The sequence below is a fragment of the Megalops cyprinoides genome, chromosome 12 (genome assembly GCF_013368585.1).
Source record: "Megalops cyprinoides isolate fMegCyp1 chromosome 12, fMegCyp1.pri, whole genome shotgun sequence".
In the NCBI taxonomy this organism is placed as follows: domain Eukaryota; kingdom Metazoa; phylum Chordata; class Actinopteri; order Elopiformes; family Megalopidae; genus Megalops; species Megalops cyprinoides.
The window spans coordinates 22,089,218-22,233,396 of record NC_050594.1 but is presented as its reverse complement, the minus strand read 5'-3'; the positions used below and the strand labels follow the sequence as shown (position 1 = coordinate 22,233,396).

At 41.5% G+C, this 144,179-nt stretch overlaps 1 protein-coding gene across 2 annotated transcripts; it reads left to right on the top strand.

Annotated features, from left to right (window-relative positions):
• Nucleotides 1–81,117: 81,117 nt before the first annotated feature.
• dph6 (diphthamine biosynthesis 6) lies at nt 81,118–142,279 on the top strand. Of its 2 annotated transcripts, XM_036543017.1 has the most exons (15): nt 81,118–81,271; nt 82,027–82,121; nt 82,355–82,539; nt 100,197–100,270; nt 101,182–101,300; nt 109,366–109,427; nt 109,810–109,904; nt 110,145–110,238; nt 113,677–113,827; nt 114,343–114,468; nt 115,544–115,673; nt 115,968–116,142; nt 130,651–130,896; nt 135,790–136,180; nt 141,685–142,279. In XM_036543017.1, exons 1-15 carry the CDS (start codon nt 81,249–81,251, stop codon nt 141,801–141,803), a joined length of 2,085 nt encoding a protein of 694 aa, XP_036398910.1. In that variant the 5' UTR covers nt 81,118–81,248; the 3' UTR covers nt 141,804–142,279. The 2 variants fall into 2 exon arrangements, with proteins under 2 accessions (XP_036398910.1, XP_036398909.1); XM_036543016.1 differs by lacking the exon at nt 141,685–142,279 and having other exon boundaries at nt 135,790–136,972.
• The last annotated feature ends 1,900 nt before the right edge of the window (nt 142,280–144,179 follow it).

Genomic DNA, 144,179 nt, shown 5'->3' with positions numbered 1-144,179 from the left:
TTAAAAGAAGTGTGCACTCAGGGCTTGATGTAACCTCAGCATTAACCCAAACATTAATCCCAGTTTTCTCAATATCTGTGCGAACGGCGAGGTATTCAGAGGGCAGGATTTACAGCCAGGTTAGTTTTAGCCAAGTAAATTGTGACTATTTTGGGAGTCTGTATGCCCTTCTCATCCAGTTTGCAATGTTGGAATTTTTCAAAGCACTGCAGCCAGTACGACCATACTTTTCATAGGTAAAGAGTTACAGGTACAAAGTGATCATTAGAGAAGGCCCCAGGTGAATGTTTCTCATTTTTCTCATATATATATATATATATATATATATATATATATAATATTGCATGCTACGTAGTCCAGAAGAGAAAATGTAGTAGTAGTCCCCCTTGAACTAATCTTGAAGCTCAGAGCATTCCCTTTCAAAACCAGATGGCTCTTTAAAAGATAGCAAGTGTCTGCAGATGTGTTTACGCAGTAGGCCAATGACACCCATGTTTATTAACCAAGTGACAATCTTACAAACATAAGCGAACATTCATATACCTGATTGCAACATATCTGACCAAAAACTCATCTGTCTATACAAGCATTTCTCTCTTTCTCTCTCTCTCTCTCTCTCTCCCTCCCTCTCTCTCTCTCTCTCTCTATATATATATATATATATATATATATATATATATATATATATATATATATATATATATATATGTATCCACTCTAATGTTATCTTCACCTTCACTTAATTTAATTGGAGAATAGTATATCCTCCTTGCTGTTCCCATAATTATCTGTCAAATCCTGAATGAGATGACTGACACCTTGTTTGGAATGTTGCATGAAATTATTTCACACTTCAGAGCCAAGGATATGGTACCTTATATTAGCTAGTCCTGGCTAATCGTCACTTCATGTCAACTGTGGCAGAAAGACAGCAATACCTGAATGAATGCATTGTTCACATATTTCTCCATACCTGTATGTTTAGCATATTTATTTTCATTAGAAATCTATTCAACGAGCACACGGTGCTGACAGGACAGGGACTTTCTGTGAAAGTATTTAATGCTGTGCAAATATTTATGATACTGTTCACAGAGTGGAAATAATACATACGTTTGTGAGCATTCTCAGCTAATCAAACAGAACAAAACAAACCAGATCAGGAAAAAAAATCCGGGCTCTCCTGGCAGGAAGATGACATTATTTTGGAAAGATGCCTCTTGTTCCACATTACTAATTGAATATGCTGAGACATGATAGAAAAATCTCTGTTATTATTTATTTTAATTATTGTAGTGCCTGTTCACCCAGGCATAACTATAGGAAAGCTGTAACAATTGGATCACTAGCTTATTCTTTTGTTCTACTTTTTGATGTGGTTACTGGAAAAATACAATATCATTGTCAGCACCTAAGGTCTATATAATTCAGCCTCAGGATATCCCTTTCCTGAGAGGAAATATTGCTCCTTATTTAAGTTTTTTTTTATCTCCTTCTCTTTATTACAGTAACACTCCCTAATACAATTTCACAGTTAAGTTTGCTTTAGTTTAATTATTAAGTTGAGAAAAGTGAAGTATTGTTTTTACTTCTGAAACAGTAGCTTGACATTTTTTCTCATTTGGAGAGAATTATAGGGTTGCCACCACTGGAACCCAACAACCAAATAATTCCCAGTACTTTGGGATTGTTACATGCAATGGATTTTCTGCAAGCACACAGACATATGTGCTGTGCAATATTACACTTTGTATAATGTACAACTTACAAAATATGATAGGGAATATTATATAAGCACATGATAGCACATCCTAGATTTACGTTCAGCACTGCAAAACCCTTCAGCAACCTATATTAAATACTACACTGTACTATATGGGACTTTATGTTTCAAACGCTGAGGTCAACAACTGAGAACTTGGCTGACCAAGTAGCAAAACTTGACCTTTTTCATTGTCAAACCTTGATGTGGTTATTGCAGTTCTCATAGTGCTGTAATTGAAGTAGCTAATATTTTCAACTTTCAGATCTGAATACAGCTGCAAAAATCCCCGGCACAAAATATGATTCCAAGATCAGTACAGTGAGTGTTGGGGAATGTTTCAACACACCAGGAGAGTAACTGGTTTGCTATTATTACTGTAGACTTCATTTCCTCCAAGCATCTCATTTTAACCCCTGTAAACAACCTCTAAATGTCATTTGCACTGCAGCCTCCCTGTGCGTGGTCGATGGTGCCAGAGAGTAATTACAGTATCCGTGGAACCTGGCAGACATCAGAGCCATAGTGAGCAGCGGAGGTGAGACGAATGAGCGCAGACCAGCTTCCATCAGGATGAAGCAGCAGGTGGTCAGCCATTTGTACGCCTCCACTCTCAGGCCACAATGGCATGAAGGCTCAGTGTGTGCATGCAGGACTGTTCTGTAGGCGGGGCTGATGGAAAGTCACCAGGTTGCAGTCATACTTGAGGTCTGGGTATGAAATGCTCAGCCATTGCTGTAATGAAGTGTTTTTGTTCCCCTTGCAATAATACGAGTGCTATCTTATGGAACACAACAACTGTACATGACAGTCAGCTATTGGAAGGAACAGGGGCAGAGTGGTGGTTAAGTCTCTGGACTTCTGACTACAGGATTCAGGGTTCCAATCACAGGTGAGAAGCACCTGCATTGTGCTGTACCTACATTGATTCAGTAAACACTCCCCTCTTTGCATGAGTTATGCTGATGCACTTTGCATATGTTGTAAGTGTGGCAAGCAAAAAGCACTGCAGGTTATTTGGATTTTCTCAGCATAAGGTGACACTGCTGGGGTGTGATAGGGGACTGAATCTGCGCCCTTTGCTACCATGCTGTGATTGTAACAAGAGACATGATTAGCTCACAACAAAAAAAAAAACAACTGAAGCCCCTCACACAGAGATCCAATCAAACTGTTTTCCAATGACTGATGTCACCAATTGAAGCAGATTCACATATGCATGTACCTTTCACACCTCACACTCACATTATCCAAAGCGACTCCTCAAGATGTTCCTAAAAAGGCTTGTTTGTATTAAAACAGTCTTTTCATGCCTTACCTAGGAGCAATGTTTGAAATGGGCTAAAATTATCTAAAATATAAATGTTTAGATTAGGGCATCTCCTATAAAGGTTTGCTTTCCATGTGTTATTATACAATTATGGCTGACTTTGAAAGAAGATGAAGAAAATATTGCAGAACATAGACAGTTATAGTATTAATTATTGTTGGTCTAAACAAGTGAATTGGATTTTCTATAGCAATAAATTATTTGCATTTTAAGCAGCTACGAACAATATGTTATGGCTGTAAAGTTTGCATTGCATTTGATCATATGATGTTTGTTCACATGCGGTACCCTCTTCAAAGAAAAAAGCTGATTATTTAATGGAGAGCACAGAGTCTGTTTCGGTGGATCATTTATGATCTGTGACTTGAAATCAGATGTACTGTAGGTAAATCAGATTGCCTGGGCAGGCTTCATGTGCTGCCTGGGCCAGTCACCTGAATCACATCTGTACTACTATTATTGGTAAGACTGTATGAACATAAATTCACTTTTTACACTGAAATCCAGTTTAAATCCCTCTGTAAACCACATAAGGCAGCTTTTATACCATGCATATATAGACAGACTTACTCCGCTGAGATGGAAAGTATTCATGTTTGATATAACACGGTATTCACCATGAAGAGATGATGAGCGCAGCACACATGAAAGAGCTCAACATTTCCGCCTTTTAGGGGGGATTTCCTATCGTTGATATTAAACCTGATGAGAGTGATCTCGTATTCTGAACGCCGTGTCCCGAGGACAGATTTCCTGTATCATCTAACATTAGACGTGCATCATGTGCTCCGCACTCCTCTCCTTCCCTCTGATGATTCTTCTCCTTCATGCTCTTCCATCTGCCACTCGCTCTGTGCAAAATCAATACCAGATCCATTTTCTGTATCACAGCCATATCCCAAACCCAGAATGGTAATGATGGTATGATAAGCCCGGGTAAATTATGCAGAGGAGATTTTGGACTGATCAATAGAACTGGTGCATGTTTTTTTTTTTTTTTCAATTCCCACAGTAGTCACCAAGTTTGTGTGTGACATGGTTTTGGGTTTCAAAATGATTAAGGACTGTGATGATATATTTTCTGTGATGTCATCTCACAGCCATAGGATGAGCTGTTGTGCTTCACTCCATGGACAAGTAGTTACGTTTGGTAGTACAGTCATCATAAACCGAGAGATACTCTATCGCTTGTAACAGGCATAAAGTCATAGCATAATTCAATTTTTGGTTACTCGTGTTAAAAAGAAACCATTGTAAAATGGTCTCTGACATTGGAGGCAGCAGGTTATATTCATTCTCTGTAACTAAGGTGAACAGAGGAATGCTCTATATGAATGAATCAATGAATCAATATTCACAATGCAGTCAATTTTCAGTACAGCTGTCATCATTTTAGATCATGTTACATCACTTTTGTTAAAATAGTTCAGTCATATCACAAGCTACACTGAAATGCTCAAGCAGAAAATGAGTTTTAGAAGTTTCATGAATTTTGAGAGAAAATTTGTAAAAATAATGTATAATGCCGTGGGAGAAATGCACACTTTCCCCATTCACTTTCATAGTGGTATTTGATGTCTGTGCACCCTAATACTTATAATGCCTCAGGTCTAAGATCAATGTTGTTTTCAACGGCCACAATAGGAAGATTTCTCTCAGTCTGTGATCCTGTGTGTGTGTCTGTAATCAGTGATGGTAGTGCATAATAACTATGAGACATTGCCATAATCAAAATGGGGAAATGCAATTAATTGTGTTAAAAAAAGATTGCATTATTGCATTCTTACTTAATCACACGAGTTATCACATTAGCGCTGACAGGCTACCTATGCCACATTAAACTTCTGGTGTCAGTTTTGGTTTATCGCCCATTGCATGGGTTTTCTGGGCGAAATGCTGGTAGTCCCACAGCACAAAGCTATAACCTGGGATGGAGGCTGGAGGACCTGAACCGCCATGACATCACTCCACTAATGGCCCGCAAACAGAAGCCCAAATTACTGGCATCGCCTTGGGGAGATTTTAGAGGGGTCTTCAGTGTTATGAGCTGTACTGGCAAACACCACTTAAGCCCAGCCTTGTGCTTCCTAAACAAGTATTTAATCCGCTCATTAAAGATATATGAAACTGGAAATCAATGAGGGCTCTGGGTTAGAGCCTCACCCTCCTTATGGAAGCTCTAATGGCTACATGCTGTTGAACATTACAGAGTCCACTCTGCTTGTGTATCCGTTACACTTATGACCCGAGAAGTATTTTGTAAAGCGGGCTGGTGGGTGTTACAGTAGCTACGTTGTAGAGGTACGCATAACTGAGTGGCAAATTACAAAGGTGCCCAGTGAGTGTTTAAAGGCAATATAAATTTGATAAAACATTAAACGTTAAATTTCATTGTCTGTTTGATTCACAGTTGCCCTACTTGGGAAAGGTGTATAGTTCTTTCTATACTATATCCACCATGATTTCACTGAAACCTCACCATTCGTACTGAACCTTCACTTTTCTCCAATTGTTGCCATTTGAGGCTTCTTTCACTTCTGCAAGGGTCAGGTGGATGGTCCAAAAGTCTGTATCTTGAGTCTCTCTGCCTTTTTCTTTGGAGCATGGCAATCTTTCCTGGTTCCAACACAAGCTATGTACAGTGCATACCCATGGTCTTTGATGATGCTGGTAATTACTGATTATTTTGCGGATGCTGACTGAACCGCAGATGCTCACAGTGTGACACAGGCAGGTGCTAATAGTTAATATTACTTAAGATGGGGTGGACATCTGTAAAAGTATGTGGCACTTTTGGCAGTCTTGTCCTGATGTCTGTATCCATTTCAGCTGTTTTGTTCTCTCTGTGGCCACAGTAGGAATATCTTCCATTGATTTATCTTCCAGGCTGATGTGACCGACCTTGTTAGTTGGGACTCTCATCATATTTGTCTCTTCATTGTCCAAAGGCCCCTTTTTTTTCCTGGCTACCGCATGGAGATTCTCCATCTTTTCCTTCTTGTGTAGTAGGATGTGAAACAGGAGTGTAAGTGAAACTCTACACCTTGCATAGTCATTACCATTTACACAGATGTATTTTCATGGGGAATGCCTGGCTTAAGGATAGCAACAGGGATCTATACCCCTGCTCCTCAGGTCCTGAGTCCAGCTCTCCGTTCTGAGTTAGTGCTAAAGTTTTAAGTCGAAGTTTTGATTCCCCTCCCAGGCAATTTGTTGTGCGAAGGAGACTGGGGTAACAATGATTTTTTTTCAATGACTCTACCAGAATTCCATTTTTATTCCTCAAGATCTAGCTAGTGAATCACGATTAAAGAGGCCATCAAGCTGTCAGAGAATGTGGGCTTGAGGTGCCACATGGATCTGTTTCACTGTAAACAAGCGGAGGAACCTCCTAAATAATGGAGGCCATCTTTTTTATGCGGTTCAAGGAGACTTAAAGAGATTCATCCCCCGCTGCTCTCGCTAGATTTGATTTTTAACTCCAGGCTGAGCCACTGAACATTACAGGCTCCTCTTAAGGGGTTCTAAAATGAAAATGGAAAGCTTTCCGCCGTTCCCGGGCAATCATTACCTTGGAAGATGGAAGGCAGGCCCTGTTTCCATAGCATTGTCTGAATGGCGCATTTTATGCTCGGCTGAGCAGCGTGACTCTACAGAGCACAGACATCTTGTGGTGCGTTCGGTTTGAATTTTTTTTTTTCCTTTTGTTGAGAGGAGTTACACTGATTTTTGGGGTCCTTAAATACATAACAACCGCAGATATCAAAGATGCCCATAGACTCTCCCTCAAGGTCACAGAGAAACGAGACAAGCCTAGAAAAAAAAAACAAACATAGGCGGTTGCGCACTTGTCACAGACTCCAATGGCCTTTTAAGGGAAGCTTCTGGAGCAGATTTGAAGCTGCACGCTTCTTTTTGCAGTGAAATAAATTGCTTTAAAGAATGATGCTGATAAAAATGCGGCCCAGAGAAACCTGAGTGAGAGGACCATTTTTCATGATTTAGCAAAAGGGCTCTGTAGTTTACATTCCTTTAATGATATTGAATTTGACTGACGCCCACATAATAAATGATCACAGGTTTACACTAAAAAATAAACAATTTCACTGCTGGTGTTGTTATTATAAAAGTGTTTAGGCACCCAAGGGACGAAAAAAAAAAACACAGAACTAAGTCAAATGAAGCCTATCTTCCTCCGCGCATAGCATATGGCAGTGCCTTTTTGAAATCCCATATTTTTGTGCTTTGTGTCTATTTTTCTTATAAATTGAATTAATGCGATACACTGAAAACAATGTTAAAGAACATAAATTATGATGGAATTCAAAAATCGCATCTGTGCTGTTGTAATAAAGAGTAGTCGTGTGATTATATTTGCCTTTTTTCAGGTTACATGAAGGCTTGCTTACTTGCTGTTTATAATGACTATGTCTGCCAGTGTCTTCATGTGACACACACTGTAGATGATGGGAGAGTAGTGACTGACATTTCAGGTTGTTTTATTTTAATATGTTGCTGTACATCATTTACATTTTCACAGTTAGCATAATCAGGGTATTATATAAAAATATGCTTAAACTGCACAGATCTGTAATTAGAAAATGGGTACATATGTAATAAGAAATAATGTAATAAAAAGACACGGAAGACACAGAAAATCAAATCAACAATAACCAATGATCCTACATTGACTGACTGAGAAAAATGAGCTCCCTTAGCCGGCCCAGTCCTTCTGGTGCTTACGGTACGTTGCAAAATCACAGTGCTCCTGTTGGAGTATCTGTTAGTGATTAGGTGCAAGTGGAGGAAGAGAGGAGGCAGGTGGTGTTTTGGGCTGTAGGTCTGCTGACAGTTTGCAAAACTGTAAAAGATATTATCTGGGGAGAATGAAAACACCACTCAGCAGGTCTGTCAGGGAAAGATGGACAAGTTAAAACAGATGATGCAAGCTAGGGCCACTGCCCGAGCGCTTCCCCGTCGCTCCGGCATTCCGAGTTGCGTGCAGCTGCAGAGATCCCCGGGCTCCCACATCTGGCCGTTCTCACCTGGAGCCCGACGGCAAGGGCAGGAAGGGGACTGTGGACAAAGAGGTTTTTTTTTAAAAAAAGACATACCTGTCAGTTAAGACCAAACAAAGGTCACATTCACTGGGTGTTTAAAAATACTTGCGGTTTAAACATGGCACAAAAAAAGCTTTGAGAGACATGTACCAAATCGCTGCAGAAATCGTGCTGTAACTCAGCTGCCTTTTACTGGTAACTTAAATAGTGAATGGAGTCAGATGCATTGTTTCCAGCAAAGGAGAACGGCTGGCCCATCGAGTGGGTTATGCGGATAGGCAGCCGTCAGTGGCGGAAGCATGGGGAGCAGGGCTGTGTTAAAGTGAGAGAGCCCGGGTCAAAGGTCACGCTCGGCTCTTCCTGCTCCATTGTGGCTGCCCGGCGCTCTAGAGACTCGGCTGATTGCTGTGCTGGGACAGAACCCACAGAACTTTTTCATTAGGGGGAGAGGTCCGAGATCATTCAGGAAGGTTCCGGACCATTAATACATTTGAAACGGCAAATGAAAGGGGCCTTGCGCAGGGACCCACAGGTTATTTTGAAAGGGGAGAATCCCCCGGAATAGTCATGAGAGCCTCCGCGAATAAATCCTCCAGGATCCTCGTGACCCAAAAATCTTCCTAAGAACTGTGGCCAATTTTCCTGCAATTTACTGTAAATTGTTTGTGAAATCCTCGTCGATCCTACCACTGGGAATCCTTTCAGAAAACTGAGGGGTGGGGGGGGGGGGGGGGGTGGCAGGTCTCTACTTTGTTTCAGGGGCATTTGGTTCTGTGCAGAGGGCGAATTGATTATTGAGACTTTTCTTTTCCATAGTTTGTGTGGCCCTTTTTATTTTCATACTTGATTGTGGCTTAAAATGATTACAGTGAGTGTATCCATACCATAGGAAATACAGCAAGATGATTGTGCGGGACAGTGATTCATTGGCAATGTTTAGAGGACTTAATGATGCCGATCAATCTCATTGTTATTTTAGGCACGTTTCACCCGCTGTAATATTGCTGTTGCTCTGGAGGTATGCGTTTCCAACCAAGCCTGGGATTGTATGCCACTTAATATGGCAAGAAGAAAAAAAAAACAAAACATTCAGGTCAGTTTTTAAAGTTGTTAATATTTCATCTTGCATAGTCATATAATGAACAGTATTGATTTCTCATTTTTTATTAATGTGCTTTGGGGGCCAAAGCAAAATGTTGAAGCACTCCGCTAATCATGAATTACAACACAGCACATTTTTCAGAAGAATTCAGAAATAAATAAACAAAAAAGCTGCCTCCACTGGAAGCAGATTACTCAATTTTCAACTCTGCAATGCAATGTCATGCAGTTGTTTTCTTCCGAGTGTATTCCACTGCCAAGCCAGCCTTTCTGGTTGAATCTGTTACAGCGTTGCTTGTTTAATTAAGTGTGACAGATTTTTTTTTTCCCATATAGCCACTTCTGCAGGGCAAATATATAGTTTTTGACATGACAAAATCCAAAGTTTGTTTTTCTTCAGCCATATCACTTGTTGTATGATGTCACACTGTATGTCACCTAACAGAAGAGTGAACTTCATGTTGCAACCAGGGCCCATCGTAGATCTCACTTCTATTTTGCTGTTATTGACGCTGTGTAAAGTCGCACTTTATACAGGGTGCCGGCAATTCGGTCCCTCACAGTATAGTACATGATGCAATCAGAATGCAAAGCGTTATTCATTCACAAACTACTCAAAAAATTTGAAAGGCACCATCACCTTAATAACTCCTGAATCACAATATCATCATAATACGTGGATATCCCTTTTAACCTCAGCAAGTTTTCTTGCTGTGTTTGACCTTAAAAATTCTATTGTTCATTTATTATGACAGAGAATGTCTTACGCATACTCTCACTTACTGTGCAATGTATCCCACAATTCTCCTTGGTGAAGAGGCGTAGTGGACCTGTGAACAGTGTGAAAACATGCTCTACTCTCACTAAGTGCACCCTGGCTTGACAGTCAGTCCTGAAATATAGGTCTGCTTTTTTATCTTTCCTTTGTTGTTGTTGTTGTGATTCATGCAATATTAACACTATGTACAGTTTTAGCTTACAAAGCACGCTCTGAAACCCATCACTCTAATCTCTAACTCCTACACCTACCTTCTTCCCCACCCCTCCATCATCCATACCTGCAGTAATATCAAAGGTCTTTTCCACACCATTCATAAAACACAAGCCTCAGACTCCCACTGAAAGCCATTTCTCTCTGTCCAGCTCACCACACTATTCATCTCCAGTCTTTACTTTTCCCTAGAAATATTCAAAGTGTTTGATTCCCTATAACCTGGTAAATTCTCCTGAACTAAGAGCTTCATACTGTCCGAGTACAATGATTAATTGTGACTGCCATGTAATTACAAAATGTGCTTTCAGTGTGAGTAGCAAAAATAACTCTCTGGTGGTCATATGCATCAAGGCATTCACCTCATGTGGGTGTAAGGTTACATACGTTTCTCAGTGTACAACTTCATTTGAAATTACTCGCCTCTTGTGTGTTTGAATACATGTAATGTTAATCAAACAGTTTCAGCTCCTGCTTGAAAAAAATAAACCAGAAACTGAAAACAGATGAAAATCTTTATGTATTGTTAATGCATCATCTTCCCTTGTGTTTTTATAGAATAATGCACTAATAAGTGTACAAAATGACTGGGATTATGTTCAGCATCTAAGGTTAGGCAGCCTTATTGCAGCAAAGTAATTAATCAGACTAGATCTGTGGATTACAGAACAGTGTGAATAGCAACAATACCATGAGTGTACCTCTTTGTGATCTCAGTTGCACTGATGTTTAGCACAAATACAGTTACTTGTGGGTACCAGTGATCGGTACTGTATATTACTTTTGTGTGTGAATGAATGACAATGTTCTGTTTTCGGACCGTATGTATATGAAAACTCAGTGTTGCAACACAGCGTTGTGTAGTCTGCTTGATGAGTTAAAGTTTTATTTCAGATTTCAAAGATGCCAGCCCTAATCTGTTCAAAATGTGGGACTGTGCGGCTCTTGCTTGTTAAATCTGTTACACATTAATTCTAAATCAGCTTCGCTTCATGTATGTTTCAGCACACAAAATATGCTATTTGACTGTCACGTCTTGCACTGTGAACAACAGTATAGGATATAAAACTGTAAAGGAGGATTCTCAAAAGACCTTGATTGGTCAGCATCAGTGGAGCCGCCATGTTGCCATGAGTAGTTATGGTGATGGTTAATGAGGAGGACGTATGACGCCAAACTAGTCGGCTGAATTCCTGCCTGTACGATCAAGTGGCTGGGCCTCTCAAACACACACACACACACACACACACACACAGTGAAAGGGAGGCGTGTTAAAATGGATCGCAAAACCAATACAAGGTGGTGCTGCTTTTGACCACAAAGTGTTTGCCGCTGTGCTGTTGCGGAGGTGCCCATTGTTAGTGGCATTCAGAGAAGAGCAAAGTGTCCTGCGCTTTTGGCAGAGAGGGATGGCCAATCATGCCAACACAGCTGTCTGGCTGGGAAGCCCCTCAGCGACACGCCTCCATTGGAGCCACTGCCTATCTATCACCATGTCATCCAGCACATCGGGATGCCAAGGTGTAAATTAAGCCCGAAATAAGCGCTCAGTGGTCGACCAACACCATAAGAATTTCCGCAGATCAGCCAACGTGGTCTATACTAAAAAACGTGTGAAATCATTCTCTGTTTTTATTGGCTGGCGGGTCATAATTTGACCTTGTGTGAATGTGAATCTGAATGTGAGAGGATCTTTGAGAATATTGCCTTTGACTTTACGGTTTGCGTCCCTCTTCCTTATTATTGAATAAAGTTCTGCTCCAAGGAAGTGGTACATGGAACAAAACACATTTTGTCAATTACAAATAATTTTCCAACCGATCTTGTGTGATGAAGTAAGGTGTTCACAAGAATGAAATCACTCAATTATCTATTCTTAACGCCGCCGCAAAGTCTTAGGGTTTACCCCAGTGTAACGGACAAGGGGAAAAAAAGAACAAATCAAATAGCCCTCAAGTTTTTTTTTGAACGGCGTAATTCGGTCTGCTGTTAATAATTCCGGGGGCACCCGCCTGCAAAATCTCTTTTGAAAAAGACAGTGGCGGGGATTTTTATGAGAGGCCGTTTCTCTCGCAGCCAGCTTTTGTTTACACTTTCATTATATCTCAACTACATTATCTGATGCCTCCATCCAGTTTTCAATCTCGCCCGCGCCGCTTTAATCTCGCGGCGCGCTCAGTCCCTCGCTCCGCCACGCCAGGACTCTGAGAGAGGTTATATTACTGCACATGAATCAACGCAAAATGAAATGCACTCCGAGACGCGTTCAGATGGTTTTAATTTATGGCGGAGGGTTACGGATACAAAAATGCATTTAAGGTAATCTGATCACTTGATTCGATGCCGAATTTATGAGCGATCCGGCACAGGGCTGAAAGTTTTAATAATAGGGCAAGAAACCCAATCCTACATAAATTTGTAAGACTTGCATAGTAATAATAATAATAATAATAATAATAATAAAAATATGAAAAAAAAACTTTATTATTATATGTTCTTATAATAATAGTTACTGTCCAAATCCAGAAACTGGAAACATGCAAGTGTAACAGTCTTTAGCTGTCTTAAACATGCAAGCACATTTCCGTATGACATCATTATAAGACAAACTCCAAGCCATCTCAGAGTTCAAAGCTGGGGAAATATTTCCTGTGGGTGTATGTTAATGGGGATTACATTGGATGCAATCACTTTCAAAGACCAGCGATACGATTATTGAGATTCCTTAAGCTGCCAATTTGCTATTGTTTCATGGGAATTTGATTTCTTCACTGTCTGTGGTCCGTGTTCCATTGATGACTCAATAGTAAATATTATCTGTCTTTGCTTCTCTTCAGAGATGAAATCAATTTACAAGAGGCAGATATCGGTCGTTTGGCCTTATCCATTATCATCCGGGCAGCTGGTTAACACATTAAGAAATCCGCAGGCATTTAGAGCGGAAATGGAAGAAAGCATTGTGTTCTAACGGTTGTAGCCACAGAAACCAAAGCAAGGCTATTCCGAGCCATTACGCTATCTATCTAGGGCGTTTGGGGATTTGAGCAAAAATCTCAGCAAATAACAAATTGGCACAACAAAACCTAAAGAAAAGGCTTTGACCTTTATGCTTTTAGAGTTTGTTATTGTCCGTCAATGATTGTTTGCCTTCAGCGAGGACATACATGCCACAGCATATATGAACACACTGCCTGAAACCAAACAAATATGAAGCAGACACAGTCTCTTCTCCGGTGATTGGTAGCATAACGTTTGATCCATCCTTCTCATTAAGATGTTGGCGTGTCCTTCCCGGGCATCTGCGATGAGGCGCTTCGAGTCCGGAAGATGTTCCAGCTTCTGAGCGCTTTTCTCTTCCTTGCGGCACTTCCTCAGAGGTCACTTGTCACTGCCTGCTGCCCATGGATGTGCAGGTGCCACAGTGCCGTACCTCCAAGCTGCTGTTTGCCAACGGATTAGGTTGCTAACCTTTAGGCCTCCATGTATACAACGATATTGCTTTTCAGTTGTCAGAATGTAAAACTTGCCTGTGCGCAATCCGTGCTGTGCAGGGACCGAGAGCAGTGCGCATTGCTTCAGTGTTCTGATTGGAGGGGAGGCGAGAATCTCCCACATGCACTTGAGAACACGAGGACCAGCCCATCATCATCATTACTGTCTACGGTGTTGTCATTACCCTGGGAATCCATGGAAACCGCCGCTATTCACTGACTGGATTTGTTTATTTCCTCGCATGGCATTACTGTTGAAGAGTTCACAGCAGAGATTTCTATTTGTTTTTCTGTTGCTTCTATTTCATTATGTTCGGATGGCATTTAATCAGTTTTTGACACATTTCTTTGGCAGTGCCAGCTCACCTCCTTCCTCCGATTGAACACGGAGGCCTTGATGCTGACAATGACAAGTCATTTATGCTGATCTATATGGAAGAAAAATGTTGTTTGGGGAAAACTAATATTACCTCCTGAAGTTTAGGTTATAAATCTATTTTATGCCCCAATACATCCATGAAAGTGCCTAACTTTACAAGTAAATTTGTTTCCGGAAACTGAGCAGCACGGAGGCACACGAGTAAATCACGCTCCAAAAATGTACTCGCCAAGGGCCTAGTAACAGCACACATCCACACTGCGCGGATACAAAGAGGCATTATGGAGTGAAGGAAAGCACTATCTGTGTGACCTGGTGAGACACTTGAGTCAATATTCCTTGGATCATGTAACAGGGATCCCTTGATCCCTGTGAATAGCTGTACCTCAGCTCTCTCTGTCTCTCTCTCTCTTTCTTTCTCTATGTCTCTCTTGCTCTCTCTGTCTCTCTCTTTCTCTTCTTTCTCTCTCTCTTTCTGTCTGTCTCTGTCTGTCTCTCTCTCTCTCTCTCTATCTGTCCTTCTTTCTCTATCTCTCTCTCTCTGTCTCTTGCTGGCCTCTCCAGAGATAGGTCTGGATGCTCTGGAAACCCAGAGAAACCCTAGACCCCACTGCAGATGAGAAGACCCAGCAGCTTGTGACCAGCTGTACGGGGCGCAGCTCTGGGTCCCATCCGAAAAAAAAACGAGTGCAACATGAGCCCTGTGCCGCCGCTCGCCCCCATCTGCCTCCGATCCCACTTATCTCTGCGGCCGCGCTCTTCCTTTTTGATGCGGAGGCGCGCGGAGCACCATGACGGAGGAGAAGGAGAGGCCCAGGACACGCCACAATAAATCCCCCCTTTTGTTGTCATTCCAGCGGCATCTGTAAGCAATTGTCACAATTACCATTCTGAACTGGGATTGCCTTCCCAGCATCCCGGGTCCTGAAAAAAAAAACAACCGTAAACACGACCTTCGGCACGTTTCTTTCGCCAAATCAGTAGTGACCGGTTGGAATATTACGTAATGCGATGCTGGAGTGCGTGCACTGTAAACACTCATATGTTGTTTTCCCTCGACCACGTAAGAGTCCCTTTATCCAGAGTGCAATGCTCCTTTTGTATTTACTGTTAAGCATTTGTACAGCTGGGTTATAAGCTAAGCACCAGGCTCTGTGCTTAAACAGTTGTTGATCCCTCACTGGAGATATTCAGGCACAAAGCTGACACTCAAGAGGGTCATTTTTGATACTTCTTTTAGTTTTCTTGCTATTTGTTTCTGGCGCAGCAGAAAAGTAAACCGCACAAGAGTAAACTTTTGGATCTTGAGAAATTACACACAGCTCTAACACACAGAAAAGCTCCTGCAATGCCTGTTGTTTGCAGTGACACAATGTGTTTGTACAATGTATCTGTATCTCAGCAAGTTAATGCCAGCCTTGGCACGTAGCAGAGCCATCAATGAAACACCACTTAGAGTTCAAACTGTGAAAGATTGCACATGGCACTGGAAAAAAAAAAAACGCTTGCAACATCTGAGATTTCGTAAAGTGAAGCATGCTTGAAGGTTCACAGAGCAGAGCAGATGCTCTGAAATCTGAGGCTTTGATTGTATCACGTCAAAAGCCGGTCTCTGAGCATCCTTCAAAATGGAGGGCATAAACAGAACTTTGATATATTTTCTGGAGCTTCCATCAGCTAGCCCCGATCCTGGATTTTTGATTGGCTACTAATTCTAATAGGAGTGGCTGCCAACTCATAACACAGGAGCCAAATTAATTTCAATTAACATCCGAGGGGGACAAACAGGAATGCCTTTAAACTTTACAATCATGAGGAAGGTTACGTGAGAATATGCACTGAAAATATGACGTGGCTGGTATTTATTTAGCCACGAATCAACTTAACCTGCCACTGCTTTCATCAGAATAATTGAACCTTGGTCATAAAGACATTCTTTGAGTATTAGGCAATACTTAATCAGGCAATGGAAAAAAAAAAGAAAAGATAAAAATTTAGAATTTTGCAGATACAGTAAAGTACGTCGGCGCAATTCTTTTTGGCCATAGTGGTCTGAAGTATTTCACCATAATTATTCAGCTCTTTGCTGCGCTGTAAAATATGCTTTTGTTTTCATGTTCAGAGAGGTTTGAAGTTTACACTGAGGTGCCCTTTGAGGTGTTAAAGGCTGGGACACAGCGCTGCGACCCCTGTTTAGAGCTACATCAGAGGAGCGGGCGGCTGGCTTCCTGGAGCTGCCCCTAACGACCCTGCTGCGTTCCTCCCTCTGCATGTATTGAGATGCGCCGGGGCTAATAATGAGCCTTTGTACCTTTTTCATTATTTATCTCTGTCGAGGCCTTCGAGCTATTCTTTAAGCCCGCCGCCGCAGCCGAGTGAGCCCCCAACTCGCCCACTCCGGCGGAGAGAGATAGTTCAAACGAAAAACGCAGGCCCCGTGAATTATTGAGGGAAAACTGCTGGGAGCACTCTGTAAATTACCTCAGTTACATATGCACACGCTTCCCTCGCACAGAGGAGGATCCATGCCAGCGCCAGGACAATGATGGTATCAATCACGGGGCTCTAAAATCAGTCTGTCAGTAATAACTACTGTATACGTCTGGGCGGGAGACTGATGGGGCTGCCGCGCTTAACCAAGCACTAATCAACGGCACTTCCCATCAGCGGGCTGATCCGGGGCAGAGATGCACTTCCTATTTCTGAAATTGTGGTCGCGGAATACGTATGCGGGCAATTACATTTTTATTTATGTTCTTTTGATTTAGAAACTGCCTGAAACTGCGGGCGACTTCTCTTCCTTCTCATTTCTGCGGTCTACATTAGAGGGGGACTGATTCTGATAACCCTCCGCTTGACTTCAACCAGCTTTGGATCATTTTTCGGACCTTTCACCCATGCCTTGAAAATACTGTTGAGTCAGGCTTCCGTACCGAACGGCATTCTTTTCCGCTCGCATTTTTAATTTTATTAAACAACTGAATCCAGGGGTCACTTTCTGAATCCAGAGGTCAGATCATCTTTGGCGTGGCATTGCCATTTGTTCTATCTGTGCATTCTCAGTAATCTTGCTAAGCGCAGTGCGCTCTCACAGAATGAAAGAGTTGAAGGCAGCATCACGCTCTCTGCCATTTCCCAGTGTGCTCGGCCCGCACTTCCCCTTTCTTTTGTTCATCCTTCACCTGAGCGGAGAGCAGTTCGCGTCTCACCTCTGCACCGCAAGAACGTGAGGCTCGGTATCCCAGGCCAGTGGATTATTGATCTGTTTATTGTGCCTTGGCCTTGTTCACACAGTGCTGTTAGATTCTACCCTGCAGCAGTCTGAGAGGCCTCTGTCTTCCTTTCCCCGGTCCTGGGTAAGCTAATGACTGACCACTCGCGCAGTTTTGGTGTAACAGGCAGTTCATCCTCAGCGAGGGACAGCATCTGAAGGAAGGGAAGGTCAAGGTCAATGGCAGCTTGGGCTTTTCAGCTCTGGTACTGCTGTGAAGGAGGGGGGTGAAGCAGGCCCGGGCCTGAGTCTGAGCGGGGGAGCTAAGCAAATCTGCTGGAGACTTTTGTGTGTTTCTGTGTGCTTTTCCATGCACTTCACTGTGTGGCAGTCAAACAGATTGATGTCTCACCAATTTTATGTGTTACTCCTTGTTTTAGACCTTTGACATCCTACAGTAAAGTTGAAGAAGTCCTTAAAACAATTTGAAGTATTTTTTATATATTTAAAACTGAAATCTAGACTGCTTTATTTTAGTTATTTCTGTGTTTTATACTTTAAGCAACATGTTTTGCCATCCATAAAAACTGTAGCCATGCAAGGAGTGACATGGTTGACTTGATGAAAATCCAGAGTTTGTGAAGGAAGATGCATTCCACAGGATGGGATAAAGAAGTGTAGACAAGGTAAAAGCAGAATGAGTCTCTTATGCAGAAATCTAGAAACCACATTCATGCCTGCAACTGTTTGGCTCATCGTATCTACTTAGCACTGATGTTTTAGCCATTGCTCTGATGCTGACTGCATATTGTGGGCATTGATGCAATGTTGTTACAGGATGTATCCTGTGTTGATAGCTGAACATACATGTGCAACTTCTGTGTGTCTGACAAAATCACAGGCCTAACACAGGCTGTGTGTGTGTGTGTGTGTGTGTGTGTGTGTGAATATCTCCACTTCTTGTATGGTTTATATCCTGTGTGCGAAACCACACCAAAAATTCAGACCAAAAATAGACACCGGTAATGGAGAGGGCTATTTTTCAAAGCGTAAAGAAAAAAAATCCAGTTCAACTGTAAGGCTGAGTGGGATGTAAAAGGAATAGGTCTCATGATATTAGATCACTTAATAAATGCAGAGGACCTATTGGCCTGCAGCTTCTCCTCATTGCTCTCTGTCCTCTTTGTGAATAAAGACGACGCTTGCAAGTGTGCCTCAGACACCCTCCTGCACTTCAGCTGGGAGGAGAAAGAACCAATGAAAGGAAATTATTACATGCCACAGACAAAAAAAGAGGCATACCATCAACTGACCCCCCCCCCCCCCCCCCCAGCAGTCGTAGATATTAAAAAGTTCTATGCACACTGTCTTGTTACAGTCCAGGTATGTGAGTGGTAATTATCCAGGCAGGCAGACAGCGGCTGTGTGTGCTACTGATGATATGGCTGTGTGTTCTGCATGTCCCTGTTACAGCAGGAGTGTTACAGCTTGAGTGTGTGTGTGTATAATCATGCCGATAAGGCTGGTGACAGAGAAATGCCCATCAACTCCGCTGGGGATCAAAGAAGAGGTTGTGATAAAAGATGCACCCCCCTCCCCTTGTTTTTGTTCAAACTCTCATCACATCAGACAGCCCAGAGAAGTTCCTCTGTTCTCCCAATTTTACACACATCACCCCCCCACCCCACCTCAGCCCCTCCCCACCCAAGCTCCAACAAGGAGGATCATCAAAGATTAGTAGACATGGGCAGATTTTTTTCTTACATATAGAATCCTGTTGTTAGCATTCTGTGGGAAGCATGACAAAATTCCATTTCTCTGAATATCTGTAAGGTCAAGGACCATTAACATAATTTATCTCTTTTTATTCTACTACTGTGATGAAATAATTTTATTTATTTTTATTTTGAAGGGGAGCAGGGGTGTGCAAATAATTGGCTTCTGCTTCCTGACTTCTGAAAAACATGCCATCTCTCATAATCTGTTTCTGATTCTAACTCTGAAATTTTGCTTTAAAATGATCAGTCTTCAGAATGAATACAAAAAACACAAGGCCATCATTAAGCATTTCAACACCCCTCGTTCCTAATTTACTACAGGGAAATGGGACCTCATTTAACTTGGTGGTATTGTAAGTATCATAACAAGGGAATTCAAATGATACAGAATGTTTTACAAAAATGATTGGATATAAGCGTGAATGTCATGTTATATTGTTGTCATTTTAAAGTTTTCAGAGACCCGCTGACAATCAGCACATATTCCTATTCCACGTGTTTGTGAAATCACATTGAAGCTATGAATAAATCGTAAAGCATGTTGTCCTCAGCAAAAAGTCTGTGCTGTTGTCTGTGCCATAAAGACAAGATACAGTTTCTAATATTATGTCATATGACTGTGTTCATATATGAAAAGGACCGGTGTATGCCCACAGTAAATACATAAGCATGAATTGTAATAACTCATAAGAAAACAAGATCAACAATAAAACAACAACAACAATAATAATAATGATAATAATAATAATAATAATAATGGTTCCTGTGTTCATTACAGAGGCCTCCCACTGTCTCCCATGGACAGGATAATCAAAGGTAGGGCTCTCAACCCCTGGCTGGCTCACGGGGCTGAACTTGGCGAACTTGCAGACCTTGAAATGCAGATCCGAAGGGTTGTGTGGAGTGATGACAGCTGTCATACCGGCACCGTAAACCGTGAAAGAACAAGGAAAAAAAAAAAGAAACTCTAACACTTTAGTGCTGAAGACACCGGGATTCAGCGGGCAGGAAAACGTCCTGCTCAGCAGAATGAAAGGAGATGAAGGAATAAATAGGACTTGTGTGAGTGACCCCTTGGAAGATGATGATGTGCTGGAGGGGAAGGGCCTCCTTTGTTTAGATGCTAATATGATGCTGTGATAGCGGGTCTGCTAGCTTTGATTCACATTATGCCTATATCGGTTCACTTTTGAGGCTGCGATGAAGCGCTATAGCTTTTGAGGTACCCTTGTGTCGGACAGTGACCTTGAGGCACTCCACCCAACATGCGCAGGTACACAAGTGAAATGCGCAGCTGATGATTTGCATAGCACAGCAGGGACTGATGCTGATGAACCAGCTATTACTGCATGGTCAGTGCAGAATGCTCTTCTTTTTTACTGGTGTGTAGATTCCCTGACAGCCCATTTTTGAGGGGGGTGGGGGTGAGGGCGTTGGGCGTTCCTATATAATACACATGGTACAACTGGCATTGCTCTCTCCCAGACAATGAGCCGCCTAAAGGTATCAGCAGTACAGAAGAACATCATTGGCACTCTCCACTTCTTCCTTGCCAATGTTATTCCCATTTGAAAAGATTGTTTAAAACATTTAAGCAGTACTTTGGTAGCTACTAATGATGTCATCAAAAAGATCCCTAAGGAATTATCAAGCACAGCTTTATGGTGTACACATTGTCTCTTTTCACCCGGCCATTCTCCAAGATCCAGAGGTACAGATACGATGAAAATGAAAGTTTAAATGCTGAGGTGGCTGTGTCCTTTTGTAATTGTATTCATTGAGTGAAGGAATTCATTTTCTTGCCACAATATGTTTTTGTGAAAACAGGATACAGAAACAAAAGGAAAATGGATGCATGAAGGAGACAGAGGCTGAGCAAATGGCCCTTCGGAGCTGGTCCTGACTCACTGTAGTGTTGTGTTACCTAAGGCCCTGGGTTGCAACTCCAGGTGGTTAGAGAGCACTGTTGAGTCCTGCCCGGTCTCCCTGGCTCTCCTCTAATGAATGTGGTAGAAAGTGAGGGACTCCGGCTGGGCAAGGCCAGGGATCAGAGGCTGGGGGACCCCTGACTCACCCATGCGACCGAAACACGATCCTCTTCTTTCCCCCCTTGCTCCTTCCCTCCGACTTCAATGGGGACCGGGGCTGCCCCTGAGGCCGAGGGAGAGCCCAGTCGGCCTAATTGCTGGGCGTCTCCCAGCCGGCCCCGTCTGTGCTCCATGGGGTCAGGGTAAAGGCCCGCTTTGTGAGTAAGGGGGGGCTTGGGGGTGCAGGAAGTGGACTGGAGGGGACCAGAACAAGGGGGGGGAAAAAAGGGAGAAATCTCCTCTTGAAAACACAAAACCGAGAGCGAGGGCCGTTCTTGGGTTTCATTTTAATAGCGCAGTCAGATTTTTCCCCCTCGTGCTAACCGTGCTCCCGGCCATTAAGGCCCTCTTGTAGAATGTGTAAACCCCCGCTATTAAAACCACTATTTGCACTGTCAGCTCCTATGAGTGAAATCTACTGCAGCTCCCCGACCCCGCTCCTGCCTTTTCCTTAGGAGCAACTTTCAGGCCACAATAACCATCATCAGTTAAGGGAGGCAGATCCATTACACTTCCTCTGTTCCTGCAGCCCTGCATTAAGCTAATATTATCTATTCCCAGAGTGCAGCAGCCCTTACAGACCCCATCAATTATTAAAGGCTTGCTCACAGCTAATGTTTTGTTTGAATTATTTAAATGTATCTTCATTTATCAATAAACATAAATGTTAAACAAAGCATACTGATGAAGGGCATAAATTATACTGTAAAATTTTATGAGATTATTTAGGATGCATGCTTTGATTTATGGATATAATACATTCTTGCAGCCTTTAAGACAAGAGGGAAAAGGCAATGCTTCTTTTATTTATCACGGTGAGGAAAAGATGGTTATCATCCTGATGTGAGGTCACTCTCTTGCATACATGCATGTTTGTGTTTGTTGGTACCTACCCTTAACTTTTACAACATAATAACCAGAAGATATCATCTCCTATCGAGGAGAAAAGATTTTTCTATTGAAAAAAATTGATCATTTCTGCTGGTCACATATAGCTAGCAGATTTGTGTCTCTTTTTCTCTTAAATTGCCTTGAGTTAAATAAATATATGTGAAACTGTTATGGCAAATAATTAGAATGAAAATATTCCCAAAGCTGCTAACACTGGCCAATGTATCCTTAGCGAGAGCTAAACCCGCATCGTGGAGATGTCCGAATTGTTGAGAGGCGTGATAAACAGAACCAACGCGAGTCCTGCGCTGAAAGACCGGTGTATCCCAGCAGACCCATGACAAATGGGTAAAAACATTCAAATGTCAGTCCCTCCCAATGCAAACACACGCTGGACATGAATGATTTACGGCAATAAAAACAGCAGAAGTCCTGCAGGTCCTAATAAAAGTCAGTCCCGTGTGCTCCGCTCGTGCTGCTCCCGGTCCATTTCACCCGCGGATTCCTGTCACCTCCGCAAAAGGAACGCCAGGAATTTTCCCCGTCCGCAGAGCAGCGAGAGCCACCTGAAAGATGAGAGGAAGTATCAGCGGTGTGTCGGCAACCGGTCTGAAGGGCTCCCCCCCCCCCAGCCACCTGCTATGTTGCAATGTTATGCTGTGTTGTATCTGATGCGAGAGAGAGATGGGCCTTATTCATACTGGTAACTGAGACACTTCCCACTTGAAGCTGTCAGAGCTGGCAGGCCCTGATCACACAGTGCTCCAAAGTCCCAGTCTGAGCTTTCAAGGAGCATACCGTGCCTTCATTCTTCTTTTTTCACTTGATAGGATTGTGCCAGTTCTGCCTATTGTCTAGTTACTATTTCCTATTGTCTGCTTATTGCCTTAAAGTCTTGCTCACAGCTAATTTTGTTTGAATTATTTAAATGTATCTTCTTTTATCGATAAACATTTCACATTTATGTATATATACAGTAAGAATGCATCAGTAATACGGTTTCCATCTGGAATTCATTTATGCCACACATTCATACCAGGTGCTGGTGAAGGCACCCTCAATTGGCATGTGATCAGAGCCAGTCTCTCAGGGCACAGCTGGACGGGATTCTCTGTCTGATTGTCACAACAGCAGTGTGCGTGCACACGTCTGTTTGGGGTAGGTGTGTGTAACGTGATACGGGACAGTATGTGCCCGGAGTGGGGGGCTCTGAGAACTCCCTGTCTCCGCGGCGCTGTTTGGTAAACAAGGCGGAACCCCTGTCAGCCCCGTCTCCGCTCGGCGGCGTGACAGTGTGCTGACTGAATGATTTCTGGTTTCAAGTGTGCAGCTTTCACAGTTAATTAACCCGCTGATGGGCGTGCGTGTGAGGAAGGGAAGGTGTCTGCCAGGCAGATGCAGAGCCAGACACCTTTTACCAACGCCAGCAAGTCAAAACACCCGAGGAGTTTGGGGGACGCAATACAGAGGCGCTGCTTCCCGTCCCTGTCTGAGCTGGTAGAGTCACGCAGCCCAGACAGAGCAAGCTCTCCCTCTCCCCTCATTTCAAAGAGAAAGAGGCAGAGGTAAAAAAGCATGGCCTTTTCGCCAGAACTGTGAACCCAAACCTGTTAGCAATAGAGATTAGGTTAGAAAAAAATAAGGGTATGTTAGGGAAAGGGGGAAGATTCACAGGCCAGCTCCACAACATTACTCTTTTGGAAATCTTAGGAATGCTATGTGGGGCATAGGCCAGTCAATGCAGCATACCATTTTTGTTTGCATATGCAATGTGGGCTTGATTTGAGTTGCTTTATCTGTTGAGCTTTGCTGCTCATTTTTCTTTCTCCCATTCATCTTCAATTACCCAGAAACAAATCACCTTGTTAAAACAATAATTATTGAACACCGTCAGTTGTGGGGCCCAGGTTACCGTTAGTTGCCATGGGAGATACATTTCTTATCAAATGACTAAATGTCATTGGCTGCATTAGTGGTAGAAATCCCAGGAAGTTGTTAAGCAGCATTTAAATATGAGCTGATTATTACGCTGTAAATTTCCCTGACATCGCGCGCTCCTGCTGGGAGCTCGGGGACTATGGGGATTGATGCGGCTGTTTGGCAATATACCAAACCAGGAGGATCAGCACATGCTTACAAAAAGCGCCATTAAAAGTCATCAATGGTGCTGAGGCTCCTCGGCCTTCGAAATTCAATCTCTGTCGCTCTGAAAGCTATAATTTTGCCTGTTGTTAAAACACCAGCGAGCCTTGTGTCAGTTTTGGTTTGCCACCCAAGCAGGCATTTGCATTGTTCCTGGTGTGGTAAGGCCTATGCAATTCTTGTTTATCTTTTTAATATATCAGATTTTTTTTTTTCAGATATCCAGATATTGGTTTTCTACGTTAGTTCTGTTTTGTGATTTTGAATGAAGAATGTACATTGTCAGCAGTAGCAAACCCAAAAATATAAAAAAAAGGATAATAATTTTGAATGCTTTTATAAGTCCTCTCAGGATATATGGAATAAAAAACACACTCAAGCCCTGAAAAAAAAATAAATCCATATATGGAAAATACATTTTTGATTTGAGCATAGCTGTTCTCCATGTTCTGCCATTCCAGAATTGTCATGCAGCATGTCGCAACATAGAATATTTGCTATATTTTTACAGGAAGAAATGTAGTGTTGAGAAATGTTCCAAACCAATGCTCAGGACCATAACCCCCACAGCATTGCATCTATGGGAAAATAGGTAAAAGCAGTGATAGCCCGTGTACTATTTAAACTAGCTAGCAACCAAAATGGTCAACATCAAGCAGCCGAACATCTGTGTCCAATGTGTAGTTGCTTAAGTACTTAATATATTTTTTCTTAAGGGGGGGTCCCCCTCTTATATGACTTCTTTTTATATTGTGTATATAAATAGGACTGATTAATTGACCACATGTCTGTTGTGGTGCACATGTTCTCAATGTCTGGCCACCCAGAGCATTTGGATCAATGGCCAGTATGGACTATGCGTGGAGACTTTGCTTTACATGCTACCTGTGCAGCTCCCAATGCCATTTCTACATGGTTCATGGGATGATGTCAGTAAGTGGTACATTCACACACACCCATACAACATAGGCTATATTAAGCTTTAGCATAACTGCACTCCATAAATTTGCCTCCTCATACACACCTTCTGGGGATTCTGGAAACGTATTTTAATGCGGTCTCTATGAATCAAAATGCGGCAAAAAATCAAAAGCATTACAAGTTTTTCTTTTGTTAAAAAGTCATATATCTTTAACTAGTGACAATCCACTGGGGAGGCTTTTTGCACCTGCAAGCACACACATTTCTTCATTGGGATTTTTAAAAATGGTCTATAAACTAATAACACAAAAGACCTGGAAAAACATGCTGGTCCATATATGGTTTAGTAAATGCATTTATCCTTGAGACACAGAATTTGCTGTGTCTGTTCCTTTGATAGCGAAACTCCAATGTTGCTTTATGCAGTCATGGGGCATCAGCTGAATATGTTTTGTCATATCCACTTCAAATTTCTGTAATTACATATTGAGCTACATCTATGTAGATGTATTTAGCTCAATATGTAGTTACAAACATGTGGGTGGTTTTATCAGTGTAGCTTAATGACTAATTAGTTCATTTGTACCTGTATATTTGTTGGTGTCATAACTGCCATTGCATCGATATATAATATATAATAAACCAGAGATGCATGAATTGAAGATTATTAATAAATTCTAAAATAAAGAATGAAATCGACCGCTGGTGTTCCCTAAACGTTGTTTGTTTTCATTATGCTTTAATTATCTAACCCATGGAAGCAAAGCCCATTAGAAGATTACCATTTACTTCATTGAACTTCATTGTTTACAGTCCATGGAAGCATACATCTACACTAATTTATGTTCTTCAGCAAGTCATGACATCTGCATGATTATTTTTTATAATATTTGGGATGGCAATGTGTACTCTTCCTAAATGAAAAAATACTTTGTCTTCTCTGTTGTTGCTGTCTTTTCCTTTTTCCATTTAATTTATTTCATTTTATCTTAGATTTTCACACATATGCAATGTCTGACACTTGAATGAAATAACAATAAACAATATGTACGACTGGATAGGTTGTATAGAGAAATGAGCAGCAAGGCTCCCAAGAATGCAATAAACACATACATGGAAAAACAATGACTGGTGTAATATAACAAAAGATAAATATATCTCATTAAGTCTTTCTGCTCTGAAGCTAGGAAGTGCATCTAAGGAAATACACTGCACTGTAGTACACTAGAATATTTATCCATGTACATCTCGAGACAATGCGGGAACTACAAAAAGAAGAGAGGGATTATGGAAATAACACTTCACTACATAGTGATCAATGGTCAGTTTGTCCTTTTAATAAAACATATTTTCTATTTTCTTTTTTCAAGGCATGTACATGTTTCCATTTAGATAAATGAAAAATGTTTAGAAGTCAACAATCCATTTGCAGAATTTTTGACATAAGGCTTTTGTACTCTGTAGATGTATACATCATAATGGTACACTGTATGAAGCATGACGTGGAAATGAAGTAAGGCATTTCTTTTTGTGACTAGGTGAGAGTTAATAGTCAACTCACTCAACATATATTCTAATCGATTTTCTTCTTCTAAGTGGAAAGCTATCATGGACATGTGTATATTTTTCCGAGCTTTAATGCTGAAATGTCTCCTCATCCCTTTGTGTCCAAACAATGGCAGTTAGAATATTGTGCTCTGCTTCTGGAACGGGCACTTTCAATGTGCCACCATGATAATGGATGTGATGGTCTTTCAGTTAGTCTGCCTGGAAGAAACCATAAGCCATTGGAGTTACCAATCAAATGGGTAAAACTGTTAATAACTGTTTATAAACGGCCACAGTATGAGCAGGGTCATGAATGGAAACCTCTAGCCTAAGATGGTAGATCTTAAAACAGATCTCCTCAGGTTTGGGAGCTGTGTCTGACTCTCTGGGCTTAGCAGTAAAAGCCGAGTATTTATGGAGGGCCGTTACCGTGATTCCGACGGTTCATATCTCGACCAGTCTCTGAGACTGAGAAAGCTTTACTCACAGGCAGGTGGGTAGGGCAGCAGGATGTGTAACACTTACCGAACTGGACTGTGAGGTCACGGGTTCATTTCCCTTGTGGGACTCTGTTCTTGTACCCTTGAGAAGGTTTCTTAACCTTGGCTTCTCTAATAAAAAATACTGCTGTGTAAATGGGTCATGGAATGTGCGAGATGTAAAGCTATAGTGTCTTAACTATAGGATTTGAATCTACAGTGCCCCAGCAGTAGTGTTTACATTCACCATTACTGCCACCGCAGCTCATTTAGTGGAAACAAAGTGCCGGAAGAGATGTGGCAAAATGTGTTTGTTGTGTTTTAATTGACCATTGTGTCAATGTGTATTAATTGACCATTAATGGTGTATTAATGAATGTCACTGAGCAAAAACAAAACTGGTTTAGTTACATTTGTGCTTTTATCATGTGAGCAATTTGAAAGGGCACATATAGTGGCATGAGGGTTTACATTATAATATAATATCATGCCATTATATTTTCATATTCCAATGCCATTTAAAGCAGACATTGTTTTATATTACTTTTTGTAGCCTCAGTCTTTTAGTTTAGGTTAAAGCCAAAAAAATTATGAAATAAAATGAACAGGATAGGACTGTGAAATCCCACTTGATTACAAATTCAATTACTTTAGTCTTTAATTCATTTGAAAGCTAAGGCAAAATCTGATAGGCTTGCACTGAACAGTTTTTCCTTTTGTTAAAGACACTAAGTTAAAAGGCCTTACTTTGAATTGTGACAGGAAAGATGAATCACTTAAACACTTGTAAAGCAGCAATATATGAGAATTACTAACGTCTTGAAAAATATGTTTATCGTTGAAGATTTAAGTACAGTATTTAAAAGATAAACGGGGACATCTGAGAAAATACAGCACAGTCTGAAAAGCCTGGCCCACACAAAAGAAAGCTGAATGTCAGTTAAACTCACTGTCTGAGTTTATGCACAGCCAAAACCAGCTCTAGTGGATACTGCTTTAATATATTGTTTCATAATCAGTTACACGAGAAAGCACACTGCTCCAGACCAACAGCATCTATGTCTTTCTTTAACGTGTACAGGCCAGGATTAGGGGCTCTTTTCTTTTTTATATTTGCATGATCTCAATTGAGGCGGTGTGAGAGAGGGAAATCTTATTTTCCGTGGAGTTATTGTTTTGCTTTCTTCTGCAGACATGCCAGGCTGACCTTAAGCAGGGGTGGGATTGAAGAGGAAGTGGGGGGGGGGGGGGGGGGGGGGCACCGTCCGACAGTGCACAAAGACAACCAGGAGTGCTGCTGTTGACAGGTAAAGCGCTATTACTAATTTATTTCTCTCCTTTTAGTCTTCGCTAAGAGGGAGAGAGCTGTGTCTCTGAGACGATCGCGGATGTCAGCCCTGTCAACCTTTCATTTCACCTGTCAGCGCAGTGACTGATGTACAAGCACTTGTTTGCCCTTCCTGTGGTCTTCACCAGTGCCGTGTGACAGGCTGCTGGGAAGGGCGGCCCAGCCCTCGTCTCTGGCCCACTCTAGGTCTTCATTTAATACTGGCGCATTCGGGATCCACCGCCCTCCTGAGACTTCATTTATTCTATAGCGCTTATAAAATAAATATAGCAGAAAGAGCGAACCTTGGACTGAGTGTTCTCCACCAAATAACTAGCCTTCATATATCACACCCAATGACCCCCAGAAGTAAAAACAAAGTTATTCCGCATTTTTCAGTGCCTGCAGTTTCCTACAAAGAGTCTTTTTTTAGTTTCTTTGAGGAAAAGTTAGGGTGTATGTAATTTTATTACACTGTTTTCATGTTGTTGGACATTTGTGCATATTTGGGTGGTATTTAACCAAATCTCTTTAAAGGTGATGAAGAATTAACCTCTGATTGCTACAGTATGTGGCCACTTTGCTTTGATGTGTAAAACATGGGGCATTGTATTTCAGATAGGTGACTTGAAGTTTGGTGTTTGAACTGGATTTTGTTTAATACTATTAACACAGGGACCCACAGTGCATATGAAAAAGTTTCTGTTTCACTGTACATGGCTTTGCCCACAGCCCCACCCAATGGAACAAATGCTGTACATACAAATTTCCTCACATACACATACACATGCACACACAAACACGCACACACATACACACACACAAGTTTGAATGTTTAACTACGCATATAGTGTATGTGCACACACAAACACATATGCATATGCACAAATACATATATTCATATATTTTCTAATATTATTTCCATATAAACATACACTTACATATATAGTAAGTTATTATTATACTGCACTATTTTCTATGATCGTTTTGAAGTGGATGTCCTGTTTTCATAAATTGTAAGCATGCCTGAGAACAGGATTCTTCTTACAAATCGTCATTGAAAAAATCTGTTATGGTTTCTCTTTTGACATGCTTGCTTGTACATTGTATTTCTGTTATTAAAAGGACCACTTATACCTCCTAATGCCTTGTGCCAGATGGAAACAACTCATTGTAATGACATTTCCTGAGATTTTTGATTTTGTAGTGAGTTAAAAAGCATCGTTAAGGGACTGGTGCTTTCTCTGATGTATGTATGTGATTCAAAGCTGTTTTGAAATGCATTAGTATTTTAACTCGAATATAAAAACAAGCCTAGCCAGCCAAAAGAGCTGCATTATATTGCGCAAACCAAGAAAATAAATATATCTTTCCCCAGCTACAGCTCTGAGGTTTGTGTAGTTGAATAGCACTGGCACATTGGATATGGTTGAAAAGAAATCATACACATATATATTTTTTAAATATCATTCATCAAAGCCACCAACCATTTAGTGATGATTATCAGAACATAAATTTAACACCACATATTTTCAAAATAGTTTCAAAAGACTTTCAAAAGAGTTCCTTAGAGGTTTAACCTGAAATTGATGTTGAGGGTCCAATATGAGGCACTGTTGAGTTACTTAAGGGGTACATGGAAATGCCTGACAGATTACAATTAAAAATATATATCTATTTTACATAGCTTGCTTATCTTCTTAGAGGCACTCTACTAGAAAAATTCTATTGTGAGAACTGTGGTATCTTCATTTATCAGTTATTTCTTATGGTCAAAAAGATGTCAAAAAACTTCAAATGTAACTTTCCCCAACTTCAATCTACACAACGGAGTTTCACACTCGTGGAATAAAGCCCACTCTCTTCTGTCTGCATGTCTTTCCTCCCTACAATTTCAGTAAAGTAGGCCATTCATGTGTCTCATACTGGAGTGAGCAGGGATTTCCTGACCCGACCGCAACCATTATGGAATTTAGTGATCTAACCGACAGGACTTTCTTTTCTTTCTAAGCATATTCGGCACAAACGGTTCTTTCTCTTCAGAAGACTCTGATACCCTTCCCACTGTGGAAAACGCAAATCTGAACCTTTGGCGGCAGGATGCATGAATAGATTAATAAAATCAGTTGCAGCGCTAATTTGCAATTTCTGATCAATGGGTCTGAGGCCTAGGAACAGGATGAGGGGTGGACCTGACGGCTCTCTCTGTCAGCCTCCATTGCCTGCGCTGTGCAGCGGCTCTGCAAAGGTGCTTTTCTTTGGCTTTGTTTCTTTTTCCCTCCTCTTGCTTTCCTGTCATCCTTTGATCACCGCGTGCCTCTGCACTCTCCTTTTCGTGGGGGTGGTGAAGCAGGTTCGGCAGACGGCGACGCCTCACCTACCCGCGAGGGGTATTCTGCTCAGAGTCCCAGGTGACAGCAGGTGTGAAAACTCCCTCCCTTAGACGGGCCGCTGGTGAGGCCCAGCGCAAAACACCCCGATTTCCAGCATCGTGGGTCAGCGATGCCCAGCTGATAACTAGAACAGGGGTCAGCTCCGACCATGACAAAAAACATCAAAATGTGCCAATACCTTTCAGCCCTCAGACCACTGGAATTCACACTGCACCTCTGTTGGGTGCGAGAGCACCATGAAAGGGCTCACCTAAGGCAAAGGGGTAATTGCTGTAGTGCACTTCAGAACCTGTCACGGGCTCCTTGCTTATTATAAAGCACAACTGAATACATACTAGACTTTTATTCATAGTCCCTGAAAGCGTGGTACATATTGTTATGAAAGGAAGTGACATGCTTTTAGTCCATTGAGAGCGTTTCAGACACCTGTGATGTGTTCTCAATGGTGGTCCTGGAGAAGTGGAAGTCATTGTGTTCTTCTCCTCCCCCTGTGCTCCACACAGCCTTCTCTGGGCAGTAATTGGATTTGGGCACCTCCATAATTATGTTTGAAAACCTGTGTTTTTCCAAGTTGTCTTGCTCCTCCTTATCAAAGCAAGCACAACGGCTTCCATTATACCTCCCCCTCTTCTTTCTTACCTTCTTTGTCTTGTTCTTCGTACCTTATATTGATTTCTGTCCTCATGGTATGGCTTGGCCCCCACCCTACCCCACCCCTCCCCCCTCCAAACAACTTCTACTGTGCTGTCCTTTCCCCTCTCGGCCAGCAGAAGTGTCGTCCTTTTGACTGGTACCACTGCCCAACCTTAAACGCCCCCAAACTCCTTTGTCGATAATATTGATGTAATCCACAGGCATTTTTGAGCGATCCCACTGTCAGTGGGGCTAATGACAGCGAGGCCGAGGGTGATTGCATCGGCCCGACGCTGGGCGGGCGGCAACCAGCCAATGCAAGAGTCATTGATAAAGTGTCAGAGACTTCAACGCTTTGATTAGCCCTCCGACTAATGCCATGCTAAGCAGAAACATTACTCTGCCTCGGCAGGCAGGGAGGGAAAAAAATATATTCTACAGGGAAATTAACCAATGCGGATGAAATGGTGTACCAAGGAAATTCTTGGATAAATTAACAACGCAATTACATTACATGACACGCCGCAAGATGGATGAGGAAAACTTGGCCGGTATTATGTTCTGTTTTCCAAATTGCAATTTATTTGAGGGCTTTAATGGATGCCGTATTAAAACATCTCGGCCCCGGTCAGGTTTCATTGTGTGTCACCGAGCCATGATTGATGACCCCCTCTTCCTACCACCCCGTCGCCCCCCTCCCCCTCTCCCCCTCTCCTTTGCATTCTCTGCAGATTTGCAGGGAATTTTAAACATTAGCTACATTTATATGGATGCAGTGGTAAGCAATTGATTTTCTTATCGCTTAATTTCCCTGCTTAGTCCTGCAGCGTGCCGATAAATTTAGTGCCACTTGGTCCAGAGGCCTTTTTTTCCCCCTCTGTGTATTTCTGTCCATAATGGCTTTTGTCTCAAAACAGGGCCTCCCTTCTCTGGTCAGCAGGGTCTTTTTGTGTGCTTTTGTTCCAGTTTACGATGATTATAAACAAAAATATAACAGAAAGTTGGGGGGTTTTTTTTGTGCAACAAATGCATTAGTGAGCAAGACCATCTGGAAGTCATCTCCACCCAGCCTGCACAAGTTATGACAATATCATAGAATCTTTATTTTATTATTTGCAATTATTTACAGGACATTGAAAAACACTTTGAACCAGGAAAGGAAATGTGAAATACTAAGACCATGTGAAGGAAAAGAAGCAGAGTTACCAAGCATCTTTATTTCTGTTTGATACTTTTCAGGAGTAATGTTTACTGTGTCGAGCCTTTCCAAGGAAAAGGTTAATAACATTCAGAATAAATTAACTTTACACAGATCTACAGAATTACATCAGCTCTCCAACCCATAGGCCATAAACAGCTTTGTTGTTCATGTTTGTTTCAGATGTGTGCAAATGGATAAATAATAAATGAGCCCTCTCTGACAGTACACATATTTCACAGAGCCGTAATGGCATTAATGCGGCTGTTGTAGATTACTCTGTGAATAACAGAGCCTTAAGAATGAAAGAGAAGATATTCAGACAAGATGCAAAAGGGCTCCCTGAATTCAGGTGTTGTCTATGTGTATGACCTAGTTTCAATCGGGAAACCTGTTTTTATTTTCTTTACAGTCCTTGGTTTGATCCACAGCAAATTCAAAGTGGGGTAGCAAAGAAATGAAAAAAATCACCTAATTTCTTCATTGATTCTTGTCCACACCAATGAGAGTTTTATGGATTTGCTAAACATTTCCCTTCAAGACAATTTTGTTTGCGTTAATGGAGAAGAATTCAGTTGAATGCAAAATAAACAATTTTAAAAGGAATAAATGACCGTAATTATGACATTGATGGAATTCCAATGAAAATTTTCAGTCTGTTGTTTATGTATAGGAGTATGATTCTGTAATATTAAGGAACATCCAGAGATTCCAGACTGTAACAGTATAACATGCACAGGCCACAAATTCCACTGCATTTAAATGTATTTTTTTCTCTCTTTTGAAGGGAAAAAGGGAAAACCCTCTATACATGAACACTGGAAATTCTAGAACACGATCTTTGACTTTTAACAAACTGTAATGCACGTGCACAATGTAATTTTATATCTATTTACATACTTTCCACCAAAAGTGGGGTGTTCTCAGAGTTGCATTGCAAAGGTTTCGGCAAGCCTTGTTCGTTTCCCAGATCTTGACGATTATGAAAATGAAATTGCAGTTTTTTTTGGCAAGTGAACGGCTTTTCGAGAGTTTGTCTAAACAAGGCCGGGTTTGCAAATAGCAAAGGTTATCTCTACATCGAAACCTCCAGATGCTTGTTGAGGCAGACCACCTGCTATGGGCATGCCTTTGCTGTGAACAGGGTGGAAAGCCATTTGCTCTGGTGCTTTCTTGTAACATCTCCATGTTTAGCTTTAGCTCCTCTAACGTTCACATCAATGACTGGGGTGTGTTTTTTTCCAAGGGGGGGGGGGGGGTCTTGTCTGCTCATCCTGATCTGTAATGGAAATATGCCCATTGGAAGCAAGCAACGCATCTCAGCGCACCAGGCAGAAACCACTGGCTGCAATTGGTTTAGCTGCAGGTCCGGATTACTCCAGAAAATGACAAATCTTTTGAAGAATGAGGGGAAAAAAAACAAACAAAAGTATTTTAGATACCGGTCGCCAGTGGCAGACAGAACTTGGGGGTTCCAGCAAAAAGAAAGTGCTTACAATACAAACCTCCTGAAACAGCCCGCAGTGCTGAGCATGAAACGTAACCCGGCTTTTTTAAGTTTGAACTCCATGGAGCGTTTTTTCCACATCTCTTCAGTGAGATCAGGGAGCCAATGTACAGAATGCACAATAGTCCAGAGGTAGGGAGAAGAACTGCAAGTTTCAGGGGCTGGTTAATGTTTTATTTATCTTGCTTTGTTCTTTTAGTGGGTATAAGGGTTTTTTTTTAATAAATGCAAACACATGTTTAGATCTTTTTTTAAAATTTTCATCATTCACTGTTCTAAATCTGGAATAGTAGCAGGCGTGGAAATGCTTTTCACACATGAGGGGGAAATATGTTCTGACCCCTTTGTGTCTGGAGTACTCCCCTGATTGTTTAAATGAAGACATGGTGATTCTGCATCACCCAATAGGCTGTTTTGACAGAAGCTTTGATCAATAGAGCCTCCGTTTTGTGGTTGAGCAGACACCCGTTCCCAGAACCATTAAAAAGGTCACCGGGAGACTCTAAATGTGTCCGATCGCTTAATGCTCCTCGCCACATTATCTTACGTGATGCATGTGAGACAACGCTGACCACAAGAATCGGCGCGCTCCTTTGATGAGAGAGCCCCGTCGTGTTTGTTTACATCATACAGATCCTCTGCCTGCCTGTCATTTGTGGTCCAGCGTTCCCTTTGAGGTGGTGGGAAGCAGCAGTGATGTACTATCCGTGGCATTTTCTGAGAACCTGCATGAGTCATAACGTAGGCCTCGAGTTTGGCCCAGAACACATTCATAAACAGACTTGGAGGTCACTGCGGCGGTCTGCATTTTGCCACCTAGAGTAGAAAACGGGGCACTACCGCTAAGCGGAGTGTTTACAGCTCGGAACTTGTGTCCTGAGGGTCAGGCTTTCTATCCTTTGAATTCGTCACGAAGAAACAGAACTGTTACGAGCTGGATAAACAGGACCAATTCATAACGAAACTAAACACACGAGTCTCCCTAAGTGAGGCTGTCTGCGAAGCAAGAGAATAAATAAATGAAAGGGCAAAAAACAATAACGTCTGCTCACGTGAGCCGGCCCACTCTCATCGACAGGCTCCTCGCCGATTTCTGCACGACCGCGGAAAACAGACACCGGGCCCCTCTGCCTGCAGCGTTAATTAAATGTGAAAGGGTACAAAAGGTAAAACCAAATAACAAGGCCACATATTAAATTTAAGTTGCCTCTTCCCCTTACACCCGCTTAATAATTCATGCTATCAGAAAGTCTACAAGGAAGTGGGACTCGTTGTCGGCCACAGGCCGGATCGTCTGTCCCCCGTATTCAATTTAACTAAGGAAGTGTGTGCGGCAATACATTCCACTGGAGCCTTATAAATAAATATGATGATTGTTAATGGGGTTTAAGATTACGTTTTCTCCACTCTCCGGCCTCCTGCTTGCACGACCATCTTGTCATGTAAGCGCATAAACGCACAATGCCCCTGAGCACCAAAAAAAAATCTGACACCGCTAGTCCTGAACAGAGACAATACTTTTTAATGTGTAGTCTGTTACAAGTTGTGTACCTTATGGCCTTTTCTCAGAGTTGTCTTCTATGTTATGAAGGCTATGCATTTTCACAGATTTGCCAGGATATGTTTGAAAATACATACTCTGTTTGCATGTAATTTGACATGAAGCAGTGCAGGTCCTCTGTTTGGTGATGTGTATCTTGTGTTCACGGCCAGAGTGATTTTTAGTTAGATTCTGTTTCAGCACTGGTCCCACATGTTCGTACCTCTCCCAAAAATACTATCCAGACCTCGGCACGAGAGTGATCTCATTGAGAAGCCAACAGATCTCTATCAACTCTGGCAAAGCGAATGTTTTCAATGGCTTATTTTCTATTGCTATTTCCTATTAAAATTAGTTCCTATAATAAGATTAACTGTATTATAACAAAACTACCATGATGAACACAGAAAGGAAGCCAGACTCACCCTAATTGGCTGCACAAATATAAACTGTTCATAGTTTTAGTCAAATGGAGTTTATTAAACAGTGTGCAGTAAATTCCGTGAGCATTGATTCTGGGTATTCGTCTGTTTATGTCCCCAATTACCAGGAAGGTGGAATCTCTTTAACAAATCTTTTCTGTCAAGTCAAAACTGCAAATTCAATTTATTATTGTAGACTGCACAATCACACGTTAAGTTTCTAAATGACTTATGACTAAACCATTTCTTGTAGAAAATATAGCTATGCATTGCAGAATGTTACCAGCAAACAACATAAATAAAAGGCAGTATACATCTTGTATGTGGGTTCCTGCAGAAGAAAAAACACTACTTCATTGATTGTGTGTTTGTGTGTTTGTATTTCTGTGTGATGGTGTGCAGGTGCAGGTGTATGGAGGCAATTTTGTATGTTTGTTTGTGGTGTGTTTCTTTATGCTTGTTCATATTTGCGTGTGTGTGTGTGTGTGTGTGTGTATGCTGTGTGTGTGTGCAAATACACATGTGGACATATGTACACGCTTGCCTGTGTATGTGCATGTAAGTGTGTGTGCGCTTGTGTGTAAAAGTGTGTGTGTGTGTGCATGTGCCTGTGTATGTGTCTGTGGTGTATTTTAAGCAAGCCTGTTTGATTGCATGCCTGTATCTCCCCCTCCAGGACAACTTGCATATGGTTCCTCAGCTGTGGAGAAAAGAGGTGTTTGCGTGAGCAGCCATTACGCAGTCTGGGCTGATAACAGCGGGCGGGCTCTGAGGTGATGGATGGGACTTCTCCGTTGACTTGTCAGGAGAGGGTGGTGGGCCATATGGAACTGGCATATGGACCTCGCGTATATGATTCTGTGAATGTAGGGGTGTGACAGAATATACATTAAAGACACACTCTTAAAATAGAAGGTTCATTGCTTTATTGCGGAGCATCGCTCAACGATTAGCTTCAATGAGGTGGCAGGCAAAAACGGGCAGATACGAGCAGATGCATTTTCAACTGCTGTTGTAACATTGGCAAGTTTTTTGCATTTGATACACCACTTTGTTTGTGTAGATTTGTTCCTCTGCACAAGAAAATGTCCTAACGGATAGGTTAAGTGCTGTAAGTTCCTATTATAAACTGATCAAATCCACAGCAAATCGGTCACTCCTGTGAGACATTCTCATTATGCCAGGTTTCCTACACAGAACAGTGTTTTACTTGAAATGTGAAGTAGAGCTTTTACCTGCAGTATCTGGTTGTGAATGAGATTGCACAATAGATTCCAAAATAAAATCAAGCATTGTCATTTGAAGAGTATTAAAAGAAATCAAAAATTATTGTTTAATGAGATCATTTTAAAAACAGACTGGTTTCATATTGAGACATGGGAAGCATGCCACCATTTCCAAAATACTCTTCAAACTGACTGTGACCATTCTTTCTTCATATGTTGTAAACACACTGCGATTATTTTAACTTTATTTTGCATTAACCATTGGCACTGTGTGGGATATGTTAAAAAATAATAATAGAGCACACAGGGGTTTTTAATAAGAAACAATTTATTTCATTGCGACCTATACCGTCACCTGAATTTGGATTACGTATAGAACAGTGCTGACTGTAGATTAATAATTTATAGCTAATACTCAGGACACAGACCCGATCTATCTGCTATTTCCACTTGTAATTTAGTGACAGAATATTTCCCTGTGTTCTGTTTTCCTCCCTGTATACGATCTGATGGTCCCAAGGAACTCTCTTTGATTGTTTTAAAGCCCCCTCTTAATTGGCGCTTTGTCTGTGGGTTCCTAAATGAGCCGGGACACCCACAGAGGGGTCCCGCGGAGACCGGGTACGACTGACAGGCTCCGTTGAGGGCCTGTCCCAGAAACCTCAAACTGCGTGCCGCGTGACAGCAGCCCGCTTTCCCTGCAATCTGCCCAATTAAAACCCAACTGTCAGTAAGTGAGATTAAATGCACACCGTACTGGCGTGCTTGGGCACAGTTCGTTTATGCATGCTTCCTTGTGTGGTGTGTGTGTGTGTGTGTGTGTGTGTGTGCGTGTGTGTTTGTGTGTGTTTGTGTGTGCTTGTGTGTGTGTGTGTGTGTGTGTGTGTGTGTCTATGTGTGTGTGTGTGCGCGTGCGTGTGTGTTTGTGTGTGCGTATGTGTGTGTGTGTTTGTGCATTTCAAATGTTTTTCATGAATTTTTTCATGTAGTTTTGTGTCCTCATTTGTCCGTGTGTGTGTGTGATTTTATGTTGTGCGTGTGTCTGTGTACACATGTAGTGTCTTTGGTCTGTGTGTGTGAGTGTTTGCGTCTGTGCAGAAGGGAAGAGAAGGGGTTTGGGGTGCCAGTAAGACTGGCTGGATTGGGTTACATGCAGAATGATTTGTAATTCTGAGTAATCACTTAGGACAAGCCCTTACACCATTTTATCTGTTCATGACTGTAGGCCAAAGTCAATACTCATAGTATAATAATGAGTTGAGGCTAACTGAGCCCTTTTATTAAAGCTCTGAGGAGTGAATCCGATGCTGGGCAGCTTCCCTTTGAAAGTATCTCTTTCTCTCCCTACAAATGGACCAGCAGGCAGTTTAAAATGGCCAGCAGCACCACCACTACCTTTCCTGGGTCCTGCTGGCCTTTTGTTTCCAAACAAACAAAAAAAAGAGAGAAAAAATAAAAAAAATGCAGGTAGGATCATTCATAATGTTGCTGCTGCTGCTACTGGATGCTGGAGTCTGCACCAGGAAAAATAAGCTCAGTCCACCGAGTGCAAGGAAGTAGGGTGCTTTCATATGAAATCAAAAGAGGGCTCTCTGGATTGAGGGAACATATATGTTAAATCTCAGCTTTTATCAATCCTGGAAGAAAAAGAAGTGTTTGAGAAAAAAACACCCTTCCTGTTTTGAAGTGAGACGTTCAAGTCAAAAAATCAAAAGATTATAAGCAGGAGAAAATAAACCACAGAGTTCACACAAGTGAATCACGGGCAAAATCAATTCATACAGTCTCTGAAGTATACAGTATGTATTATACTGTACTCTCTCTCTCTCTCTCTCTGTCTATATATACTGTATATATATATATATATATATATACAGTGTACAGATATGTACAGATTTCATTTAATGCATAGCATTATAATGTATAGCAGAGTTGAAAATATAGGACATAATATGAAAAAAGAAAACAGAACAGTGCTAACAATGGAGCGCTTCACAGTTACACTGAATTGCTTCTCAAATATCACTAACATATAACTAATATTTTTACTATTATTTGGCAGTACAATGTTGTTTGGATATGTTGTGTTGTATTATATGGGTTAAATGACATGCTAACCACTTTTAGATGTTACTCTTTGGACTAAGTAAGTTAATAAATCAAAAACACTTATGAATATCGATTGTTGGCCTTGGTCTAAATATGAGGCAATGTAAGGAAATGCATAATGCACAAGGGGTAAAAGGCTTTAACATATACATACAACAGGAGCTGGCTTACAAATAGAAGTACATTCAAAGGCACAAAGACTAGATGTCTCAAATCCACACAGAGGGCTAAACAAGAGTGTCACTGGGGATTGTGTCATCCATGCAGTCACAGCGCTGTCACAGAAAACATCTTTGTTTCATTTCACTTAAAAGCCAACAGGAAGAAGGACAGTAGTAATGCTTCCCCTATTAGGCGGCTGAACTCTGCAAAAATGAAATGGGTTTTACAACTATAAAGAATAAAAGCCCCGTGAAAAAAGAGAGAAGTTGAAGCGGAGGGCACCAGGGGACAAACCCAATCAACAGACCCAGCCAGTTAAAAGCTCACCCCGGAGCTGCCCTCATCAGCCTCTGAGACAGAGACCCACACAGACTCAGAGAGTGTACACACATGCTCACATTCACACTGCTGTATACAATACACACACACGCACACACACGCGTGCACACACACACACACACACACACACACACACACACACACACCCCTACTGTTTTATTGAAAACACACGCACACACATATGCTCACACCTTTACTGTTGTGTACAATATACACACACCCACCCACACACACACACACACACACACGCTCACATCCCTACTTATAGTGCATATTTATGCACATGCTTGCATCTTTCCTGCCATACACAATACACACATGTACACACCCTTAATGTTTCCCACAATGCACACATGCTAACATCCTTACTGTCTCATAAAATACCCATGCACTCTTGCTCACATCCCTACACACACAGACTCACACAGACATGTACCTCTTCTCTTTCCCACAAACACACATGCACACACACACACACACACACACACACAAATGCAGACATGCTCTCATCATCTTCATGACACAATACTTTGCATCTGGAAGTGGGTCCCTGAAAAGTGGCTTCTTCCTGATCGCTGGAAACATTTTCAGTCGAGTGGAAAGCTTCTTCTGGGATTTGGCACATCTCCAAGAACACTTGGGTTTTACAGCTGTCTTACAGCATTTAACAGCAACATATGGTACCTAAGGACCATTGTTCCTCCATGGAAGACCCTCTTTTTTCACCGGAAGAGAGCGGCCCTTTGACGTCAATTCTGCGCGAGAGGCTTCAAAATGGGAGCATGAAAGAAATGAACAGCAATGTTTACAATTTGGATTTCACAAGCCATGGCTGATGTTGGCAGGGATGGCTTTTTGATTCTCAGCCTGTTAATTTGCGAAGCTGCGCCATCTGTGTGCTTTACCCTAATTAGTGTAATAACCACAAAATATTAACACCGCCGTTTCATACAAGCTGTATAACACGTCCGTATGAAGTGAGTTCTCCACTCTGAAAAAAAAAAAGATCTAGCAGCCTAGAAATTATGTGTCAGATCGACAGCACCCTCAACAGAGAACACTACAATTTGAGAAGTTAAGACATTTAGGATGTTGAGTTTAGATACATGCCTGTAGTGTATATACAGCTTAACAATCAAAACATTCATTAGCCAAATCAGCATGACTTTTTTGTATGATGATATGGTTTGAAATAAATGACACAAAGAACACCCTGTTGTGAAGCACAGATTGTCAGCTCAGTATAGAAGGATACTCATCAAAACTGTATACATAAATTTACCATCCCGTTTCTATATGAAGAACCACCATTGTGATCATTATTGTAATTATTTTCACTGCATTTTTAATTTGAACCAAAAAAGACTGACATTAATAAATGAAATTTAATACAGTTCCCTGGTACACATTATAATCAGTCTAAAGGTTAATGTTTCAGCTAATGTATAAATGTTAGATTGCTGTCAGCATGAGAAAGGAATGGTTTTGAAAGCGCTGACATCATAAATTAAGCCTGTCAGATCCCCTCGCCACAAAGCGGAATCAGGAAATGCAGTCACCTATGATGTCAGACAAGCAGACGTCCCCTTGGGGCGGTCTTGATTCATTTACACGAATAAACTTGGGCATGTTGGTGGCTCAGAAGGTAATATTCTCACCTTTAGGCTAGGTGGTCAAGTGCACCCACTACCCTTGTGGTGCCAGTCAAGACCTTGTTAATGTACCAGTACCAGCAGAGAGGGCAGTGGGAGTGGAAGTGCAGTAATGTTGCAGTGCATTCTGGGAGCAGCCCGACAAGGCTCACGACCAAGCCCAGTTGAGCGCGACTTGAAATGCTCTGGCTTTCTGATCACCTGTAAAATATTGTCAGGAAAAAAAAAAAACGTTTAATAACGCTTAATCTACAGATTAACAGATATTAGTGGATTTTGAAGTACTTCACAAAAAGATTCCTGATGTACACGTTTGCTGGAGATATTTTATATGTCATTGTTTACTGAAGTATATTAATGTGTGATGATAATTTTGAATGCTTAAGGTGTAATTAATTACATATATAACATGACTACACATATGTAAGTTTGGATTTTTCAAATGGTTTTTCCCATGCATAGTTTAAAGAATCTGAGCTCTAAAGCAAGATCGAGTTGCAGGGAATATCTCCAGCGTTTGCCAAGTCTACATCAACAGGTTCCCAAAAATGGCTCTATTCATGGTGAGGCTTACAAACCCCCGTGGGATGAAGAGAATTACTATGACACAGTAATGCTGGTATTCCAATCAGAGCAACAAACGAGCGGTATACATGGGATGGAAGGAGCACCAAAGTCCTGACAGCTCTCTCTTCATACTGAAGAGATGATGGAGCCATAATAGAAGATTAAGATCATTGCAATCTTTGCAATAAACTTTAAAAGTGATCCTAGCTAAATTTCCATTCATAAAGAGAAATTGCAACAGACAGATTACAGCAGAAAAGTCTAATCTGTAAAACCTTTAAACATATGCAGGCAGGATGCCAAACATAAGGAATGGAGCAGTTTAAAGGGCATACAGGGCTGTAACCATGGGAAAAAAAGAATCGCTTAACTCTTACATCTAATTGGAAGCTGAGATCAGTTTGGTGTATTCTGGAAAGTATTTAAAAACAAATTTCAGGAAAAGAAGTGTAGTGGGATGTACGTTTCCAAGCAAACCCTTTTCAGGGCTAATTCACAAATTCTTCGTTATGTTCAACCAAACACGTTTTCTTGGTTTTATATTCTCACAGAACTAACCCAGGTGCTTTCTGAAGACAGAGTACCCTGACACAGTTGCTATCTGTCAGCAGTCTCCGTGCTGTCTGAGTTTTTGCAATCTGTGAAAGTGATGCTCGCTGGACGCACATCCCCTACAACACCATCATTCAGGATTATTTACCCGCTTAGTGCTCAACCACAGAGGCCCCGGCTCGATGGCAGGATTTGTCTTTCTCGCGTAAAGGTCAGACGGTGCTCTGAGAGCCATCTCGGGGCTTGCGTGGCCGCTGCTAAATGTTTGCGAGGGTCTCTCCATCACTGGTCATTACAGCCGGCTGTCAGAGGTCACGCTAATGGCGCCTCACCTGACAGACTCTGCAACCGGAATCAAAAGCAGGGGGGGGAGTGAGCGAGGAAGAGAAGACGCAGTGAAAAATGCGATCGATAGCATACTCATCTTATTATTTTTCAATGGAGTGACAAAGTACCCAATTTATTGGCAAATTACTGGTTTAAGGGAGAAATATATTCAATAAATGAGTCCCCTGCTGTGCCTTCGGTGCAAATGTGGCTATTTTAGGACAGCCCGCTTTCCGTGTCTGACAACAACCGGGATTATGCAGTCAGCGCTCTCATAAAAATGGCAATTACAGTCGAGCAAGTGTACGCGTCTGACATCTGTAGGGGAGTGATTTGTTCCGTACGTCCAGGACTACTGGCAAGATCAATCTCCCCAAATCCCTCCGATAGGCGAATAATAAGCAAGGGCCCTGCCGCCTGTGGGATGCAGGCCCAATGAGATTACTCCCCGACATCATGAATAATGTCCCGGCTCCAGACCAGCACAATCCGATGAGGAATCAATCGCCATGGCCACTACTGTCTCCCAAGCCTGCCACCCACCCTCACGTTTAAAAAAAGAGGAGAGGCCGGGCAGGTGTGTCACCTGTCAGCCAAGCTCTGGTGTGTCATTTTTAACATGCTGCTGTTGCAAGCAGAAAATGACAACGTAAGCCAAGGGTTATCTCATCAATCCGGTGTTACTGCTCTGGGCATCACCTGAGTTGCAGCTCTTGTGGAGGAGATGCTTTCAAAGTGTTCACATGTTCCAGTTCGTACCAAAGCCTGTTCCTTCCTAACAGATCTGGGTGTTGCCTTCAGCAGACAATGTGTTGTGATTAGGGCAGTAAGTCAGAGTAGGGTCACATTCATGCCTATCACTGACTGCACTGTTTCCCCTTAATATTCTAGAATCACTGCTGTGGACCACACACTACTTGATATCAGTAACAGTGTTCCCAGTGGCAGCGGTTGTTAGATGTTGTGAGCTGTGATGCAGATGAAACAACTGGATATAATTTAGAGGAGCTGTAGGTCTAAGGAAGAAAGGCATAAAATGGTGAGTTTGTGATTACATTTACATGTAGTCATTTAGCATGTTCATCTATATATATACATTAAATGTTCATAAAAATGTTCATTTTTTATTTTGTAATGGGGTTTTAAATTATGAAAATACAAAGTAAACGATGTCTTTGGGGTGATGATTTGTGTTGTACATCAAATGATAAAAAAGAATACACCAGTTACTGAAAGCAGTGGTATCAACAGTGATTCATATTTGCTGGTTTGTAACCTATAATATGCCTCATTTTGGCCTCTGGAATGCGTTTTATGTGTTGGTTGCTGTCTTGAAATTGAATAAAACATTCACGTAAAAGTTAAAAATTACAGTGCCTAAGTAGTAAAATGCACTGTAATTCAGAATGTTATACATAAATCTAAAAGGTAACATCTTTTGTGATCTTGATGACCATTTTCTTTCATCTTACAATTTGAGCACGTTCCAACAATGGAGAAAGACTGAGAACCCTTGCTTCTCCAGCCAATAAACCCAGATTACTCTTTCACAGTGAAATTTTCCAATTGTCCAAGTTATTTTCCAAATGATAATGTGGGACACCATTTCAGTTGTCACCCCATATAATTTTCTGTGGCATAGTACTGAAGCCCTGATCAAATGCAGCATCACTTTAAATGTGTGCAGAGTGTGTATTAGATAATAAATTATAGGCCTGTAGTTCATGTAAGTCAGTCCCTATGGTCAGGCACTGTGATCCAGGCAGATCCCTTCTTATATTTGGCAGGCCGGTTTTACTGAAGAGGTGGTTAAACCTCTCCTCCGGGTTGTCCGGCTTTGTCTTTGAGGTGACATTCCTTCCCTACATCCCTGGGCCAGAGTGACCCCGTGCTGAGGATCAACGGGCCGCTGACGGGACCTGAAGGGCTTTACGAGAGTGACTTATCGCCAGAGCGACGGGGCTCTCGGGAGGGGGTCGCGCTGTATTATACACCTTTATAGTCTCCCATAACGACCCGAGTGCACTCAGGTCCAGGGCACATGAAGGACAAACAGCCAAGGTTCAGGGTGTGACGGTTGCCATGGCGAATCCAGCGCAGAGGCACGACGATATTCGACAGAAGAGGGGATGGGCCCTTTTTGTCCTCCAGACATTTACACCTACCTGAGAACACAGTGACACCTTCAGAAGAAGGCTTCCCTTTTTTTTGTCAACAGCAGGGTGTATAGTTGCGCTCGCCCGGACTTAAGGATTTAATACCTGACCCTGGGCCAGTTGCTCTACCTCCTTTAGCTTCAGTTCAACCAGCTGTAAAATGAGGTGCAGGCAGGACCCGGTGGTAATGAGAAGTGGCATCTCACTTGGGCTAACCTCGGGAAATCGCTTCTATAAATACCTTCTATAAATAAAGTAAACCTTGGCCAGGGCAGCATCAAGCTTTTTAAAAGGTCATCTCTCGCCTGACTCAGGTTCTCTCTCCTCTCTCTCTTTCTCTCCTTCTCTTCCTCTTGCTCCATCTGTCTTTCTAATATGATAATATTCCTGTTTATCTATTTGTCCTGTCATTTTCCCCTGCACCTGGTGGTGTGGCCAAGGCATGTCTATTGCCTTACAGGTGACAGTGAGTTGATGGTCAGTGTGGTAAGCCCATCCTCGATCCTGCCCGTATTGTCATTCACATCACATTCACGGGACTCATGGCCAAGGCAGACACAACCGGAGGAGGTCCAGTTTGTATTCATTGAATCTACTCTGCATTTACATCTGTGTGCATTTCTTCGCATTTGCTTTATACACAATACGCCCGTATAATACATTTCACGTTATTCCAGACCATGCACGTAAAATGGAGGAAAGAATATCATTAAAAATTTTATATGTTTTTGCAATCACCGATGGCTTTTTAAAATTTGAGTTAGGAATCTGAAACGCATTTGTCTTAAATAATGTTATAAGCTGTCATGATTCCTGTAAATACAGCACGACTGCTCATATCTAGATATGTTCGTGGTGGGGAAAATGTCATGTGCTGTAAATTGAGCGATGAATATACAAGGGGACCACTAAATCTCAAATTAAATTGCTGGAATCATTCAAAAGTTGACCTTTTATCACAGATTTACTTCAGCGCGATTGATGACAGGTACATTCTGTTGCCACATGAAATATTCCATTGTTTACTGGGCTTGACATAGTGCTAGATTCACTGCACTGTATGTGAAAAGATGAGCCTGGATGGGCTGAATGGGCTGTTCATGTCATTAAACATTCTTATGTTTCTTTTTGTCACAGGGTTTCTGTATATCATTGTGAGCTCTGCAGGGATTAATAACTGGAAGTACTTTTTAAAAAATCAGAATGAGATATATTATGTTACCTGATAACTTTGGGTTAAGTTAGCTATTCACTAACTAAGCTAAACAATCTCTGATTGGTTCATATTCGTCAAATGAGGATCAGGAGACGAGCGAATGAAGAGTCTCTGAATGGCTCGCACAAGTCACATGAGGGTCATGGACAGAAAAGCTGGAGAGCGGGCAAAGAGGAGACATGCAGAGACAGAGATGAATGAGATAGATCATTAAAATAGAGAGAGATGACATTTCTTGGGTTTGCTGTTTTACATAGTCTAACTACAAATAAATCTCTTCTAACGTACACAGTACGTGTGCCATAAATGTGTTTGTGTATGTGTGTGCGCGCGTGTGTGTGCACCTAAGCAGCAGTGTATGTGTATCTAAAGTCATTCCTTCACTTCTGCCAAAAAAAAAATCTTCAAACTTTTTCACTTTATGTTCTGTTTTGCTCAGAATCAAAGCAAGTTTTCTGCAACCAGTGGATCCTTATTAGTTTTCTCACACTGTTCTCAAGTTTAATAAAAATCAGGACCATGCAATTTCAATCACTGTGAAACAAACAATGAAAATTCCGTCTTTGGCTCCCTCCTATCCAGACGCTGGACACAGAACACCAATGGTGCAGTTTACAGCTGAGTGTCTTGGGAGCTAATACAGAGCCAATGACACCATCCAGCCCTTGTCCCCGAGCACAAGATCTAGGCAGGGACCTTGTGTGAGCTAATCAACCGCCCTCCTCCCTGCACTCCCTTTGGGCTATGAGGTCCAGAGCTCTCGGGGCCTCTCTAGTCACATAAGACCTCAGTGACCCTTCAGAAACAGGTGCTCCGACAGTTCAGCCTGAGCACACCCTCCAAAAATCCAACATCAATCCCTGCCCGCCACCCAGCTCCCGGGCAACTCAAACTGATTAGGTTCATCTTGAAGGATCGTTTGGCTGGATCAACACATCCAGGAACACTTATCGATCATTAGCTATTTTTATTGATTAAGCACCCGGTGTCAGCCCCGGGGGGGTGCCTTTTATTGATTGGATCAAATTAGCAAGAACAAAAGGACAGCAAAGTGGTTTAAATTCCCACTGCCGTAGAAATATGACAACATATTTCAAGTGCAATCCTTTCTTCAGGGATCAGATTTACAATGGGTTATCAAAGGCATTGATTGTTATGATGATTCAACTGTAAGTCTTTGTGATTTTTTTAGTTTGAGAATGATAGTTTTCTGGTATTCTGCATATCCATTTGCAATAATGCAATGATGTGCACATGCATACTGTATATCTAAAGGGACAATATTTCATCTCTTTTCCTTATGCATTTACATAAAAATGAAAAAAAAAACAGAGGTATTATAACACAGAATGACAGCTGTTGTGTCCATCTGAGGCCCTGAATTGACAACAGGCTGCTGGACTCTGGGTTCTGTCTGGCTGCCTTGGGGCCTCTGGGGGGGATGAGCGTACTTTCGATTCTGACCCGGTGCTGACCCGTTGACCCAGTGAGACGGGGGGAGGGGCCCGAATATCTCCATCCCGCTGCTGCAGTTTCAGGGAAATTGGGCCCAGTTCTCAGATCCCCGTGAACCCCTGTTACATCATTCCCCACAGCTCAGCCCCTCATTAGAGCATGGGAAAACCGAGCTTCATCGCCATCAAATATTAATGCCCGGGTGAAATAAATAAGTAAATAAGTCATGAAACTCAGAGACAACAGGCAACAGGGAGAGAGTGGAGAAGAGAGTGGACTTTTGCACTGTTGAATGTTTTACGCTAACCGCAGGCTTTGGGGGAAAAGCAAGCAAACAACAGGTAACTGTACTTCAAACGAGGGAGGAGCTAAATACTGAATGGCAAACAGAATCATCGTGGTCATATAATTACAGGCAATTTGAGTACACACTTTTTTGTAATAAAACCTTGTTAAACTGAACTATTAAAAGATGTCAGTTCCTTCACCAAAATCATACAGAACATAGAGTTAAAAATATCCTTAAGGGTTTATGCCTCCTGGCTTTTCCTATGTATAAACTGGTGTGGAATGTCAAAGTCATTATTCCTTACAACCCCACCCCCACACTCCCACCCCCACCATCCCTTAAAAATTCAAACTTTCGACTTAATATTATGATATGCACAGTAAGATGCAAGGAAATAGCCACTTCCCTTTGCATACCCCTGGGGGTCTCATTTTGTGGACATCATTTTTGGGTCAGCGAGTTAATGCTAAAAATATGTCTTGCCAGAACCCTCCATTTATCTAGGAGGGTATTCTGTGTCAGGCTCAGCATGGCTAACTCTCGCTGGGCCTCCCCTCTGCTGTAAAGACAGGGCTGACTGGCAAACTTAGATATTATCTCCACTGTGATGCTCAGCTTTTTCTCCGACTCAGTGAACACCGCCCGTAAAGAGGGGGTGGAGAAGGAGCTTAAACACACACAGAGTTCCTTCCAACTGTAATTAGAGGGGGGGATCTGACACGCTATATACGGCAAGTATTTTGCGAGTTTACTTTCAGCTTCTGTCTGTGGGTTAATCTGTAGAATTGCAGTGAGTTCACATTGTCCAAATGATGCAAAATGTAAATGGCACAGCTGCCATGTTTTTTTCCTTTTTCATCTGCTCTACCGTTTCCACACAAATACAAAATTGGCCCTGTGGGTGAGCATCCTCTATTGACCATTGACAGTATTTATACTTCCTGCATATTTCAGGAAAGAACCCATTATAGAAGAAAACCATAATACCTTCAATGTCAGGATGAAAAGCCTAGCCAGACGGTCTCTGAGCTGATTAAATGAGCAACACCTTGATTGGACTTTATAGTATTTGTCAATGTGTTACGCTGCAAACAAAACAACCACATAAGCAGATAAAAAACAACGTTGCTGAAACCTTTTGAGAGCCCGGCTGTCTCCTGACATTATGTCAGCTGTTTTATTTAGGTGCATTGTGGTCTTCAACAAGATGGCTGAGTGTACTTCTTAAATATCCTTTGATGGCCAAATCACTAAGTATTTGTTCCCATCCAATTCTCTTTTCAGCCTGAAGTATTCATAAGAACATTCGACGAGAAAAAAGGGTCAACTGTACACATTAACCGATAACGCTGGTATCACAAAGAGAGCATCAGAACCCATTTTCAGAGCTGTCAGAGGGTTTGCGCACTTAAAAGGGTCCTGTGATGTCTGCTGACACTGGAAAGCTCATACTCTGCTTTTAAGAGCTCAACCAACAAGCGCTCTGCAGCCGGCTGATGAGACGGACAAGAACACACCTGTCACCAACAAAGAACATTTGCGCCTAAGTGTTTCTGAAGTGTTTTTAGTTCAGAAAGTATTAATGTTTGGTCTGAAAGGAGTTTAGTTGCTTTTCCAGCGTGACATTGTTGTTGTAATTTCACTTTTAACTTCTTTTCTTTATTGACAAAAAAACCTTGACTGCAAGATAAAAGAAAACTTGCACATTAACTGTTCCTCAGAAATGTGTCTCTGCTAACAACAGTTGCCCAGAAAGAGTTCTGTAAGACCTGGAGCCTCGGCCAGGTTGACTTGGCCTATTGTGTACCAGTTCCGCGGGTAACATTTTCATCCCCATTCCCACACTGAGCTGAGGAAGGCCAGAGGTGGACAGGAATTTTAGGTCTGACCAAGGTCTCATAATCACGAGGATAGGGACTCCTCTCCTCTCTTCGCCCACAGCACCGTCTAAAACACATCTCCAGACCCCCTTTCCCTGGCCAGTCAAGCAGACAATCTCTCTAACCACGCCAACCATTAAAAACCTTCCTCAAGTGTTCCTGGTGTTGTTCAGGAAGGGCCAGGCACAGAGCAAGAGGATGTGGAGGGAGAACCCCCTCCTGTTAAAATGCGCGCCCCCAACCGCCCCCTCTCCACCCTGCCCCCACTCCGCCCAACCTCCAGTTTTATTTGCAGCCCTATTAACAACTGTTACGGAAGCTTTAATTATGCCCCTGTGATCTGGGAGAGTGGCGGCCGCATGTCATCCCTCTCCTAGGGGACACTGTGTAATTACCAGCATCCATCCTGGCTGCCCGCACCGCGGCTGCTCCGTTTCTTTATCACCGTGGCGATAATCACGCCGTCTCCGCCAACATCTGTTCTCTGAGCGATGAGTCCAAGGGGCCATCGCCTGTCAGGCAAGGCCGTCCTACATGTATCTTCCCCTTTGACCTTTTCAAACACTTTTACAGCTAATTTGTTTACTCGAGAGGTGGGGGGGGTTGTGGGGGGGAGTAAAGATGCATTTCACCAGAATGCAATTAAGTGTCTGGGGTTACAAATAAGACTCTTCTCCCTTTCACTGTCTCTGTCTTTCTGTCGCTATGTATAACTTTGTATCGTGTAGATTTTGATATGTGATATCTCACTGACTCACTGTATAACTAATATTCAACACAAATGCATTTGTAACTTATTAAATGCATACTTAAAGCATTTTAAAATGCATTATCATTGTAGACATGTGATCTGGGGTAATTTGACCACAATGGAACATCATAAAGTAAGCTTACTTAGAGACAACAGCAGATATTGGTTATGAGGAACTGTGGAAAATATGGTATATTGAAGGAAATCAAACTGATTCAGATACACCCTACAGATTTTATTACTGTGTGTATCTGTGTTTAGATTACATTATTGTTCATTATCTCAAAAAATGTTATTTTGTCCACATTTTTTTGATTTTTTAAAATAAGTAAAGTTCAGAATACAGTAGTGTAGTAATATTTCAAATAAAGATATAAAAATATGTTATCAAGAAATAATACTTCTTATAAGAAAAGTTCTTCTACTTATAATAAGGACCTTCTGTCCTTATTAAGAACTTATGTTGCTTAGTTTTGAAAGATATATCCAGTTTAAACAACCTGATTCAAATACAGCAGCATATAACAGCAGTGGCCCACTGTCAACTGGAACCAGTAACTTTGTAGTTAGAGGTCCAGCTCCCCAATCACTAGTCACCACTGATCTGAAAACATTGGCAGCAATTTAGAATGACAGACATATTGTATGTGACACATGGCTGTTGGCATTATTTGACATTTGACATGTTTTTACAATAATATTTCATTATTGAAACTGGCAGTGTAAATCTTAACATGCCAATTGTTAAAATACCAAAGGTGTCAGTGAATACTTCCAATTAAATTCCAATTAATGGACTATTCAAATTCCTACCTCCTTTGCTAACATACATGCCTGTATGTATATGTAAACATTTATGTTCACCTGTTTTACGGACCAGGTTAATGCCAAGATGAAGAAGAAAATGGTATGAATGATATATACTTCTTCTGGGGGTTCTGATTTATTCATTTTAAATCAGCTTCATAAACCTCTGCACAGCTGATGCAAACGTGATTGACAGGTTACTCTTCACATTGTCATTGATTTCTATAAAAAGGTGCAGCCAAAACATTCCAAAGTTTTTTCCACAAAAATGAGACAATACGGGGGGAAACACTGATAAAGAATGCATGAGATCTCGGGAACAGTTTTTTTTTCATTCCTGCGCGTCAGAATAAAAGAAAGATGGAGAACTGGAACAGAGAATCGTCATTGCAGATGAAAAGAAATTTGCCGCTTTACATAGAAAGGAGACAGGAGACATCCAGGTCTGATTTAGGTTTGGCAGCTTTCAGACACTATGACACAGTACAGTAGTTTCCCTTATAAGTATCCAAAACGTGAAATGTATTTTTTCTTTTTTTCTTTTTTTTTTTTGTCAACCGGTTTATTTCGTTCTCTTTTGATCAGATCACCTGAAGGGCACTCCTCCACTCCATCTCAGCACCCTCTCATGTATAAATGCTTTTCGCAAGGTTGACCTGACACAGGCTTCACCTCTCTTTCTTCTTCACTGTGGGCTGTGCAGACAGAGAAAAGGAGCAATCAGGCCCTTAACACATTCTATTGTTCACAAAGCATGGAGTACTGCCCTTTGCAAGATCTTTAGTTTTTTAAAGGGGGGTTACTAATACTAGTACTAATAGTACCAAGGCAGTATTATTTTCTTTGTGTTCATTAAAAAATCATATGCATTTTGAAATGGCATTCAGTCTCAATGTGTGTGCTTAGATTGACAAAACTTTGAATGGTCTTACAGGTTACAATAACTCCCAAGGAACAGTAAAAAGCATCACTGACTTTGGCCTTATGAGCTGGCAGCCATGTAGGTTAATGTGTGTTTTTATCTGTGCTTGAGCCTTTGACTTGGTGTCACTGCTTAAAAATCTCATTAAATCTTATCGTTTATGATAAATTACATATCCATGTGTTGCCATTTCAGATAACCTGGTAAAGGCTTCAACGTCAAAAATATATCTTCTTCTCCTTGTAATGCAATCATGGCACTGCCTTTTATTCCTGTTTTCCATTCAGTTTAATTTCCATCACAACGGCTTTGTTAGAAAGGGTTCATTCACACAAACATATTTCTTTTTGCTCAGCCATGTTTGCAGCAAATTTAATTTGGTATATTTGTGTGCTTATTCACACTTGAACAGTATAATCCACATGTATTACAGGACAAGTATGTGTATCCAAAGAACCAAACGCACTTTCCATTTCAGACAACCATAACAGTTATACTGATGTCAATGACAGTTGTTTTCATGTGATAGTTGAATGTGAAGAACACAGTCAATGAACATACTGTTACAGACGACCCTCAGAGTCTGACAGACCAAATATTTTGCGCACACTTACTTTAAAAAGCAAGCCAGAGTAAAAATTATGTGCGTCTTAAAATTCTCTTTGCAGAAATGTGGTGTGAGTTCAGGAATACATCTCTGGTTTAAGTGGAAAGGGAAACTTTCATTCCGCAGTCTAGCTGCATTTAGAGTTTGATTTAGTGTTAATCACAGAATGACTTCATACCAGCCCAACCTCAGACGTGATCCCAGATCCGAGCTTGGCCTTTTTCCTTTTGAAATATAGAGATGAAAAATTAACCTGTCTCATTTCATTCACGTGTCATCTAAAACCCCCTTCACAGTGAGTCACAACGCGGGAGCAACACAGGCTAGGAAACCAAAGCCTCATGGGAAAAAAGGAGCGACTGAATGCAAAGTGGAATTAGGAGCAATCAGTGAAGAAATCCGGCGAGAATATAAAGTCATTTCCCGTTCGCTGGCCAGATGCAGGAGTGCCGCTAACTCCAAAAGTTTTCCCATAATGAGAGCTCTGGATGTTTTTGGACTCTGGTGCTCTGCATATCTGGATGCTCGTAAAATACGAGAGAGATAAACGGATAGGTAAACAGAGATATACTCCGCATTTAATCTCCAGCCAGAAAAAAAGGAAAACGGGAATCAGCTTAAATAATAAAATGCTTTTGATCAAAGGGATGAAAAAAAAGCTATGTGTTTAAGCCGGTCAGAATTTTTAAAAGCTGTTTTATTTATTCGCTTTTAAAGAGAGAAATAGGCGCCCAATATTTGGCAGCTGTGACATTAACGAGCAACACATTTGAAGGAAAAAGTCATAAATATGCATAAAGATATTAGGGTGGTGTTAACTGTAAGCACCTGTCTACTTAACAGTGACAGAAAATCATTGAGTGACTTTATGAATGTCCCCCCCTAAGCCACATGTGTCCTTTTTTATTTAAAGTCACCATTCCTCACTGGTGACAGCGGTGCTGACAATCTGCACTTGAAAAAAAAAATGTTTTTTGAGATGTCAAGTTATGTGGTGATGGCTCAAGGTTAAGGTAGCTCACTTGCACCCGTTTCATACAGGGCAAAGATGCAGCCGTTATGTGAATTAGTAATGCATTTTTTCCAAGAAGATATGGAATACAAGAATATATCTGTCATGTCAACTTCTAAATCCAAAACACTCAAGTCAAAGGGTAGTGCATTTATTTTAGTTTTTTTGTCAGCTTGCGTTCAATCGCCCAGTCTCGGGTATTAAAATGAAATGAAAGCACTTTATGTGGTGTGCAGATAATTTTCTAAAAAGGGGGGTGGGGGCGGGGGGAATGGAGTGTTATGGTAGTTTAGAGTTTGCCTTGGTGTAGTGTCATCTTCATACTTTTTTGTTGTCATTTGAGGATAATGTCATGTTTCTGGCCCAGGACATTGGTTACAAGGTTATGTCATGTAATCAAAGTAAATTACTAAAAATCTCACCAAGATATCTGACTTTATTGAGTACATATTTGGTATTTGAAATTATTATTGATAACAGAAAGACATTCATACACTATATTGTATGTGTTTATAATACATTAATAATGCATTAGGATAATTATTATAATCAATAATGAACTGTGATTGAAGCACTGTCAATTACTTGTGCATTCCTATAGCCTGTGGATATAAGGTTTGATATATCTGTGCCAATGTCTATGTATGTATGCCAATGTCTTATCTAAGACACCATATCAATCAGTTGTTAAAAAAGAATATGCACAACATTCATGTTTTTATTCAGTAGTAGTTTCTTGGACACAGAAAGGGGATTTTTGACAGTTTTAGCTAGTAAGATAGGTATTCAGCATCCAACCTGCCAGCTTGGGACATAGTGTTTTTTACAAGTGGAGTTTATATTGTCTTCAAGCATTGTGATACATAATACATGTCTACATCTTTTAATATATGGATAGTGAAAGCAGGTCTCAGCAGATGCAATTGTGTAAAGCATTGTTAATTTTGTAAGACATTCACAATATATATTTAATGTGTTATGGATAAATTCAAAATGCGTTACATGAAAGGTCATGTATAGCAAAGGATAGCATGTCTTCTCTACAATATTACCCCACAACAGTGGCAACAGGATCCAACAGTGAAGTGTAGTATGGGCTATGAAGGTATCATTGAGAGCAAGTGTTACCTTGAGATGCTTACAGACAATACTAAGAGGTCAACAAAAACATAACAAGATTTTTTTTGGGCAGTTACATTATTATATCTCTGTAATTCTATTCATATTGTTATACCTCTGCAATTGTACTTGAGTGTTCTTGTGATTACAAATGTAACACCAACAATTATCGAAATGTAGTAAATATTTGTTTTTTGTTTTTTTTCCTGCCCGATGGACAGAATATGAATTTGTCCTTCTGCTGGAGGAATGACCAGCACTCGTCAACCTCCTTGTCTGAGAACACCGTGACTTTACAAGGTGAGACAAGAACAAGCGTCTGCCTGTCACACTGCAGGACACCGGGCAGAGACAGCCACGAGACCAAAGGTGCCGCTGTTTGCTGTTGTGTTCCCCCCTCTCCCTCCTCTCCTCTGTTTTCCCGGGCTGAGCCAGGGCCCCCTCCTGTTCTCAGTGGAAGCTGGTAGTGATCAGGACTGGGGGGCGGGGGTCAGAACCCCAACAAGCTGTGCAGGGAGGCAGGCCCGCGGTCTCCAGGCGCGAGGCCCTTTCGGCACCAGGTGGTGCGCCTGCCGCCCCGTTCTGTCTCTCATGCAGATTAGTTACAGAGAAAAAGGGGGGAAAAAACTGCCAAATAAACACTCTGTTAATGATGCTCTTTCTGTGTCTTTAAAACGTCTTTGAAGAGTTCCGCTGAAGTCTTGCGACATGCATGGGCTCACTAATGAACAGTGTGCTGCATTCATCTGCTTGCTGGGGCCGGGGAGCTGTGATGTCAGTATTTCATTACTTAAACATACCAATATATCAAGTTAATGCCGCTGGCCAGGGCAGCCATCTACTGTGGACAAAGACGCTGATGGCATCCTGCTGTTTTCTTTTTTTAAAAAAAACATCTGCACTTGACCTTTGGCATCTCAGACCCCTACTTGTGCGAGACCCCTCTGTACAAAGCTCCCCCGAGCTGGGACACTAATCCGCACCCCTGCACTCCTCCTGATTGGGCCTATGTTGTTTTTTCCCGCTCCCTCGTTTCTGTTTGTTCTTTTCTGTGTTTACTGGATTTGAAGAAAAGCTCATTGGCCACGTGGGATGCCACGATTCAGACCCCTAGGAGCCAGTCTTTCTGATATGTGGGTAACCTTCATGTTGGATCGATACTCCTCTTTAGAGGCACAGTCTTTTAGTTTTGTTTGTTTTTCCTTCTGCTTCTCGCTGAACTACTTACAGCCCAAATGCTGAAATTGATCAGACCTGATGCTGTTAACCCTAAACATACAATCACGATTTTGAAAGGGTTAAAGAAGGGATAAGGGTTCATGTTACCTGTGTAACCTGCTGAAGCAACCTGATCTGCTGATAATTATGGCATGTGGCGTTTTCTAGTCTTCAGCCTGAGGTGTACGGGAGGTTACTGTATGCACATGAACACAGTTATTTAGAAATGTATCAGAACAGAATTATCTCATTTGTGGTAGGCTTTGCTTACTGTACCCGCTGGATCACAAACTGAGTGTATAATCTCCTTTCACAGTGAGACTCTCTCTATGATCTAATGACTGCAGAGGGTTATGAGCAGCACAGACCGCCTCAAACCTCCGGCTCATCTCGTAATCACAGACCGACAGCACACAGGCACAACGGTGCACTAAACCGCAACCCGGATAAGACAACTTCGTATCTGTGAAGATTCTCAAAAATACCTCTGAAAAAATTAACCTGGGGAGGGATGGATATTTCAGTGCTGACCTGTTACTTTGATTGTCTTTCCTTCGGCTCCTATCCTAAACTTTGCCTCCGTTGGGTTGGAAGAAGGGCATACTTAAACTGTGAAATTCAGGCCCTTTTGTATTTTTGTATGCAGGTCTTGCCTGCTGCCAGTTTCTTACTTCGTATTTCACATCTTTAGGAAAAGGTTCTTACCGGACTTATATATGTAATGCAATGGGCACTTCAATGTGGATATTAGCGCTCCATTCACAGTACACAGCAGACAACTGAGGAAGTGACTGTGTTTGATTGCACAATGTGTGTATTTTTAATGCCATAATTTGTAATGAGTGGGTATGATCTCGAATATTATACTGTATGAGTTGCCCTTGTCGTTATTTTGCTGGGACCTGGCCAGCATGTAGTAAACTGTAATTTGGTCTGGAGCCATTAGATGTTGATGATATGGCACAGTTTAGAATTGTTTATCTGGCTCTATAGTCATGCTCATATATTTATCTGGTAAACGGACACACAATTATCAGTAAATTGGACCTCTTTTCAGATTTTACCCTCTACTTCCATTCTCCATGTGTTTCTGAATCATATAATGTCATTCTCAAGTGATGCCTTACATCCAGCGTGGCATCTGATGTCTGCTTTTCCCTGAACATCGAAGGGCAAACTGGCATTCAATGTTTGGAATTCCATGGGGATGGTCCACATCTTCTACCCATCTCATGCTCACAAGGATGTGACATAAAATTTTTGTGGGGTGGGGGATGAGGAGGTGTATGATGGCACAGTGGGCAGGTCTGATGCCTCACATCCCCATGTCCAGGAGCTAAAATCTGGCTCTGTCTGTGCAGAGTTAGCATGTTCTCCTTGTGCCAGCGTTGTTTATCTCAAGGTGCTCCAACCTCATCCCACACGCATTCCTCTTCAAGATGACATGCTTTCTGGAAATTGGTGGACCTTAAAAATTGCATCACAGTTGTTGTGTTGTTTATTTTATTTGACTTTCATTGTTTTATTTACAGTACCATACAGAAGTACAGGACTGAGCACACAGGAGTTACATAAAGGAGATGGTCAGATATTCCTCAGGCAGGAGAGGTACTTCTCATTGCAATCAACGTCCCTCAGAGCATCTAGGCTGAGACCATTGAAAGGTAGTCATCTGAAATGCATGATTGCGAGGAAAAGGAAGAAACAGTGTGTCAAATGTCAAACCCCCCTCGTGATTTTTTGTCGAAGGGATGAATTCTGCGTGCGGTACCGGTTTGTATGGTCTGCCTGTCCGAAAGGTGAAGCTTGTCCAAGTGACGGCGCTCCCTACCGATGCAACAAGGAGAAACAAAGTGAGACAGTCCAGGAAGTGCAACTCTTGATGAATCCGGACTCAGCGGTACTGAACGAGTCAAATTAAATGCATTATGTCTTTTGAGTGGTGATGACATGGAGAGAGTGATTAGTGTCAGGTTTTTGAATGCTGAGTCGGAGGGGCCTGTCATATCATCTTAACCTGGACCTCCTCCCAAAGATGATGACAGGGCAGACATTGCCGCACATCATTGGTTTTTTTTTTCCCTGCAGAAGGAGCCAAGTGTGATCCAAGTAAGCCTCTTTATAAGATGAATATTGTAATGAAAGCATCTCTCATAGCAACCCTTTTTACTGCCCATTTTAACATCACAACTTCTCTTTGTCCAAACATGTCTCATTGTAAGGAAAGTCATAATTACCATTTCATTGAAACATATGACTTGAATTGGGAAGATGTAGTGGTGGTAATGTTTACTTCAAAGGGAAACTAATAACTGTAACTGCCTTTGGCGACTTTTGGGGAGGGGAGCCATTTTAGGAAAACCACAGTACATTTTCTCTCGCACACATTAAATATTTTACATTTTTACGATTAATGAAAGACAAAGTGGGTCAGATATTGATTGGAATTTATGAGCGCATATTATAGCATGCTCTCATTAGCTGAATGTCCAAAAGAAATTTAATTTTCTACTTTTCCGCAAATGATAAATAATGAGCCGGTATTCATTATACAGTTCTATAAATACACACAATGTTTTAATTAACTCTATGCATATATTCTGAGAAGGCGCTCTGACAAATTGATATTTGATACCCCATCAAAATAACTGCAGCTAAAAAGAGGAGAGAACCCCCCCAACTCACCCACCCACCCAATCTAGTGGTGGTCTATTATTTCCCTTCCCATGTCCAAAGCTTAAAAAAAAGACAGGGGGGCTATTTCTGTTCTGCGTCTGGACTCATGAACTCTCTCAGAGCACGAGATCCCTATCTCTGCCAAGGCAGTCCCCTCTCTTACCTTCATTACACATTCTTTGTTTATGCTTGGTCGCAACTATAGCTGCTCCTGATAGTTTTAGGTCAGGCGTGACTGGCTACGGGTTACTCTAAATAAATACACAGGGACTAGCCAGGAAGGAGCGGGTTGGCCGCGCTCGCCGCCGAATCGACCTTGATTAATCAGCCGGCGTATTCAGGGTGACTTTTTGTGTACACTCCCAAGTCTCTTTGCAAGGAGATGGAATTGTGCCGGTTCGAGCAGACGGGAGGCCTGGCCCCCCGACTCCCCCAACCACCCCAACCCCCCACCCCCAAAGTGTTGATGCTGCTGCCATTTGACTGGCTGTTAGGATTGGGTTCCCTCAGAGACTTGATGTGTTGCCACAGGAGATGTCTCACAGGCGCAGGCCAGGCTGCAATACATGGCCTGTGGTCAGGCGGGAGCAACCAAGTATGTAATCCACAGATGCACAACATGCAGCTGGGTGTGTGTGCCAGGGCTCTGTCTCAGCATTTTGGTTTTCTGTTTCTGTATGCTTATAATGCCCACAACATTGCACAAAATGCATTCCCCTTTACCCCAAATAAAGTGACCAGGGGGCAGCTAACCGGCTAAGAGTGCTGCACAGGAGTCAATAGAGATAATATTCATGAATCTGAGTCTATCACCAGTGGAGGTGCCATTTATGATGGATAGTGTGTGTTGTTACACTGACTATAAATTCTAAATGAAGAAATGTATTCAGACTACAGGAGTACAGGAGTAGTACCTGCGTACCTTATAGTTATGATGTTGGCCCTGACACTAGTCAGCTGGATAACCTAAACCTAACCCTCACCTATATTCACATAATCAAAATCAGTCCAAGCATGAGGGCTATCGTGATCAAGTAGCTTAAATAAATGTATTCTTTGGGACTATGCATCCAATGCTAAAGTGATAGCAACAATACTGAGATTATAAAAAAAAAAACCTAAGCACCTTATGCTCAGACAGCCTCTCAGCATGTCGCTGCCATTTATAAATTCCATCGTCCTCATTTTTTTCTCCGTCCGTTCTTCCTGTTGACTCCCGCCTCTCCTCCCAGCTTCCATCATTAGATGCTGCAGTGGCCTCTCACCTGTCAGCTCCACTCTGGCCCGGGTCACTAAAGACTCATCTGTAACATGCGGGCTCTGGCCTCTGTCTCCATGGCCCAGAGCATGGCTGGACCTATCCTTAGGCTAGGTGTGGCCCCATGTGGCGCTCCTGTCCAGAAAGGTTATCAGCTGTGATTACCGCAATAGACTTCAACCCCAACCTGCTGCCCTGAGGCACTGAAGAGAGAGAGTAGGAAGGAGGAGGAGGCGGGGTGGGGGGTGGGGGGTGGCAGAGAGAGAAGGAGATGGGGGGAGAGGTGGGGGGCGCCTAGAGCGATGGATGAGGCAAAGAGTATCCCTCAAAACATCCAGACAGTCGGAGACCACCACAGGCTTTTTCTCTGAGAACACAAGCTGCTTTCATACATGCTTTCAGACACTTCAACCACAATACTTCCTGCTTTCTTCTCTCACCTTTCCTCCTGAAATGACATCCCTTCGCTCTTACACGGTGATTTCCTAGAAAGCTCAAGACTGAGGTTTGGATCTTTGGCATTGGTTTGATCCACACTGCATATTTATTTATCTATTTATGAGGGGTTTCATTTCTGACATTGAGCGTGGTATTGAGCAGGGCCATGTGCCCTCAATTGCATTAAATGACTTTGGAAGGAGATTATCTAAATTAAAAACCATGCAGAATTTGAAGCGCCATTAATATTCCTGCCATTTTGATTTGAGACAAATTGCTGCTGGACTGAGCTGGTCACTTATCGTCATTTTTTTTTTTTTTTTTTGAGATTGCAATCGGGCTGTATAATCATAATTCCAGAACACACTTTGAGAAGCGGAATGCGCCTGGGTTCTGTCCAACAGACACTAATGTGGGTCGCCATGGGACACTGGACTACGCAGAAACCCGGAACTGAACAGATGGGGGCCTACAATTAAACACTGAAAATCAACACACTGCACAGCAATGGGAACTTCTGCCATGCAGTTTCTTTCTGTGAGCTTGTACACAGAAAGAGTCATACCATAACATTGCCATTTGTGGAAGAGAATTGACAATGGCATTTTTCAAGATGAACTTTTATATCTTACATGAGTCAACCACAAACTGAGAATGCTGAAGCCAGCCTGTTTCAGTGGAGTCATGGATAGGCCTGGGTCCAGTTCAGCCACCCCCCAGGCTGTAATAGTAGGCTGGTGGATTTGACTTCTTGCTCTCCGTATCATTAAAGGAAGAGATACCACAGCTGATCATAGCACTCTCCAACTTGGAAGTCTTATGTTAGTTAGAAGATAGAATTTAATGTTGGTTACAAGTGTTCATAGTGCTTTCTCATATTTGTCCTGTTGTGGACAGAATTTCAGATACCCAAGAAAAAGCTGCTAGTGTCTCCAGACCCCCCCCCCCCCCCCATCCCTTTTGTGCCTCTTAATCTCTCTCTGTCTCTCTCTTTCGCTTTCTCCCTCTTTCTCTCATGCAAACAGTCCCATTTCCTCTTTCCGCATGGCCGGTTCCTTCCTGCGTTCTGGGAACAAGTGTGTCCTCTCTGCTTTCCTGACCGGAGACACCGGAAGTGCTCTGGAGAAAGAGCCCCTTTTTGTCAACACGGCCTGCGCTCTGCCAGCTGTGCGGCCAAACGCCAACTTTCTACGTGATTCATTTTTACATTTCCCCGTGTTTACACAGGAAAGGAGAGGTCACACGCCAGTAAGCAAATGAGGAGCCCGTCGCCTTACCTTCGGGGTCGCGCAGTGCGATCAGGACAAAACAGTCGAATGCCAAACTAGACTGTGATTGCTAGGTGGAACATAGCAAGCGCCATTAAACACTCTAAACCATCAGCAGTTTTTAATCAGACTTCCAATTTAAAAATAGCATCTTGAATGTGACAGTAAATCTGTCCCTGACCGCTCCAGGTTTTGTATTTTCCCCTGCCTAATTGTCTTGTGTCTCCACCTCATAAATCTCAGGGAAGACTCATTAGCTAAAACGTCTGGCTGCGAGTGTGCGAAGCCACGTCTGTGCGGAAGGCGTGGGGATGTCCGCAGTCGCCGCTGAGAGTTCAGCGTGAGTCAGAGGGGCCAGGTTTCACCCCGTTTGCGTGGCCACGCAGACGCTGGACACCTCTGCAGCCGAAAATTCAACCGCAAATGATTCTGGAAATATGAAGCCAAGGTAGATCAAATTCCCCTTTGGATGATTAAGGTGGAATATGATGGAAGGGTTTATTACGTGTTGTGGGTTCATCTTTTCCACGGTGCCATTGAGGTGGTCAGTTTTGGTTTAATTCTCTCCTTACTTCTCACAGTGTCCTAAGGCCCAATCCCCAAAACCAGAGAGTTGTCTGCTCAGTTTGTGAGTTTCTCAGGAAAGACACGGGGAGGGGGAGGGATTATGAAATGCTCGAGAGGCACAATGTCTGTAAAGATGGATTACCCAAGTGGCCTCTTGAGCCAAGCTGCAAATGTGTGGTAATACAACTCCCTAATGACAACAAGGTCTTGATTTCCTTACTGTGTGATCAGGGCTCTGAATTGTGTGTCAACTGTTAAATCTCTAACTGACTCTGACGTGCAGATCCAGGAAGCCTGTGTGGAAAATATCTTTGACAATTGAATATCCCATCTGAGTATTTTCTTTGTGTGTATGTATGTGTGTAAATACGAATTAGCCACCGCAGTGGTAAACCACTGCTCAGTTACAAACACAGCATTTGACTGGTGTTAGTCCATAAAAAATACAAGGAATATTTCTATGTATTTAAATATTACAGAACATTAACATTGCAAAGCAGGACTGACTTTCTTTACCCCAAGAGTTTATGGTTCAGACTCAGCTCCTGAAACTGCATTGCGGACTTTGGGGAGACATTTTCCCATGCATTCTCTTGCATTGCAGGAATTTGAGCTTTATTTTGATTGGAATATGAATTTTCCCTGTCTAATGAGGGAATACTTATTTTCAGGAAGGAAAATTCTCTGTGTCTGTCTTAGAATATTGAATTAAATTACCCACATGGTCCTTCCCTCCCTCTTCTGTAAAATGTTGTGGAAGACTAAAGGCAGTCTTTGGCTACAGTACTTTTCCATAGTACTTTATTTCTGCATTGTTTCGATGGTCGGCATGCTATTTATAGTCACGGTTAAGACTTATTTCAATTTAAAAAATTTAAGGCCATACAGACCTGTGTGAAATCCTAAAACATTTTTAAATAAAAGTCATTATGCCATGAAAACCTTTCAACAAGACTTTATGTGATAATAACGTTTAGGAAAAACGAATGGTTCTCAGATACATGTCATATGTTTGCATACAATCTAATGTGTTTGTACAGTGTTGCTGTGTGACTTTAGAGTGAATTATGGCCTGATGGTGCCATTAATGGTTCACCCGAACTAATGAGAGAGGGCCATTTCTCCTGATAATAATTAGTCATTGAAGGCTAGTTTGAATGAAACGCATTTTGTAGCAGCAAAAGAACACAATAACCCATATAATGGCAAATAAATGTGACAGTTTGGTCACTGTCTTTGATGTATTGCTTTATTTTTAGTGTGCAGCAGCCAAATACCTGAGTGCGAAACTGGAGAGCCGAAGGAACATTATGTTTCAGGAATAAAGGTGTGAGACACTTTTATTATGATGACTTTACACATAACGCCTGATACACACATGGAACTATGGACTCAACAGGTGAGCAAATGCTTGCAGACAACCCATTGCACAGACAGGCATAAGAAAAGTCTGGGAAGTCTGCAGGTTGTAAATCAAGAAGTGGACATGACACAGCAGACATTTGTTGACAGTAAGGAGATTGTTCTCACTGTCATGTGCGTGACTGATTACCATCGCCAATTTGGACCGGCCCATGGAAAGACGATTTGTGGGGCAATGTTTATTTTGAGTCTCAGGACTGGAAATTCTTAGTGTTATCCTCCCCCAAGTAAAAAAATGTATTCCTCTATATTTATTCAGAACTCATCTGATCTTACTCTTGCCTGCCTCATTCATATAACCTCTGTAACGTAGCATTCATTCTTTCTCAAAAATCAATGCAGTACAACAGCAGAGAATAATAACATCTCTAATGCAATAGTTATTGTTGCGACATCTTCTTTATGGAATGAACTCCTCCCGAGTTTTAGATTGTAGTATGTGTGTGGTAAATTTATGACTAAGCTATGTAAGAGCAGCAGTAATGTACCTTATTATAACAATGAATCATCTCAAAGCAGCAACTGAAGGTGTAAATGACTTTAACCATTTAATTAAATTTAATGAAATTGAATTTATTCAAAATGTATAATTTCTGTTCCTTTTTTATGACTCCGGAGGACCATAATTGTGCTGCCTCCTCTTGTGTTAAACACATACAATATACAATATTACTGAGTTAATGGGACAGATAATTGACAGTGAGCCATAGGAGGTTAATAATAGATATTTAATTGACCTCTACCAATTTGTTACACTCAAAGCATCTCTGCCTCTCTTAATTCAAAAGAATAATAAGCTTATTCCTTTGAAATACAGGGCCTTGACAATCCTCCCTAAATCATTGTCAAATTAAGTGAACAGTATCTAAAGTGGCTAAAAGCTGTCTCTGCAAAAGCAATGAAAAGAAAAAGAACAGAAAAAAAAGTTTTGATGGCTTCCACAGAGCCTGGAAGTGTGATATTGCATGTTATAGTATCTTGGCCCTGTGACGAAGTCAGAATTATACAGTATGAGCACACCATTTCACAACAGTGAAAACATCATACCAAATAATTAGTTGAACAACTGGGGATACGCAGCTAAATGCTTCATTTTTCTCTTTGAGGCCAGGAAATGACATGAAAAAAAAACCTGCAGAAAAAGTTTCTGAGAATGGAGGTACGTCCTTGGCACACTCACATTCTGTCTGTGTCCCAGACTTTTACGGCTATGCTCTGGGAGGATGGTGACTTGGCTGCCACCAGTGTGCGTGACACGAGCTTCCTCTTGTCACAGACCAATCCATTTGTCTATCAGCGCCCTGGAAGTGAAAGTTTATTTTTGCTAACGACGCTAAATGGCCCCGTTTCATACAGAATATGACAAGTCAGCTACTGTCCCAGGCCCTCCAGGAGAACTACAAAAGCTCTGGCAGCAAGTGGGAATGCTCCTTATTTATATATCCGTTCCACCTGATCCTAAACAATTGCAGAACAGGAAAGCTCACATCCCCCTGAGTTACCGGTGTGAGGATCCTATATAAAACTGAGTGTGGGATCTTTAATGAAAGGGCATCCCGCAAACTCACAGACACACACGCACACGAGCGCACCCACACACATACACACACTCATACACGTACAGACGCACACATGCATGCGCACAGGCACACTTACACAATAAACACATACACTGCCAGTCATACAAATCAGAACTGTCATTGTAATATTTTCAAAGCAATACTGATATTATATCTTAGTAAACATGAACTAGATATTGTAATGTTTTGTAGGACAAAATTAATTTTTGCATTTTTTGTAATAAATAAATTTTTGTAATAAGTAAATTTTTTGTAATGGAAAATTTTGTAATTTTCCAATAAGTACACACACCACAGGATAAAGGAGGCGGCTATAGTGGTGATGCCATTTTAAATGAGCTACCCCTCAGAACTGCACTTGGGGTCTTCCCAGCTATAAATGTCTTCTGCCACACCAACTGTTCAGAATAGAAGACTGTTCTGTCTTGTTTATGACCTGTTGATGGAGAAAAAAATTGTTTAGTGTGGATTCAGCACTGTATAATTTAGAAGCGTTCCCACAAACGTGTAGAGCGAATGTAATTAAGAAATGGATCCATGTTTGCTGTTGAAATGAAGCAGGAATAAAGCAGAACAGTGCTGTGACCCGTAAACCAGGCTCATCCTCGCACTTGTGGTGGGAGAATGTACGCAATCACGGAATTCACACTCCACAGCATCCGATTCCTTACCACTCGTGATCTGATAATTAAGGCAAGATTTTATTTTCTTTTCCATCTTGAAAATGAGAAACATGCATCGCACATTTGGGCTTGGTGTCAGTGTTAGCGGGTGGTCTCCTTTTTTGTGAGGAAAGCATGTGCTCTTCTGAAAATGGACATGCTTTTGGATTTCAGTGACATCCTCCAACAGGCTGAAGAAAGCAACCTATGAATATTACAAACAACACATGAATAACCTATTTTCTTTTTATCATCCATAGAGCAAACAGCTTGATTATTGCATATTGTGTGGCAAGGGGAGTTTCTGGTTGAAACACATGTATTGCCTGACACAATTGAAAATTGTAAGACAGTTTATAAGATTTCATAGGCAGATCATTAAAAATATCATGTTGAGCCAACAAAAATACGGAGGGCAGTTCTCTGGACAGGTCAGGTTTTGCTTTGCATTAAATATTTGGCGAGACTACTTAGAGATTTTTAACAGACTGTGATGGGTACAGTGCACCAGCAGCTGAGCAACTCATCTCTACATTCAAATGTATGCTAATAAAATTAATCATTTTCCTTTAAATACCACAATCATTTTATTATTATGACATCATCCCCGCTCCTATTGATTTTTGGAAGCGTGGAGCAGGGGGAGAAAAGCTATGAGATGACGTCAGAGTAAAGTGAACAGCGAGGTGGCTTACAATGGGCCACCGCGTGCCGTTAAAACAGTGTTTAAGCGGCGCGGGGTGGGCTCTGCAGAGCTACGACTCACATCCAGCAATTAAACATTCAGGACAGCGCGAGACCCTTCCACTCTAATTTATGGTAATTTTATGCACAAGAGCCTAGTAGCTTGTTAATTTGATAGAATGTAAATAGTGCAGATTGGAACACAGGGATGTCAGTGGGCAATATATCACCGAGATTACTTAAACAGTTCAAAGTGAGCTGATAGATGAAGTTTCGGGAGATGTGGGCGAGATATGGAAGGTGTTAGAAGGTTGGGGATATTCATCATAGCAATTATTGAAAGTGTTTTCACTGACATCATACTCCTCGGTCATATATCAGGCCCAGCAAGGTGCAGATGAAATAGTGACGGGGCCTGAGTGGGGGACATTGAGCAGTAAAAATTAGCGGTTGTTCGGAGTGAAAAATGGAAATATCAGAAGGTTAAGCAGGCAGCATTTGTTATTCTAAAGAACCACTTAGATGAAATCTACAATTTTTTTCGTCACCGGTATTTTTGAAATGTTTCTGCCATTAGTGTATCACTGAAAGTTACTGTCTAACTGAAAACAGTTTAATTATCTATAATTGTTAAGTTGATGATGATGATGATAATGATGATGATGATGATTATGGTGATGACGATGATCATTATTAGTTGTAGTATTACTGATGTTGATGCTGCTGCGGTACAGTGGTGTTTTGTGGCAGCGTAACAGTTAAATCTAAGTCAAAGATCTTGGATTCAAAGCTCAGTTTTAAAACAACTGACTGAAACAAAACGGTGTGTTGAATGAAATATGAGGGGTGAGAGCAATTTTAGTTTTGGAGAGTGCTGGAAAGAAAGTAGCATTCCTCTGTCTCCCCCAACAGCAGACAGCTTGATCAAGGATGATCAAAAAAAAAGCAACAACAAAAAGAGGGAGAGAAAGAGAATAACTGTGTCAGGGATTCACACAACTGTTGTCTCTAAGTGCGAGACGAGCTGGCATGAAAACTGTGTGCGCTGCTCCCTGGTGCGTGCTCTCTTTGTCCCGCTGCAGGAAACGGCGGATGCAGAGCTCTTGAATCCGCTATCTCCGGGCGGACAGCCTTCCTCGAGAGGGGAGCGCCGAGCGGCGGCGCAGTCTGAACGCATCTGGCCCAGCCACGCACAGGGGCGAGTCACCGCCGAGACAGGAGGAGCCTTCTGTAAACCTGAGCCTCCCAAAGTCCCAGCAGGACCCAAAAGGAAGAGGCCGGCGTTACATCCACACAATGTGCGACGCTTAAGCTCTTTGTTCCTGTTACGGCGTGGGCCGGAGCTGAGCTTGACCTCTTTTATGTGCTGCGGGGCAGAGCAGAGTCTGATGTCCTACCTCCTTTTTCCCCTCCCTCTATTCCAGCTGGCCCCTCGCAACGTGGCCTCTGACAGAAACTTTAGCAACAACAGCACGCTCGTACACGGAACATCTGCGGAGACACGGGCCCCTGCCAGGGCTGGTGCTCTAGATTTCATAAACAAGCTCGACACCCCTGTTCCTTGGACGCTGTTGAGAGTATCAGTCGATTCGGTGTTGTACATTTGTCTGCGCACTTTTTCGTGAGTCACACACACACTTGGCTGTGAGTTTAGTGGCCTGACCGTGAACCCCTGTGGCTAGGGGTCAGCCAAGGGGTAATGGCAGTGGTAGGATGGGTGTGGTGTGGGGTAATAAACACAACGCACAGGAAGGACCTTCAGGATGTAGCTTTTTTATTGCCAGCTGATACATTATGTTTCAAAGCTGCATTCTGTAAATGGACGGATCCCCGGTTTCTGTGGAAATGACAGGGTCACCAAGGACACGGAAAGGTCGCCGGCGGACCGCGTCTCATGCACCGCCGCCTCTTCACCCGCGTGGGGCGCCCAAGGGCGTCCTTCGCTCAGCCACGACAGACAAAACCGTGTCCACAGAGGCCCCCAAACTGGCCCCCCTCCCCCCCCCCCCCCCATCTCATTCCTCGTTTCATTTTCATCACAAACCTCCTGCTGGGGCTTGAACTTGTTGCCCCAACGGAACAGGGTGACAGCTCACTAAATCACCGTGTTTTAGTGGAGTGGCCTCTTTTTTATATACTTTAATCACAGAACTCCACCAGCAAGGAATATTGGGCAGTGTATGGAATTCACCCATAAAAAAAAAGAGCAGACACTGATGTGCTTCTCATAGCAGAATCGCTGAGAGAATTCATTTCATTCTTGCTGAGACAGTGGTGGGACACTGGCATGCCGGTGCTTCGGCAACAATCAATCGCTCAGTATCAACAGGTCCAGGCCATAAACTTGAGGTCATCTCCCATCTTTCAAACAGTTTCTCATCTGGAGCGGCCTGTATTAATGCCTCCTAGAGGACTCAGAAAGACCTTGGCTTTTGTTTTTATTTATGGGTAGTCACCGATTTAGAATGGTTTTAAATGATCGGAGGCCATCTTTCACAAAACACCCTCTGTGGTTTTAAAGTGGATGTGTTTAACCCTTTGTGTGCGCGACATGCAGAAATGCGTTACCATGACTGGAAGAAATGAAAAACCCATCAACATAACATGCACTTAGTTATACCTCTTAGTTATGGTCGCACTAGGTTCATATTACTGTCAGCATTTCCAAGGGCTCCAATCTCCACACATGATTCAGTATCTTTCAGATTCAGACTTCATTGTAATATCTGTGGATTTATTTTGCAAATGTGTCGAGGTCACAACGAAATGTTTGGATGTGATTCATGCAGTGTTTGGGCATGTCATACACTTGTTTTTCTTGTTATGGCTCCATTTCAGTGACTTGTCTTCATTCTCCTTCAAGCTGAAATGTGAACATCTTCGGGAAAAGTGGAAATATATTTGGAATGTCGCAATGCACCAGTTGGTGGCAGAATAAATAATGTGGCAAATGATAACCTGCATTTATGGATCTTGTAAACAAGAAAAGACTGGACTTCTATGCAGAATTATATATTTTTTGCTAGTATAAAAACATTCAAAGTGTTATCATTGTATGAATGCATAAATAAATAAATGTTCTATGAATATATATATATATATATATATATATATATATATATATATATATATATATATATATATATATATATATATATATATGGTGGGGTATATATATATCATCCAAAATGGATGAAACCCCTTTGAAAATATGTACTTTGTCTAGAGCTATATATTAAAGCCAGTGGCTGCAAGGAGTAATAGGTGGAGTAGACCTCTCCAGATATAGTATGTACTAACTGAACTTGGTTTTGCTTAATGTAAATTATGTATATATATCTCGTTATAATGAAGCATAATTATAATGATGCATAGTGCGCACTCTTTTAAGGCTTAGATGCTGTTTTCATTATGTCCGCACAAAAGACCTGCAATTGGATGATCCAACAGGGCAAGCTTTATCCAAAATGTCCCAGCACTGACTCCTCCAAAAGAATGGGTTCACTGTAATAATGTATGGGCATGGATAGAAGTTCCTTCAGCGGGACAAAATAATTTTTTCCATGTGGCTGTGGCAGGTTTCCAAGTGAGCACATTACCATCCTCCCTCTTTCAGACCAGGATGTAATTAAGTATTTGATCATTAGACTTTCTCGCAGATCAATGCTTTACTTTCTGCGTCTCGTGCACCCGTCTGACAGAGGTCCCCCTCTGCGGGCCCACTTCTGCGGTGCGGCCCTGTACATATTAACAGAGCCGCTGTTGACATTGGATCGATGTGGGGAAATGGCCGAGCTTCAAAACCACAAGACAAATTGCACCCCTGCCACTCCCTGTTTTGGTGAGGGGGGCAGCCCACCCCGGGCCGGCGCAGGTGACGTCCCCGCCGCACGTGCAGGCGAAGCTCATGCGCCCTTTGGAAGGTGGAGCTTAGGAATAGGCTGGGAGGAAAAGCACGAAATCGCATCAGGATAAAGCACCGTTTATTGAGTCTGTCAGTGGTCCTCCGCCTCACTGAGGTATTGAATATCAATGGCTATTTCAGGCTTTTCATCTTAGTGCTTTATTCGTTTTGGCCATTGTATTAGACATTATAATTCTATCCCTCCATTTATTTTGATTTTACTGTACCATAACCACATTGTATAACTAGTATACAGTGCATATCCAGTACAGCGCTAAAACTACTACTAGTGTAAATATTAAATTCAGTTAAATCAGTTTGGACCTTTTGAAATATCTGTTTTCACTACACTTACTTATTTCTGTGTTTTTTTTTATTTCATCAAGAGGAAATTTAAGTAATGACTGTATATTAAAATCAAATGTGTGCTACTGTCTTCCACAGAGCCAGTCAAAGAGAGCAAACCAAAGGTACAGAGTTGTTTTTACAGTTCTTGTGTCTCCTGTAACATTAAAGCCAGTGACAAGAGCTGAGAGTGCAAGGGGGAAAGGGAGGAGGGCACCAGCTCTCTCAGATAAGGCAGTGTCCTCGTGCCGGCCTCCCGATGCACAAACAGGTGTTGGCTTTGATTAGAGGCCGATTACATCAGTCCGATGAGGCCGGCGACCAGACACAAACACACCCCTCGCAGATACGGGGCCTGCTCTAATGAGAGCCAAATTGACTTGGCATCGGGCGGCCGGAGCGATCCAAGAAAAGCAGAGCGGGCCCACGAGAGGCTGGGGCTTTGTGTTTGCAGAGTGTCACACTTCATCACAGGGGAAACCAATAACAGGCTCGGGAAGACCTTTGAAGCAGGGCAGTGTGTGGGATCGCTGTATGGCTACCTCTGATGTCAGATCCAATATTCTGATTGCAAGCTATTTCCTGGATTAAGATCATGTTTGTCAGGCGAGAGGGAAGTTGTCCGTGTATTGTATATCAGAGAGCAGACATCCTAATTACAGCATCCCACCAAGCCTCGCTGATAAAAAAATCTTGATTCTGAAGTCACACGAGACAAAACAAAAAAGGAATTAAAATGGCTTTGTCTATAGCAATGACTGCCCATTGTTAAATTTTATAGTGGAAAGGACATTTGAATATCCCTTTATTCTGAGCATAGGCATAGTTAGGCCTCTCTTTATAGCCATCTCCACCACCAGAAGATTATATTTCATACACACTCACCTCTGGTTGATTGCACACCAAACTGTGCAGTACTCTATTGAAGAAAATCCATTCAAATATTGTTCTTATATTTACCTACCAGTAGCACAAATGCCATCATTAATTGTTTTCAACTCTTTCTATTCCATTTCAGCACAGAAAATAAAATATTAAATTACTGACCAACTCAATTAATTTCAATTTAAACAATAAAAATGAATCTGTGGAATGTATTTCTAATGGGAGGGGAGTAATAACACTACATTTAACACCAATTAAAGCTGAGACTCACAGATCATCGCTGAGTATTGAAATTCCTTTGGGAAGGTGATGTCCAAAACAACCCACAGTATTAAGCCTTTTTTGCAGTGTGTATGCAACATTAGTTGTGAGCACTGTGGCTATGGACTACATATGATAGTATGACTTCTTCCCTGTGGTTGATTGTGTGGGTGTGCTTTTGGATGAGAAACAATTACTTCTGGCCTCACTACATAACAGAGTACTCTGCATTCAAAGATGATATTGTTAAACAGGCCATGTAAAGGTTTTTCACAGAGTTGACAAGACTGACACTATTGACTCATAAAGACCTTTGACACAAGTAATAGCTGTGAGACTATACAGAGCATGCATTGAATAGCTTGTGATTTCTATAGAATTCTGTATTTTCAGCAGAGGACTCCATGAGCACTCAGCTGGTCTAGTATTAGAAAAAAAATGATCTCACTTCTCATTAGTGTCAAAGGCTAGAATACTCCATGGTTCCAGCAAACACAAATACCCCTGTTGTTGTAATTTTTCCCTTACAAAACCTGTGTCATGTCTGAAGGGGTAAAAATTTGCTTGTGTGCAGTGAGTCTCATTGGCAGTTTTTACCAAGAATACAAAAGGAGTCTCTTCTCTGTGATCCAAGGAGACAACAGAAGTCCAGTGAATCAAATTTATTCACTCATCAGCAGTTTGTGTGGTATTAAGAATCTATTCAGAGCCGGTCCTTCCAACAGGGGAGCAATTTCAGCACTGCGATGGAAAGTTTCCTTCAGGGGATGGTTAGGAGTTGAGCCACTTACCATACCGAAACTTGGCAGTGTTTTAAGCAGATCACTCTCTATATTCTATCAGAGGAACGGATCCGAGCTGTCTCCAATAGGCCCAACAGCTTTCCTGTCTAGCAATCACGTAAAGAGCAACTGCAACGGAAAAATGGCATTTCAGAGGGACAAAAAGCACTCGAAATTACGCACGACCAAAGCACACAGTGTACCTTTGAGGAATTTTAATCACAATTTACTTTTTTCCGACGTTCACCAAGCTCATGACATACTGGACGTTTTATCATAAATTAGCCATATAAAACCATTGTGGTCTGCCATTCATGAGTTCAGCAAGAGTGAAAAAGAAATTAAGAGATTATTATGATTCCAGCCCTTTTAGATAATTAAGACAAGTCCCTGGATTAAACAGGAGAGTAAGCCCTGTAAAACGTTAAGGCGCTTGCCTTCAAAATTGTGTTTGGCAGCAGGGTCAAGCAACAGCACACACATAGTGCGTGCAGTTTTCTCAGGCTGCCTTATAATTAGGAGAATCATGTATTTTAATAGACCACATCCCCTTGGCTATGGCTTCACAGAGAAAATTGTGCAGTAATTTGATTCCAGAACTTGGAAGGAAAACAAGACACTTTCAAATCAGAGAAATATTCTGTTCATTCGGGAAATCACATTTGTTCGTGAAATGGTTGTTTGGAAAGTTTCTCATTTTTACCACTGAGAGACTACGAAGCCCAGAAGCAACTCCTTTTCAAGTATTCCTGCTGTGTTGAGTAAGGATGTAATTCCATTGGTAGGACTATATGCTTAGGATCTGATTTGTGTTTGAGATTAGGATGGAAATTCTGTTATCGTTTGGATCGAGCCAGGTTCAGCACTGGAGGATAATGAAGCTATGTTTGTAGTCACTAATGGGGGAGTCTCCAGATCCCAAACTGCAATCAAGATGTTATCAAAAGCACCACCTTTGAACTCAATCTAAAAAAAAATACTCATAGCTTTTCCATACTTTAATGGAAAACGGAGGGAAAATATTAATAAATGCGTTGCAGAGGTCACATTGTTTGGAGGTTTTCAGGAAAAAAAAAGAAAAGTAAAAAGATAAAAGAAAAAAAGCCTTTTAGAGAGGAGAAAACTTCCTGTCAGCCTCACTGCTCAGATTAGGGAAACTATTCCATTTTCTTTTGTCTAAAGAAATTAGGGAAACAGCTAAAAGACCTGGAAATTTTCGGTGGCACTGTATTGCATGTTCAATCATTGTTAGCCTTTTCGGGTGACGAGATATGGAGGATCACGCTGAGATCAAAACAATCTGAATTAAAAATAGACTTTATTTCACGTTGCCTCATTTGCCAATCAAGCCTCCATTAAGCTTGAGACATTAATGAGGCAACTAATGCATTTGTGTGTCTTGTGATAACACTTAATTGTCCGTAAAACTAGTATACAGACCCCTGGTTGTGTTGTTTACCAACTAATTTGGATGTGGTTAAGCCTGAAAGAAGCATCATTATCTTGATGCTGCTTTAGAAAATGTGGTTTTAATGTAAGGACTACAACAGTGAGATGGAGTTAAGACCTAACATGACTATGGTAAAACAAACATTTTTTTTCCTGTGGATAATTAGTTGAACGTGTGTCAGCACAACAAAATATGATTGAAAAAGCTGACCACTTGTATCACTCTCTCAAGTCTCCTCCACCAACACAGTTACTGTGTAGCAACAATCATTTAACACCTTGGTTATCACTTTATAGGATTAACAAATTGTCTTATTCTGCAGTTGTTCACAGTATCCAAAAATATATCGTTATTGAAAAAAATGACAAAATGCAGAGATTTGAAATGATGGGGTCAAACTTAAAAGCAGCACACACCCCTCCAGGAAGTGGCAGAAAGGGAACTTCACTAATGTTCAGCAGTATGAAGCTAACATCAGACTTAGTTTAAAAAAAAAAACTGCACAGAGGTGCTCAGTTTTCCCCGAAATCCAAACAGTTCTGCTACAAATGTTTACAGTACTCCACTGGACCGTGTGGTGGTTGTGTAATCACATTCCATTTTTAAAAAATTAATTAAGTAGGTGAATTAATTATGTTTCATACAGAACAGAATACCATTGGTTGCTAAAGTAAAATGTCAGGACTAGAGAAAGCATAAAAATGTAAATAGTTTAGTCGCAGAGGGAAAGCAACATAATAAAGACTTTTTTAACAGAAGTAAATAATTTGTCCTTGAACTTCATATTTAAGAGTACTGACCGGTCATTTGAACAGTGTAAGTGCCTTATAGCTTACATCTGTAGGAGAACCCAGAATGACTACTTACTGTTAAAGACCATATAAAATCAAATTAGCCATTGCCAGGTAAATGCTTGAGCACTGTTGGAATAGCTTCAAACAATCGCATACCTTGGAGAGGTGGTGGATTGGGTCCATCTGGAGGGACAGTTTTTCCCAGGGCTTCATTACAGACTGCACTGGCAAATAGGCTTTTTGCTTGCCGTTGGGACCCTCAGCCTGCCTTGTACAGTGGAATCTAACAGGCTGAATCAACCAGCCAATCAGGGGGTTCTGTGCAGTGTGCATGGACACATGAAAAATTAAAACCGTAATTGAGTTCTGCAGGGAGCTGGAATCTGGATTGTTCTGAGGCTCAGCAGAGCACTTATTAGAGGAAACAAACCAATCAGTGCACTTCAAGGAGGAAATGCTTTTTAAATATGCGTATTTTAATAACAACATGATGTAGCCCTGGACTGATGATGATGATGATGATGATGATGATGATGATGAGCTGGACTTTGGTTACCTTACTTTAATCTGATATAACATGTGATGCAATTGTTTATTTAATACAGCTGGACTGTTATTACAATGCAATTATATAATGGTTTGAATAATTGCTTCTGGCACTTCCATGAAATTATCACTGACATAATACTTCAGAAATAATGCTTGAAATTGATCGTTTTTACACTGAAATTGCGCAATAGTTCAAATAATTACCTCTGTGAGAAATAATATTACAAAATACATTTTTCAATATTAACTTTCAATTGATTTTACTCCTGCTGTTCTTTTTGTTATTGTGCAGCAGTGCTCTGAATAAATCAACATAATAGATTCATCATTTTGGAATAAACACCCATAAATCTGAATTCAAGAAAAGAATATCTGCGGTACAATGTGTACAATAACAATGAACAGATGTCACATTTCATTCTTCACTGAATCCGTATTTGGACAGTGCTTAAAGGAAGATAAACAGCAAGGTGTGTGTGTGTTTCTTTTATTTATTTTTTTTTCCCAGCTCCTCCGTGTTCAACCTTGAGTGGCCTGCCCTGGCATTAATATCTCTGCCAGTGATTCAGACCTCAGTTTCTCATTGCATAGAAAGTTTTGTGTCCTTGCACTACAAAAATTAGTTTGTGTATCTGTGTAAATCAACCATGGTATGCACATGTTCTCTTAAGAAAAGGCCAAGGGTGCCATTCGATTTCCTCTGCCCAGGCTCCATATTTATGCCTCTCATTTTCAGTTCATTGCCTGTGCCTCGGTAGCGCTATCCATCAACACTCCTATCCCCCGTACACCAACAAAAAGGACATAAAATGCTCTTTTACACTGGTAGAATACAGCCTCGAATAAAAACTAAACAACAAAGTTCTTTATGAATCTGCCAGAATAATAAACTATTTAATAAACCAATACTACTTAAGAGAGAATATTTGAATCAGTCAGAATCAATGTCTTTTAAAGTTATTGATTTGGAGCTGTAAAGACAAATATCTAAAAGGCCATTAAGATACAGGATTAGTTGAACCCCTGCTGATCAATTTAGTTGATAAATTTATGATTTAACAAAAGTGAAGGCTGTATGGTCATGTTGGGAAATGTCCTCAAAACAGCTGTTTTTCAATTGAAAGTGTTCAGGCTCCAACCCAGACCTCAAGGGAAAAGATACAAGATGATTTTTCTTGTCATCCCAAACTAACTTTTGTATGCCAGATGTATGATTCAATACATTGCAATTCAGCCAGTTAGTATGAACCTTAGGTTTCCTTTAATTAACATTAATTCATATTCTGGATGCAAAATATTAGGGTGACTGCAACATTTAAAAAAGTTCAGTTGTGATTGGATATAGGTTGCAATGTTATCAGAAAGGAAAAGAGTATCATTTCATGACATAAACTTCCAATATAATTTGTATCATTACATTTTTGGCACAACAAAAGTGAGGAACTGCTTCATTCAAATTTTGTCTCGAAAATATGATTCATTTCTCAGTGGTTTCAGATTTGCATTGCATGAATCTCACAAGATAAGAGCCTGTCATGGTCCAGACATGTATCACAAATCACCTTCCGAACGATCTGCGTGCTCACCTCTACTTTGTGCGGCTTGGGCTCTTTATCAGCAGCTTGTGTTTATCACCGGCTTTTGCAAGCATTTCACTCTCTAAAACCAAAATAAAAAAAAAGAAGGAACATATAAAACGCAAAGGGTAGAAAGATGTCTTCTTCAATTTTGTACATTCAGACAAAATAACTTGCCTTTGGCCTGCTTAGGGGCAGAAGGTGAGGAAAGCACACGCAGGCAATGCAATTATTCTGCACTGGCACAACAACTGAGAGCAAAAAGAGCATCAAAGCCTTTCCTTTCTGCCACGATCCTCCCTCAGAGGAAAAACAGAGCCTATGCGAACACCAGAGCATGGGCTTTCTCTCAGGCTTCAAACATTATGTTTGTATGAAATTATTTACTGGTTGCTTCCCCCACCTCCCTCTTAAAACTCTTCTTAATTGCAGCCCATACAGGGGAAAAAAGCACCATTACTAACCCATGCAAATCAGGTTAAATAGAATGGGGAACGGCATGATTGCAGGTTACGCGAGGAGGGGATGATGTAGAGTTTCAGTTTACATTTACATATTGACTTGACAAGTTGAGTTGTGGCTGTCATATTCATAAGAAGTTGCAGTGTCTATTTATGTGGATAAAAATGATGGTCTTAGAGGAACCTTGCAATATCACCCCATAGAGGTTTCTCTTTTTTACACATAATAGAAGTGCTACTGTACAATTTTCTTTTAAACAATTAACTTTAAATCAATCATTTTTGACATATCTAGATGTTGATTGCACTCAAGTACAATATTTATCATCCTCAAAAAAGATGATTCTGGCAATTTGAAGTATCCAAGACTTGAAATAATCTTAACCTGAAACCAAGTATTCATCTATTTTCCTTTTCAAGTATACCACACATTTATGCTTAAACAGATCAGAAACTCTGATTCTAGTTTTAGATTCATATTGGATTCTAGTGTTATATGAGTCCTATAGATGCATAGGTTCTAACTAACTGAAATTTGTACCTATAATACCTATAATATTATTACCTCCACACCTCCAAAGTCCTCCTACGCCCCTGCCTCCACATCTGAGCTTCTGTCTCTCCCCTGCCTCCACTGTACTACGGCCCCTAGCCACACATTTCTTCTCCGATTTCTTAGTAGCAGAATGAACTAGTCTCTCATTATCAACTACTCTCTCTGAGGGGTTTATTTCCTGACATTGTGAACAAGCACAGTCAGTCAGAGACTGCAGTCAGTCAGAGACTGCATGGTCCCTCATCAACACTGCTTAAAAATGACAATTGGCTGATGTATACCGAATCAAAATACAAACACAAAAACTGATGACACAAACCTTTTTACATGTTTATGAAATATGTTACAGATTATGATTTAATTTATTATTTGCTGTCATTTTACTATCATAATGGTAGTTTGCACTTTAAATTGTTCTTCACTTGTATTGGTGAATGCTGTGAAAGTTTGTAAAATAGGCTGTAATGTGAGGAGATTTGCCAAAATCACAACTGTCAACTACAGGTTGCTACCTCATAGACTTCATATATGGTAGACATACATAAGAATTTGTTTGTGTAATAAAGTCATCAAAGCATATGTTTTAGCTAACATAAATTTGATAGGAAGGAAGAAGGAAGAAATTGATGTGCATTAATATAAGCAACATGGCTACCACAATAGGTAACCTAAAGCATTGTAATTCACAAAGGCTTACAATACCTTGATACGACTTTGTAAATTTATGCAAGTCAAGGACTGAGAGAAAAAGCTGTGAATCACATCTGTGTATACTTACTGTGTGGATTAAGGTCCATGAAAGACAGCATAATTTATGTCACAAACAAAAATGTCACATTATGTTATCTATTTGTAAAATCTGAAGAAATATATACACCATAAGTAATATGGCCACCAAACCATATGACCCGACTAATTATAATTATAATTCACTTACATAAAGTTTATTATGTTGTGAATCTCCCTTATATATCTGAGGGTTATTCAGGTAACAAATCAAGAGGAACTGCTTGCACACCTGTGTATATCTTCAACATACAACATTGTTGTATATTGTTGTAATACCATGTGAGTCAGCAGTAATATTCATGTATCAGAGACATGCCTCATTATGAATCTATCAAAACATGTAACATTTGAAGCAGCAGATGAGGAACTGAACAAAATGGCTCATCCACATCTCCTCTGCAATTGATACACCATTACCAAAGCTATATGCAAAGCATAGTTTGAATCCCTGTGCTTGTTGATCCAATAAAACTACTCATTTGAGCAGCACCCAAAATATATGCAAAAGGTTTATAGTGGAAAACAGAGGCTGTGGCCTTGACAATGTACATGGATGATTTTAAAGCCCTCACCTATTATTGCCCTAGAAAGTTTATGAATTTGTGTGGTGCTCAAAAACGTATGCAAAATACACTGTGACCACACATAATAGGATGTGGCTGCTCTAGTGCTGTAAATGTCTACCATTGCTTTGCAGTGCTACTAGCTATGATACAGTATGCACAGGATACATGTATACTTTCCTTTTGGGATTCAAAATTACGTTTTAATTGTGCTTAAAGCCCAGAAAGGCAGAAATGAAAATGTGTGTTTTTGTGTAAATCTATTAGCATTATGCAAATCAGAACAAAGTTACAGATGCCTGACAATGTATCATGCTTTATGATTTCCTTCATATAAAATAAATGTTTTATCCTCCATCAGCAAATGATCAGCTCAGAGCCGAGTTCTTAACAGGGACAGGTCTATATTGTCGTTGTCTGAATTAACCAAGCTGCTTTTTCAAAGACATCAGTTTGGGGCAGGCACTGTAAAGATCCACTGATCTCTCTATAATCTGGATACTCCAACAGCAGACTCAGTTTAGATAAATGTATCCACATAATACAATAATAAATAAATCTGAACAGCGCTTGCTTTAAAGTTATGCACATGCACAAGCAGAAAATACGCATTTCCGTGAAATGGCAGTAAGCATCCAAGCTAAAATAGGAAATGGCTTCTGCAAACTCGCCTACATTTCTTGTCTACCCAACACAGTTTCCAGCTTCATTGATTAATGAAGTAGTTTGTCTAAGATTGACACTGTTATGTTGACACCTACAAGAAAACATTACACTTTACTTTCTGTTGTCACACGCACTCCAAAGACTCTTATCTAGTGACCACCCTCCGTAATGTAATGCTCGTCAACCGGCAAGCTGTCCTCATTTCTTCCTGAGCCCAATTCCACGTTTGAAGTTCTATTATTAAGTATACAGAAAATACAAATATAGAACCATACATTATTTGTACATAAACAGTAAACATCAGGAATTCGCAGAAGTGTATGGTATGAATAGAAAAATATTTTTCTTATTTTTAACCTGGCAAAATGTTAAGACACCAAGCAGAGAGGTTCTAGGACTTCCGGCATCAGGACTCACGTTTTGGTTTGTTTATGGCATGTACATGTGCAAGGTAGCAAATCAAAATACATGACTGAAAATAAGAGGGGAATAACAGTTTGAGTTCCAACCTTTCATTCTTTTCACTCCTAAGAGTAAACGTTATTAAGGAAACAATGAAAGTAGTCGCGTTGATAAGGTAACCCGTTTTACGCTCGCATTAGCCATTAGCAAGCTAGCTGGCTACCTAGCTCTTACAAGTGATAGTTAACTAGTTGCATGAATATTCACGGTCAAAAGTTGTTTCGGCCGACAAGCTGTCGTACTTTTAGCCAATGCATTGTGAATGTCAATAAACAGTAAACAAATCCGCGTCACACACCGTTCGTGGTTAGTTCCTTGTCTTTCTCCCTAGTTAGTTACCTAGCTACCATGCCAGAATGTCTATAAATTCTGAACGAGCCAGCTGGATTGCTTGTCTTGTCCTTGAACGCACACAGACACGTTCCCCTGAACATTTGGCTATGTAGCAGATGCTCTTACGAAAGAGTGCAGTTGTCGTGCAGGAATTAAAGATGTATGGCAGTGTAGACTTACATGATGACGTCCGAACACGTGGCACAGAATTATAGTTTCCCAAAATTGTGAGATTGTAATGTACTGCAATCCTACAAGTTTTAAGTCATAGATACTTAAGTCATAGTGATTACAACAAAGTCAATACAAGCACACTGAAGTCAAGTCAGCAAACTGAGTTGTACCCCCACCCCCCCATTCCAACTTATAAAGAAATCAGTTAGGGTACACAACAGAATTTACCCTTATATATGAGCACCTCTCCCTACTAAAATATGAGATTTACACCTTAGTTTAAAATTTGATACTCCCTTTTAATGCTAACACTTGTGTCATATCCATTCATGCTCTGAGCATCTCTTTCACATTGTGTTGCAGCGGTGGCAAGGACAGCTGCTATAACATGATGCAGTGTGTTGCAGCTGGGCACAAGATTGTGGCTCTTGCCAATCTGCGGCCTGCAGAAAATATAGGTAAGTCACGCACCTGTTCATCTCTGCCTATGGCTACACCTCATAGATGAAAAGACATAGTGTAGCCACAGGCACAGATGAACATATTTACCATGCGTAAATGCCCTGCCTAGTGCAATAATGGTAATCAGAATAACCATCTGCATCCTTGTTGCAGAACAAGTGGCATTGGTTGCAAGATGTCATTTCATTATGTAGTGCCTTTGATATATGAATTTTTTTATTTCTTCTAGATGAATTAGACAGTTATATGTACCAGTCAGTGGGACATCAGGCCATTGACCTCCATGCAGAAGCCATGGGTCTCCCCCTGTATCGACGCACCATTGAGGGGACCAGTCTGGATGTTGGGAGGGAGTACAGCCAGAGAGACGGGGATGAAGTGGAAGACCTGTACCACCTCCTTAAGCTTGTCAAGGTAAAGCAGACCTGATGAACAGACAATGGAGGCCAGTAGGTGCTTCAGATTGGTTTACTTCAGTCAGCTATATAGACAGAGTTATAACACAGCCAAGGTCTGTATGTTACTGAATTGTTACAGCTTGACTCTGTCTGCATTTAATATCCCTTTTTTAATATAACACAGAAATGTGGTTTGTGTCCGCATTTAGACTGCCCACAGAAACCTGTTCTGCATCAGTATCTGGCCTGCCTATTGCTGTCTATCATCAGCTTTTTAAAATTTTTTCTTGTATTTAGCAACTTACGCATAACAGTTTTGTGCATTTAGTAAATTTATGCATAGACTTGCACAGTCATATTATAATATATCCTTTCAGAGGTTTGTGGTGGTACTTTATACTGTTTGAATGTCCAATAATCAAATACCTTACTGGCAAATACCTTGCTGTTTGATTCAGTATTCACATACTTAATTTATTATTGGTAAGTATAAATTATTATTTATCAATATTACTAGTGTTAGCACTTTGTGCGTAATTGTCGACTTTGGTTTCATTATTCCAGATTATTGCAAACAATAACCAAAAGATATCCTGGAAGATATATTGAAAAAAAGTTTATATATAAGGTATAAAAAGTAATCATAGAAAACATGTACATGGTACTGTTTTCTAACACATATATTACTGATGTTTGCTGTTCTTAATTTACATATGGAAACATTTGAATACATATTATTGCAATATTATTTAATGAACATTTCCGTAGTATTGGCATAAGGAAAAGGCTTCCCAAACTACTTAATTTTACTGAAGTTGCTAGGATAGTGAGGAAGTGACAGTAAGGTTATTCAGTATCTATATGCATAGCAGCTTGTAATGATTGACACATCAACCAGTTTTATTTTACTCACTTCACCCTTTTCAGTGAAATGTCTGAACAAAATGTCTAACAATAAAAAATAGATGATTGTAAGTGAAATTGAATGTATCATGAAGGACGTTGGTACAAAGCTACAAGGCAATATTGTACAGTTGTGCAGGTGTTTGAGTCATTTCCATAACCATGCATTACAGCGTGTTCCAGAGAAGTGAGCCTCACGAAGAGGATACATGACATGTGTCAGAATGTATAAGATGTGATGGAGACGGTCCTCCTTCTAGTGACGCTCGTAACTAAAGCGCATAACTGGTCAGCACTTCCCTCAGACTCTGAGTTTGTATTCATTTGGTATGTTATTATTTTTTTCATTGTTAATAGCTTTTTAAGTTTATGCTATGTCGTGTTAGACTTTGTCTGAGCCTGCTGAAAATATTTACTCAACAAACTGTAAAACAGCAATTCAGAAAGAAGTATTTTGAGGTGGTTGGCCATTGAGAGTTTTTGGTCCACATGTCGTGTGGGATCCAAGAATCTCAGAATTCCTTCAGAGATGGTACAGCACTTGTCATAACTTTGTGAACGTTGTCCACAGTGCACTAAAATTACTTGGATGCAGGAACTGGTACAAGCTTTTTCCTCTTTGTTCAAGATCAGAAAAAATAATTTAAAATGTATATTTTATCAAATGTGTAACCAGCATGGTGAGAAGATATCAATTTGTCACAAATAATTGATAAGGCTGGTATTGTCTCGGGCTGATCTGACAGGCTTTTGTCAGGGTTTCAGGTGTGTTTAACACTCCTGGCGCTGCTCATCCGATCGCCTGCAGCCAGGCGAAAGCTACCTTGGACACTGACTTCAAGAAACAGATCTTCACCTGTCAGAGGAAACAGCTGCCCCCACATCCATTTAATGAAATAGAGTGCGCGTTTCCTTACACACAAGCAACATCAAATTTTAAGGGGCTGTTTCTTTCTGGAGTGAGACTGGCTGACATGCTGTAAACAGGAAGAGAAAAACCCATGGTATCCCTGTAGGCCGTGCGGAAACGTGTTCATTCAGCGTTGGGCCCTGGCTGTGGATGTCCAGAGCGAGACAGACAGGCAGGCTGGCGGGGAAGGCTTGCTGAACCAGCCTCAGGGCTTCTCTCTCTCTCTCCCCTGCATCCCCCTCCTCCTTCCCTGATCAGCTCAGACCCAGTCATTGCCAGCTTTTCCTAATTTCTCATTTCCAGGGCAGCACCAGTGTGACCCCCCTTGTGCTAAAGAGCACGCTGTTCAACCATGGAGGAGGGGGTGGGCTCCCGGGGTGTGGCAGAGAGGCAGTCCCCACATTGTTTACAGTGTTCATGCTGAACTGTGCACTCTCACTGTCAGTTGATAAACACACATTTCCTTTCTTTATCAGCGAGATGGCAACATGAGAAGTGTGACTTTCCAGTTTAATTCTAGCTGCATGGAGCGTTTCCTCTTTAAAAATTGGTCCACTGAAGTAAAAGGATTGGTGAAATTTCCAATGTTGCATATTATTTTCTTTCACATCATTTAAAAGGGATATTTGATTGATGCAATGTTTACTGATTTTTGGTAAAAATTCAGTGAAAAACATTTAACCGTATGTGTAGGGAGTCGAATGACCCCCTATTATGCAGTTCTTTTAAATAATCAATCTATTTGGAGGCTCATGGTTTATTCAGGGATTTGACAGTTTGGAATTCGATTTTTGTGGAAGAGAAAAAACATCAACCTCCTTAGATAATTAGGTGTTAAATCACCTTCACAGGAAGAGAACAGTTTTAGCATCAAAAATGTGTTCTTTTTAGGAAGTGTGATATTTTGAAAGATTCATCCTAGCAGTTTGAATTAATTAGGTATTATTAAAATCTACTTGGCAAATGACACTTGAACATAGATAAAAGAATTTTTTAGGTACTGTGCTATATCTATGTGGATTTTTTTTCCTCTTTGTAATCCTTGAAGTTTGACAACTCCGCTTGTCTGATTATGAGGCAATAGTGCCCCCTATGGTCTTTTCAGAAATGTATTTTGGTTGATTTCATTGTGGACTTCTGAAATAGTATCGTAGCATTTATAATCAATGGAATCCTCATATTGAAGAGGTTTTCGTTTCTGAGGCACAGTTGTGATTGAAAAATATATATTTTATATGCTTTGTTTTCTCTCTTTAACAATGGCTGTAAAGGCTTTAGAGCGGTGAAACAGTAAGTATTCCTCACTGCCCTATCGAATGCCAAGTGCTGATGGAGAACAAGTTTCAGCCTTTGATGGTGTGTAATCTGAGAAAGACACAAGCCATACCATACCCAGCTAACGTCCTGATGGATCTGATCTTTGAACTTGGTTTTGAGCTGGCAAAATGACTGTTTTGTTAGCGACAGGGAGAAAGAGCTTTCAGCTCATAATGTCCTGGAAATTTCAAAGTTTACATGGAGTGTTCTTTTCCTTATGCAGATTTCACCTAATTCAGTGGAGAGTGTAAATGTTAGATTTGTCTTAGAAAGCTACAGGATGAGCAATTTATTAATATCATTAGACAAAAAATCTGTCTGTAGTGGCGGCTCAAAAAGCCGTACATCAATTGTGAATTAGTAAAGAGATTTTGTATCTTAAAAAAGAGACTATTTTTAAATCAGTTTTGCGAAGGGCACGCTAATTCTGTGCTCAAAGCTGGTAATTCCTGTATTTAGTGGCACTCTCATGAAACCAAATCAAACCAAACCAAACATGAAACCAAAATGACATGGTTGCATACATCACTCCTCTCTTTTTTAGGACTATGTGTTCAACCACAAAGGGCTTCTTCAGAAAACCTGAAATACTCAAGCAAAATATTCATTGGCTTTGAACTAATTTGATCCGAAAAATGAACGTAAAAAATTTAAACCCACAAATAATCTTTACCATTTAAAATAATATTCAAATTCTAAAATGTCATGTTTTATTGATAACTAACAATTTCCATGTTACATAAGACTATAACACGTACAAGTCACATGAAATGAACAAAGTTGCCCTCCAGCCCTCTTCGCCTGTGCATGTGTGCTATACGTTCACCTTATATTGATTTTTATTTGAATGGGCAGTGTCAGTCTCTGTGTCCTGAAACTCATCTCCCTCTAGACATGGAAAAGATTAATATTAGTTTTGTGGAATCTTTCAAGCTATTCTTCTCTTTTTCTGTTTTGACCGCTGAGAGTGGTTCCTTTATGCCTGTGTCCTTGTGTGAGAGGAAGGGGAGACGGGCGGTCTCTCTCTCCGTGTGTGTGTGTGTGTGTACCGGCTCTGTTGTGTGAGGTCAGGTCAGAGGTCTTCAGTTACACGATAACAAGTTTGCATCTCCTTCCTCCGCCACCAGACTAAAACAGGAGCCTTTGTTCGTTCCCACATTCTGTCGCTCCCCTCCTCGCGGCCGCGCGGTGGGAAAGAGGGGCTGTCTCGCTGCAGCCCGCGTTGCTACGAGGACACGGCCCACAATATTGAAACATCAAGAAGGGACATATTATGACCAGTAGATTGCGGGACCACTGCCTGAGTTCAAAAATAAACACAGCATCTCCGTTTTTTCCACCCCGCGATGCAGACGCCGCATTACAGACTTGTCAGGTTTCGGTTCGCAGGTTGTTTTCAGCTGTCTCTCTGTCTGAGTCGACCGGATTGTAGATATTTCGGGAGGGAGTTATTGGGTTATTGAGTTGAAATCATGTTCTGTATCAAAGCTGATGGAAAAAGGTTTGTTGTAGCATGTCTCCGTCTGATAAAGGATTATAAGTATTAAGCCCACCGCAACATTGTAAAACATTTTGATATTTTGTCAAAGGCATAGTACTAGTATACAGTAAATGTCCTGGCTGATACCGTGCAGCATTAATGTTTGAGATCACACAAAACCACAGCTGTCACTGTGAGTTTATAAAAGCAGGACCTTTTTTTTTAATTCAGAGATTTAGGTCTTCTGGACTGAAATGATCATAAAACCTACCACATCCTCAGGATGTTTGAATTGATCTTTAATAACAAATGTTCAAATGCATTAGGCTGATAATGAACAATTGATGAATCCGTTTAGAGTTTTGTAATGAAGTCTGAATTTAAAGTAACGTGACATTTCCGTCACATTTGAATCCCATCCTTGTTGGAAGTCTAAATGTTAGATTCAGATTCTATTTCCCAGTGTTTAAATTGTCTGACTTTTTAGGAACGTGGTGAACTTTATCATTTAAATAATAGATTTTATAGGACAGCATGTATAACAAACTAATTATGTGATTCTTTTTTTCCCCTTCTCTGAGATGTCTCACAGAAATACGGGGGAGCTGTAATCCCTCTTTGTAGATTTTAAAATCTTCTGCCCCGGTTGGTTGAAAAACGTAGTTTAGTAAGACGATGCCTCTCCTAACCAGTTTCGCCTCCTCAGTTGTATCGTTTACGCCATTATCGACATCAGCAGAAGAGACCTGGGTCTCCATAGATTCAGGTCCACAAGTCCAAACATTTTCTGTGTTTTCTTTTTTTTTCAGGCCATGCCTCTATTGTTGGCAACTTTCATCCAAAGCCTTTAGAAGGCATTCCTACTCCAGGTGTCCTGGCGGAGGCCCCCGCTGTGAGGGCTGGTGGAGGCTATATGGCTGCGAAACAAGAGACACGTTTATTGATCATGTGTGGAGGTGTTAAGAGCACTTCACAGCAGCGTTAGAAAATCAAACCCTCTCTGATTACCATTGCATTACTGCATACTCAAAAAGGAATGGATTTTTTTTTGTTAAAAAAAACAAGGGTAATTTATAAATCATGAACAGCGAGGTCACAATGCAGATGTACCTGATCAGCAGAGGTCATAATAGTATAGGTCTCCTGTTTTATGTACTGGGAGGCTGGAGTGTGTGTATTTTTATCATTCAGTCACCTTGAATCACCCTGAGTCAATCAAAGACTTGTACTGTACCCTAAAAGGATTATGGTTTCACAACTATAAATGTTTATGAGTATATATCTATGTTTGACTGATTAATTCTGTCATAATCATAATTCACATATAAGGCAAGAATTTTGTCTGCATTGACTTATGTTTTTTTTATGTTGAGTAGGAATATAATTTCATGTACTTTTACAGCCATGTCTTTGAATAACACAGAAAGGCCTTTTTCTTGTTACACGATTTGCAGAGTTGTGGAATGGGGTGCGCTGGTTGTTTTGCACACGAGGAAGGATAGCATTCTGTTACAGATAACAGGCACTGTATTGTTTTCCCTTGGTGTGGAGTGTCGGGACAGGATCTATTAGACACAGAAACATTTCCCTCGAATGCGAGCAGTCCTACAAACATTAGATAAAGAGCCTCGCCTCGCCTAAAGCCTTTGTAATTTGTTTGTATTTTTCTGCCTAATGTACTTTGCTCAGTCTTGTTTAGTGATGATAGAAACAGATAGCCTTATCTCGGCTTGCCAAGGGCATGACTAGTGCTGGTTGAACATTGTTCCGATGGAGAGAGGTTTTTACGAAACCAGCCACCAAGATGAATAGGAGACATAGCTCGGAGTTATTTGCATCAAATCTCTCAAAGCCAGGTTCTGCTAATATTTTCTCTAGGATGCTGTTCTTCATAATACAGAGACTGTCTGCTTTTCTTCAAACACAGTGGAGAGCATGTGGTGGACTGGCTTTTTTTCAGGCATGTTTTGCAGCTGCATTTATGTATAAGATTGGAAACTTAAACAGATATGGAGTATCAGTGTCAGCAAATCAGATCAGTGCGGGACTCTGTTTAAAAACTGAATTGTGGGCTGTGTATGGCCCCTGAACCGAGCCAGCTTGCAAATCACAACTACAGAGCTGAATCCTCTATATGAATACATAGGCAATAATATGCAGAGGAATAAAGCAGCGATAGTTCTCTCTGCCTAATGGATGTAGCAGCCCTGAGAGCTGAGAGCTGCCCCAAATAAAAGCAGTCAGCTAATAATATCAGGCATTCAAAAGCAGAACGTTCCAATATCAACACCCATTGCACAAAGATAAAAACACACTGGGTTCCCAGTTCCAAAACAGACCGTCTCCAAGCCGGAGTTCCCCCTGTGAAGAAGTCATTCACCTTTTTATAGGTGCTGTCGTCAGCCAGGTCTGAGCGCGTCTGTGTTTTTCCCCTTTAAGCCCGGGTTGACGGTTGAGGAATAGGTTTCAGTCGACTCCCACTGTCACTCTGAAATTAAGCTGACTTTTATGTTCTGCTTGGAAAGCTTTCCTTGAGAGAAATATTTGCGGCTGCCCCACGCCTCCTGCAGTTAAAAGCACGGCCAGCATTAGAAAAACAGTGTGAGAGTCTGGAGAGTGTGTAAAAACCTGTATTATGGCTATTTTTTCCCCTCACTTTTTCGTTTTGCGATGATGTTGGAGAGCAAAAGGGGCAGACACTGGAGTCAAGGCGCTCGTTTGGTTCCTGTCTGTTTTTTTTTTTTTTTTTTTTCGTTAAACCCCAGTGGGAACGCATTTGCATTTGTGAAAGTGGTTGGAAATGTTGTAGTGAACCGTGAAAAGTGAGTGACACCGGTTGCAGCGCGGCACAGTTCCTGCAGATGTCCTGGAAGACTCCCTGTCACAGTGACAGCCCCGCACTGGCCACATCTGAAAGCTCACCTTCTCTGACAAAAGAAAATTTGACTAGAGGAAAATAAGGGTGCATTTTCCATGCCCTCCAAAACAACAGCACGCAGTGATGTCAGGCATCTGAGCTTTTACCTTGCCTGTCTTTTCTGCAAGGGTTGCTGGCCACACTATTGGACTGTTTATGACACATTCTTTGGCATGGAAGGGCCTGCCATATACACTGTTGAGCATTGTAGAGAGTTGTTTAGTCCCAGGGAAGTAGTCATTCTTGTACAACTTCCTTTTTCTTATTTTTCTCCAACTGTCTGTGTGAACTGTTTATATAGTTTTGATCAAAATGAGCTGGTACAGCACCTACCCTCATTCATCTTCACTTTGGTCCAGCATTCCGTTTCTCTTGTCGATGGATGCCTATGTGGAAAGCCATTTTTTTACAATGTGTAGTGAACGCAGTGCGTTGTGCTTGGTTCGGTTCCAGCCCGTTACCCTTCTGCAGTCTATAACCTACTGTTTATGCAGCGATATATATTTAAGAGGAAACACTGCGAAACGTTAATCCCTCGATTTTTTAACCTGATGAATTTCTACACGTTCCAGCTGTGCGGTGTGGCATATTTATGCGTACCTCTATCTGTGAAAACAGTTCTGTCAGTGAAATGAATCACAGAGGTGGTGGTGTGTACACTGCAGGCCATTCTCGCCCACACTTACCGACTTACAGAAACCACTCTTTCTTTCCACGACCACAGCCAAGGTAAGTGTCGAAAGTTTCTTCCTGATCTCCCACAGTGTGGTTTTTGTCAGATGGCAGTGGGGCCGGGGCTTTTTCGGTGATAGGTGTCCCTCTTCGTGTCTGCGGGGTTGATTAGCTTTGTCATTTCCTATTTGACTAACACTACATCGACCAACACCTGCAGAAAGGCCTTGAGTGCTTTGCGGTTCCCAAAGAAAATGACTCACTCACCTGGTTTCACCAAGGACTCATCAGAGCACACAAGAGCCCTTTACTTGGCGTGGCTTTTTCTGCTCTCCTTTGCTGCTGTGGAGTGATACATGGTGAGTCATAGTGTCAGCTGAACTACGCACACAAAGGAAAAGGCCTGTCTTTCAGCAGCCTTCAGAAACACAACATTCCTAAAACAGTCCAAGCTACAAATCAACACCGATATGAAACAACAATAGCAAAAACACTGATCTACTTATCAGGCTCCATCATTTTGATGCATAGTTTACCGTTTCATAGCCTATAATCTCGGTGCATTTTATGTTTATTTCATTTGGGCAGTGTTCTTTGGTTAAAGTCAAGATAGCACTGTGTCACCCAGTGCTCGGGCCCTTGACCCTGTGATCCAGATTTCATTGCTTTAACCACTACCCCACAGCTTATTGTTACACTTAACAGGAGGTGCAGTAAGTCACTGGGGAAGGGGGTGCCTACCGAGGGAACGAATCGTAATGAGGATGATAAAACAAATAAAAGAGCCCTGATTTTATTCGTACCACGTGGAGACTCCTGTCACATCCGTGACGGCTGAGGTGCCTTGACATACCCAATGTGCCCCAGAGTGTTTTGAAATTTTATTAAGCACAAATTGCACGACCCGCCGTACAGCGACACAACAGGGGCCCCCATCTACTCAGCGTTGCAGAGCAGGAGAGAACAATCCTATTACATCGCGAAGAGCTGATATAATGGAGGGGCCATTAAAATCATGTCGTGTCGAGGCGGTCGTTGACGGATGCGGAGTCTGAGAGGACGGCGGGATGACAACAACGCAGTGTGTCACGGGCCCGCATGCCCTTCAGCAAGCTGTCATTCAAGGCACTTTAATTAATTTGGTGGCACACTTATCCCACATTGTCATGCTACCACGGAGGGGTGAGAAAGAGCAGGACAATATGTAAACATTATGGAAAATAAAGGAAAGCATATTGTATAAATGCAGGCTTACGTGTGTCATGTAGGTATGCAATTTTATACAAGGAGGAAGCTGGCGAGCCTAGGTTGTTTGCCCAAAGAAAGCACAACATTATAAACACTGTTGGGGACAACATGTGGATGTAGCTTTAATAATGAAACATTTTGGTTTAAAGGGCAGTAGACCAAGAAAAAGAAACATATACTCTATGATTGCACGCTCTGCCACTGTGAGGAAATGCCTTCTGGGTTGGAGACTGTGACTCAAGTTCTGAATTTTTTACTGCTGTGACTCTCTCAGGAGTGTTAAATGAATGTGTGAAATATGGTTTTGAATATTGTGTGGGTTATTAATTGCATTGTTTCCATCTGCAGACGTTTTAGGGAAAAAAGTGAAACGAAGAAAAATGTTTAAGATCAGAACATATATTCGGTAATAAAAAATGTGCTAAGGTGTCTAACTATATTAAAGGCTCATACGCTACTCAAGTGGGCGGTCATAAATAAGCCCCTATGAACTATATACAGATGTCTATACTAGGAAGCATGAATGTGTAATTACCGAGTGTATCACATAAACTGCCTTAAAGTAGAACCTAATTGTTCTTTTTCCTCTTTTGTGCAGCCCATTTTTGAGCTTTTAATTGTCTGAGCTCTGACATCTTTATAATTCAGCTGAGTACATCTATTTTCATGAGAGACGTTTTGGGGTTTCATTTAATGAATTCAACAATTAGTAACAGGAGTTAATGACTGTAAGGGGCTAAGTACTTTCATTGATATGGCTGCAGGTCTAAGGACTGATCCTTTGAGCAATATATTTTCATTAATGCTTTTTCCTGTCTAACACTGGAAAAATGTGGCAAATTGTGAAAGACGGGGGGCTTTTGCTTTTGTTTAGTCTGCTCTTGAAGGTTTTTTATGTCCTAGTTGTACTCTTATTGGGGGGGGGGGGGCAACGGGACAGTACTCATCTTACGAAGGCATGCTGGGATTTCACAAGAATTGATTAAAATGGCAAAGCTTGAAAACTCTTAAGGGGAAATCTTGTCTGATATCAAATGCATAAAATATATTTTTAAAGCATTTAAAAAATATATTTTAAGCCCTTTTAAATATATTGTGTTTTGGACATATTTTATTGTTTGTATCACATGCTGACTTATGCTGTTGAGAGCACGGTTATGAAACTTTGTGCTAGCAGGTCCCTTTGATGGAGATGTGTTTGGCATATAGGTTGATTCTGCTATAATGAGGGCCCCACAACGGCAGCATAGTTTTCCGTGCAGTGTTATTCCCATGGATAAGCTGCACCTTTGAGGTATGTACTCATTTATGTTCCATATTAAAACTGCTGTGGTTGAATCACATGGTGGGTTACATACTGAACAGCAACAGAATGCATTTTTGCAACGTTGAATAGACATAATTTTTGATATAGTTGATTACATAACATTACATTAACGCAACTCTTGGTATCTTCAAATGAGTTGAACCACATAGTTAAAGTGCATATAAATGCTTATTGTGCTTGACTAGATTGTTGCCAACGTATCTGAAAATTTTAGTGAAACAATGGTATTCAAGTATGTCAGTGAAGACATAACACCCATCATCATCATATCCAAAATTATATGTAGAAGCCAAGTAGAAGCATAATTATTTTCTCTCTTTGAGATTTCACATTTCATTCAAGCTATAGGACAACAGCAAATAACTCTGCATGGATTTGTTAGCACAAATGTTACCCTGGCTGTAACCCCAAAGCCCAGCTTGCCACAGTGTCAAAGGTCAAGGACACAAAGGCATTTTAAAGGTTTATGTCAAGTCAATGTCAATGTCAAACTTGACCACCCTAGTATTCATTTTAATGAAGCTTGATGAATTTTTATTCTGTGCTTTATGTAATGATCGTTATCCACCAATGTACCGGGGCCTGCCAATACGATAAAGCATCCTGGTTGCATTGCTTTATTTGTTGGTTGATATATAACTTGACATACATACACAGTGATTCTGCACTATCACATTGATTCTGAAAATGATGATGACAATGATGATGATGGGTGTGGTTATATGGCAAAGTCTCTTCTTTAGAATGACATATGCATTAATTGGTACGCACTGTAGGTGTACAATACAGGGTAGTACAGAATGCATTCACAAGACTAGACCACTAACACATTTTGTGTAATGTCCTAAAGCTGAGCTGGAGACTCTTGACATTAAAAAAATTAAGAAATATTAGCAATGAAACAGTTTGATGGTGCAGTGTTGGAGTCCTCCTCTGAATGCACAGGCATGATACAGAACCAAGCTGGGAACCTTGTGTATAGTCATCGAAAACGAATGGAAGTTTGTGGCTAGTTGCATTTTACGATTTCTATTCTATCCTGACTGACCAGAAACGAAACTGAATTTGTTCTTTCCTTAGGCATTCAGAGGGTAGTGGCGGCCAGACAGACAGACAGGAAAACAGATGGCCAGGAGTAGGGAAGTGTAGTGTGAGCACTAGTTTTCTGGTATGTAAAGGTAATGTGACTGAGGAGACTGTGCCAGTCCCATTTTTAAACAGGTGGTGTGAATATAAAATGAAATAAAGTGAAGGGGTGCTGGCATGTAGGTGGGGAAGGAGAAGGCAGTTTGGACAGCAGAGTTCGGAATGACCTCATGATTAGCGTTGGCATCATATTGTTGTACCTTTCCAAAGGAAAGACTGAACTGTATAGCTTGAATATGTTGATATAGGCATTCATCTAAACACATTGTAAAATGTGTTGAAAAGTATATGAATTTTGTGGTTGATTATTATTTGTTGTTTATAAGGATTAATTAAGATAGATTTGTGAGGATTCCATTTGCTGATTAACATGCCATTTGCATTGCAGTCCTCATTGGATATAAAATAAAAATGCCTTTCAGCCCGATATCAATCATTCACTTTTTATGGAATGTATAACCAACTTCATCATGGTTCGGTAGACCTGCTTTTAAAGGTATCAACTAGTTATAAATAAGAGAGATAAATATTTCCATCAGGATGGAATCAAAATGTCATTACAGTGTAATAAGAATGAAATATAAATATGTCTCCTGGAATAGCCATTTTCCAGATTTATATATTTACACCCCCTCACAATTATTCTTCCTGCCGTTCCCACAGAGGATGAGAAAATATTTCTGGAATTTGTGAAATTCAAGTCCTTCAGTTGTCCAAAGTGCATTAGAAAGTAACGTCACCTCCCCTCACTCTTTTGAGTCTCTTGGCAGTAGTTAAAATGGGGACAATAACAAAACGGCCTCCAAAAATAACCTTTTCCAAACGTTTAAGTTAATAAGTTTTTGTTTGCAAATGGTCTAGAAGTACAGCAGGCGAATGGTGTGAGAAAGTTTTCCCTTTCCTTATAATGGAGTGGGAGTGGATGACAACTACTATTATTACCTTTCTAATAATCTGACTCGTGAACTTACGATCCCGCAAAACTCACGTAATTGTTTTTAAACAATACTGCTTTTTGGAGGTCATTTCTCCCATGCCTCTCTTAAACACTTTGCCTTCCTGTCCTTAAACAAAAGACGAAAATCTTAAGGTTCTATTATTTAATCTAAGTATGTCCCTGCTAAGTTTGTAGTGGAATGACATTTTGAAGACCCTGAGATTGACCTCCCGGCCAATTCCTCTGCCTTGCAGTTAAAGTGTCTGCTCTGGAATTCATAGTCTGTTGGAGATTCTGTGGCAATGATTTTCCATTTTAGGAAAATCATTGCCACAACAAGGAACCCTGTTAAATAATCCCTTCCTTACCTAACTTACCTCCTATTCCACTTTAATCAGCTAGAGACTACTGCGAGCACATTCTTTAATACGCATGAAGTGAATTAGACACAACCTTTAAAGCGTAGAGGTGGTTATTCTATGAGACCAGTTCGTGGTGGCTGCTTTTCAAAGCTGAGAGCTTGCAGGGCTTTAAAGTTTGTTAGTCATTAAAGTCGTTGTTGTCAGATGTGTCAATGAGAGTAATGAATGCCAACCAACCAGGAAGTATAAAATGGAGCGAGCAGTGGTGTCTCATCTGAGCTGTACCGCATGTTTTTGGATAGATGCTTTTTTAAAGTGTCTAGGGTGCATACGTTTTTTGTTTGTTTTATTTTTTTACTTGTTGTGGGTCAGAAAGAGAAAGGTTCTTTACAAAATTGCAAACCACGTTTCCGGCCCGACATGGAGCCAGCTGTCAGGAGGTTGATTGATGTATTTGGCTTTTAACTTGCATCTGGAACAAAAAGATAGAGAAGACTCTATTTTTACAGTGTTATTGACTTCTTCTGTGGCACTCGTCCTCAAAGCTTTTCTGAGTAGGAGATGCTGTATATCTTTCAGTTGATTTACTCAAAAAATCCCATCGCTTCCTTCTGTTTAGTTGCTGTGGTCCTTCCATTTCAGTGTACATAGGACATCAACACAACTCCAGGTACAAATAGAAACTCTTCATACACATAAAAAGTCATAGTCATTTTGTTTATTTGTTCCTTTAACAGTAATGGCATAGATGCAAGGCCTATTAAAAGTGTCACAGCTGAACAAAGTAAGTGAGAGGTTATTTCTTTGTAGCAATAATACAGATTTCTCTTTCTTATATCAGTACCGTTTTACACACAAGTGTATCTTGTCATTCTTAAGCTTCATGGTGTGTGTGTACTTTGTGTGTGTTTGTTTATGGGTCTGCGTGCCTGGAAAGTGAAGGCTGATCTCTCCACTGTGCTTAATATGGGCACGCACTGTTTGTGTGTAGAGCCCAGCTCTGCAGCCAGTCTCCTTCCCCCCCTTCCTTGTCCCCAGCGCTGCCTGGGGCTGCTGTGTCTCCCAGTCCCTGATACATACATACATATATATTCATTATCTGATTAGCTGACACGTTGTGCTGAAACCAGTCGCAGCCCTGAGGCAGGGCATGGATTTCATTTAAAAAGTATCAAAGGTTTACACAGCGCTCGTTTTAATCAGCATGTTTATCAGGCAGAGAAAAATTGCAGGAAGGACCACAGGGAGAGGGTTATCTTAAGGACCAGTAGCTTGGGAAATTTATAATGGCTACAAGGTAATTTACTGGCAACCTCTACATTCATCCATGTAGGACTGCCCCCATTTATAATTACAGCCCATGTAATATACTAATGAAGCTGCAGGGTATTGCATTCACGCCTCTGTTCTTGAAGAGAGATATTTCCATGATGGGAATTGAGCATATCTTTAGGATAATTTAAATTGTTGCATCCTACAGGTCTGTGTTGTTCTCTGTGTTTAGATGTACACTGTTGATTATTAGGAAGTATACATATATATATGTATATATATATATATATATATATATATATATATATATATAGTAATACAGTTGCTGTAGTGCACCCGCATTATTGCTGGTTTAAAAACACAGAATGTTAGGCTTACACTGTACATGTACATACTGTATATAAATCCATCGCAGTGGTCAGCCTGGTTCCTGGAGGGCTTTATTTCTGCCCTTGTACATATGTCTCTCTCAGTCATCATCTGCGGAACACCTTGAAGACATGTTTTCTGCACATCGGCTCAATTACGGTTGGCTGGTTCTGAAAAAGATAACTCTTCGCGACCCATGTTCTGTCAACATAAACGCCCTATTGGAGAACAGACCCAGAGACAAATTCCAAATAAATTGGATATCCAACCCTAGATTAATCCAGTGGATTAACAGGAAATGGACTTTCCAGATGACTGTGACCCCCCCATGTGACACACCAGTTGGTGTGTAAAGAGCAGGTTATGATAAAGTTTATGTTTTTAAAAATGATACTGTCAGTATTCACAGAGACCACTGGAGGTTTTGTAGTAGTTTTGGTGACTGTTCAGGCGGATGGTGTGTTCCTCTGGACTGATTACTGCTTCAGTACATTGTGGTCCTTTGGACTGATCAGTATGACAGTGGTGGATGGTATGGTTGTTTGGTGCCTTGCTTCCATAAGCCTCATTAGACTGTGGTTTTACACTATTGCCAAGTTTTTCTCACCTGTCTGGCCAGAAGGACCTTTATTTACAACTGCAAACTGTCAGATGTTAACCATTGTGGCACAGTTCCATATATGCAATGATTCATCTGCACTTGTTATACAGTAAAACAGTCAATGCACACCTATTGACCCGATGGGCACAGGACCTAATAGGTCTAATAATTAAACTTTTTAAAATTATTTTTGAGGTGCCCCAACAAGCTAGCAAACAGTAAGGCTGTTTGGTCACCTATGAGCAGCTAACTGGAAAATGATTCAACTTGGCTCACTTGGTCTGTAGATTAATTGTAGTGTGCTTGTCTGCGTATTGTCATTTTCATTTAGAAATATGAAATTCCAGCAGTTAAAAATCAAAGCTATCTATTTAATGCGCTCATGGAAGTTTATTTTATTTGCTTGCTGGCTAACATTAGCGAGTTATCTCACATTAAGTCAATTTAATACCATTTGTCAGATGGCAGTAATCTGTGTATCCTTGGGAGATGTTTGTTGTGCTAAGAACACTGCATGTTTTTTACTTGTTTAGAACAACACATGTATTTTCACAAAAATGGAAAATATATTGCATTTATTTTTTACCGTTTCTTACATTAGCACACTAACATTAATCCAGGAAGGCCCTGGGTATGTGTTGGAATTGTACTGGTATGGTACACATGTGGTATACTTGGGATATTGTGTGGTGCTTGCTTGTTGGTCTAGGTGCGAATTTGTGGTCTTAGACTTGTGAATTTGATGTGTGGTTCATGGATTTTTGTGTGTGGATGATGTTTCCTTGTTTGTGTAACATTTTGTGTCATTTTGCCAGATGCCTTTGTGCTTGACTCCTGGAGTTGCTCTGGATAAGGACGTCTACTGAATGTCAACAGTGTAAATGTACTATAACATGTATTTGTCATGTACGTTGCTCTGGAAAAGAGCGTCTGCTAAGCGACAAATTGTAAATGTAAATGTGAAAAATATCTGGCATTCTGTAATCAGACATCTTGGGGAAATAACTTTCTGCTCAAGCCTTTATTTTCTTTCTTTCCTTTCTTTAACTATTTCATGTTCAGGTGAAAACAGAGCATCACTGAACGGTAGCCTAGGCACAGCTGTCACACCTGACTGTCGTCCTTCCAGACATGAGTTTATATGAGGCAATGTTTGTGGATGCCCAAAGACAGCACTTCAGTCTGCGCTTCTGCTCCAAGTGACGTGACTTGTTTCTGGCATGCATGTTCCCGTCCCATCTTCTTCACTGGCTTACATAAACAGTCTGTCTATAAGAGAGACCTGCCTGTCGCTCCAAGTTCGGCTCGACTCGTTATCTTTGGCACACACAGTCTCTCACAACACTACCCCTGCTGGTTAGACATGTACACTGCGCCAGAATAACAAATCTTGTACGTCATCATTCTTAAAACTTAAATTTTGAGAGCAGTAGCTACATGGTGTAGGTGGCATACTTTGTCCCACAGACAGTACGGCAAAACTTCTTGATGGGCTGGCAGTTATAGAACCAGGCAGAGGAAGGCACAGTCAGGGCTGGGCAGGGCGTCTGGGCTGCTGGCCGCTTCAGCAGACATTAGGCTGTAGATTAGAAGCAGGCCCGGTGTTGTTGTTCTGGTGCGGGCTCCAGACACGGTGCAGCCAGGACGAGGCGTGCTCACCCTGAGGGGATGTCTGCAGGGCCAGGAAGGCCTTGATACCATTGTTGTGTAAACATCCCCCGAGCATATCTGATGGAGGAAAAGACATGTCGCAAAGAATTCTGTTTTCTCAGACTCTGTATGTGCGCGTGTGTGTGTCCGTGTGTGTCACAGAGAGAGAGAGGTCCTCGAAAGTGGAACCTTTACTCATATGCAAAAATGGAATGAAAGAATTAAGAAGAAATTACAAAAATGAGGGAATATGTACAAGTGTGCAGAGATTTGCAGTTGTTTGTAAATTGCAAAATAAATATCTTCTAACTCTATGTACACATTGTTTTGAAACTTCCAAAGTCTTGCAACCCATAGTTTTCTATTTTGGGAAAAATAGGTATTACAATTGAAAAGTAATGAGAGGGCTTTATTATTCAGAGTGACCTTTCAAGGCAACACCACCAAGATGTTAAGATGATAATGAGTCACAATGGTCATTATATCTGCTTGATATGACTTTTGTGCTAAGCTTCCTGAAGAATCGCCCTGCATTTCTCTCCATCTTGTACTTTTCTTGCAGGAGAAAGAAGGAGTTGAAGCCGTGTCTGTGGGGGCCATTCTGTCAGACTACCAGAGGGTCCGGGTGGAAAACGTGTAAGCAGAATACGTCATCCTTTCACCGAGTAAATGCCTCAGACATCTCTTTACATCTCACCGCTGAAACGTCAGACCCACTTAACGCCTCTGCCATGCACCCGGACCCTAAGAGGAGATCTGGGTCAGCATTTTGGGAGTACTGCTCATGGCACCAGACTTGGTACCTGAGGAGCGTGGCTCTGAATCCCACGCGGGCTCTAACGTGACTGTACAAATGAGTTACGGACTGCAGTCGGCATTGTTGTACAGTCTTATTCAAGACCTGAATTGGTTTATATGGCAATTTGCACAGGGTTAGGCATAACCCAAAAAATGTAAACTGGGTGCGAGCGCTCAGAGCTCACACAAGGTACTGCATTTTTATTATTTGACAGTCATTCAAATATGGCCCTTTGGCACTGTGCAGTGTCGGGCCTTTCTTACTCCGAGACCCGTGCTGTCAGAAAGCTGGCCCTCACATCTCCCACACATTCCATGACAAGCCCCTCTCTTCTTCTTTTCCAGCGCCGTGATAGAGCACTCTGCATATCAACAAATACCACTGTCAGTCTCCCATTGTGCTTGCTTCACACCCCAGGCGCTTGTGTGAAAAGACATGCAGGGCTGAGGGTTCGGCTCCAATTACCTGTACTATCTGTGTTTGTGACAGACAGGAGTGGAGGGAGGGCGTCATTATCCTCTTATAATTATATATTTACTTTAATGTACACAGAACTCCTTGCCAAGGCCTAGCATTGAAAGGAGTTTGATGCGAGCCGGTTGTAAGCATCTTAGCGGCAAACAGCCTGCAGAATGAAAGTGCTAATTGTCTTTGAACTTATGGTCCTGGGCAAGTGTCCAATGCGTGCTCTTTATCTCTGCTACACCCCCCCCCCCCCCCTTCCCACTCCGCTGCACCTGTCCCACAGGTGCGTGCGTCTCCAGCTCCAGCCCCTGGCCTACCTGTGGCGCCGCGACCAGGAGACGCTGCTCCGAGAGATGATATCATGTGACCTCCACGCCCTTATCATCAAAGTGGCGGCTTTCGGTAAGTGTACGGGCAGCGGTCGAGCAGTCGAGTGACCCTCCCACGCATTGTCGCCTGCCGCCCGCCCCTCGCTGTGAAGGCGCAAGCTCGCATACGAGCATCTGTCAGGGGGAGGTTTGGGGCGTAACGAGAGAAAGCAGAAGAAAAAGCCCAAATCATCAATCAGGGCTTAGTAAAACTGTTGAGACTTGTGCCAGGGGCGAGAGCAGTGAAGTGGAGAACAATATGGAAAGATAAGAGGGGAATCTAGCAGTTGGAAAATGACCACAGGTGATTGTGTGCCACATTAATGAAACCTGTCAATAATCGCGCATGCCCTCATTGTGTGGGATGAAAAGACAGCAAGGTGTATTTTTGCCTTTTGCATACCTTGAAACACATGGGGCGTGCAGCGCAGATTAAAATCTCGTATATCTCATTTAAGGTTTTCAATGTCTTTACTAGAGGAAAAAAGGTTAATGTATTGTCACCTGTTTTGTATTCATGGCTATTGTGATGCTTTGGGAAAGAGGCAGATCATATATCAGAAATACAGGAGTATGTTTTTTGAGTGTGTGAAGATCACAACCTGTATTTGCTGAAGTTGTTTTTCTTGACAACGGAAGTGAAAATGGTAATTGTTCCTTAAATGTTCTTTTTAGTGTTTTACAACAATAGACATCTATGTAGACATTTGTCTTAGCATCAAAATGTTTGAAGAGGTAAGTCGTTGAAAAGGGGGAATGAATACAGCTATGGCATACTGCATAGGCTGACATACTGATTGAATTTGAACTTTTATCTTTGGAAATGTGTTGATTGGTAACAGCACAGTCTTAACCAAAGTATTTAAAATATTTCTTTTCCCCATTAAAACGCACCTTGTTGTATCTGAAATAAAATGAGGTATAGAGTAGGCAATTACATTGCATACACTTTACCTCCTTTGTGTCAGGACTCCATTTAACTACCATTTGTGTTAAATTTTAGTCAGGTTTTCAGTATAAATTGACTTAAACTGAAACGTTTGCCATTGTAAGTGATTGGGATCAGTCATTCTAACAGAACTGTTAAATTCACTGTCTTTATGTCTGTCCCAGGGCAGAACAAGCACTTTCATCTAGGTGGAGAGCCATGCTCTTCACTTGTGTATTGAGCACCACTGAGGCCAAACTTTTCTTTGATATCGGTGATCATGCAGTACATCTTATCTGTACTGTGTGAATGAGGAGGAGAAGAAGAAGAGATGTAATTATGCTAATGGATCCTTTTAGCTCACCTTCATCTGGCTGCAGAGACAAAGATTCTTTGTGTCTCACCCAGGAATGTTGCTATCTCTGAGCATCGGCAGTCTTGTGAAATTACCCCGAATAATCCCCGCTGCAGAATCACCTCACCTCAAAGCACAGGCAGAGATTGACAGTGCCACCAAGCTTTCAACCTTTTCTTAAGGCAAAGTCATATAAAGGCAAATTCTCTGCATTTCCGAAGATTATAATTAGAAAGAAAAACTACCCCGCGTTTCTGTTTTTTTTTTTTTTTTTTGGCTACAGGTAAAAAGGTAAGATCTTATCGTCCTTGGTTTCTCACCTGCCCTAGGGCTGCTGTAATTAGAAATGAGAGAATTGAATAGTCTGAGTGCTCCAGGGCTATTAGGCACCACTCAAATAATTGCAGCTTTCATTAGAGCAGTTAAAAGCAATGAGGTGTGTTGTTATAAGTATTGGGTGACGGCGAGCATACCTGAGAGAAGGTTACCTGTGCAGACCTCAGGTGTAGATTAGAAAGGCTTCCAGGTAAAAGGTGACCAGTGCTTTTAATAAACAAACTCCCTCCACAGCTCTCCCTGTAGGCTCTTGGTTTATTTGAACACCCTGTACTTAACCACAACTTTTTCTGGTCAATGCTTTAGGCATGAAACATTTCCATAGTTTGTGTCATAGTTCATCTGGTGCTGTCAGCAAATAATTAGTTGAGGACGTTAGATGATTAGACTTTAAAAACTACAAATTGAGGGTAACTTTTATTAAAAAACACAAAATACACTTTTTTCAATTTTACAGTACAACATCCAATAAAAATATTTTATGAAATGTTGTCCTCAGTGAACCATCCAGAAATGATCCTAAAATAATGCACCAACAGACTCTTTATTTTACTTTCCCTTTTCTTTAACCAGTGAAATAATGATGAAAATGATGAAAAATACCCAACGAGTGCAGTGTTATATTAAAAATTGTCCAACTTTTGGAAATGTTAAATTGGAGACAACAGTACAGAAGTGTGCTGTCAGGTTTTTTTTCTTGGATCACCTCCAGTGAGATTGTGTGGTTTTGAATGGACATTGTAAAGCCAACTGAAGTTCTCTTACTGTTGAAATTATTTCTACAGCCGAGCACAAGATGCAAGAATGTAAATATTTCGGAGCAAAGAAGTGGCCCCGTTACCAACAGGAAGTGAGGGCACATTGCCATTGCAGTGGCTTTGTACTGCATGTTAGCCTTGATAACAGTGCTGTAATTTAATTTTAATATTTGTGGTACAAACATTTCAGTTTGAACACTGTGATAGTAAGTGGTAAACTACTCCCCTGGTAGTAAAATTAACCTTGACAGGGGTCGGTCTCCTCAGTTGTTCTGTAAAGTCTGGGGATTGATGGTTATTCTAGAAATCAAAGGCCACCATGTAAGTAATTAGTATGTATTACTACCATGAAACTAAGGGGTTATTCATTTCATCTGCTTTGGTGTTATGTCCTTAACTTTGTGTAACAGTGTGTACCAAGTATTACATTAATTATTGTTCCACATATTGTTAATGTTGTCAATGGTTTTACTTGCCATAAGAATCAGAAAAATGTTGTAATTGCTTAGATAGGACTAAGTGTTATAGCTTTGAGGTGTCAATGCATTAAATTTTCACAGTATAGGTTATTTTTAAATTTATTTTTAGGGTCAAGTCAGCGTGCTCTTAAATGTCAATGTGCAATATGTTTCTGTATTAATGCTACAGAAAGACTAATGTGTCTGCTGTAAGTCTGTGAGCTGGTATATGACTCTAAAAGCAATATACCTTAATTAACAGGTAGTTTACTCTAGAGATGAAATATGTACTGTCACCCTGGGCCAACTGTTAATTTTTCAGGCAAATAGTTAGTGTGATTTACTCTCCAGTATCATTTTAATACATAAAACTTCCCTTTTGTGTTATTAAAAATGATAGTATCATTAATATTTCTATTTATTGCCATTGCCGTATCTCTTAGGACTTTTTCACAGGGGATAAAGTCCTTGTAAGACTGGGAGATAACACATCTTATAATGTTGTAATTGGACAAGTTTTTTATTCATTGGATAAAAAGATTACCTTTCAGATGTGAATGCATGTAGAATAATCTCCTATTATTCTGTGCGTAGACCCTGAATTTCAGATAAGGACTCAGACAAATTTGGCATATACCTAAATCTTTTCTTTTCATGTTGTTTTGGGTTTTTCTTCTCTTTCAGATTGGATGATACTGAACGTTATTGTTTTCAGGAAGGTCTTTGAGTGCATTGTTCAAAGGCTGAACTAGCTCACCTTCTTGCGGGAAGATGTTTATTTCAAGATTTAAAAGCTAAAATCTTACACATCATGAATCCAATTTCTTTTCTTTCTCACTGAAGGCAGGGATTAAAGCCAAGCTGTCAGGTGTGTCAGATCTTAAGAAGACCTGCGCATGGCTGATATTTCAGCACTGGCATTATCTAAAATCTTTCTCTTTTTAAAATGTAGCTTCGTGCATGATATAGGACAAAGATCCAACTAAAAGCAATGGTACTTTCAATTAAGCAGGTAGGCCACTCTGCAGCTTTATTTTTATATATTTCTTGCTGAATCCAGTAGGAGCAATTAAATTATGTTTCAGTAATTGCTTGAGATGTCCTCATAAGAATAAAAATGCTTTGACTGGTATTTTGTTGGTCTGTAGGTTCACAGTGGTTTTGTTTGAGGGCTTAAAGAAGAATCTCAGTTATATATGCCAGTTTATTGTTTACTGAATGTTACAAAAAACAATTAACCATAGAATTATTGCATAGGGAATATTAATAGTAGTTATTTGGTTTAATAAGAAGTCTTTTCTGTAATTTTAGAAATCTTGTGAGTAATTTGTGGATTGTGAGACCTGCAATTCATTTCCTCGTCATTGTTCTGTCAGTTTGAAAGTTCACCGAATTTAATTGCGGTTTTATAGGATAATACATGATGGAATCCTTTTAAAGGCAAGCCATTCTTTTTGTTTCACTGAACCCCGTTTCTCCAAAGTGCACAGAAGCTGTCCTTGGAGGCAGACAAATGGTTGCTTCTAGTGGGATTATTTGGGCTTAATGTGGCATAATGAGGGCAGGTAATTGGGTTTAGGTCAGGTTGTAAAACAGGTTGAGAAGAAAAGGGATGTGACGATCATGTAAATGAGAGCAGAGTCAGACCACAGAAACCTGAGGAAGCAGAAACCTCTGTCTTTCATAGAAACAAACTTCTGCTTCCTTATGTTTGGCTCTCTGTAATGGGTGAAACTCTAGATGGACTTCCATTATTTTAAGGGGATGGTGAGCTTTTTTTGGTTTAGATATTTTCAGGGCAAACCAAGAGGTGGACACTGATATATGTGTGTTTTTCCCCCAATTTAATTTTTCAGGGTAGCTTCACTAAATTATAAGATACATACACAATAAGGATTTTAAAAGAACTGGCGTAGTTTTTTGCATACTTTTGTCCTTTAGTATCATTGTTGAGGGAACGCTCATATATATTTATAACCTACCGCAAAAGCCATGGTTCCCCCACAACATGTGCATCTGGGACTGTCACCTCAGGCCTGGCATCAGTGAAAAGCCAGTGGGGGGCATTTAATAAACATGAGGGGGCTTAACTAAAGGAACAATCGCATAACTTTGTATTTTGTATTGTACTGTGCTGGATATTGAAGCCTTTTGTTTTGTGCAATAAATTGGCCAATTTTACAAATCCTTTCATCACCATAAATGAATATGAATGTACTGTCAACCCTTTGTAAATAGATACACTGGCAAAAGATGTAGCTAGCCAGGCTTTATTCTCTCCTTTTACATCAGCAACAGCATTCAGTATCTCTCGAACAACTCGTTACCTGGTAAACGGAGGCTGTATATTTAAAACAGTGCTGTTACAACTAAATGCTCTCCCAGCCTTGAAAACAGTCAAATTGTCTTGGAGTGCTTCTGAGAGAGTTTGATGTGAGGTAGCCATGAGATGTTAACAGTATGAAATCTGCAACGCATATTACAAATACAGTATAAAAATGTTGTAAGGAAAACACCTTAGGCCCTTAGTAGTCATAGTAATGCAGGTTACAGTAGTGCTTTCAGTACAGTTCTGAGGTCCTAGTTATCTTGCCAGCTTGCTAAAGTGGCTAGAATGGGTATCTTTATATTATTAATATTGTTGAGATTCTACTAACAACAGAATTATAGTTAGCCATCTCTGCTAACTGTATGTGAAATGATATTTGGCAAACTAGTTAGCTATCTTGTGATGGATTACGATTAGCAAGTTGCTATAAGTAATGTCTCATGATGTTATAATGAAACTGTTTTTCCCCCAAATAACCTTGGCAATATTGCTGTTAGTAGTTAGAGTTGAAATAATCTTCTCTAGCACTGTTTTTTTTTTTTGAATGTATGATTTCTCTTTCAAATGACAGTTGAATGAATAGAACATTATGCTCATGTAGGACAGTAAGTTGCCTGATCGCTCTTCAAAAGCCATTTTTGTATCAGTCACAAGGGCTGGATATCATCCATTGGCACTTTAATTAATCTCATGTGCAATCTACAAGTTTTATTCAAGTTGAGTTTTCATCATTATTGTTCTTGGCTTCCATTTGTGGTTTTACTGATTGTTGTACTTTATATGTGACAATTTTTTTTCCAGTTCAGACAGACTGCACAGCAGGTCTGTCTTGGCCCACTTTGCCTGGTCAAGCCCCCTCCTGGCACCAGGCCTGTGTCACCTCACTCCCTCTAAATTTCAAATCTTGTATCATATTTTATTTAAGCAAATTAAGTTAATGAACATATTAAAAATCAACATCCTAGTAGCAATTTGAGCCATTAAAATTAGTTAAAAGGCATGACTAATTAAAATGGATATTAAACTGGATTGAATTTTAATGCCTTTTTCCTTATTACCTTTGTATAGGGTTAAGATGAAAAAATGTCAAGATTAGATATTCTCACACTAATTAAGTCTGCTGCTCCCCTGGGTGGAAGACTTGGCTTCCTCATTCTCCTCTGCCCGTCTTCTTCCCCCTCCTGCAGTTCAGACCCATCTGAACTCCGTTTTGAATTACTTCTGATGATAACTTGACACATATTTTGTGGAACTTATTCCCCCGAGGGCTTGAGGTTAAGACATCGACCTTTGGGGTTGTCACACACGCACAGAAAAATTTTTCACCACAGTACCGTTTGCTTTGTTTAATTAAAAAAGCTAAACAAAAATGTTCTCAAAGTGTTGTCTCACTTTGTTGACAAAAGTGCATGAAAGGCATACTGATATCGCACTTTTTTAGGCTACAGCTCAGCATCAGGTGTCATTGAGGTTTAGGCTGTTGTAGGCATGGTGAGGATTGTTGAGATGATTTTTTTTATCAGGATTACATGCTGGGAACAGCAAGCCAATCATTGAAAAGGGGAGTATGGGCTTCCAAGTCCCTCAGTCTGCAAGTCACTCATCTTGAGTACCAACTGAACACTATGGCCTGTGTCGTTGGTTGACAAAGCTACAATTACATTCAAGGGGACCTTGGCTTTTTCTTGGAAAAATTACTGGTAGTTTTCTTAATAATTCTCATTTAACCAAATGAGAAGTATTGAAAGTGAAAATACTGCCTTTTCTAGTCAATGTTTAATCCAGAATACCATGTACAGGTTAAACAGTAGTTATAAAGAAAACCACCTGTAATTTTGCTAAGAACAATGGAAGGTGTCCTTGAATGGAATTGTAGTGTTTTTTTTTTTCATTACAAAGAGGTGCATCTTAGCAACATCTGATTTTTATTTATATGCCATGGCAGATTGGTGCTGAACAAGCTCTTGTGTGTGTCTTACAACAACAACTTGCGTGAATAACAGCTTAAAACTAGTCAATGAAGCATCACTGTTTTCAGCCATATTGGCAGCGCTTCAATACATCTGCATCTTAGCATGGAAAATTAATACAAAGGAAGAAGCTCTCGTATTTTGTTTTCCTTTTGATTTTGTTTTACAGCTCACCTGATTACTTGCAGTAAGTAATGCCATAAGTAGCTTGTGTGCGAACTGTAGAAACATGCTGTTTAAATGAAGAGCAGATTGTGTGCGTTATCCGGAGCAGCTTTAAGGGTCTGGAGCCAAATCAGGATTTCTGTCTCTGTTGATACAGTAGAAAGAAATACTGAACACAATGCAAGCCAAACGTCCAAGGTTGGTGTTAAACGCAGAGGTAATTTGGATGATGCAACTGTGTGTAATTATCCTGGACCTCAGTTGGAGTGGTGAGCATTTATTCAGTGTGCAGTAATGCAGGAAACCTCCAGAGAGCAGACTTTGTTGCAGCTAACGGTTCCAGGTTATAGTTTAGGGGTCAGCTCTACTGTCTTGTCCGCATGAGGCTTGGGGAGAGGTCTCTGAAATCGCAGCCAGGATGCTGGTTGTGTGCGGAGGCCTCACTGGTGGCTAAGCTTCAGGAAGCAGGGCTGGATTTTCTCTGCCAGCTACATGTTCCTACAAACATCTGTAGGCACTGAGTCACTTCCATGCACCGTTTAAGGGGAAAGATAAATAAACAGGATCTTTCCAGTTTATATTCACAGAGGAACAAATCAGAGCTCACTTTTCAGCACAACTGAAAACTGTTAACCTTACCCAAAGAGATTTGTGTACACAATTTGTGAAGTCAAATAAATAGATTCTGAGCCAAGTTATGTGTCTTTGTGTGACAGACTAAAAACCTCCCTTCTCTGTCATGTTCAATCACTGCTTTCTGTCTCTGGTGTGATTCTTTTTTTGTGCTCTGTTCCTGGCAGGGCTGAATCCTGAGAAGCATTTAGGGAAATCTTTGGCTGAAATGGAGTCGTATCTTAAACAGGTAGGAGCCTCCCTCCAGACTGACCTGTGTTCATCAAATATATATCTTGCTGTTTCTGAATTCAAGTTATGACTTCTGTGAAACTCCAAAATTCCACAACTAAAAATCTGGATGAGTCGGATAAGACAAATTCGACTGTACAAGAGGGACGATTCTTGTCCTTGATATATAAAAATGTTCTTTAATAAAGAATGGAATAATACAGCATAGTAAGTCTGATATTTTCAGCGCCAACATGTCTTTGACCATTGAGCAGATATGAAGTAAATGCTTTTATTATGCATTTTTCCTGAATGAAAGCGCAGTGGCTGAACAAAGTGAATACTCTCCTCAAACAGCTTCTCTATTTCTCTCCCTCTCTTTCTCTCTCTCATTCTGGCAGCTATCTCGGAAGTATGGAGTTAATGTTTGTGGTGAGGGAGGGGAGTATGAGACTTTTACCTTAGACTGCCCTCTGTTTAAGAAGAAAATTGTAATGTAAGTGTACTGTAAGGCATGCTGACAACATGCCCGTGTTTAAACAATAGCCATGCACTGATTGCTATTCTGTTGGTATCCTTATGATGTAAATACTGAGACACAGCTGAATGAATGCCTTTGCTGCAAGATGTAACAATATAACCATTGTAAAATTTGTTGGTAAAAATTGCATTTCGTTTGTATGACAGGAAGAGCAATGCCCTTCACATGTAATAATTATGACTTTTTTCGCTGTAGAGATGCCATGGAAACAGTGGTCCATTCAGCAGATGCCTTTGCCCCAGTTTGCTATCTGCGGTTCTTGAAGATGCATGTAGAAGACAAAATCAGTGTAAGTGCCATTCTTTCACATTTACTGTATATTAAAAAGGGGGTGATCTGTGATCTTTTAGCTACTCATGATGCCCATGGATCAGGGTGCTGTTGAATATTGTTTAGTCTAATTTCACATTTTCTTTGACATTAATTGAACTGTACAAGCAAGTTCCATGTACAAGGAAATGGTAAAATAATGGATTAGTGAATAAAATATAAAAGCCGATTTTCTTCCTCTGTGTGTGATGATGGCGTAGACTTTCCTGTTCAACATTAAAAGAGAGATTCACACAGAAGCTGTATACAGATCAGACTCTCCAGGGTTTTTTCTATCCCTGTTCGTCCCACTTAGACGTCTGCAATATTCACTCCTGCCTCAAACTAGGCCCCGCTTAATAAACATGTCTGGTCAAATTAAGGCACTTTGTATTCAGGTAGGTGGAGGGGCCTCAGAAGGCTGCATGGCTACGCCCAGATTGCTGTCATTAGAGAAAGCAGAGGAAAAGGTTATTCTGGCCCCAGAGACAGAGCACACTCCTCCTGATTGGCCCGTGCCAATTTGGGCCAAATTAAGCTCTCTCAGTTTGGACTTTTTCCTTACTGCTCCCGGTTTTTGTGGTGATCTTGACTGTTTATCAGCATCTGCACTGATGACATGTGACAAAGAATTGCAGAGGTGGTTATTTTTCGAGGGATTCTGCCGTGATACTTTGGTCTTCGAAGGGTCAGACGCAACAATTTTATGTATATATTTTGTGGGAGTATTCTCTGAATATGGTCTAAAATATCCAGTTAAGATATATTTCACAAAGTAAATGCAGTCATATATTCTGTTTCTTTTTAGTTTATACTGATATCATTTTGTAAGATGCAACAGCAGCAGATGGACTCTACAGTGATAATATTTTGGCTTGTCTGATATGTCAGGTCTGTCACTGTTGTCAGTGTGAATTTGGGTATTTACAGTTTAACCAGCTCACAGAAAGTTGGACTTTCCTTTTTTCAAAGGTATGATACATATAAAAAGCACACTGTGTAATGATATTTGTTGATGTACTCAAAGTAATGGAAACTGGCTAGCTAGCGCAGATGCCTGCAGACAGTGTGGCCCACATCCAGTCTTATTTTATTGTGTTACAGGCACATCTCTGAGATGCATTTCACATCACAGCACAATGCTTTACATGTATTAGGGAAGATTTATGTCTGACTTAAGGTCAGTACAGCTATGTATGTAGGCACATGTAGCTCATCTTTGTGCCTGTGGTGTTACTTGAGACAGCAGGAAGTCTGAGTGACACCTGAAATGGTTCCCAGATAAATATCCCTCTTGTTTCCTAACATGACCTTACTTGTAGAGACCTTCATTGAATTGCCCTAGAAAGGGAAGAGCATTGAAAATGCATTATAATATAGTTCTATAGATTTCATGTCCTGAGGGGATTTTCAGACATTTGTACATTGTAACTTTAATTAATCATAAATGAAAATGTTATAATTGTAGTAATTACTTCTTGCATAAGCTCTTCGTCAGTGAGCTATAGAGAGAAAAAAGGAAAAACCAAATCAAATAAACATTTTAAAGTAGCAGGTGCTATGACTGACAATATCTATATTATTGTCTGAGTTTTATGCATAGTATGTATATATATATATATATGTATATAACTGAAACAATATATCCATGATCACCATGTCACCATGTATGGTAATGACATTTCGCATGCCACAAACACTGCAGACATGGAATGCCTGATGATGATGTTATGTTGAAACAGCCACAAAAACATGGCCCCTGTGACTAGTCTGTATCAACTGTTTTGAAATACATTTGCAAAAATTGTGTATGTCTGCATATGTAAATTCTTTGAATTAGTGCATTTGCAAGCATCTAAAATGTTAAAAGTTTGAATTAGTATTAAAATCAAAATTAGGATAGTTTATGGTGCCACACCTGAATGGGAGGTAGTCCGCGTTTGGTGTTTGCAGTGCTGTGGATATAATTCAACAACTTATTTATTATTTATCAATCTCAAGTTCAAATTCAAATGCAGAATGCTTTTTGGGCAATATTTCCAGTGCACAGTCATTGCTGAAGAACACAATAACAGGAGAGGCTATAGAGCTTTGTCATAGAGGCTAAGGCTCTTGGGTCCTTTCAAATGGCCTCTCCTTGTTGACTGTAGTGAGGAGGGTTTTCCAGCGAAGTCCACTCTGAGAGCACTCTGGGTCAGCGGCTGCGGAAGGATCTTCTTTTAAAAACATTACAGCGGCCCAGGTCTCCAGGTTTCCACTAATTAGATTTGTTGACCCAGAGGGCTGTTCTTAGTGAGTAATGCAGAAGAAAACGAAGCACAACAAAGCCAAAAATAACAGCTTAGGCAATGGAATTACTGTTCTGTTCTCAGAGTACAGAGAGAGAGAACAAGAGAGCATGCATATTGGTCTTATCAGGACAGCACTGCAGGTGTTATCGCATGTAAGCCAATACACTCTCCACATCAGAGTAAAGATGAATGCATAGGAGCAACTGTAGAGTGGAGTTGTGATCTGGAGCTGTTGTGAGTGTGCCAGGTCACAGTGGGGCTGGAGCTGCCTGTGGCGGGGCAGAGGCAGGGGTTTTGGGAGGGGGGCGGGGGGCGGTGGGGGGGGGGGGGGGGGCGAGCCGGTGGAGAAAGCGTAGCCCACAAGCCTGGTTCCTCCAGTGCTAGGCCCTCCAGTGCCGCTCTCCACTGCCCCCGGTCCCTGCAGCCGGGTGGGGAAGCAAGGGAGATTCCCCCAGCCAGGGCCCGAGATCCAGGGGAGCACCTCCCCTCACCAGCAGTCCAAAGCACTCTCCGTCAGGCTGACAGATCCATGCTGACACCATCACTAGAGGAAACAGCACCGAGCAGGGTAAAGAAGTCGCATCATTTGCCCTGAGTTAATGGTAGTCAAGCTATTTTTTTATACCACAAAGAGGACTGAGGTATAATTAATTTGATTATCATATGGGAAAATACGCTTGACAGCGGAAGATTTTGAAATTTTGAAATATTTATTTAAAATATACAGCACTTGGTAGGATGTGGTGGGCACTGTGCTTGCCTGTGAGGTTGACGAGGGCTTTTTTAAGAAAAGGCAATCAAGCAAAAAATGAAATAATAAATGAATAATACCGGGGTCTTGTAAAATCCCAAGCATGTCAAAAACAAGTCAGACTTTTGAGTGATGGCTGGAATGATTGAATTTATAGTATCAGAAAACACCCCTCTCTCTGTGTAATTTATGAATATGTTAGCATGTTGTTTTATATTCATTCTCCTTGGAGTGATTTATCTTTGGACATGTCAAAACAGAATGACATGGCACTGCGGTGCTATTGAAAAACTCAAAAATCTTTCATCCCCTCTTCTGTTTGTTCTTTTCTTTTAGCCATTTTGCTGAATTTGCTCGCATTTGTACCCTGTTGCAGAACTCCTTGGAAAGTGGTTTGCCTCTTGATAGTTGTCCTTGCCTACATTCCACTGACAAGATGACTGAAGAGCCTGAATATGCTGATGAAGCTGAAGACACCCAGCGAGAATTTACATCAGAGTCTGACCTTAAATGTCAGGGAGACTCTGGTGAGATGTTTTGTGCTTTTCTGTTATGAGTGTATTTAGGCCCAATCTTTTGAACAGGGCCTTAAATCACTGTTAGTGTTTTTCAAATTTTATTATCATTAATATTATTTAAATTTGTTAAATACATATGTCTATCAGTCATTCTAATTTCAGTAATACAGTAATGCCAAGTGTCTGAATTTGTAGTCATATTTTTGGACAAATGTGACAAGTCACATTGTGAAGGTGTCTGAAGTATTTTGAAATTATTATATGTCAGTGTTCTGTAATATTTCAGTTAATAAAACTTTGATGTAAAATGAAATGTATGTAAAACAATTAAGAAACGAATCATCGATCAAAGCATTGGATAAATAATGCTTTAACAACAGTAATATTTTCACTAATGGAAAAATAAAGGCTATATAGATGTGCCTGAGATACTGTGCTGTGTGCAGGGAAGTAATCATTAAACAGTGATATCTCGCAGTAGCCTTCTTGGGCATTACTGACTGCCCTGTTTTTATTCATTAAAGAGCCCTCTCCTACATGTTCAACGAGAACAGCACTGGGGTATCAGTGGATCTGTGGCATCGTCGGGCTTCACTGTGACCAACCAAACATTCAGACCCAAACAAAGCAAGCATTTGCATTGCTGCAAGGTATGCTGGGAAAGTATGTCGGCTGAACAAAGTGGTCGATCAGCGTTCAAAAAAAACATGTCTTCGCTCTGAAACAAAAGGCAAGATTCTGAAGACTGCCTCTTGACGTAAGATTATGTTGCACGCACAAGCATGGAAACTTAAATAATCCATGTTTACACCAATCAGATGAGAATTACAACCCCTACAAGCTCTGAGAGAGACAGCTCTGGATTACTTTTACAGCACCGAAATTGAAAAAAGCTGTTGCTTCAAATGCTGCTTATACCCCCGTCTCAGGGTTCAGCACTTAAAACAGTCAATTCAGAAACAGGGAAAGCCCCATTGTTCAGAAGTTGCTTTTATGTCTGCTTGTTGTGTTAGCAAAACGCACTTTTAGAGGTATAGTGGGGATTAGAAAATGTTCTTTATTCAGGAACACTCTTTTAAAGTTGGAGGCGAACAGCGAGTGTGTCAGGGGCCCTGTCCATCAGAGAGGCAGGATCGCTATTGTAAAAGGAGGACAGACACTTCAAATTATGTGTGAGAGGAGTGAAACTGTTTCTTCAAAACACACACTGCGAGGCTCTCTGTTTCGCCCGCAGAACTTTTAAAAGTGCATGCTATAACAGAGTGTCTTTCTCTCTCTAAAAAAAAGAGAAGAGGAGCAAAAGATGAAAAGCATATTTAATGTTTATCATCTTATTTCGCTGCATAGCCCGCGCTGCACAGAGACAATATTAAACAAGTTAATATTTAATGAACAACCTCTTTGTCTGGGGTAACCCGTGCGAAGCACACTGAAAAGTCAGTATCTGCAAAGAAAAAAACAAACTTGATCCTGTAGCAAACTGTTATGAAGGAGGAGGCTTCACCAGGACCCTCTTTCTCTCCCAATTTATTTGTGTGGTGAAGTGAGTTCCTATTGAGAGGAGTCATTATACCAGAATTCAATATATTTTTTAAATATATGAATTTAATCTATTTGTTTTGTTTTTAAAAAATGCATTATTTTTAGGGATTTCAGTTTTTGATTTTAGGTACAGTCTTTAACACCTTTTTTGAGAAGTATGGTCATATCTTGCTGTGTCCACAGATGAAGTGGAGAAGAAGGGCTTGCAGTTGAAGCATATTGTCCTGGTTCATTTGTATGTGCGCTGTATGGAAGACTTCAGTGCAGTGAACTCAGTGTACCGGTCGTACTTTGGTATTAATCCCCCAGCCAGGTATGTCCCAGTTACTGTCTAATAACATGTAACCTGAAAGAGCAGTGATTCTGTCTGAGTCCTTGCATTTACCTGAAAAGGACTACGGTAGTGTTTTGTGGATGCAACCAGAGCCACTTGGGTTAAAATCCTAGCGGGAAAGAACATTACGTGAATAGGTTAAAATAGGTTCCAGTGTAGATTCATGGCCTAATAACATAAAAGTAAAATACGGTATACAAGGACTTACCACTCGGGGGCTGACTGATTCAGCAGTGGTCACGTGACACCCTCATCGTGTGATCTGTCCTGTAGAGTGTGCGTGGAGGCGCCCTTACCCAGGGGACAGCTGCTCCGGATGGACTGTCTCCTTCACGACTGGGTGGGAGCTGCGCTGGATGACACGGCTCGTCATAAACACGTTCTGCATGTCCAGAGCCTGTCCCACTGGGCCCCAGCCAACATTGGGCCATACAGTCAGGCCGTCGAGGTAAGTGCAGCGGCGCAGGAGTGGGGCTTCGGGCCTGGAGTTATGGGTACAAATGTCAGCCGGGACTTTGCCTGGTACAAACTCATATAGATAAGGTTGGTTAGTAAAAGCAATCTCCAGATCAACCGCGCAGCCAGGGTACAGCTTAGAACTTGGGCTTGTTGTATTAGGGGTCCATTCCCTGTGTGGCAGTCAGTCACAATTTTGGCAGCAGTGTTCTGTTGTTATGAGCCACAAATATCATGACTAAAGGAGCTTGACCTTATGGCCTAAATGGGGTAATGCTCAGGTCCTGCACTATGCTTACTGGTCCTCAGGTTTGTGTGTGTGAGCGTGTGTGTGTGTGTGTGTTTATGCTTCTCTGTGTGTCTGTGTGCACATGCGTGTCACAGAGAAAGACCTAGGAATTTAAAGTCTGGAGGATTTTGATATAATCTCTGTTTAATGTAAAAACAAATAACTAATGCAACTCCAAAGGCGACCGCAGGAACTGTAAATGTGGTTCCATGTGTGGCTCGGGCTCTGTTTATGCGCAGAGACGGGATTAGATTTGTCAGGGAATTGTCAACAATGCTAGTGTCCATCCCACTTCCACCAGCCTTGATCCTTCCTCAACCTCCCCAGGCGAGCTACAGTAAAACACTCATATCTCATGTTGAGTAGATTGCATTTCCTGTCTGAAGGCCCTCTTATCCTTTTAGTTCATTTCATATGTACAGATAACGCGAGAGTAGTGTTTGTGGAAAATTGTTTAAAAATGTATTTGTTCGGATAACAGAAGATGTTTCCTGGAAATATTTTATAGCGACTTCTGCCTCTCCTCAACACATCTCAAAGGTTGATCAATCTTTTAATCATGCGTCCATGAATATTGCTTCCTTCATCTGTGCTACATTAGTGGAATAGAAAATGTGGTATTTAAATCTACTACATTGAGATTTTTGCATTGTCACAGTTTCCCTCTGGCTATATGCATGCAGGTGGGGTTGGAGCCCCAATTCAGTCTTAATTCCAATCTGCTCTTTTTGTCTGGAACTGTCATGATGACCTACTTTTTTGACATACTGCACAGGCATCACAGGTTGTAGGCTCCATAGGCATTTGTTCTGAAACTACCATCCCTTCTGTGAAAGAATTACCCATCAATCAGTAAATTATAGTAAATAGCCTTCAGTTGTGTAGCAGTAGTAAGGTTTGTTCTTATTTTATTTTTTTTCCTGAAAAAGTTCAGTAGAATTTCAATTTCCTTTAAAAGACATAATTATTATGTTTTTACTACAAAAGTTTAGGCATAGAATGTATTGCTATACGTGCAAAATCAACAGTAAGGTATGCTTAGCTGAACACTTGCAGTAGCATTGCTTTTTAATTCGGTTTCTCTTTTCTAGCCTCCTGTCACTAGCTTAACTAATACAGAATTCAGCAGCTTCATTTGTCTTCTGTCTGTCTTGTCTCTCTCATAGTGCTGCGTGACTCTGCTGTTGGTTGGGTTGTTGCTGTGCATATTAGCTTTAAAACCTTTGGTCTGCTCCTTTATCTTCTGATTCTAAAACTTTCTTCTCACCCCAATCATCTCAGTAGTGAAACTTGCCAGACAATGTTTGATGGCAAACTTGTGACCTTTTGTTTTCTCCAAAAGATTCATCTTCCTACACTATTAATACACCTCCATACACATCTTTCCCCTTGTTTTATTATTTGTTTGCAATGCTTACCTTTTTATATCCCTCCTGTAGCATCTCTTACAATCCTCCATCTACAATTTCTTAACGTGTAGCATTTTAATTATCTGTACTTTGAGATTCAAGTTTTATGTTACGCAGCCTTGTACAATAGTTGCTGAAGTTCATGCAGAGTCCGTATTAAAGCATTTAAAGAAACACTCTTGAATTTATTCTTTCCTTGATTACAGCAAGTGCAGTGCCCTGGGGAAATTTGGTTTGAAATTCTATTTACTGATGCGATTGTGAGAGGCACTGGGGAGGCAGTAGGGGAAGGCCTGGGTGAGAGCAGGTCCTTCTTTTTTCTCCCCTAATTGGCAGTGGCAGCCTTTATTGTGGAATCCTCACGCGTGCTTTCAATTGGATTTGCACTGGATTTTGAAAATTGTCAAAGTGGACTCTTACACAGTGGGGAAAGTGGATCTGACGTTTGCAATTAGCGTCAGGAGGAGGAGCAGCCTGCCGCCGTGGCAAAATTTAAATAATCTTCTTATGGGGGTTAAATGTATTAAAACAATGAGGTGGACTGTTGTTGACCCCCTTGTTAGCGGGTTCAGGGGTCGGGTTAAACAGCTCGAGAGTACGACCCCCGCCTAGACGCAGCTAAGCGATGAAATCTGTGCGGAGGGAAAACGCAAAAAAAAAAGGATTTTTTTCCCCACTTCTGAGGTGAATCTACACCAGGGGAGATCTGCAGGCTGAGGAAGAGCAAGCCTCCTTTGTGGATTCACAGGGTTTAAGACTGTGGTAGAGGCTGCTGGGGGAATTGCCTTTGATTAATAGGAGTTTCCATACAAAAATAAAACAAAATCCTGCAATTAAGAGAGCGCTGCTTTATTTGAAGATGTATTATCCTCTCTGAATACATCACGGCCATGAAGGGAGACGTGTGCGCTCTACTCTTCCTGCAGAATTATGCAGCCCCAACAGCCAATGAAAGCGGCATCCACCTCAATTATCAGAGGGAGATAATTAGCTAAAAAGCGAAGCATCTAAAGCTTCAGGGAGGCCAGGAGGTTCCTATTCGGGGGGGTGCAGTGTGTACAGATTAATTAGGACGTTTAACTTCATTTTTAATACAACAAAATTAATCCCATAAAAATTAGTGATCTCAGAGGAGCCGGTTGTCAGCCCCTGACGGTCTCTCTTCGCCATAATCTATTAAAATGCCACTTTTATCTTGCCTCGTCCCTGTCATATTTTATGGATTTTTTCATAAACACTGCCTATACTTCATAAATGTCTCAATTTTCTAGTCTATTAACATTACTTCAAAAGCAGTTGATAAAAGAGTAGGGCATGCATGAAATAATACACCAATAATAGGAAGTGCTTGAGGCAAGAACAGTGGGGAGAATCTCCAGCATGCGAGCTGAAACAATGAAGAGACGTTATCAGCTCTAATAAAAGTACAAATGATCATTTTCCATAATAGGGGAAAAAAACAGCGGGCTCATAAATGAGCAGATGAAAAACGAAGCTCATCAACGACATGAGAGATAATCTCAGTCCGCGATAAGAACACTTCTAAACAAGTTCTGATAGAATTTTGATGTCATTTTTGTAATTGTTTTATATGTAAGAACATTATGTGAATGTGCCTCTCGTTGCTTTTCCCTCATATAAACTCCAAAATCTATTGCTATTCCATATATTCTGCATTTGAAGATTCGTCCATACACTATTGAAGGACAGCGGTCTAAGCGATTGGTCAAGCCGTCTGTCAAGAGGTTGGTCACCTATTGAGCCATCATCTCTGTGCCTTTGTGGGCCTTACTCATAGCACGGTGTTCTTTCCCAAATTTGCAGGGTCAGCTGTTGGCGTTTGAACTTGTCATATACAGTGCGCACCGTTCAGACCCGATCCGATCATACCTGGATGAAATGTGACCGTCAGACCCAGAGGGCACGCAGCACACCTGTTTACTCGAGTCGACCCGCTACCTGCGCGACGTCTCCCCAAAAGAAACAAAGGGACTCGGCCGTAATGACTCACGTATGACGTGCTCCGCTGTGATAAATGAATGACAGGAGAGATATTCCATCTTGAAAACAGATCGTAGGTCCACTGGGTAGGCGCACGCTGACATCGGGTTTAAAAAAGAGCATAGCTGGAGCGAGCAAGGCCTCTGGTGTCTGCCTTGTGCAGGAGTTTGATGGTACTCTGTCACTCCACTGTGACTCACATGGGATTCTCTGAAGACTGTGTCAGTGCATATATCTCGAGTGTGTGTGTTGTGTCTGTAAATAAAACGATGCAGATGAATGCACTACCAATTCACAGACAGATAACCATGACCCTCCCCGGCCTGACAAAAAAATAGCTGGAGCAAAGGAATCGGAATTCCTGCTCCTGAGACTGTCCAGTGGGTATGCACACTGACACAGGCCACTGCGTATGGGCACGGTCATGGCGTCCCAAGCACTGCTGGGATAGGAGGCGTGGCGTGAGGACAGGGGGAGAGAGGATCCCTTATCCGACGAGGGCGTTTGCGCGGGGATGGTGGACAGCCGGGTGAGAGGGGTAATTATTCGTCCCGTTCCCCCCCTACCCCCCTCCCGCTGCGTCCCGTCGAGACTGACCGGCAGTGGCAGCAGTCATTTTGTGGAATCAGAGCCCATGTTAGGCGCATTATCCAGTGCCACACAACATTGTTAGGGCTGGTATTAGCATGTAGCGGCGAGGACATCGGAAGGACTGGATCTGTCAGAGCGAATCGCCTTCCTGCCCCGCGTCGCCGCTCTCCCCAGCCCCTCTGACACACTCCTTCATTAATGGCCCTGCCTTGACAACTGATCCTAATTGCCTCTGAACAGCTCTTCATGTATTATTGGTGCCTGACTGCCTCAGTGCATGTCAACAAGCCGCAGGAAGCCGGACAGGATCGCCACCCCTCCTAAACACACACACACACACACACACACTCACACACGCGCACACACTCACACACACACGCATATGCACGCGCACGCACGCACACACACACAAAAACCAACATGACAGTCACCTAGTCCTAGGGACGGAAGGATGTGAGAGGAAGCTCCATTAAGTACAGTGCCATTGGTCACCAAACAGAAAAGCCTCCACCCCGGTTTCCACCCCATGACTTGACAGGTATTATTTTTTGTTTTGCGTGTAAATTTGAGGATCAGTGCAGGCACCTCCCCTTTATGAAGAGGGGGGCGTGTATTCTTTTACATGTGGACTCTCGTGTCCCATACCCTTTTCAAAACCACCCTTTTCCGGCGATGGGACAGATATGGAACTGGACGTGTGAGAAAATGAACAAGTGAAATACAAATACATAACGCAACAGTCGGGGTCCATGAGCGTGATCTGACAGATTAATCTGTGGGCTTTAATTTCTATTAGACGGAATCCCTGTAATGGTGGCTCTAATGCGTGTTAGCATGTTTATTCTTTACTTTGTCACTGGTGATGGGTCCAGGAAGAGTGGGAGAGTAATCAGCAATAGGCCATGTCAAAGACATTTTAAAAGCACTCTGTTGTGGTGTCACAGCTGAGGATATCACTGTGAACACCCAGCATTTTACAGCCGATTGTCAACTACGCTTCTGTTCAGTGCGGGTTGAATTACTCCTTATTGTTTTGTAAATAAGCAGAATATTAAGAATTGAATAGAATACATACTTCAGGGTTCCTTTAAGGTTATATATATATATATATATATATATATATATATATATGTATATATAATTAATACAAACAATATAATATCCTTTTGGCAAAAGTGTAAAAAACAGCATCATAAATAGTGACCCCGCTGCAGTGAAATCATCGTCTCACGGCGAAAGCCGCATACCCCTTGTAGCGCGATAGTAACCAGCAGCAACATGCAGGACTTTAATGTGTGGGTTTTTCGTGCGCGGCGCGGAGGGCAAGGGATGACGAGAGGCGAACGGACAGAGAGAGGCCAGGAATGGCTCTCCCCGCTCGAGCAGATACAGGCAGGGGCCACGGCGCAGGACAGGAGGGAATGTTCTGTACCAGCGAAGCAGGAAGGAGGAGGCTGTGTGGCACGGATAGCTGGACACGTGAAGGGAGAGCCTAAGAAACAGGCGATGGCGCGCGGCGTCTCTGATGCACTCTTTCAAAGCAGCCGCGGTCACTTTGCTCTGGAAAGTGCTTCAAATGGGAAAAAAAAATTTCCTCTCAAGCCTGCTGTTTTATAATTTCTGGGGTGTTTTTTGTTTTTGTTTTTTTGGGCTGAATTTTTTGGTGTATATTTGGAGTCTTTGAATGAATTTATATGAATTTATATTTACCCTGAATCTCATTTTATTTAATTATTCCACAATTTCTATATATTCAGTTTGACAGTAAGTGATTCTGTTGAGTCATAATTATCGGCTCCTCATGCAAGGGTGGACTTGCATCGCAATTTTGTCTTAATTTATTAAGGAGATGTTAGTTTTAATAGCAGTAAAAGTGATGGCTCATTGAAGAGTTAACGTTTATGTCCCATTTACTTTTGGCTACTCGCTTTGTCATTAATTTCTCATAGAGGGGTCCGTTTGAGCAGTAACTTTTAACCTGGGTCATTCATTTTTCATTGTGCGTTGTCATTTTTGCACATTTTACAGGTGTACAAGTGTGTTGTCAATGAATAATAGAAAAGCCTTTTTTATGTCGACATATGGTCGGAATGTATTTGTGTTGAACAGAATGTTTGAGTGTGCATGGCTTTATCATTGATATTAGATAGATTTCATAGATAACTGTCAAATGAAGGTTACTGACATTGCAATTATGTGCTTAGTTTAGCAGTTACAGTATGACATACAAGCAGTTTTTCAATAAAGGCAATTTGGAATTGGACATTTTCAAAATGGCTCCTTTTAGCATTGCAAATTAAATCCAATTATATATCATGATACATTTATAAAGACCCTTATTTATTTTTTTTTGCTATAGTTTTTTCCTTTTTTGCCATAGTTACATTTCAAAAGGATCAGAAAATCAGTAAATTGTATTTGGATCTGTGCAATGTGCAATTGAGGCAGCTCTGTTTACATGTATAAATCAGACATTATTATCATCATTACAGACATCACACACATCATTATATTTAAAATGAAAAAAAAAATGGTTTGTCATATTCAGAGAATTTGAACATGGTAAACAAGTTGCCCCAGAACATTGTCTTTTGAAATATAATAGCACAGCCTAGCATCCATACCTAAATGTATTCTATGTATACTTCCTGTGACGTTATCTCCTGGTAAATGAAATATAAACAAAGTGTTAATACAAAGTGAAATTAAGTAATAACCTAACAGTTAATTTTCTGACATTTCTAACACCTACTGCTCTTTATTACACTGTCCTTCAGGACATTTCTTTTTATCAATGAAAACACTGGTAGATATTTTTCCGCCACAGAAAATATACCTAAAAATGCTGAGAAGACATCGGTTAAGAAGACAAATGCGTATTTACTGCGTGAACATGGCTGAAGCAAGCCCCTCTGTGCCAAGGCCCTTTCCATGCAGCAACACTGCCATCTTTTGAACATCTGCGGAACTACGGGAAAGTTCAAGGAGACATTTTTGTTTTCTGTTTTGATTTTTTTTTTTCTCCTTATTTATTTATTTATTTATTTTTTTTTTCGATGTCTTCTGCAGGTTGTCCACTCGCTTCAAGCGGACCGCGTCATGTAACCTTGTAATGTCAAAGTGCCCCAGTCTTAAAATTGCCAGAGTCCTATCAGCTAAATGATTGCTTCATAAGCCAATGCAGAAGGACTTTCTTCTCACAAGTGGCTGCATTCCCAATGTGACAGCCTGACATGCCGGTGGAAGTCATCGGGAAGACAAAGTGTGCATCACTCATTGCGAATTCTCCTACACGCGGCGCACGTTAACATTGAGACCATAAAACCATCCGCTGGTCCATTTTTCCTCCACTTTTTAAAAAATGTTTCTTTCCGCCAAACATGGATGCACACACACAGGTGGGGGGGAGAAGGCGTCCCTCTACTCGATTTTGGTGGCAGAAGAAAAAGGGGGGAAAAAGGTAGTTTGGGCCCCGCTAAAGAAGAAAAGGGTGGTCACAGCTGGAACCAGAGAACAAACGGGGGTTGAGGGTGCAGTTTCAGCATCATTCAATCAGACAACATGCCCTTCAGCACAAGAGCGAGCCCTCCCGATTCTCTCGAATTAGGGAGATTAGCAGGGAGCGCATAATGCGGGATGATGGAATTTGTCATAATTTGCATTGTCCTGGAAAGATTTGGTTTGATAGAGCGATGCATCTAGGAGCCTGTCATGTCCCACGGGCAGGTCAGAGAGGAAGCTTGGCAGAAATGATTTTTGCGATATGTGCATCAGTCGTAAAAGCCTCACAACCAATTTGTCAAAAAATCAGAGGTCGGGAAAGTTGAAGGCAGCGGGCATTTGCCCTAACACAAAGAGAAAATGCGCCGCTCCATCATTTTGAAACGCATCGATCGTAATTTCCGTATTTGAAATTGGCGTATCGAGAATGCTGTGACATACAGAGAGCAATATTGTTTCTGTTTATTTTATTACATTTTTCTCTCAAGCCATGGCACCAAATGAAATGCATTTCTGAATAAAATACATATGCATTTTGTAAGTCTGCCAGAGCATCAGGCCAAGTCTTCGGAGCCATCACTCCTGACCTTGATTATGCTCACAAACAGTGGATAGAGACGAATAATCAGCATAAAGTTGACAAAACGGACGTGACAGTGTTACTTATCCGCATCGGCATCACTCCGAGTGGGCATGTTGAGTTCAGACAGACAGGGAATACGGTTATTTACAGTAGCCCGGACGGAAGAAAAAAGGCCTCATGTCATGAAATGACCACATTCTATTTCTGGACCAGCTGATTATGATGCCTATTTCTTTTGATATTCAGAAATTTGTCCCAGCAACGTCGAATAATAGTAATATAAAAAAAAACATTCTGCATTCTCGTTTTTATTTTTGTTTTAACACATGGTTTATTCTCCAAGGAGATGTTTAAAGAAGTCCCCCTTATTTGCTTTTCTTTGTGCATCTCGTACATGCTATTTATGTCACTGTTTAAATAACGCTGATGTTGTGTGACAGTTGAGCATGCATGGGTTTGGCTCGAAGTGGAGCACAAACAAAAAAAAAAAAGAAAAAAACAGAAAGAAAAACTAGGGGATAGAAAAAAATTAAAAACAAATTGTCTGGCCAAAGAAGCCCTTGGTGAGATGAGCAGAACATTATGAGACACATTAAAAGGGAAAGATCGTGGTTATTATGAACATTTATATTTGTAAAAATTAGGTGTCAGAACCCGGAATTTCCTTAGGGCATAGCACAACGTGAGCCCATCTCTTATCATTTTCTGTTCCGAGACGTGATCTGCTTTGAATGCGCTAACGCTGAGCAGAAGACATGAAGCCTGCTCAAGTTGAAATCAGAGGGCATGGAACTGACAAACTGACATCCACTCTAAAGGATTTCAGTGTATTTCATTTCAAATATTAAGGAAACATTATGTATACACTTAATTCAGTAGAGCAAAACTTTTTATTTCTTTTTTTTATTACTTTTTTCAAATGATTTATGATTAACTGTTAAAAATATCAGCAGCCTCCTTGATTTTGTGTCACTGAGTGGAGGCTGAACATTGTTTCTTGTGTTGTGTTGTTTGAAATTTAGGTCCAGAATAGGTTTGAAGTGATAAAAGGAAAATGTGCAGCAAAATCTAAAATACCGGTGACCTGATAATACAATGACACCCCCTGCCTTCAGTCCAAAGCATTGCAGTTAAAGTTGGCTCACCCTGAACAATGATTTGTAGTCTGTGTGGAATTATAATCCCTTATCAAAGAATTACTCTACATACAATCTAATTATGGTACCCCTACCATATACACACCCACAATCAAACCAGAAAATAACACAAGGAGAGTCAGCATAATTGCCCTTGCAAAGCAATGTTCAGTACTGTGTAAAATGTAAAAATTGTAAGATTCTCACAGGTACTGTAGGCTTCTGAAGGATGGTTTGACTACACTAAAATTAGGATTTTTCCATTGTTATTTTGTATTTTTGATTTAGTGCTTTGTTTTATTAATGCCATGCAATTGGTACATTTGAGTTACAGTTCGCTTGTTTAATTATGTATGAAGATTAAATGGAAAGGTGGCCATTAGCATATCTGATAGAGTTCAGAGCTGTTTGTCTCAGTGTGTCCTTGGAACAGAGGGAAAAAAACCCTTACTGTTCAACGGTACCAGGTCATTCCGCGAATGTCCGACATATTCCACATTCCACAAATGTTTTTCCATACCTACCATGGCTAATGACAAAAAATAACACTCGCAATCAACAACGCAAAAAACAGTCACCTCTTCTTTCCTCTGTGACAACAAAGATGTAAATATGTGCATGTTTCTCCTGCCTTAAGAGTCGAAAAACAATGGTCTAAACACTTGTAGTCCCGAGGTTTAAAAACGTTAAAAGGTTGCAAAGTGGATCCAGTGAGCCTGTGCCATTGAACATTTACATATGTGCTATAGTCTGGATCTCAGCACAGTCCTTGGGGCTCTCTGACCTTTTGACACGTCATTAAGTTTATGAAAAATGATGGCGTTTAAGCCATGAAATAAAGGTCAATAAACCATGAAGCTAAAAACACAGATTTAATTAATGGTAAGCAGTCTACTTGCACTGGAATTGCTCAGACACTGCACAGAAGTTGCTCCATGGGTTGGAGGAAATATTTTGGAAAAAGGTCTGTGCCATCAAGTCAGCCATCCTCTCAGTAGCCTTTTTGCCCTTGTCCATAAACAGAAGTGAAGCTTTCTGGGTTTGAAGTACACTGTAGTTAAATCTTTGGACTGCATTTTACACAGTATATCAAAATGGACAACAAGCATCATAATTCTGACAGCAGGTTGGTGGGTGGGGGAGATGCGTCAGAGGTACTGTACGTTGAGCTCCATCAGTGAAATAGGGAAAAAATTGACAATTGCAGGGTATCCATGCTGCACTTGCTGTACCATTTCTTTTAATAAATGTCTTTTGTTTTCAGTGTACATTATCGAAAGTTAAGGTTGCCATTCAGAAAGAAGGAAACATGCTGTGTATTGCATTTTATCTCAAACTTCAATATTGTATGCAATGGTTTGACCCTTATGAATATTAAAGTGCTCCGCTCCTCCCCATTAAAAATGTATGTGGCATTCTGGTTGTTGATCAGGTTTAGGAGGCCCATGCAAATTGCACTGTCTCCCTGTCAACACTGATGATGAATAATGTAGTCCTGTTGTATATTCAGGGACAGACCATTGACAGTCAATTAACAAGTTTGATTGGTGTGTTAACTCATTCTTTTGAACTGTTAATTTTATGTTAATGGAATTCCCCCGTTTTTAGCAAGATTCCCATTTGCAGGTTCACTGCAAAAAAAAAAAAAACTATATTCCCCTTTACTAAGAGCAACCTGAGATAGAACCTTAATAATTGATCATTACACACCTGCTTGGTGAAGCTTAGGGAGGTTTTTTTTTTTTACAGTCTAGGGGCCTTGCTGTGGCCTCTTTTGATATTCAAATCAACAAATGATAGCCTTTTTTAAATTTAAAATGGCAAGCTCTTTTGATGGTTGCCTTGTTAAGAGATCCTCAGCACCTGTCTGACCTGATCGGGGTTTCTGTGGAGAGGATCTGATGGCGTTTGATGGCTCATAAATGGAATGCCAATGACGATTTGTTGTTGACGTTTCCCTGCCTCAGCCTCTCTGATACGCCAGTGTTGATGTATCGCTCGTGCTTTGCCAAATAATGCTGGAAGGTAAATAATGCGGTGATTGATCCGGCCCGGCTCAAAGCGGGAAGCCCCCCGCCCAGTAACCCCCTCCACCTCGGAACGGTGTCCCGGTAATTTGGAGCTGCAGAGGCAGATGCTGAAGATTCATCAAAGTTGACAACTGAACCCAGGAGCTAGGAATCATGGGAAACCCATATGATTATGGAAATGGATGTGACCATATCCTCCCTCAAGCTAAGCGTTTTTGTTGTGCTGTTATTTTCGAATAACATCTTACAAACTGCTGATTTTATTGAGGGAAAAATGTGCTCCATATAGAGCTGAATCTCAAACAGAAATGGCAGTGCTTTGAACAGGAAATAACACCTATTAATTAAAGGAAGCATATTTTGTTTCATTTATAGTAATTTTTCAGTTATATCAAGGGAAGAATTTTAGGCCAGTTTAGAAATTTAGGCCATATATAGTATTGAGTTTGATATAAAGTATATATGCATATATTATTGTATTGATTTTGATGTATATTGTACTATCTGAGGGGAAAACCACAGTCATCGCCATGAAGTAGTAATCCAAAAAAGACGGAATGTGTTATGTCTTACATAAAGCAAAAGGTTTTGCCAGCTCTTCTCTTATGATTTTAATTGTCCCTGATGTAAATGTAAAACATGCTCCTCGATGTGCTCTAAATTCACCAGTGAGAACTATACCTCCCATGGGACACTGCAGTTGTGCAAGGCAGAACTTTGTCCAAGACTGTTTAGATGCAAACATAATATGATTAACAGTTATAGAAAGTATATCACCCCCTGAATTCAGAATCAGTTGTTGCACATAGTGAGTTACTGAAAGTTGGTACAGGACAGAGTGGTCAAAACATTTTTAGGAAGATACCATGGAGTGTAAAAGAGCATAGAAGTAGATGATTGTCAGATTGTGTGTATGTTTTTCTCATGAAAGTGCATCAGAGTGCTATTGTGAATCTAGAGCCCTAGGCCTATGACCAGAGCATAATGGATTCAAAAGCAGGAATGGAAGCTTTGCTACAGTCTCTATGGTACTGGACATTTTAAATGCATAGCTGCTGCGAAGATCCAGCTTGATAAAGCCATTTGCAGTAAATGTATGATGTTGATGCAAACCATGCGAATCTCCTTGGACATCGTTACATGTCTGCAAAGCAAAGTAATGGTACAGAACAAAATATTTGCTCTCATTAAGTGGTAAAAATGGCTGACATTATTTCACAGTGATGATAGCTAAGCCGTAGGGGAGGTCTCAGCTGGTAGTCTAAAATTGGTCTTAGAGCTTGTTTGCCTGTATAGATATTCCAAATAGAAAGAGAAGGAGAGAATGAAAACAGGTCTCTAATTTAAGAAGATGTGGGGGGATAGAGTACCTCATTAGGTAACAAAGTGAGCAAGGGGGGGAGGGGGGGATTAGTGCATGTTAATACCAGCACTTCACATTTAATCTGGTTTGGAAAGATGTTTCCCCCTTAACAGAAATCAGCTAAGGACCTCATTTTGCATGATGTATCAATTGATTTAGGGCCAGTGCGGTCCCTGTCGAGGTCACTGATCCACCACGCTCCTGGCCATTCCCCAATTAGCACATTGTCACTCTCGGCTGTTTGCATTGACCAGAGTACGCTGACCGGGGTTTGATTTTCCGAGTTCAGGAGTCAGCTGATCTGTCATGTGGCCTGACCTCTGAAATGCCACGGATTGTCCTGGACATCTGATTGCATTAATAAGATGGATTTTTGGTCAGAATTATTGAGCCTAAGAACATACTTTTACAAGCGTTTATCTGCATTTCTCAGCTAATTATCACTATGCTAATTACACACACATACGCACACACGCGCACATGGATATGCATGCATACACACACACACACACACACACACACACACACACACACACACATCGTGCAGCTATACCTGCCTATTTTGATGGTGTGAAATATGCGTTCCCTGTGATAAAATAACTGTGAAACGTGTAACTTGCTAATTGAGACTGCTATTCAAATAAAGCACAATAATTCATGCTAATTTAATTGTTACACCTCACTGCTGTATGGAATTGTGTTCCTAATACCTACTTGTATGTGAGACCACAGTGGGGATGTGTTATGAGTATTATAATTTAAAAGTCCCCAGTAGCAAAGGATCAGCATGTTTTTAGTGGGAAAGGCTTTAGGAAATTTCATTATTGTTTGTTTAAATGTTCTGCCTGCGGATGTCTGGGTTTATCGCTGCTCTTGTGGCATTGAGCATATCTATATAAAGGGGTTATGGAATATGTATAATCTAAAACTGAATATTTTATGTGCTGGCCCACCTGTTTGGGTGTATGCTCTGAGTAAAGTTGCTCACCTTTTAAGAACTTACAGACTCATTCTAAGACCAGTCTCCTGCACTATGAGAGTTAATAACTGCGTTTCAAGCAGTAGATTAATTTTGAAGGGTCATACATTTCTATAAATTTAGGAGTCCACACCTTGGTTTAACGGACCAGCACATCGAGAGCTTAAACCCACAGCCACAATACCAGCAGTATTCTCCTAGTCTGTGAGAGACAGAGGCCAGCTCTGCTTGGGAGGCCTGCACATCAGTGACGATGACTGGTTTGAGAATGATGAATGGTTTCCTCTGCAGAGCTCCCTACATCAGCTCTGACTCTGCCTGATATGAGTCTGAGACTGAGTCACACATTCGCACATCACTGCTGGTACTCTAACTTGCACAAAAGACCATTCTGCTCATGGTTAGTACACCACTTAAGGAAATTTCCCACTGGGCAAACAGCCACCAGGTTCTCCTGCACCCCTCAAATTAAGTTATTTTTCATGTATGTAACATGATAAATAGCGCTTACAGTACTTCATGTTTTACATATAATAATGCAGTTTGTAGTAATGGAATGCAACAGTAACGTACATTCAGCCTACAGTATGCGTGTGTTCTTTCTTCCCTCCACTCTAGGTAGATGAGATGGTGTTCTGTGCTGGACAGATTGCCCTGGTCCCTTGCACCATGCAGCTGGTGCGGGGTGCAGCTCAGAGCCAGGCCTCTGTCTCCTTCGGCCACATGGAGAGGGTCCTGGAGGCCATGAGCAGTGATCTAACCCTGTGGCACGCACTGCAGCCCCACTGCTATGTCACCCGCAGCAAAGACATACCCATCGTCAAAGCAGCCTGGGAGAGAAAGCTGAGAGACCTACGCAGCAAGGTGAGATGGAAATTATACCACAGCTTAGATAGGTATATCCATTATATTCACTGTTGATATTGACGCACAGGTTGGACGCAGTGTTCACATTTCAGACCTTTCGTGCGCGACCCCACCTTCAGATGGCAAAAGGTTGTAAATGGAGAAAATCACTTAATACGTGAAATATATTCATTTAACCAGATTTCTGTCCTGACTTTTAATGTAAGAATGTGAATTTCTGTATCAGTAGTTACTGATCCCCCCCCATACCCCCACCACCACCACCAAAAAAAGCAGAGAGAGACGGCTGATATTTACCAGTGTGAGCGCTCATGAAAACTTTATGATCAGGGAACCACTGGTGTCTTTGATAATATGGAGCGCGGCACAGAAGCAGATGTCTTCCTTAGAGCCTCCCTAATCCTTTATCCCCTTTACGGAGCTCCGCTGAACCCTCTGAACGGCTTATCCCCTCTCCCCTGGCAACCCGCCTCCAAATTGCCAATAAGAGCGCAGGGCCCCCACCCCAGCCTCCACCTCCAGCGCTAATCTGCAGAGCCCAGAGACCAGAAGGAGAACACACACCTCCGCTGTGTAGGGAGCAGCATGGAGTCGCTGGCACGGAGCCTGTCCCACCTCTGCTGGCCACCGACACTGTTTGGGGTTTGTTAAACGGTTTACACATTGCCGGCTGTCTGCTCCGACGGCCCCAAATACCCTCCTGACTCGGTCTCAGATCACTGAGGCAGAGGAATGGAGTGCAGTGATGCACTGTGCGGCTCCCTGGGCTGCGGGCTGCCGAAACGTCCTACAGAGCTGCCTTCACGCAGGGTAGGGGATACATTTAATATCTCACTGATGTGAATGTCAATAATAAAGTCATTACCGAATGCATAAATTGATTTGCAAAAATTAGGGAATTAGTGTTAATTAAATGATTCCTGAATATTATTTCAGCAGTGTTACAGTTTTGCTGTTTTTTCCCTGCATTATTCCGTACCAAATCAACTGACAGTTGACACTCACATCCTCAAATTTTAACACAAAGTTCCATAAGCATTTTTTTATTATTTTAAAGATTTCTTTTTTATAGGGAAAGATTTGAGGATTGTTTATTTATTTTCAAAATCAAAAGGAATATATATATATATACACATACACACACACACACACACACACACACACATACATTTTAGTTTCAAACAGAATAGCCAATTGGCCGCGGTGAGAATGAGGCATTCTTAAATGAGTGATTTCCCCAGGCCCGTTTCCTCCGTTGGCCGGCGTTTGGAGGGCTGGCTGCTGGAGCGTCTGCTCCCCTGCTCTCCCCGGCGCTGTGGATACAGATGACATGGCTGCTCTCCTCCATTTTATCCTCCTCCTGCTGAATGCGGTCTCCCCGGGGTGGGGATTAAACAAAGGGCCTCTATTCATTTGAAGTGATTGTAATGAGAATATTTAACATAGGTCAAATACAGATAACAGAACTCATGAGGAGAGGCAGAATATTTTACCTTCACACTGGGTTTTTTAACCATGAGAATGTTCCTGTGATTAAAAAGCCCTAAAGCTCTTTTGCTGGTTTCTTTTATCTGTTTTCTATGTAACTTTTATTCTCTTGCATACATGTATGTTTATCTTGCGCGTAACATGAATGAAGAGGATTTTGGCACAGCTTGCCACACTGCACTTTGTAAGTTTTTGTTTTTGCCACATTCTGCTCCATCTGCCTATCTGTGCTTTTTGCTCTGTTGGAATGGCGTGTCCCACAATGCTTCAGTGCTGACATGGATCAGCTGTCCATGAGGATCCGACTTTTGGCCAGACTTTTGGAAAGCGTTGTGCTTCGGCACCAGAACTCAGAATCAATATTAATATAAGTTACAAGTCATTGTTGCAGTTCATCAGTAATTACATACAGACCTGTCACTTTAGTGCTTACCATAGATGACTAGATTCTGCGCTCTGTTGACACAGCCCCTGTATATGTAGAATATACATCTACAAACAATTATCACTCTTACCTTCAGTGCTGTCTCCAGCATGACCAGCAGTGAAAACAGTGATGCAGGAAATCAGCCAACTCATGTGGAACAGTGTCTGATAGAAAACAACACGTACGTCCCTCTGTAGACTGAAAGCCTTGCCATGTTGATGTTGTGCGTTGATAATTTCTCTAATCAGGTGGATATGGAAGCTTGTTGGGTTAATTGGGAGCATGGTGGAGTTTATGCGTGTGAAATTGTATTTATAGAGCAGTATGGCGCTGATGAAAGCAGGGGGTTGACCTGTGTGTGTGAAATGCACCGGAACGTGGTGAGTTTATAATAGAACTCCTGCCTGTAATGAGAATAGGGCTGGAAGAAAGCATCAACGTTTTTTTTTTTATTACAGTGCCAGTGATTTTTGCAGGCAGTTGCATAGAGAATTGCTATTGAGATTATCCCTTGTAGGATTTTTCACCACACCTAATTGAGAGAGGATAGTCAAATTATTGAAAGGATTTTACTGCTTATCATATGTGCTTTCAAATTTTAAACTTACTGTGGCTTCCATTACCTGAAGGGCTTAGGGAGAATCAGAGACATTTCTAAGAGTCAGTTAGTCACCAAGCTGAGGATGTTATCTGCAGCACCCTCCATATGCAAGATCCACAGAGAGTTGTCCTTCCAGATCCACGTGTGTAAACAGGGAGGGGCCCTGTGCCCGGGCCCCGTGGCCGTCCTCAGGGAGCCATCGGGAGCGCAGCGTGCGCGAATGCAGGCGCGGGGGCAGTTTACACAAGCGGCTGTGTAAGTGAAATGGGGAAGCAGAGGAAGCGGAGGTATTATCGGAGCGGCGGCCTGGAGCACAGCCGCGGAGCGACGCGATGAAGGCCTCCCACTGGGCAGGAAATGTAGGGGAACTGGCTGAGCACAGGGCCCATCAGCTCCCCGCTGCTCCCAAGCTTTACACCACTTCCTTATTATGGTATTTACCGTTCGGCTTTCACGCCTCTCCGGCAGGCCTCGCGCGCGGAGCGTGCGGGGGAGGGGCCGGGGGGGGGGGGGCGGGCGCGGGGGTGGGGAGGTGGGAGGGGTGGGGGGGTGGTGTAGACATGAAGGAAATTCAGGTCACCCTGACGCTACCGTTTCACCGCCGAGCGCACTTCCAACGATCACCTGGCGCACGCACGCACACACACACACACACACACACACCGACGGAGAGGATAAAACGAGTGAGTTGTAATGAAGTCATACGGCGAAATGCATTACAGAGCCGCGACTGCGGCAACGCCATGCACTCAGTGGCGTGCACTCAGCTCTGCCATATATCAGCATTTGTCACCCTCTTGTTTTATTAGATTAATCTGATAAATGAGTTCTTGCCGGGCAGGGTGACGGGTGGTGGAGCACTCCCGTGACTGGCTGGCCAGACGCAATGGAGACGCACGCAGTGGTATTAATGCCGCAGGTTGAAGTACTGTGTTACAAAAGACCCGGCTCCCTCTCTGCAGTGGTGGTGAAAGCCCTACACTTTTCCTGCCTTGGCAGTTTCCTTTGACCAAATACCCAGCTTAATTCAAACAGGTCTCCGAAGGTAACATTTTGCACAGAAGTTATTGACTTAACCTCCTGAGACAAGTCAGGGAAAGAAGAAAAGTTTATGCTTGTGTGAATGTAGTGACCTGCAAGAGGCTCCTGTTAACTTTACTCTCACAAACACTACCTCAGCACCCTGGGCCAACAAAATGGCCTTTAAGCCTGGCTGAGCAGAGCACTTTCTCCAGTGTAAGAGCGCCCATGTTTCATCTCTGCCCATCTCTCTCTTCACTTGTAGGGGAATGAGTATTGACAAGGGTAAAACTCATCCCCTCCAGGAGAATACCTTGCTTCTGTTAAGTGCTAATATAACATTTATCTGAAAAAGAAAAAAAAAATGTTTGGAGATGCCGCTGACACTCTCTCCGCTCAAAGTGAACAGGTCTCTGCGATTCCTTCGTTTTCTCTCACTCTCTCTCTCTTTGTATAATTATTCATTGTGAGTCGAGCCGCACAATTTGCGGGAAAAATCTATCCCCTGTTTTTCGTTGTCACACTTTTCAAGGCAAGACGCGGGGCTGTTGATGCACAATTAGGCCTTTGCTAAAGTTTAATCTGAAGGTAAGTGCTGCATTCATGTAGACAGTGGAGTGGGTCATATAGGCGCGCGTCTGCTGGGGGGCAAAGTGCCGCTCATGCTCTTGTCAATAATTTTTGTGAGTGAATTTCAAAATAAAGTGTGTGTAACCTGTCATTATTCTGCACTTACGAAGTGGGGTGTAAGTGGATGAAAATTGATCCTGCAAATTGAAAAGGGGGTTAAGTGTTTTTGCCCTATCGACTCCAGACAAAATGACTGTTTTATAAAATGCTCATTTCTCCCCCATTAGCAGGTAAGGCTGCAACAAAGTGGTATTTGAGGGGTACATTGTGCTGCATGCTGGTAGAATATATTTTATTGCTGATAATGGCTTTCGTGCAGAAAAAAAAAGATTTTAACTCTGTGGATTAAATCATTTAGACCCATAATGGCAGTTTTCTAATAGGTGTATGTGGTGAAATAGCATGAAATTGCCAAAATACCCCCAGAATTTTCATCTTGATGACATTGAAAATCTTTTCTCTGGGCTGTCTGGGGAGATGCAGACACACTTGATAGAATGTGCACAGAATGTGCCAGTTTGTTTGTTGATAGTGGTTAATTTATTTTGCTGTAAATATGCACTATTGGATGTCATACTGTAATACACACACACACTATCAATTCAATCCTTAAAACCTAATCTGTCCTGTGTGGGATGAATAAAGCACAATGTATTTGACTGGTACTGTGGTGAATACCGAGATGTGTGCACAGAATTTGTAATGGTGTCTGTTCGTGTCTCAGGAGGAATGCTACGGTGAAGAGGACGCTCAGTGTGGACCCCTAGTGGTGGCCGTGGTGCCACGCCTGCCCAGGGGCGCCGCGGTCGAGCTGCACGTCATCGCCACCCGCGACGACCCCAGCCAGAGGACCTCTTGGCGGGCGACCGCCCAGGTGCCCGCCGGCGCCGTCGAGTGCCAGGTGCTACAGTCCAGCACGCGGCAGTGCGCCACAGTGTCGCTGTCCCTCGGCCTGCCGGGCTCCGCCCCCGGCGCGGCGGGAGGGGCGGAGCTGCTGCAGGCGCTGCGCGGTGTGTTCCAGGACGCGCTGCAGGAAGTGGGACGCGGGCCCTCCCCGCTGTGCGCCAGAGTCTTCTACAAGCAGGACAGCGCCCTGGCCCGACAGCTTGCAGCAGGTAAACCGCCGCTGACCCAGCTCCGCTCACCTGTGCTGCGCTACCATAATCACCTTGTGCAGCAGAATCCTTCTGTATCAACACCTGACCTGGTGGATTCTCTTGTGTCCTGTGGATTAGTGTATGTTATGAGCCCTCCAGTTCTTTTGCCGTCGTTGCATTTTTCTCTGCTGCTCTTTCTTTCTGACAGAGTCATACGAGACTCTGATTCTTCATGTAGCCAGAAAGAATACACCATTGTGTTACTTTGTCCCGAGAGATCACTTCTGTCCTTAAAAAGGACAACCAAGTCGTTCATCACCAAGACATAATTGTTGTGTCCTCCTCAAAACAATCAATTAGTGCTTTGAATCCCTGCCAAGCTAGGGATTTTGCAAGCATTTTCAGCCTCAGTATAACCTATTATTATGGTGGAAATTAAATTATGGTTTTGATGAATAGGAACTAGAGTGGTTTGGCCATTTGTTTGGATGCATGCTACCCATTTCTTTATTTATTAAATTATTTCATCTTAATGCGCCTTGGTTTGTCCTTACAGTATTTTCAAGAGATACAGAAACCCACAGTGAGCTTCACACCATTTAGTTCGAAATGAGTGCGGCTGTGAAAGTTCCAGTGTGTTATTTTGCGTTTAACTCAGCCTTATTTGACACAGCCGTGGTAGGAGGCTGTCCTCAAAGCTGACCTCACACACAGTGCTGTGGTTCCTTTGAGAACAATGTGTTACGACCAAACCAAATATTTTCATTGCTCTCATTTAAATATAAAAAGCTTATGAAAGTCAATGATTAAACCCGGAAGTGTTTTGAAGTTTTTAATTACCTCGTTTGAAATTCCAAAGCTGTGCGAAGCCCTTCAATTTGCTGGGTGTGTTATGTGAATTTTTTTTTTTTATTATTTATTTTTTTGCTATACGGTATTTTAACTGATGCCACAAACAGTATTTTTCCTACAGACATAACAACATAAACATGACGTACTTCCCAAAATTTACAAACAAATATGAACTGATATATTGAAGGTTTGGTTACAAACAGAACATCATAACTGTTACTCATGAAACCTGGAATAAATAGAATATAGTCCCTGAAAAAAAACCTGGAATCACATAAGCAAATTTCAAAAATTCACATAAACATTTCTCAAAGAATGTAACATCTACAATAAAATGCGTCTCCTTAAAAGTTGTAAGAATTGAGCAGTTTCTGTGAGGAGCTTTAAACACAGATCCCATTTTTCATGTTTGTAGCTTTTCTCATAAACTAAACATTTAAAAATCCTGTGGTGCCTCACCACTGTGCTGGAATCTGTTACCTTTCCCCGGCGTGAGTTGTTGAGCCCCGGAAGGGTGCTGGGGGCACTGTTCATGGGTCAGAGCTTCTACTCAATGGTTAATGCCTCCCAAAAGTCAAGCCAGTATGACGGAAAGCAACACTTCTGGCATTATCAGTCAGGGGGAATAAAGCGTTCCCTTCAGAAAGAGCCACAGTGCTGACAGAAACGGCCATTGTGACTCCGCCACATTTATGATATTGGGACATTAAGATCAGGCAAGGCTAGCTACTGTATTTATTGTGCTAGTCCCAAAGACATCATTTTGAAAGAAGAATTTTATTGTTTATCATCTGTGTATATATACATTGTTTGCACCTGTTTTCAGTCACGTGGGTATAGTTTACTTAAAATTTGCAACATGTTTAGGATTTATTCCTTACACATAAATAGGGGCGGCAGTGTGGCATAGTGGCATGCAGGACTTGTAACCTAAAGTTTGCTGGTTCAATTCCCCGCATGGGCACTGCTGCTGTACCCTTAGGCAAGGTACTTAACCCACAATTGCCTCAGCAAGTATCCAGCTGTATAAATGGGTAACATGTAAAAATTGTAATCTATGTAAGTTGCTCTGGATAAAAGCATCTGTCAAATGACAATGATGTAATGTAAATACACATAGGCACGGGTAAGATAGGGCTAGTCCTCACAAATGACTTGAATAGGACTAGCTTCTCCAGCATTGTTGGAACAACATTGATTGGGCCCAATTCCAAAGAATCTGAATGAAAACACACACAATTAGAGATGCAGAATTAACGTGGATGACTGTATCCATGCATTATAGAAACACACTGACGTGACCGAACTGTGTGGACGGATGCATACATGCCAGGGCTCCCCCTCATTACATACAAGTGGGCCTGTGAAGAGCAGATACTTGTAGGCACCAGTGAAAAGTTCAAGAGCTCAGACGCCCAGGATATATATAGGCTTTATGCCATTTAAACAAATAAACAAGTGAACAGACGCAGCTACTTGTTATCCAGTCAAGTTGACAGATATAATGGCATTGCAGTAATTAGCATTCTGTCTGCTGTGTAAGACCATTTTGGTAACTGCACATTGCACCAGTTAAATGAAACCCTGCATCTGGATCAACTGTGCCACTGTGGATAAGATTTTACCTTTTTGGATTGTAACTGTCCTTGTTTCTGATGACCTTATATGCCTTAACTAGACTGAACGAATGGACCGATTGCACTGCTTTATGAAGATGTACTTTTTCCTGAAATTTTGGGTGATGGCGATTCTGGGTTATAGAACAGTTTGCGATGTATGAGTAGTGCTTTTTTGATAAGTTTCTACCCCTGAAGAGGGACGCACACACATGTACCGTGAAACAGGCGTGCAGAGTTGAACATGAACACACGTGCCCTGTGCGCACACTCTCACATGGTAGTGGATGATCTGTCCCTGAAGAGAAGCTGCAGCAGGCAAAGTGGAGCTCTGGGACCGTTAGGCCGTGCTGAGAGCTGTCGTTTCTTTATTTTTGCCCGTCTCCAGAAAACCCCCCGTTCAGAGGCACAAAGCAACACGGCACCAATTAGAGAGCACAGAAAAATACTGCTGTCCAGGTTAGCAAAATCAGTGCAGTGTAAACCATGGCTACTTTGTATACTGAAACTTGACTCAAATAAGCACTGATAATGGCACGCATAGTACACATTTAAATATTTGTCATGTTTCATTGTAAACTTGATGTAAGGAAATTAAGCTTACATTGTGTTTGTACCCCCACATTTGATTATCTTTTGTTTGGTTATGTTCTTTGTTTAATGTCATTTATCAAATTTTATGTTCATAATCACTTTTTAAAGTTTCAAAATCAGGAATCAGGAAAGGAAGAACATTTTCATAAGCACATTCATTTATTTTCAGTTTTACAATGACTTTTGTTGCACGTACAGAGAGGGCAAGTGAAAGTCACAGTTGTATTAAGTGTTATTTTCTATATTTCAAGTTCTTTTTTCCCTGCTAAAAAAGTAAAGCAGCATTTTTCATCATTTTTGGTATTAAGAAGGCCTTACGAGAGGAGAGGCGAGCGGCAGGAAAAAGCCCTGCGTTGGAGGCTGGAGGGGGGTTGGGAAGGGGGCGTGTTTCAGTAGGACAGTGTCCTCGCCGCACAGGGAGAAGCGGCACGCCGCGTGTTTGGCCTTTCCGCCACATTGTTCACTCACCTCGGCCTAAATGAACAATTTTCATGAGCTGATGCCCACTAATTACGCCCTTGTTTACCGGTTAATTTGAAACAGTTTGAGATTCAGTGTAGCACGAGTGAAAGTAGTGGCTCAGGGCTCTTCCCCCTGCTAAAAGCCCCTCAAACCCAGCAGGGCATTTGCAATTTCACACAAAAAAGCTCCGCCGCCTGAGCCCGCAACACCAAGCGCTCCCTCAGACGCACGTATTTACTTCGTTTATTTAGAGAGAGCGGTAATAATGCTCTGATAAAAAAAAAAAACACAGTGGTGTCGCAGATGATAATGTGCAATCCTTTCTTTCAGAAATATGCAAGAGATTTCACGCTGCACTTTTTTTTCTATTTGATTTGAAGCAGAATAATGATGGCACCCTTGGGTTGGTGGTTTAGTTCCATCCCATTGCTAATGTGATTGCTTTTAGGATTCCTGTAATGGCCTCTGACCACTTGTCCTCTCCAAGCCCCTGGCCCCCCCCCCCCCCCCCCCACACACACACACACACACACACACACACACTTTAGTTGGGAGGGGGGGACTCCCCTTAGCACCATGGGATATATCAAAGCAGCGCATTTTAACTCTGTTTTGCCCTCAAACTTTCATTTGCACTGGGATATCAGGCCTGCAGTGTGAGCACAAAGACAAAATGCCATGACATTAAAAGGTCCAGCTAAAGAGGGTGATGAGGGGATCTTTTTTTTTTTTTTTTAAATGTCTTCAAAGATCCCATTTGTTTTGTGTGATCCCTCTGGTCTGGCGTGCTGTCTGCAGCTGATCTCACGAGGATGCCACATTCCAGGGTGAGAGCCACATGTTGGAAAGAAAGAGCCGCTCCGAAATAAAAGAAAATGCCCTCTTTCAAGACCACTGTTTTGAGTCAGTGTGCAGATTAGCTAATTACCCTGTGTGAGGTATTTGAAGCTTTGACATGCTGAGCTTGACTTTGTAAAAGTAGATGTTGCTTATTAAATTGTGCAAAACAGCTCACTGTAACCCTCTGCAGTAATTTCAATGTGCAAGTTTATTCTCTGACAGGACTGTGTTGTAAAACCCGGGCCGTTGTGTTGTAGCTTTCACGTATCTTTTTAGTAAGTGAAGAATTCTTACTCATGGGATTGTGTTTGTTTGCATATCTGTAAGATATCTGCCGTTCATCGTTCTGCTCAGCTGAACGTATGTGGTTCCACAGAGAAGCCGTGACCTTTGACGGGAGGATCCAGCCATAAGACGGCACAGCAGTGTAAGGTGTCCTGCTGGCCCTCTCAGCACTACAGCCCCGGACACAGAATTTTAACAGCGTCTCACACACACACAGGGCTTGGCCGTTGTTGACGTGGCAGTTTTGGTGAAGAAATTTACATACTGGCAACCAAACAGCAGCTGAGCCCTGAGCAGGGCTGGTTAATGAACTCTGAGATAGCCACTGTTCGTCTGCTGACCCCACCCCTCAAATCTCCCCGTTCCCCTTCCACCAGAGTGTCTGTCCCACACAACGTGAAGCAGATTTAGATCAATTCAACAGGATTCCTGACAAGCTGCTAATTTAGTCTTAACAGCAGGACACTTGTTGGTTTGTGCACTATGGGTGTGTTGTGCGTTGTATGTGTAGTTTGGGGGGGGGGGGTTCTGGGAGCCCAGCCCACACTGACCATATGTCGCCACTGCAGGGAGGTGAATGGTGGGTAGCAATCTGCCTGGGATTTGAGGACATCAATAACTTGTGAATGGCCCTGTGTTCCCCAGTCGAAGGGTTAAGTGCTGGCTCTGTCACAGGGCAGCTCTTCTGGGATGGCCCAGTACGGACCTCGGCCTGACACTGCCATGGCATCTGCTGTGAGGTTTTTTTTTTTTGTTTCATTTTGTTAGAGCACACGTTAAACTCCACTATGTGTCTGACCTCCGGGCTCTGTGTATCATGAAAACAGCAATATATACATGCGTTCTTATAATATGTATGTTTGTTTCCCTCAGGGCTTGCGCAATGTCTCAAGAACTCTCTGGACCAGAGTGGCCCAGCTGTTGCGCTGGTTCCAGTCCTGGATCTTCCTGAAGCCCAAGTCCTGCACCTGTCCTGCTGGCTAAGCCTGTAACAGGAAGAGCTGGCCTGGCTGAGATCGTGCCTGCCCCAGAACCACACCAGCGTGTTTCAGCTGGGTCAGAACTCATCAGTGATTTGTATCTTCAGCCCACACAGGGATCAAAGCAGACAAGAGGCCCAGAGAGTCCGTAGACAGAACTGGCTCTCTGTATGAAATGTGTAGTGTGTGTGTGCACGCATGCCTGCGCGGCCGTGCATGTGTGCGTGCGAGCACGCATACACGTGCAAGTACCATCCTCAGATAAGGCCTGTAATCCACTGTGTCTCCAGCTGAAGCCGAAAGCAGCTGTTGCTCAGATGAGAGAGGGAGGGTCTGTTGTGGGGCGTTCGCCGCGTGCATGCCTGGAGACCAGAGCGCAGGGGTGTGTCACTCTCTGGGGCGTTTCAGACCCGGGAGACGTCTCTCGATCCCTCCTCCTATTGTTGAGAGAGGCCTGCTCACGGTCAGAAAACCCTAATAAAGAACACTGCCACCACACAGTCCATCTGTGCTAGTAGAAATATATAGATTTACTTGCTTACTCCTTTTTTATTGGGGGTGGGTGGGTGTTGGGGGGGGGGGGGGGGTGATACAGCTTGTTTGTTTCTCTTTCATGCCTCGCCAGCCTGAGCGCTGTTATTATTCTGTAATGGGCAATCAGAAGCAAGCACCTGAAAAGATTAAACCTCTTTATGTTCCCTATCGATTCACATTGCGTCTGGTTAATAGGAGAGGGCTGTTGAGCGCACAGCTGCGGGGCAGGCTTCCTCATCGGGAACTGAGGGGAAAAAAGCAGCGCCATTAACTATTTCTCTTGGAACATTTCTTTTCTCAAAGATCATGAACCGTATTGATGAGCTCAATTGGAATGCATCATTACTTCACTTATTCTCTCTGTTGTACTTCAGATGGCGGTATCTTAGCAGGCTATTGATCTGCACCCTGCAAGTTGCGGTTATTATTTGTAAAAAAAAAAAAAAATAAAAATAATAAAATAAAAAAGAAAGGCAACAGCAACCTTTTATTGTATTGAAAATGGCCAAAACAAACGCCCAGATGGCTTATGAAAACCAGCAGCTACGTAAAATGACAGACATGTTTGTGTAACAACAATTTTATACCTTCGGAGATGGTGCAGAGAAAATTCACCACGTTCCGCTGAGTGTGTAACCATGCCGTCTGTGCGCGAGGGCTTCATTACAATAAAGGAAGTGGAAGTCGAGTGTGTCAGCATTCTAAAATGGATTCCCTTGTGATATGCTGTAGCACACCTAGTCTTGCATGCCAAAAAAGCCACTTTTACGTCACCTTTGGAAAAGCGAGGTATCGGACGGAGAATGGCATGTCAACGTTTGTGCTGCTGTACCCTGAATCTAGACTCCAGTCCCACACACCATGCTTTGAAGATGAGGATCGTAAGACATGCTCATACAGCATGTGAGCGTTTGATTTGATCAGTGGCGTCTGCTCTTTGTGTAAAATGTACAGTATGTGCATTTTTCATAAAGACTAAAAACGACAAAATGAGAAGACCCAGAACAAGGACATAATAGTGGTTACTGCTAGTATTGTCCTTTCTCTGCACTGAAAATACCCTGTAGGGCTTGTCACTATGAACCAGCACATGGTCTTTCACTGTACACTACATACTGTAGGCTATTCATGCTACCAGGCTGCTGTCCTGCTGGCATTTGGTCTTCTGCACATGGTCACACATGCACATATACATTTATACGTATGTATATATGTTACATGTACATATGTGTGTATTTATACATGTATGTGTGTGCATGCATTTTATATATGTATATGTCTGCATATATTCACCATACACATTGTCATATTTCTGTAACTATTGTAAACTACTCCAAAATCTTGCTTATATAAAATAGGAGAAACTAGGAAAAACTGTATAAGAAAATCATTTGTAGCAAACAATCAAGTAAAGATTGTGTTTTTAAAGGATTTCTCCTGAGACGAAGAATCAATGTCAAGGAATGAAATCCATTGAGTGGTGTATGTTGCCCTCATGTGGACAGAATGAGAATTGCACTTTTGGTAGAAGAACTGAATATTGAGAGAACCTGCTGTTTCAGGTCTGGGGCTCTGCATGTATGCATGCCAAACTAAGAGTCAATATTTATGGACTGACTAAGGGGAAAACTTTTCCAACATCACATTATTAGTTACAAAGTCAAAGTGGCATATCACGTCAAATACAAACCTAAACCAGAGGCCCACTAACATACTGCCTCAGAGTCCCAGTGATGATATGTAATGAAATATCACAAAATTGTATGTATTAACATATTTAAACTGAAGCTAATTTGAGGAAACAACCAATGCATATTCATAGACATTTAATATAACAATGTACTGGTGAATTTT

Bases quoted from the DNA above. Each gene is read 5' to 3' on its own strand.
- dph6 (XM_036543016.1), top strand. From the start codon at position 81,249: ATGAAAGTAGTCGCGTTGATAAG. The intron at 81,272-82,026 runs GTAACCCGTTTT...ATTGTGTTGCAG, and splicing joins AAAGTAGTCGCGTTGATAAG to CGGTGGCAAGGACAGCTGCT. The intron at 100,271-101,181 runs GTAAGCAGAATA...CCTGTCCCACAG, and splicing joins AGGGTCCGGGTGGAAAACGT to GTGCGTGCGTCTCCAGCTCC.